This window comes from Hyla sarda, chromosome 9 (assembly GCF_029499605.1).
Source record: "Hyla sarda isolate aHylSar1 chromosome 9, aHylSar1.hap1, whole genome shotgun sequence".
Classification (NCBI taxonomy): Eukaryota; Metazoa; Chordata; class Amphibia; order Anura; family Hylidae; genus Hyla; species Hyla sarda.
Window position 1 is genome coordinate 124,213,872 of NC_079197.1, and position 144,179 is coordinate 124,358,050.

At 44.2% G+C, this 144,179-nt stretch overlaps 2 protein-coding genes and 1 non-coding gene across 5 annotated transcripts; 2 read left to right on the forward strand and 1 right to left on the reverse strand.

The window, feature by feature from the left end:
* Positions 1–21,587: 21,587 nt before the first annotated feature.
* Positions 21,588–98,920, reverse strand: LOC130291698 (transmembrane 9 superfamily member 2-like). 2 transcript variants are annotated; one of them, XM_056540817.1, is made up of 17 exons: positions 98,695–98,920; positions 82,222–82,289; positions 81,890–81,983; positions 66,495–66,616; positions 62,514–62,643; positions 54,772–54,899; positions 53,573–53,684; positions 51,534–51,613; positions 51,321–51,429; positions 43,759–43,891; positions 43,514–43,633; positions 42,929–42,986; positions 39,815–39,974; positions 37,878–38,029; positions 36,208–36,319; positions 33,308–33,479; positions 21,588–22,394 (listed from the first exon to the last, which is right to left on the reverse strand). In XM_056540817.1, exons 1-17 carry the CDS (start codon positions 98,818–98,820, stop codon positions 22,327–22,329), a joined length of 1,944 nt encoding a protein of 647 aa, XP_056396792.1. In that variant the 5' UTR covers positions 98,821–98,920; the 3' UTR covers positions 21,588–22,326. The 2 variants fall into 2 exon arrangements, with proteins under 2 accessions (XP_056396792.1, XP_056396793.1); XM_056540818.1 differs by lacking the exons at positions 21,588–22,394; positions 36,208–36,319 and having other exon boundaries at positions 33,314–33,479.
* A 37,783-nt stretch (positions 98,921–136,703) lies between these two features.
* RBMX (RNA binding motif protein X-linked) lies at positions 136,704–143,718 on the forward strand. 2 transcript variants are annotated; one of them, XM_056540819.1, is made up of 9 exons: positions 136,704–136,846; positions 138,802–138,918; positions 139,109–139,215; positions 139,817–139,940; positions 141,452–141,571; positions 142,003–142,126; positions 142,282–142,407; positions 142,558–142,643; positions 143,109–143,718. In XM_056540819.1, exons 2-9 carry the CDS (start codon positions 138,810–138,812, stop codon positions 143,414–143,416), a joined length of 1,104 nt encoding a protein of 367 aa, XP_056396794.1. In that variant the 5' UTR covers positions 136,704–136,846; positions 138,802–138,809; the 3' UTR covers positions 143,417–143,718. The 2 variants fall into 2 exon arrangements, with proteins under 2 accessions (XP_056396794.1, XP_056396795.1); XM_056540820.1 differs by having other exon boundaries at positions 141,452–141,538.
* Positions 138,966–139,040, forward strand: LOC130292202 (small nucleolar RNA SNORD61). Its single transcript, XR_008848110.1, has one exon. It is a non-coding gene; the product is annotated as a small nucleolar RNA SNORD61 (small nucleolar RNA).
* Positions 143,719–144,179: the final 461 nt, after the last annotated feature.

A 144,179-nucleotide genomic window follows, 5' to 3' on the forward strand; every position in this document is an offset into this window, starting at 1 on the left:
TGTAAAACAAAGCATGGATTATATAGGCAGGGATTTTACTGTATAAGTGAGCCCATTGATAAACACTTGAACCAGATTTTCCTGGAATGGCTGCTTAGAGGGAACTATACAGAAAATGCTGAGATACATCTTGTTTCGTTAAAGGGAATCTGTCATCAGTATCACCCGCATTTACCAGTTGTACGTACAGCCTTGTAGTATGGACGACACTGATGACAATGATGTCTCCATTCCACCACAATCCTAATTCTTCGGTACAAGCAAATGGCCTTCTCAAGCCCCCTGTGCACAGTGATGTCCAGCCAACATCTTCCTATTAATGCAACCCCACCCCCACCCCACCCACCAAGCATGTAATTTGCAAGTACCAAAGGACAGGAATTGTGGCACAATGGAGGCATGGAGCAGGGAGTGGTAAGTATAATTGTCATCAGTGTCATCCATACTGCAAGCCTGTGCTGGTGATACTGATGACATATTATCTTTATTCCAAAAAAAAAAAAAATGATATTGATAAGATGATACGTACAGCTTTTCATTGAATCCATTATTAAGTATGGTCATAAGCCAACTGGTGCACCCCTTGGGTTATGTTGTGTGGGTGATCATCCTTTGACCGCAAAGGTCCACATAGATCTTGGATCAACAGGTATTGGTTCACATGTAGGATTTTGGTCAGTATTTGGTCAATATTTTAAGCCAAAACCAGGAGTGGAACCAGCATTAAAAAAAAAATCTATAATAGAAGGATTTGCACCTTTTTCTGTGTTTTTGAACCACTCCTGGTTTTGGTTACTGACATTGGCCAAAATACTAGGTGTAAACCCAGCCTTGCTGTTGAGAGATTCAGGCTATGTTCACATACAATTTTTTTTTCAGCTGTTTTGGTAGCCATAAAAATCATTATTTTTGTAAAAAGTAATTTTAGTCAAATTGCTAAAAAAGAAAAAAAAAACAGCCATTTAATGTTTGCACCTGCTTTTTATTTTTTAACTTTGGCAATTTTTTACTCTAAAAATAGCGGAAAACAATGAACATGCTTATTACTTTAATGGCCGCTACTTTAACAGGCGATTTTTTCCCTCATGTGTGCACTAACAGACTTTTTTTCTAATTAATTTTAATAGAAAACATTAGTAAAAGAATTTTGTATTAGTAAAAGAACTTGCTTTTACCTAAAATATTGTTTTATAGCAAGAAAAAAGCCCAATTTTACTGTGTGTGAACATGGCCTGACTCAAGCATTAAAATGTATGTATTTACTGCTTAGTGTAACAAATATTTCATTCAGCAGTGAGTGAAGTGTTGGACTGGTGTGACTTAATGGCCTAAAAATGTCATTTGGCTTTATTTACCAGTGTTACATTATTAGAACTAAACAAAAAGTCATGAATCAAATAGGTATAAAAAAAAATCTATATATAGAGTTTATTTATTTATTAAATTATTTTTTTAATAATTTTTTTTCAGCTGCCTTATGATTGTAAAACCACATGTAAACCTATCATGTATTGCAGTACAGAGGGTTAATATATTGGCACTGCCATGATAACATATCAAACCACAAAAGTAAATCACTTTTGCCTTGTGAACTTTATTGTGTTATGTGTCTCCATGATAAATTCCCTTTATGTTATTATGTAAAGCGGAGTTGACTGAAATGATGACTCTTGGACTTGGGTAACCTTCTGCTGTTGGTATGCATTTATTTAATATATAGGAATTGGGGGTATTATACCTTTTCTGTCAGGTTTTTTTTTTGGTTGCTGATTTTTCCAAAATGTACTAAGAATGTGTAAAATATTGCTGTAATTCTACTCAAACTTGAAAATTTTGGCCTGACTGCAGTAAACTCCAATACCCCTCATCTCCTATGTCACTCTAAGAGTGCAAAGGACTAAGACATGGGGCTTCTCTTGTTTAGGCCATACTGTAGCTGTTGCAGCTCCTGGCCGGGCATGGGAGGTACACTGGGGTCATTGCTACTTGGCTTTACCAGCATAACAAATATACAGCATATAAAGAATATACAAGAAATAAAAATTTGGATATGGCCTTGTAGAGCTTATGCTTTGCAAGTCTGGGAAGTAAAATCAATGGTGAACACAGTGTTCTCCCCAAGCCATAGAGAAGGACCAATAAAGCAGCTCTACAATGTGAAGACCCCATCAAACAACTAATATCTCAGCTTCTTGGTCCAAATGGTATAAGGGAACTGAGGTTTTACTGCAGCTAAACCTGAATCCTTAGGTAGGGTAAAGTTAGACTACAAAGGAAATCTGTCAGAGGCCTTCACTTAACTTAAAGGGGCATTCTAATAATAAACTAATCTGTGGGGGTCCATCTACTTGGATCCTGAGAACAGAGTTCCAATTATCCTCTAAAAGGCAAATCACTGAACTCTTCAATGTTGGGCAGCACTGTAGAGAATGAATATAGTGTTGGTTCTACCTGCACAGTTTGTACCATTCATAATGGGGATACTTTTCTCCCTGTTCTCAGGATCCTTTGCTTAAAGGGGTACTTCGCCCGTAGACATCTTATCCCCTATCCAAAGGATAAGGGATAAGATGTCTGATCTCGGCTGCGGCACCCCAGACATCCGGTGCATGGAGCGAACTTTGCTCCGTACCAGATGACTGGCGATGCAGGGCGGAGGCTCATGACGTCACCGCCACACCCCACTCGTGACATCACAGCCACACACCCTCAATGCAAGACTATGGGAGGGGGCGTGACGGCAGTCACGCCCCCTCCCATAGACTTGCATTGAGGGGGCGTGGCTGTGACATCACGAGCGGGATGTGGCCGTGACGTCCTGAGCCTCTGGCGCTGCACCCAACGCCCTAAACTAACACTGGGTGCAGCAGGGAAATCACGGGTGTCCCCAGTAGCGGGATCCCCACGATCATACATCTGGTTGCCTATCCTCTGGATAGGGGACAAGATGTCTAGGGGCGGAGTACCTCTTTAACTAAAGCATCTAAAGATGCTTTTCCCTATCCACGGGATAGGGCATAAAATTCTGATTGGTGGGAGACCAACAGGGGAGACCATAAAAATCAGCTTGTTATCCCCTATACTATGGATAACTTCTTAAAATGGGAAAACCCTTTCAAATAAATACAGCAGCAGAAGGGGGTTGAACAACAGTATCATACCTTGTGATGTGAAACATCTGTAAGGAGATATTCCGTTTCATGTAATACTAAATGTAAATGAGATGCAAGTGTCCATTGGGTGGGTCTTATGCCAGCATGTGCCCACTATGTTTCCCACTATATTCCTCCTTTGAGTTGATTGACAGCATTTCTGCAGTTTCAGTGCTAGCAAAAGTGACATCGGACAGCAAAGGGGCTGTCAACTGAGTCATAGGAGAAGCAGGACTTGGACAGTAGAAGAGATAGCAGGCACTTTTGGCTCATTTACATATTATGTAAAAGTGGAACATCTCCTTAGAGACAAATCATTTCACATGGTTATTAAGGTTTTGCAACCTCCTACCTTCCACTGTAGTTAGTTAAAATAAAGTGTACCTGTCACTTGCAAAAGCTGTGAAGAGTGCATAGCTGAGTTCTCCTCTTTGTGCATGCTACCGAGACAAACCCATAGACTTTGCATTGCAAACTGGGGGGTCTGAATTCTACCCGACCGATCACAGACCCCACACAGACCCTGACTGATCAAAACTTTTGACATGTCTAGGATTTGTCGAAATGTTTTTCCAAGTGACAGTGTCTATTTAAATTAAAGGGATTCTCTGCTGGAAAACATTTTTTTTTTAATCAACTGGTGCCAGAAAGTTAAACAGATTTGTAAATGACTTCTATTTAAAAACCTTAATCCTTCCTGTACTTATCAGCTGCTGTATACTACAGAGGAAGTTATTTTCTTTTTGAATTTCCTTTCTGTCTGACCACAGTGCTCTCTGCTGACAAGAGAGTAGTAACAAATCCCCATAGCAAACCTATCCTGCTCTGGATAGTTCCTGACATGGACAGAGAGCACTGTGGTCAGACAGAAAAGAAATTCAAAAAGAAAAGAACTTCCTCTGTAATATACAGCATCTGATAAGTAATTTACAAATCTGTTTAACTTTCTGGCACCAGTTGATTTAAAAAAAATAAATAAGAGTTTTCCAGTGGAGTACCCCTTTAAACAATGGGCTTTGCTAGATAACCTTTAAAATATCTGAACACACAAATGTTCCACTACTTAGCCATCATGCAGATCTCGAAGATCACAGCACTCAGGAGGTACTTTTTGCTCTGTTAGTACAGATTGTATGTTCATCTTTGCACATGACATATATACATAGATGAACTTATGTAAAGAAAATGTGCCCTCTATGCAAAGTATTCAAAGCCGCCATCTCTGAGGTCTATACGAAAAAAATTTAACACCCAAAGAATCTCGAATCCAACCTAAGGGTACGTTCACACGTGCATATTTTCTGCTACAGATTTGCTTTAGAAGATTTTGCTTAACATTGACGTCAATGGGCATCAAAATCGCAGCAAAAATGTCCACGTGTGAATGCACCCTAAAAGGGTATTTGGGCCCATACATCCTAATGAATGTCACAGAATGGGGTGACTCACTCAGGACTCCAATTTGAGAGCTAAAACAAAGAGCTGATCCCATTTGTAACCAAATTTACTGACATTTAAAATAGTTAAATATTTATTTTCTCCTTCTACTTGTTTCTGTTTACATATCCTGGAGATATATATATATATAAAATCAGATTTTTCTTTAATTTAAATATTGTCAGCAAATTTTTAAAGGATTAGCATCCTTGAAAGGATGCCATCAAATGCGCATATCTCTGTTGTACAAAATTCAGGCTGCTTTTGTATGCACTTTATACAAGAACTTAAGGGTTAACCCAGAGGACAAAATAACAATTTGTACTGAATTATTCAATAAACAAAACATTTGATTTACCAAAGGTTTTGTCTCTTTTGTATAGAACAACTACCAATTACTTTCTAACATTCTTTTTTTCTTTGAACACTATATCATCATCATAGAGAATTGTACATTCCTAAAGATTATCATCACACTGTATGTTGTTCAATATTCTGTTCAGCCATTTTAAACATTTTTATTTTATTTTTATTTTTTAAAGTTGGATCATATCTAGTACGCCCTCTAATGGTTGTCATCTAGTCTCCCGGTCTTGTAAATGGCAGATCTGTCTAGTTATTCCACTGACAGCCATTAGCCCCAGTGGCCATACATGCATGTTCAGCTTTTTTCCGTACAATGGGGAGATACAACAGCTGTGACACCATTCTGTCACCACTCGGAGGGAAGCAATAGGATCGGAAAAGGCAAAACTACCAGCTAATGTTTTCCAGCCTGCAGCAGGCTTTATGGCAGCACACTGTGTAAAACAGGGCCTTGGGTATTGCGTTGGCTGCTGTATGCACTGTATTCAAGGGTTTCTCATCCCCAGTCCTGTGGAGCATCGCCCTCCTCTCCCTCTCATGCTAATATACAGGTCAGTAACAGTATATTAGCATCATACTATTACTGACCAAATCCTGTATACCAAGACCATTATTACCAATAATACTATTATACCATATATTACCAATATACTGCTACTGACCAAATGCTGTTTGACCACAATGGGGTACTATGACTAGGAAGCACTTATTACCAAATAGGGGCACAGGGTGCATTATTATCACTTAAGGGAAAAGGGGGCATTTTTTTTCTAAATGGAGGCACTGGAGGCATTATTACCCAGGGGCCATTATTACCACTTGAGTACACTATTTCTGAATGAGGGCACCCTAGACATTATTACCACTTGGGGCACATGGGGCATTGTTTCTGTATGTGGTTACAAAGGGTTATTATCACCATTTAGAAGCATGTGGGCATTTTATTGTATGGGGGCACATGGGGCATTATTACTGCATGGAGGCACAGAGGGGCATTATTATTATATACTCATTAATAGTGAGTGGGGGGCACTGTAGGAGCATTATTAGTGACTCGGGCCCAGTTGGAACATTTTTAGTGAATGGGGCCACAGTGGGGAGTATTATTTGTATATGGGGTCACAGTGGGGGAATTATAATTGAGTGAAGGGCATAGTTGGTGCCATTATTAGTGAGAACATTCTTACCACATGGTAAACTAATGGGGGCACTATACTCCGCAGACAAATTAAATCTGCTCATGTAAACACATCCTAGATCAGTGTTTCCCAACCACTGTGCCTCTAGCTATTGCAAAACTACAATTCTCAGCATGCTGGGAGTTGTAGTTTTGCAACAGCTACTGGTTGGGAAACATGGCTTAAATATAGTTAGAGATGAAATGTCAGCAATTTTTCCCCAAACCAGCACCACTTTCATCCATGGTACTGTTCTGCAATACCTGGTGTAATCCGGGGACAGGATTTGCACAAAAAAATAAAAAATAAAAAGATAAAAATTTTTCTAATCTCTACTTTTCTGTAAAATACTTTTTCTCTGTCTTCAAAGTTGTAGCCATATAAAGGTGAGAATTCGGTAAGCGCCTCACATCTTTCATGCAAATAACGTGATAAGTATGTCGCTCCCATTTATGCCACAGGTAGTGCACACTAAAGTACTGCGCTCAGACCATCTGGAGAAATCTCTGTAGTAATCCCTTTGAATTATCACCTGCGACTCTCACATCCAGCATTGATGAAGTCACCGTCACGCCACATTTTCATGAAGTGTTAGGTTGGAAGATTGCGGTAGGTTTCAGATCATAATGAAAAGCAAAACACTGTGGCCAGATGTAATGTAGAGGTTTTCACACTATATTTTCCCAACCAGCATGAAAGCACTGTGAAAAGAGCATGTTACTCTGACTGTCCTTATGCTGAGGAAAAGCGCTTGCGTGACACCAGCTGCACTGCTGCTTGCCAAGATCCATTGTAGCTAACAAGGAAAAAAAAACATGGTGAGGTGAGAGGCCAGACTGATGTCTTTTTGCATTTAGTTGATCAAAGCTGATACTCCAATCCAAGCCTTGGAAAAGTTCCAAAAATCAAGAGTCAAAGTTTAAAAGGGCACTCCGGTGGGAAAAAAAAAGGTTTTCAAATAAACTGGTGCCAGAAAGTTAAACAGATTTGTACTCATCAGCTGCTGTATGCTCCACAGGAATTTCCTTTCTGTCTGACCCCAGTGCTCTCTGCTGACACATCTGTCCATGTCAAGAACTGTCCAGAGCAGGAAAGGTTTGCTATGGGGATTTGCTCCTACTCTGGACAGTTCCTGAGACGGACAGAGGTGTCAGCAGAGAGCACTGTGGTCAGTCTGGAAAGAACTATACAACATCCTCTGGAGCATACAGCAGCTGATAAGTACTGAAAGGATTAAAGGGGTAAAGTCGTTCAAATTTGTAAATGACTCATATTTAAAAATCTAAATCCTTCCAGTTCTTATTGGTTGCTTTATACTACAGGGGGAGTTGTGTAGTTCTTTGCAGTTTGACCACAGTGCTCTCTGCTGCCACCTCTGTCTGTGTCAGGAACTGACCAGAGCAGGAGATATGATTCTACTCTAAACAGTTCCTGACACAGACAGAGGTGTCAGCAGAGAGAACTGTGGTCAGACTGGAAAGAACTATACAACTTTCTCTGTAGTATACAGCAGATTTGAAAACGTGTTTTCCCCCGGAGTACCCCTTTAAGATTTTTACATAGAAGTATTTTACAAATCTGCTTATTTTGCTGGCACCAGATGATTCGAAAACATTTGGTTTCCATGGTAGTACAATTAGGTTAGAACAAAACTATCTGATGCATCAGGTTGTGGCTATATGCTATCATTGGGATGCTCCTATAGATACACACAGAAAACATGATGCACAAATACATAGTTTGACAGCGATGAGACCAAGGGTAGTCCCGGTCTTATTTACAGCAATTATAACTAAAACTGTATGAATTGTGCTAAGTTTGGCTATACTCAATCATGCAGCCAGTTTTTATTTTTATCTAATCCAAATAAACATTGGAAAAAAAGAAGATACACAACAAGGAGCTTAAAGTGCAGTTATATTTGTGATCAAAGCAGTACATCAAGGTAAGACAGATGTGGCACTAACCTTTTTGCGTTGCACTGTAAGCACAACACCACCTTGCACTCCAATGATGTGCAAATATATGAAACATAGGTTCTTCACTGTAAGAGCAGTGAGACTACGGGACTCTCTAACAGAGGAGGTGGTCACGGTGAGCTCAATAAAAGAGCTCCAAAGATGCCAGGATACATTTCTGGAGGGTAATTATATTCCAGGTTACGGATAATAGATTTATAGGGACAGAACATTATTAATTCTGATTGCCATAGTTGGAGATGGAAGTAATTTTTTTTAGAGCATCAGCCTTATAAGAGTTTTTTGCTTTCCTTTGGATGAAAATGGTAGGAACCCAATAGGCATATAGGTTAAACATGATGTGCTCTTAACTTTATGAACTATGTAACTATGTCAGTAGAGCCTGGAGCAGCCTGCATTCAACCGCAACTGAAGAGAGTGAGGTGTTAAGCACAGACAGCAGAGAAGACCATCGGGAACCTGAGATGATCCAGAATACCGTATTTTTCGCCGTATCAGATGCACTTTTTCTTCCCCAAAACTGGGGGGGGGGAAAGTTGGTGCGTCTTATATGGCAAATACACATTAAAACCCTGTCATATCGCGTGGGCCCCTGCAGCCATCAACGGCCGGGACCCGCGGCTAATACAGGACATCACCGATTGTGGTGATGCCCTGTAGTAACCCTTCAAACGCGGCGATCAGAGCTGACCGCCGCATCTGAAGTGAAACTAACCCGGCTGCTCAGTCGGGCTGTTCGGGACCGCCGCAGTGAAATCGCGGCGTTCCGAACAGCTTACAGGACACTGGGATGGACCCTACCTGCCTCCTAGTTGTCTGATCGGCGAATGACTGCTCTGTCGGGATCCCCTGCATAGCCGGCGCTCTCCTTTGTCGTCATCACGTCGTTGCGCATGCCGTCCCGTCATCCAATAGGAGCGGCGTGCGTAGCGACGTGATGGCAGCGATGGAGAGCGAGGATACCGGGCAGCAGAGACGTTCGGGAGCGACGGGGACACCCTGGGGATGCGGCGACAGCGAAGGAGGGCAACATCCAGGGCAGCAGTGACGGGTCCGGAGCAGCGGGGACACGTAAGTATTACCTCCTATACTAGTGGTCTTCAACCTGAGGTCCTCCAGATGTTGCAAAACTACAACTCCTGGCATGCCCGGAGTTGTAGTTTTGCAACATCTGGAGGTCCGCAGGTTGAAGATCACTGTCCTATACTTTACATTGTATTTGGTTCAGAATAATTTTTTTCTAGATTTTCCTCCTTTAAAATTGGGTGTGTCTTATATGGCGAAAAATACGGTAGTTCTTGGAAGAAATGGACGTCATAGAGTGACACTCCTAGCTATAAGTTGCATCAACGACTGAAAGCAGGACAAAGCGCTTAGCAATGTGAAACATATGTTGCTCCTGCCTCTGCCACATTCTAGCCAGCTTTTATCCTTACGGATTGATTGATGTGTGTTCTTTAAGATTTCTGGTGAGTGCCATTATTTCATTCTACTGTAACCGTACATTGCTAATTACACTTTCTTCAAACAACACCCGTCAAAAAAATCTGCAAATTAAAACATACCTGTCATATCCCACAACAAAAAAAGTTATATGTTTCTCAGTACCCAATTCTGATCATATACTTATAATTTGTATATGCCTAGCACCTATATTTCTCTCACAAATACCATCTATTGCTCACTTACTTTTTCATTCTGTGCTTTGTAGGGGGTGCGTCCTCACTCTGCATGACTCATCTTCCTCTCTGAATTCTGGATCTCTCCATCCAATCACTGTAGGCTGCTCTATAATGCCCTCCTACCTTTTTTTTTTTTTTGCATGCTGCAGGCTAATAGGACAGGAGAGAGCACAGAGGAGTGCTAGCCCACCCTCAATTGCTGGACTTTGTCCAGCCTGTTGTTACGCCGGCATTCTTCTCTTTGCAGCGCCCCGGTCAGAACCGCTGACCGGGAGCGCTGCACTGGTGTCACCGGTGGGGATGCGATCCGCGTAGCGGGACGCGCCCGCCCCCGCGGGTCGCATCCCAATCTCCTCACCTACCCCGTCCTCTTGCTGTTCTGTCCCAGCGTGCGCGGCCCCGCGCGCGACGGCTCTCTGAAATTTAAAGGGCCAGTGCACCACAAATTGGTGCCTGGCCCAATCAGTACCTACACCTGCGCTATGTGTATAAAAACTCACTTCCCCTCCCTGTCCTTGCCGGATCTTGTTGCCTTGTGCCCTGTGAAAGCGTTTAGTGTGTTCCCAGACCTCCTGCTGTTGCCCCTGACTACGACTCTTGCTGCCTGCCCTGACCTTCTGCTATGTCCGACCTTGCTTTTGCCTAATCCCTGTGTACCGCGCTTATCTCAGCTGTCAGCTGGGGTTGAGTCGCTATCGGGTGGAACGACCTGGGGGTTACCTGCCGCTGCAAGTCCATCCCGCTTTGCAGAGGGCTCTGGTGAAAACCAGTAACCCCTTAGACTCCGTTCCCCTGGTACGGCCCTCGCCATCACCCCCACTGACACAGAGAATCCACCACCAGTGTCCTCGCTGCATACCAGTCCGGATCCTGACACCTGTGCTTCAACTTGGACAAAGTTGTTGCTGCAGCCAGAGAGGATTATGTTGTGGATGGTATGGAGACCTCTAGTTATGTTTTTATGTCATTAGTTCTGTAAAAAAGAAATAACATTTTCTTATGAAGTATATTAGGAAAGTTAATTGCCAAGATGTACAACATATAAAAGCTTTTCAAATTTGAAAGTGCCCATTTAAGTCTTAGGGCATGTTCACATGGCAATTTTTTTTCCATCAGAGAACAATCCACAGTAGCAATCTGAGGCCCGCCCTTGGATTTCCACTATGTATGGGCTTGATTTTTTGGACATGGATTTAGCTCCATTGTGGCTAATCCATGTCCTGGCTACCACAGTTTCCATCCAGAATGTGCACAGAAACAAATTCAAAAAGTGTCATTTCATGTATTTTTCTTAAATTACATTGACTCTGCAGGGAAAAAAAACTGTACCATATGAACTACAGAAGGAATAATCATTAAAAATTATATAATGTGGTTTGCAGGAATTACATGATCATCAAAAATTATCCAAACACAAGAGCTTTCAAAAGTTATAGTTAGTGATATTTTCTATTAGTCCACTCTTTAGGAAAACTCTGTAGAATGTATAAAGAATGGTTTGGATATTTGGCTTTTGTTTTTTTTTCACCCAGTAATTTTTGGTTTCAAATTCATCCACATGCTGCCGGAAAAAATATTTTCCGTATTTTTCGCCATGTAAGACGCACCCAATTTTAAAGGAGGAAAATCTGAAAAAAAACAAATACAATGTAAAGTATAGGACAGTGATCTTCAACCTGCAGACCTCCAGATGTTGCAAAACTACAGCTCCCAGCATGCCCGGACAGCCATGCTAGGAGTTGTAGTTTTGCAACATCTGGAGGTCTGCAGGTTGAAGACCACTGCTATAGGAGGTAGTACTCACGTGTCCCCGCCGCTCCGGACCCGTCACCGCTCCCCTCACCGCTCCCCTGGATGTCACCCTCCATCGCTGTAGCCTTGTCCCCGTCGCTCCGGAACGTCTCTGCTGCCAAGGATCCTCGCTCTCAGTCGCCGCCATCACGTCGCTACGCACGCCGCTCCTATTGGATGACGGGACAGCGTGCACGACGACGAAGGAGAGCGCCGGCCATGCAGGGGATCCCGGCACGGAGCAGACACCGAGGAGGCAGGTAAGGTCCGTCCGGTGTCCTGTAAACTGTTCGGGAAGCCGTGATTTCACCGCGGCGGTCCCGAATAGCCCGACTGAGCAGCCGGGTTAGTGTCACTTTCGCTTCAGACGTGGCGGTCTGAAGGGTTAATACAGGACATCACCGCGATGCCGCAGGTCCCAGCCGTTGATGGCCGCAGGAACCGCAGCGCTAGGACAGGGTTTTAATGTGTATTTACCGTTTAACACGCACCAACTTCCCCCCCCCCAGTTTTGGGGAAGAAAAAGTGAGTCTTATACGGCGAAAAATACGGTAAGTATTTTCAGTAAAGACGTTATATCTGAATTAAATCTGCAGTGTTGCAGATTGTGCTGTTGATGTGCTGCAGGTTTTAAAGTGTACCTGTCGTCAACAAAAACTTTTTATATAATGTAGATAATACCAATGTATATTACAAATATACATATAATGGTTAAAATGGTGTATATTTTGGGTGAAAAAATGCTGTCCCTGCAGCTATTGCCTGTGTGTCTCTAGGAGGAGTCCAAATACAGGAAGTGAGGGTGGGAGAAGCAGGGATCTGTGCAGACTCCTGTCTGGTCAGTCAGCCTGCTGTATGAGCCAGGAGCATGTTCTAGAGCCTCAGTGTACACGGTCCTGCTTTTTCTTACTGCAGAGCCCTGCTTGTCCTCAGTGTACAGAGCCCTGCTTGTCCTCAGTGTACAGAGCCCTGCTTGTCCTCAGTGTACAGAGCTCTGCTTGTCCTCAGTGTACAGAGCCCTGCTTGTCCTCAGTGTACAGAGCCCTGCTTGTCCTCAGTGTACAGAGCCCTGCTTGTCCACCCTCACTTCCTGTATTTGGACTCCTCATAGAGACACACACAGGCAATAGCTGCAGGGACAAAAATAAACGCATTTTTTAAACCAATGTATATTACAAATATACATATAATGGTATTATCTACATTATATAAAAAGTTTTTGTTGATGACAGGAACACTTTAAACATATTGGGAAAATGTAAGGTTTGTTCACACAGTGAAATGTCTGTTCGTTATTCCGCCTGAATACTCTTCACGGACATTCACCTGCAGCAGATTTCATTGATTTCATGGTAAAATTTTATGTTTCTGCCTAAGAAGTCCAATCGGGGAGTCTGCAAAAAGAATATACTCGTCTATTCTTTTTGCGTATTTGGCTCGGAAATGCATTGCAGTCTATGAGAAGGCACATTTTCAAGTGGCCCACAGATTATTCACATTCCGTATGTTTTTTTATCGCTTTTTATTCATTTTTTTTATGGTATGAAAAGTAACCAAGAATACGCTATTTTGGACTTTGGAATTTTTTTTTACATGTACGCCATTGACTGAGCGGTGTAATTAATTATATATTTTTATAGATCAGACATTTACGCACGCGGCAATACCACATGTTTATATTTATTTTTATGTACATAGTTTTTTTTTATGGGAAAAGGGGGGCGACTAAAACTTTTATTAAGGAAGGGGTTAAATCACATTGATTGCAGGCACTGATCAATGCTGTGCCATAGCATTGCATTGATAAGTGTTTTTGGCGGTCGATTGCTCAAGCCTGGATCTCAGGCTTGAAGCAATCAATCGCCGATCGGACGCACAGGAGGCAGGTAAGGGACACTCCTGCTGCATGCTAGCAGATCAAGACATCACAGTGGTCTTGATCAGCCCGACTGATTTTACTTTAGACTTGATTTTTTTACTTTGAAATTGATCGCTGCGTCTAAAGGGTTAATAGCGCACATCAGCACAATCGTTGATGCATGCTATTAGCCGCCGGGACCCACCCGATATGATGCGGGGCCTGATATTGCGGGAGCAGGCAAAGGACGTACAGGTACGCACTGCGTCCTTAAGGAGTTAAAAATCATCGGGTGCCCCAAAGTTAAACAGATTTGTAAGTTACTTTTATTTAAAAATCTTAATCCTTCCAGTACTTATCAGCTGCTGTATGCTCCACAGGAAGTTGTATTTCTTCAGTCTGACAACAGTGCTCTTTGCTGACACCTCTGTCCATATCAGGAACTGTCAAGAGCAGGGGATATCTGTTTGCTATGGGGATTTGCTTGTACTCTGGACAGTTCCTGACATGGACAGAGGTGTCAGCAGAGAGCACTGTGGTCAGACAGAAAATAAATAGGAAAATAACTTCCTGTGGAGCATACAACATCTGATAAGTACTGTAAGGGTTAAGATTTTTAAATAGAAGTCATTTACAAATTTACAAAGCTTTCAAATTCCCATGTATGCATTTTTATGTGGTTTTCATGTCCCACATCTGGAACTGCATCTATATTTAAAAGATGCACTGAAAATCTGCATCAATTTTAAACATGGATGGAATAGTTATGGCTAAATGCTACATTAAAGTCTATAGTGAAATATAAAATTCACTACATACAAAAAGCTTTGGCTCGTGATGTGTTTGTGACAATTTTTAGGGTCTGCGTTATTTATTCTAACATGCAGCAGGCTCTGAGTATAAACTTTTTGGAGGGTTTTCCTCTTTTCCACAGGGCACAAAACACCCCACAAAAATGCACGTATTTAATGACACCAAATAAAGAAACTTCACAAAAATGCATGTATAAAAATCATAAAAACAAGTTTGGTTTCTTTTAAATTGTATTTTTTTCAAGCAGTTACGAATGCCAGGAGCTATGTGATGGAGCCCTTGGACTATGACAAACACTGACATTTGCATTCACTGTGTATTCAGCTTCCAATGATATGATTCAGTCAATGGACATCTTGCCCAAAGTGTAATGTTAATCTGTGTTCCTGGCAAATCAAACACAAATCAATCACTATTTACTCTGACCAGTCAAGTGCACTTTCCACATTACATCTGGAAAATATTTTATTTGGCATTCTTCCATTTTAATATCGTACTCCGTGTTAACATCCATGTCTCCATAATCTGACACACATTTCCTCTACAGACAGGGGCAAGGCAAAGTCAAATCTCTTTTGTGGAGATTAAAATAAAAGAGGACGTCCAGCAAAAAAATTTTTTATATTAAGTGATCACGGGGGTCCGACTGCTGGGACCCGTTCATTCAACCCCTCCATTCATCTCTATGGGAGATGCGAAGACACACGAACACTTCTCCTGTCTTCTTCTCTCCCATAGAGTTGAATGGAGGCAGCGTTTTAGACCAGCTAACATGCTGGGTGCAAAATGTCATTTACAGGAGCAGAGCAGATCGCAGGGGGTTCCAGCCATCGAACCCCCGCGATCAGATACTTATTTTTCGCTGGACATCTTTAATCTGTGGGTAAAACATGCATGAATATGGCCGATATGATTCGAGCTGAAGATCTATAAAATGTCAGGGGCAGGGTGGACCAGAGGAAGGGGGATCCTGGATTCCCAGGTGAGCCTAGCTTTCAACTGTGTGTCCGTCTTTTACATGCACTGACAGTTGCGACACGGGACAGAGGCTGCAAGGGCATTCCAGTGCATGCAGCGTAACATGCTGCCTCCATGGAAGCTCAGAGACAAGTGACACTGACAGGCACATTGAGAGGACAGAGAAGAGCTTCTGATATTTCCGCCCTTTTCCTCCCCTTGTTGACAGTTCACTGTCTAGGTCAGTGGTCTTCAACCTGCGGACCTCCAGATGTTGCAAAACTACAACTCCCAGCATGCCCGGATAGCCGTTGGCTGTCCGGGCATGCCAGGAGTTGTAGTTTTGCAAATTCTGGAGGGCCTCAGGTTGAAGACCACTGGTATAGGAGGTAATACTTACATGTCCCCGCCGCTCCGGACCCGTCACTGCTGCCCTGGATGTAGCCCTCCATCGCTGTCGGTGTCCCCGTCGCTCCGGAACGTCTCTGCTGCCTGGTATCCTCGCTCTCCGTCGCTGCCATCACGTCCGCAGGTTGAAGACCACTGGTCTAGGTTATAGAACACAATTCAACTGTAGAAGAGGTCGTCAGATTGGTGTGTATGTGTATATATATATATTATATATTATATATATATACACATACATACATACATATATATACACATACATACATACATATATATACACATACATACATACATACATATACACATACATACATACATACATATACACATACATACATACATATATATATATATATATATATATACACACACACACACACACACACACACGGCAACCACCACTTTGAGAGTGGAATTGTACTCAGTAACCTAGGCAGTGATCTGTCAACAAGGGAAGAATAGGAGCCACATTGTCAAGAGGAGGCCAATTTGTTTAATCCTTGCATTAACAGAAATATTTAATTGTATGTGCCCTACATGTTTAACTATTAGTGGAGATTGGAATAGCCCTTTAATATGGGAGATTCTGAGTTCATGATGTATGGAAAACAACAGCATTCTTAAAGCCCATCCACGGCTATGAGAACAAGTTCAATGTATCCATGACAACCTGCTCAGGTAGTAAGAACCTATTCATGAATACATAGCATGCAGTTCACACTACTTGGAATAATCAGCCTGTGCATGCTGCTGTAGTGGCAATTGACATAATCAAGTTATAAATAGCATTCTACATAAGATTGGCTCCATATATCCATAACATTACAACTCATTGATGTCCAATTCCAGGGTTCCCACAATATTAAAGTGTACCACAGGAAAAAAAATTATGCTTATATATATTCCTCACTAGGTCCTGCAGATTCTTTACATGTTTTATATGTTCCTCACTAGGTCCTGCAGATTCTTTACATGTTTTGTGTGTCTAGCATCTCTATTTGGCTCACAAATCCCTCTGTTCTGCTGCTCTCTCATTCTGACATCCACCGATCAGGGGAGTGTCTGAGGGAAGAACAAAGCCTGCCCTCACTCACCATGCATTCACTTTCTTTTCATTTCGAGTCTGCTGAAAAGAATGTGATGTATGTGAAGAGTGAAATTTCCCAAAAATGTGTACCTTCACAAAATTTATCAAATGCCCTCCAGCTATTTGATAAAGGTGGAGGATGAAAGTCCTAAACACATGAAGAGCCCTGTAATGCTACGTTAACCCCTTAAGGACCGGGGCTTTTTCTGTTTTTTTCATTTTCAATTTTTCCTCCTTAACTTTAAAAAATCATAACTCTTAAAAAATTTTTACCTAAAATTCTATATGATGGCTTATTTTTTGTGTCAATAATTCTACTTTGTAATGACAGTCATTTTACCCAAAAATCTACGGTGAAACGGGAAAAAAAAAATCAATGTGTGACAAAATTGATGAAAAAACACTATTTTGTAAGTTTTGGGTGCTTCTGTTTTTACACAGTACATTTTTCGGCAAAAATGACACCTTATCTTTATTCTGTAGGTCCATACGGTTAAAATGATACCCTACTTATATAGGTTTGATTTTGTGTCACTTCAGAAAAAAAATCATGAATACATGCAGGAAAATGTATACGTTTAAAATTGTCATTTTCTGAGCCCTATAACTTTTTTATCTTTCTGTGTTCAGGGCGCTATGAGGGCTCATTTTTTGCGCCGTGATCTGAAGTTTTTAGCGGTACCATTTTTGTTCTGATCAGACTTTTTGATCACTTTTTAGTGATATAAAAAGTGCTCAAAAATGCAATATTTTGGACTTTGGAATTTTTTGCGTGTACGCCATTGAACGGGTGGTTTAAAAAGCGGTATATTTTTATAATTCGGACATTTCCGCACGCGATGATACCACATGTGTATTTTTATTTACACTGTTTTATTTTGTTACTAGGAAATGCCGGGTGATTCAAACTTAATTCAGAAGGGAATACCTGAAAGGGTTAACTTTTTTTTTTTTTTTTTTTTACACTTTTTTTTGCAAGCTGATAGGTGCCATAGAGACCTATCAGCTTGCAATGGCTGATTTCATTCACAGACTGCTGCCTTGCCGTTGCATGGCAACAATCCGTGAAATCGGCGATTGCTCAAGCCTCAGGCTTGAAGCATTCAATCAGCGATCGGACTGCAGGAAGGAAGGTAAGAGACCTTCCTCCTGTGCTACAGCTGTTCGGGATGCCGCGATTATACCGCGGCGATCTCAAACAGCTCCTTGAGCTAGCTGGGCACTTTCACTTTCGTTTTTATTAGTTATTAGCTAATAGCAGCGGGTCCTGGCATCACTATGACACCGGGCCCGCCGCGATATGATGCGGAGTTACCGTGTAACCCCGCGTTATATCGCAGGACCAGAACACATGACGTAGCGGTACGTCATGTGTCCTTAAGGAGTTAAAGAAGCTGTCCAGAAAAAAAATGGCTGGGGGTGGGGTAAAAAATAAGTCATACTCACCATGCAGAAAACAGGTGCGGACATTTGACCGACTGCTGCTTTAACCGCTCATAAACGGCAATGGATTTTCTTGCAGACTCCGAAGAAATACTGGACAAGTCTATTCTTTCTGTGGATGCTAGAATCCGAATTTCCGCCCCAGAAATATCTGGTGCGTAAATACTGCCATGTAAACAGCACAGCAGAATTCCACTGAAATCAACGGAACTCTCCTGTAGCAGAATGCCCCGTGCGGACATACCACATATCCGCGACTCGATGATGGCCCTGCCCCCTGCACCACCCGTCATCTGCCTCAGAGAAAACTTAGCTCCGGGCTGCTGTGGTATCGGGCTGCTGCAGGGAGAATCCTTTGTATAGGGGATAAGATGGCTAACAGCAGAGTACCCCTTTAAAGGGGTACTCCAGTGCTTAGACATCATCATAAGATGCCTGATCGCAGGAGTCCCGCCGCTGGGGACCCCTGTGATCTTGCACGCGGCACCCCGTTTATAATCAGTCCCCGGAGAGTGTTCGCTCCGCGTCTGATTACCGGCGACCACAGGGCCGACTGCGTGTGACGTCACGCCTCCGCCCCTCAATGCAAGCCTATGGGAGGGGGCGTGATAGCTGTCAAGCCCCCTCCCATAGGCTTGCATTGAGGGGCGGAGCGTTACATCACACGGGGGGGGGGGGGGCGGAGGCATGACGTCACACGCAGTCGGCCCTGTGGTCGCCGTTAATCAGACCCGGAGTGAACACACTCCGGGGACTGATTATAAACGGGGTGCCGCGTGCAAGATCACGGCGGTCCCCAGCGGCAGGACTCCCACGATCAGGCATCTTAGCCCCTATCCGTTGGCTGTCCGGGCATGCTGGGTGTTGTAGTTTTGCAACATCTAGGAGGTCCACAGGTTGGAGACCACTGTCCTATACTTAAAGGAGTACTCCGGTGCACACTTTTTTCGTTTTATCCCATCCGGGCTGCAAAATAAAAGAAAACACACTTTATCTTACCTGCCAACGAGCCCCCGGAGCTCCGGTACAGGTGTTTGGTCCCCGGGCTGTATTCTTCTTACTTCCTGTTAGCCCGGCACGTCACACGGAGCTTCAGCCTATCACCGGCCGCAGCGATGTCCCGCCTCGGCCAGTGATCGGCTGAAGCTCCATGTGACTAACAGGAAGTAAGAAGAATACAGCCCGGGGACCGAACACCTGTACCGGAGCTCCGGGGGCTCGTTGGCAGGTAAGATAAAGTGTGTTTTCTTTTATTTTGCAGCCCGGACGGGATAAAATGAAAAAAGTGTGCACCGGAGTACTCCTTTAACATTGCACGGATCCCTCAACATACGATGGTCCATTTGGAACGGATTACCATCGTATGTTGAGGGACCACTGTATATGGTTTGGGCAACTTTTGAGGGTGTATGCACACATACAGTATCCTGTGCATATTTGATGTGCAGGAGTTTTAGCTGCCCAGTTCAATGTAAACTAAATGACTAAACAGCTTCAAATCTGCAGCTTTAAACCCTTAAGGACTCAGGTTTTTTTGCACTTTCATTTTTTCCTCCTCACCTTTTAAAAAATCATAACCCTTCAATTTTGCACCTACAGACTCATATGATATGATTTTTTTTTTATTGGCACCACCAATTCTACTTTGTAATGACATCCATCATTTTACCCAAAAATCGACGGCAAAACCCCCCAAAAAAATGTATTGTGCGACAAAAAATTTGAAAAAATAAATAAACATTTTGTAAATTTTGGGGGCTTCAGTTTCTACACAGTGCATTTTTTGGTAAAAATTAGACCTTCTCTTTATTCTGTAGGTCCATACAATAAAAATTATACCCTACTTATATAGGTTTGATTTTGTCTTACTTCTGGAAAAAATCATAACTACATGCACGTAAATTACCGTAATACGTTTAAAAATGTCCTCTTCTGACCCCTATAACTTTATTTTTCTGCATACAGGGAAGAATGAGGGCTAATTTTTTGCACTGTGATCTGAAATTTTTATTGGTACCATTTTTGTTTTGATCTGACTTTTTGATGGCTTTTTATAAAAAAAATTTATGGTATAAAAAGTGATAAATACGCTATTTTTCACTTTGGAATTTTTTTACGAGTACGCCATTGACCGTGCAGTTTAATTAACAATATATTTTTATAGTTTTGACATTTACGCGCGCGGCGATACCACATATGTTTATATTTATTTACACATTTTTTTTTTGTTAAATGGGAAAAGGGGCGGGGGGGATTCAAACTTTTATTAGGGAAGAGGTTAAATCATCTTTATTAACTTTTTTTTCACTTATTTTTTTCTTGCAATGATATAGCCACATAGGGGACTAGAATATGCATTACACTGATTGCCAGCACTGATCAATGCTATGCCATAGCATAGCGTTCATCAGAGTTTTCGGCGCTCGACTGCTCCTGATCTCAGGCACGGACCAATCATTCGGCGATTGGACAACAAGGAGGCAGGTAGGGACCCTCCTCGTTACCGTACAGCTGATCGGGACATCGCGGTTTCACTGCGGTGGTCCCGATCAGCCCGACTGAGCTGCCGGGAACGCTTTTACTTTCACTTTAGACACGCGATCAACTTTGATCGCCGCGTCTGAAGGGTTAATACCTGGCATCACCACAGTGATGTCTGGTATTAGCTGGCCGTTGATAGCCACCAGGACAACCAGATATGACGCGGGGTCAATGAGTGACCCAGCGCAGATATGCAGATTATATATATATATTATACACACATACATACACACACACATTATATAAATATATTTTAAATATAAGTCATGCGGGGGGTTTAATTCTGCGCATCAAATATGCAAAGGATCCTGTACATGTGAATACACCCTTAAGCACCAACCAGATGCCCTGGTAGTTGCGTGTTTCAAAGTGCAGCTCTGACAGAACCAAGCAAGTCCATGCCCTGCTCAGAAAAGCAAATTGATTTCAGACGGCACTGTTATGTAGTGCTTCTGCCATCCTTTGGATAGTGATCAGTCATGAGACATCCTGTACATGGAGTGCTCTATTTAACTAAAAGATCCTTCATCTTCTAAATATGATGGCAATGTGTTATCCTTTCCATCTACTAAACTAATTTTGTGCAAGATTTGACTGCAAAAAAACTGTTGATACACAGGAAACTATAAACTCGAAATAACTGTGTTCCGACATGTAACTATTCATAGGGGCCGTGACACTGCCCCCTACTGCCAGCTGAGGACTGCCCTGATATGCTTCTCCCATAGCTCCATTTCACGTCTGATCTGTACCCCTCCTCCCTAGGCAGTGTCAAATACAGCCCAGTCAATAGACAACCAGCCTAGATGGCACATTTACCACCACTTATTAGTATGCCTAAAAACATGGCAATATGAAATCACCAAGAAAAAAGAAAAAAATGGGGAAAAAAAAAAAAAGTCATGTACTTTAAAGGTTAAGGTTTGTGGTCTTAGTAATTTTATTGCACAAGACAAGACATAGGTGAAAGGCTGGAAAACACATGCCACATGTTTGGTTTGCTATTCTTAGAAAACCTCTTAGAACTTCACTCTTTACCAGGTCTTTTTGAAAGAGTTTTCAGTATATACAGGTGAGACACTGTCTGACCGATACAATAAAAAGACAAACATTGAAACACTGGGCAGCTAGTGCAGACTTGCTATAAGGGATTAAAAAAAACTAATAAAATGAACAGATCGTATTAAAAAAAAAAAAAAAAACTTGCCCTAGAACTCACAATACGTATGGAGAGGATAACCTTTGTACAAATAAACCTCGGACGTACAATAACGTCTGGAAGGCACAAAGCAGAAATTATATATTGCCCTAAAAAGCATTGCAGGATCTCAAACAACATCATGGTCATCCATGACTTTTATTACCGGTCATGGAAGAGAAAAAAAATCCAAAAAAAAACACACCCAGTCATCGCTGAATGAATCCGCTAATAACATTCTGCGGCCCACACTTGTGTATTTACAACAAACTGTGGTTAAAAAAAGGAGGATGATAGGAAGGAATGTTGTAAACACAGTTTCCCAAAGTGCTCGTCTAAGCAAGTCTCTACATTGCGTCATCTCACGATATGCAGCTACTCCAAGTCTTTAATGGTAGCATCTTCATACATTGGGACTGTATCTGTGCAGAGTTCATTAATCCACTTTTACCACGCTGTATATTTTCCTGACAAACCAGTAGCATGCAAAGAATCCAATGGTGCCTAGGGAGGGGAGAAAGATGCATTTATTATTACAGGTCATTACTGTGTACAATAAACAAACAGAAAAATGCAGATGTAACATAAGAGAACATCAGTTTCATGCTGTCTGAACAATGGGCAGCATGGAATAGGGACAGACTACCTTATCCCAATGATGTATGTTTCGCTGTGAACACTGCAGATTTTGAGAGGAATCATAACAAGTAGTAATGGGGCTCTGGGTCACTGGGGGTGGTCCAGAGTAGTTTTTTCTTGCCTCTGCTGGCCTTGATCAATAGACCTCTCCCTATTAGCAAATAGGGATTATTCTATCAAGGGAAGCAGGAGATCTGCTCCTAGCCAGTGTTCTAACTAGGAGTTCTCTAAAATGCTGCAGATACTACAGTCCTGTTTTAATCCCTTTAATTTGACCTTCTTCACTCTTCTCCTTGCTAAGATACAAAATGCAAAAAGTGACACAAGATAAGAGGAACAAACTACATAGGTTTTTTTTTTTGCCTGAAATAGTGGAGACAAGAAAAGGTTTTGTTAAAGTAAAGACTAAATAAGTATAGACCACCTTTAACTAATTTATGCCCCAACCACCAAAATTATTATTAAATATATATAAAAAAAAAAAAAAATCAACCCTTTTCCTATTTTCAACCACACACACAAAGAAAAAGAAAAAAAAAAGTGATCAAAAAGTCCCATCTAAAGTGGTACCGGCAAAAATTAACCATATGCAGGGCAAATGATGGCTAAGTTAGAGGACAGAATAGGACATTTTTAAAGGTGTACTCCGGTGCTTAGACATCTTATCCCCTATCCAAAGGAGGATAAGATGCCTGATCGCGGGAGTCCCACCGCTGGGGACCCCCGTGATCTTGCACGCGGCACCGCTTTTATAATCAGTCCCCGGAGCGTGTTCGCTCCGGGTCTGATTACCGGCGACCACAGGGCCGATGGCGTGTGACGTCACGCCTCCGCGTGACGTCACGCTCTGCCCCTCAATGCAAGCCTACGGGAGGGTGCGTGATAGCTGTCACGCCCCCTCCCATAGACTTGCATTGAGGGGCGGAGCGTGAGGTCACACGGAGGCGGAGGCGTGACATCACAACCCGCCGACTCCGTGATTGACGGTAATCAAACCCGGAGCGAACACGCTCTGGGGACCGATTACAAACGGGGTGCCGCGTGCAAAACCACAGGGGTCCCCAGCGGCGGGACTCCCGCCATCAGGCATCTTATCCCCTATCCTTTGGATAGGGGATAAGATGTCTAAGCACCGGAGAAGCCCTTTAAGCATGGTCATTTTGTAAAGACAAAAATAAATAGAAAATTATATATATTATAAAACATACATACAAATACACAGTGGGGCAAAAAAGTATTTAGTCAGCCACCAATTGTGCAAGTTCTCCCACTTAAAAAGATGAGAGAGGCCTGTAATTTTCATCATAGGTATACCTCAACTATGAGAGACATGAGGAAAAAAAAATCCATAAAATCATATTGTCTGATTTTTAAAGAATTTATTTGCAAATTATGGTGGAAAATAAGTATTTGGTCAATAACAAAAGTTCATCTCAATACTTTGTTATATACCCTTTGTTGGCAATGACAAAGGTCAGAAGTCTTCACAAGGTTTTCACACACTGTTGCTGGCATTTTGGCCCATTCCTCCATGCAGATCTCTTCTAGAGCAGTGATGTTTTGGGGCTGTCGCTGGGCAACACGGACTTTTCAACTCCCTCCAAAGGTTTTCTATGGGGTTGAGATCTGGCGACTGGCTAGGCCACTCCAGGAACTTGAAATGCTTCTTACAAAGCCACTCCTTTGTTACCCAGGCGGTATATTAGGGATCATTGTCCTGCTGAAAGACCCAGCCACGTTTCATCTTCAATGCTTTTGCTGATGGAAGGAGGTTTTCACTCAAGCTCTCACAATACATGGCCCCATTCATTCTTTCCTTTACATGGACCAGTCATCCTGGTCCCTTAGCAGAAAAACAGCCCCAAAGCATGATGTTTCCACCCCCATGCTTCACAGTAGGTATGGTGTTCTTTGGATGCAACTCCGTATTCTTTCTCCTCCAAATACAACGAGTTGAGTTTTTACCAAAAAGTTCTACTTTGGTTTCATCTGACCATATGACATTCTCCCAATACTCTTCTGGATCATCAAAATGCTCTTTAGCTAACTTCAGACGGGCCCAGACATGTACTGGCTTAAGCAGGGGGACATGTTTGGCACTGCGTTATTTGAGTCCCTGGCAGCATAGTGTTTTACTGATGGTAGCCTTTGTTCCTTTGGTCCCAGTTCTCTGTAGGTCATTCACTAGGTCCCCCCGTGTGGTTCTGGGATTTTTGTTCACTGTTCTTGTGATCCTTTTGACACAAAAGGGTGAGATCTTGCTTGGAGCCCCAGATCGTGGGAGATTAATCAGTGGTCTTCTAGGTCTTCCATTTTCTAATAATTGCTCCCACAGTTGATTTCTTCACACCAAGCTGCTTTCCGAATGTAGATTCAGCCTTCCCAGCCTGGCGCAGGTCTACAATTTTGTTTCTGGTGTCCTTCGACAGCTCTTTGGTCTTGGCCATAGTGGAATTTGGAGTGTGACTGAGGTTGTGGAAAGGTGTCTTATACTGATAAGTTCAAACAGGTGCCATTAATACAGGTAACAAGTGGAGGACAGAAGAGAATCTTACAGAAGAAGTTACAGGTCTGTGAGAGCCTGAAATCTTGCTTGCTTGTAGGTGACCAAATATTTTCCACCATAATTTGCTAATTCTTTAAAAATCAGACAATATGATTTTATGGATTTTTTTTCCTCATTATGACTGAGTTTTGGTATACCTATGATGAAAATGACTAGAGATGAGCGAACTTCCAGTAAATTCGATTCGTCACGAACTTCTCGGCTCGGCAGTTTATGCCTTATCCTGCATAAATTAGTTCAGCTTTCAGGTGCTCCGGTGGGCTGGAAAAGGTGGATACAGTCCTAGGAGACTCTTTCCTAGGAATGTATCCACCTTTTCCAGCCCACCGGAGCACCTGAAGGCTGAACTAATTTACGCAGGATAAGTCATCAACTGCCAAGCCGAGAAGTTCGTGACGAATCAAATTTACTGTAAGTTCGCTCATCTCTAAATATGACAGGCCTCATCTTTTTTTGAATGGGAGAACTTGCACAATTGGTGGCTAAACTAAAAAACTTTTTTGCCCCACTGTATGTATAATGTATTTTATATAATGTATATAGGTTATAGGGGGGCATGTATCATTGTAGGTAAGTGAAGCATTTTTCTACACCTTTTTTGTGTGTGCTGGTAAAGTGTAGGAACACCTAATTTATTAAATGCTCACAGAGCATTTGATCAATTTTGTACAGGTCACATTTTCGGAAATTTCTCTCTTCACATAGACCAAAAAGCTAAGCTAAGTCTGGGCTGGTGTAGTTTTAGAGACTTTTCAGTGGCTTTGCGCCATTTCACCAAAAGACGTAGTTGATAAAACCCTTCCATATCATGTGTATTGCCAAAATCAGTGGATAGCAACTCAAAATCAGCAGAATTGTGTAAATCAAAAAGACGCAAAAAAGGCGCAAATAAACCCTGCTTTTTTGCGCCTTTTCTAGACACAAAAAACTGTCTAAAGACAATGAAAAATGTCAGCCATAGTCTATATAATATTTCATTTAATTATATTGATTTACCATTCCCCCCACAAAAAAATATAAATAAATAAAACAAGCCATCATATGGCTCTGTGGATAGAAAAATAAGAAAGAGTTATGTCTTCTAAGAGCGAGTAGGAAAAAACAAAACTACAAAATTAAGAAATGGCTGCGTCCCTAGAGGAATACTCCAGTGCAGGAACACTTATCCCACATCCAAATTATAGGGGATAAGTATCTGATCTCACGGGGTCCGACCAATGGAACGCTCCCAGCTGTCTACTGCAAGGGAGCAGCCAGGCATTCCCCAGGAAATGAGGCATGTGGATCCCCGCACAAACAGCGGCAAACACGTCCCCTCCATGTATCTCTATGGAAGAGACGACGATACAGTGTTCGTTATCTCCAGCTCTCTCCCATCGAGATACATGGAGGGGTCGTGTTTGCTACAACCTCGTGCAGGGGGGGGGGGGGGGGTCGACAGCTTCTGTTCTTGGGGACTGCCGAGGTGCCATGCCCAGTGGTCAAAGCCCACATGATCATACATAAGTGTTCCTGCCCTGGATTATTTCCCATTACTTATGTTCCACAGTGCTGTACAGAGCTCATCACCATTTATAACCTTGTCCCCGAGGGGACCACTATTTAAAGTTTCCAATACACAATAGGGATAATTTTGTAGACAAGAATGATCCTAAAAATTTAGTTTTTGGAAAGCAGGCGAAAACCAGAGTACCTAGAGGAAACCCACACAAACAGGAGAGCACAGAAACTCCATGTGATGCTTTCCTTGGTTGGAATTAAACTCTTGTCAATGGGGTTTGTCCAAACGCACTTAGGCGCTCTCCCGTCTGTGCTGACCGTGTCAGTGTGGAGGGATGCACCTTACTGAAAAGGTAACATCCAGTAAATAGTTCATACATATACATTTTCCAAAGAAATTACAGTGCTGAGTTCTAAAGAAGCTATTCTTTTTGTTTGTTTTGTTTTAAATAGCAGTTTGAAATAAATAAAAAAAAAGTAGATAACAGATTTAGTTGTTTGCAATTTTAGAAGTTGTAAAAAGACAGACTGTTAATATTCAAGCCAAAAAAAAACAAAAAAAAACACATCTTTCATTATAATATATACTCCATGAAGGATTCACTGAGTCCCAGAAAATTCCTTTAAATGCTGAATTTCAGTAACAACTTAAAATTGCAGTAATCTCTGAGCATTTGCCTTAATAAATAAGGAAATTTGGCAAATGTTTCCCACTCGATCGGAGACTGGCAGAATGAGCAGTAAATTAGCAGAGCTTAAGGTTGGATCTGTCTAAACATACATTAGGCAAGGGAAAACACTCGCAGACAACTGCCTCACTGCATTTTCCTAGCAGATTGGAATTAATTCATTTACATTTTCTTTCCATGAAGTGGGCTCTCTCGTATTTCAGGAGACAAGCGGCAATTTTTTACAGGCATCTACAAAGACGAAATTGGCTGCGTATGCAAATATTTACTGTGCTTCTAAATAAGAACCAGTAGTCACAGCAACTAAAGCAATTTAACCAGCATGCTTGCTTTTAGATAAACACCCTGCTGTATAAACAGAGCGGATGATGGTGGGTATGAGAAAGAGGAATTCTTCCTATTGTTGTCAATGACGGGTCAGCACAATGAAAAAATATAAGTAAAATACACTGCTCAAAAAAAATAAACAACACAATTCAAACAACACAATGTAACTCCAAGTCCATCACACTGCTGTGAAATCACACTTTCCACTCAGGAAGCAACACTGATTGACAATCAATTTCACATGCTATTGTGCAAATGGAACAGACAACAGGTGGAAATTATAGGCAATTAGCAAGACATCCCCAATAAAGGAGTGGTTCTGCAGGTGGTGACCACTTCTGAGTTCCTATGCTTCCTGACTGATGTTTTGGTCACTTTTGAATGCTGGCGGTGCTTTCACTCCAGTGGTAGCATGAGACAGAGTCTACAACCCACACAAGTGGCTCAGGTAGTGAAGCTCATCCAGGATGGCACATCAATGCAAGCTGCGGCAAGAAGGTTTGTTGTGTCTGTCAGCATAGTGTCCAGAGCATGGAGTGGCTACAGGCCAGTACATCAGGAGACATGGAGGAGGGCAACAACCCAGCAGCAGGACTGCTACCTTCACCTTTGTGCAAGGAGGAGCACTGTTCTAGCCCTGAAAAATGACCTCCAGCAGGCCACAAATGTGCATGTGTCCACTCAAACGGTCAGAAACAGACTCCAAAGGTGTGGGTTGTGCTTACAGCCGAACACTGTGCAGGACATTTGGCATTTGCCAGAGAACACCAAGATTGGCAAATTCACCACTGGCACCCTGTGCTCTTCACAGATAAAAAAAAGGTTCACACTGAGCACGTGACAGACGTGACAGAGTCTGGAGACACCGTGGATAACGTTCTGCTGCCTGCAACATCCTCCAGCATGACTGGTTTGGTGGTGGGTCAGTAATGGTGTGGGGTGGCATTTCTTTGGGGGGGGCGCACAGCCCTCCATGTGCTTGCCAGAGGTAGCCTAACTGCCATTAGGTACCGAGATGAGATCCTCAGACCCCTTGTGAGACCATATTCTGGTGCGGTTGGCCTTGGATTCCTCCTAATGCAAGACAATGCTAAACATCATGTGGCTGGAGTGTGTCAGCAGTTCCTGCAAGGGGAAGGCATTGATGCTATGGACTGGCCCGCTTCCCAAGACCTGAATCCGATTGGGCACATCTGGAACATCATATCTCGCTCCATCCACCAACACCACATTGCCCCACAGACTGTCCAGGAGTTGGTGGATGCTTTAGTCCAGGTCTGGGAGGACATCCTTCAGGAGACCATCCGCCACCTCATCAGGAGCATGCCCAGGCATTGTAGGGAGGTCATATGGGCACGGGGAGGCCACACACACACTACTGAAGTTCATTTTGACTTGTTTTAAAGGACATTATATCAAAGTTGGATCAGCCTGTAGTGTGGTTTTCCACTTTGATTTTGAGTGTGACTCCATATCCAGACCTCCATGGGTTGATAAATTTGATTTTAATTGATAATTTGTGTGTGATTTTGTTGTCAGCACATTCAACTACAAAAGCATTTCATACGATTAGTTCATTCAGATCTAGGATGCGTTATCTTAGTGTTCCCTTTATTTCTTTTTTTTGAGCATTGTATATAAAAACAAACCACCTGCACCAAGCTGCTTTTTTTTTAGATAAATGTGTGGCTAAAATGCTAATGAAGTGGTTGTTTTATTTTAATCACCTTAGCAGAGAGTAAATACATCACACTGAAATGGGTTTATTCAACAATCAGAACCACAAAATAATTTCCAGAGACACGAGCTGATGTCTGCCACCCAGGAGAGCTGCAGAAAGGCTGGCACTTTGAAAAAAAACTTTTTTTTAATGATTTATTCCTTATCATAAGTTAGGGTCACATGTGCAGTATTTTGCTGCATATTTACCTACCCAATGACTTTAGTGGCTAGGAAAACTTGCAGCAGCAAAATACAGCACACGTGACCCTACACTAATGATACCGCAAGTAATTACAGTGTGCGATTTTGCTACAAATGGCCGAAATCAGGGAAAGAAAAAAAGTGTGCATTTTAGGCATGCATTTGCCCTTTTTATGGCAATTTAGGTTGAATTTCAAATTATTTTAAAAAAACCTGCAGATTAATCAGAGTGGCGACAAAGGGATTTTAGAGCTCTTATTATCCCTATTAGTGAGCAAGCGCGCACCTGTGCCCGACAGGCCCACATGCTGTACGTTTTCTTTGGCATAATAAATTATGCTTACCTCATGTCCCACACAGCAATCTCCTCCATAGTACAGCCTGGCTTCCTCCATCTTTCTCCACAGTGCAGACACTGATGAGCGACGTCATCCGCGACTGTACTGCATGGGGGTGGAGGTCACAAGTCTCCTCTCCACAGGCTCACATTCAGAGGAAGCTTTCTACTGTATGCGAGTGTCCCTGGATCCCCGGGCGAGTGAGTACCATTTTCAGCTTATGCAGCTTAAAGTAGGGATCTGGGACAAATGTCCTGGATCCCTATTAGTGAGCAAGTGCGCACCTGTGCTGTGCCAGTTGGCTAAAGTGTAGGTACGTACAGCACTAGACCTGGGCTATTTGCAAACAGTACTCACACAGGGACTTTCTTTCACTTACTTGGATTGCCAGTTATAGGAAGAGTACTCTTAGCAATAACATGACGTAGTGCTCATTAACGTGCATTGGAAGTTTAAGGCTGGCATTGTGCTGGAGGATAACTTACAGTACTAAATATGCGGATGGACAATAGGTTACTGATGAATGGGATCTGCCAGGTACTATGTGAGGAGAAATTAAAGAAGTAGCAGCAGAACAGGAAGGATGGGGTTACACTAAGCTCTGAACTACTGCTGATCATAGTTATGATGGCAAGCCACACTATAGGAAGAGGGAGATGGGATATTACATTGAGGAGAAAACACTGTGTACACACAGTGGTAGCATTCACCACACTTGGGGAATTATTATATGCTTTATTTGTTCCCATCATGTGTATTCCTCCATATTTTTCAGAGAGCTTAACATTCTTCATAAATATCAACCCATACTACATACTGTTGTGCGTGCGCGCGCAAACCCCCCCCCCCCCCCTTAATTTTATGCCTTTATGCAATAACATGCCATGGTACAGATGCAATGTGACTCTCATAGAAGTCCCAAAATCAGAGACTTTGTTTCTATGGTACAGCAGAGCACTACCATGGACTGCTGCATGTAAATTAAAACTGCCGCACCTGTCACACTAACATACCGTATTTAACTGCATATAACACGCATTTTTTAGGCTACAATTTTTTGCCTAAAGTCTATCTGCGTGTTATATGCCGATAAGCCGCTGCAGTTCAATTATTTAAAGCGGGTGAACTGCAGCGGCTTTTGCAGGTGCAGAGACCTGCCGTCGCTGTCGGCTTCTCTGCCCCTGCTTCTACCCCCTGGCTATCAGCGCCGCTGCCCCTTCTCTCCCCCTGGCTATCGTTGCCGCTGCCCCATTGCAGGCACAGATAGCCAGGGGGAGAGAAGCGGCGCTGGCAATGGGGCAGCGGCGCCGATAGCCAGGGGGAGAGAAGGGGAAGTGGCACCCATTGCCGGCGCCGCTGCCCCGTTGCCTACCACATCCACGATTGTATAATTACCTGTTGCCGGGGTCGGGTCCGCGCTGCTTCTGGCCTCCGGTGTGGCGTCCCCTGCGTCATTGCTATGCGCTGCAAGACGCAATGACGAGTGACGTCACTCGTCATTGCGCCGCGCATAGCAATGACGCAGGGGACGCCACACCGGAGACCAGAAGCAGCGCGGCCCTGACCCCGGCAACAGGTAATTATACAACCGGGGATGGGGGAGGCAACGGGGCAGCGGCACCGGCAATGGGTGCCACTTCCCCTTCTCTCCCCCTGGCTATCGGTGCCGGCAATGGGGCAGCGGCACCGATAGCCAGGGGGAGGGAAGGGGCAGCGGCGCCGATAGCCAGGGGGAGGAGAAGCGGCGGCAGCAGGGCTCTAGGCCCCAGGAAAGGCAGGGGGAGAGAAGTGGGCAGCGACGGCCTCTCTCCCCCTGCCTCTCCTGGGGGCTTCTGCGGGGTCGGAAAGTGTATCGGGGTATACACATGCACACACCTACCCTCATTTTACCAAGGATATTTGGGTAAAAAACTTTTTTTACCCAAATATCCTTGGTAAAATGAGTGTGTGTGTTATAGGCCGGTGCGTGGTATACCCCGATAAATACGGTAAGTAATGTAGTGCCGACCTTCTGTTAAGCTGTGGGTAAAAGTACAAGTATTTACACAAGGGACAGATGGCCAAAACTTTATGGGGGTCAGAGATGTACCAGGGTGCAGAGCCTTTGCTTCTACAATGAGAGGGTTTATTTTACATAAAAGCTAGGTTTCCTCTTGGTTTTTTCCTCCCTTATACATGGGGAGGGAAAAATCTGGGCTTGGAATATGTATTACATGGGAGAACACTTGGGACGACTGACATGGAAAAGGATTTAGGAGTCTTAGTTAATAGTAAATTTAGCTGTAGTGACCAGTGTCGGGCAGCTGCTGCTAAGGTAAATAAAATCATGGGGTGCATCAATAGGGGCATAGATTCCCACGACAAGGAAATAATTCTACCACTGTACAAATCACTAGTCAGACCACACATGGAATACTGTGTACAGTACTGAGCACCAGTGTACAAGAAAGATGTAGTGGAGCTGGAGAGGGTTCAAAGACGGGCAACCAGGGTAATACGGGGAACGGGAGGACTACAGTACCCAGAAAGATTATCAGAATTAGGGTTATTTAGTTTAGAAAAAAGAAGGCTTAGGGGAGACCTAATAACTATATTTAAATATATCAGGGGACATTACAGAGATCTCTCCCATGATCTATTTATACCCAGGACTGTATCTATAACAAGGGGGCATCCTCTACGTCTAGAGGAAAGAAGGTTTCTACACCAGCACAGATGGGGGTTCTTTACTGTAAGAGCAGTGAGACTGTGGAATTCTCTGCCAGAGGAGGTGGTCATGGTGAACTATGAGAGTTCAAAAGGGGCTGGATGCATTTCTGGAGTTACAGACTGGTTGAACTTGATGGACATATGTCTTTTTTGACCGTACTATGTAACTATATGTAACTATGTAACAATACAGGTTATGGATAATAGATTTATAGGGACAGAATGTTAATCCAGGGATTTATTCTGATGTCATATTTGGCATATTTTTACCTCCAGTATGAGGGTTTTTTGCCTTCCTCTGGATCAACTGAGAAGGACTCGAAAGGGATATAGATTTAACTTTATGTACTCTGGACTTTTTTCAACCTTATAAACTATATTACTATGATACAACTCTGCTGCATGGACACAGCTTTACTCCTATACATTTGTATTTATTACAAATAAGTTGAGGACCTGTATATCAGCTTGTTCAAGTAGTCAGTATTATATCCCAAACATGTCTCAGGCAAGAATGATTCTCTTTTCCCACCATTTGCTAGATACGTAGTTACAGACATTTAGTGCACGGAGGCTCTCCTCCAACAGGGTAATGTAAAGGTTAAAGTTCTAGTAGCTAGCAGTAGAGGGATAACATTTAAAATTGTCCTTTGCTCAATTTCTTATTACCGGAACACTAAAATATGACAAACAGTTCTTGGAAATTTCTGTACAATTGCCACTTACCTGTAAACAGGAAAAAAATTAAAACCATAATCGTTGTGTACCCAAAGTACAAGATGGTGCTGGCAGTTCCTGTGATTTGAAGCTTAGAGTAGAAATAATGAATGGCGTAGATGAAGAGGTAAACAGCAGTAAATCCGCTCGTTAGAAAAGAGCGCCACCACCAATGGTAATCCTGCAAGGAAATGGAAAAATACACCAGTCATACAGACAAGTCTTGTGGTGTGCGCTTTCACGTGTTTGTTAAAAATAAGCCTAGAATAGTTAATGCACTGCTTAATATTACAAAACCCATCAAGGGGTCAGGAGCGGATCTCTCATATTTAAATAAAAGAAAACATTTCCACTCTAAAGAGAACAGTATATTCCCAAACAAGAGAGACAACATCAGATACTTATCATGCTAGCTATATTGGAAACATATGGAGAGACTCACTGACTGTCACATTAACCCCTTAACAACGCAGGCCTTAAATGTACGTCCAGGTGCGGTGGTCCTTAATGCACCAGGACGTACATTTACGCCCTATACATGACCGCGAGCATCTGATGCGCGGCAGGTCCCGGCTGCTAATAGCAGCTATGGACCCGCCGGTAATGGCCGACATCCGCGATTGCACGGATGTCCGCCATTAGCCCCTCAGATGCCGTGATCAATACAGATCACGGCATCTGCAGCGCTGAGGTCACTAAAACGGATGATCCGATTGCACGCAGCGCTGCCGCGGAGATCCGATCATCCAAAACCTGCCTCCGCTGCCTTCCACAGTTCTTCTGCTCTGGTCTGAGATCGAGCAGACCAGAGCAGAAGATCACCGATGACACTGATCAGTGCTATGTCCTATGCATAGCACTGAACAGTATTTGCAATCGAATGCTTGCAATAAATAGGCCCCTATGGGGACTATTCAAGTGTAAAAATAAAAGTAAAAAATAAAAAAAAAGTGAAAAATCCCCTCCCCCCCCCAAAAAAAAAATTTTAATTGTCCGTTTTTTCCCCATTTTACCCCCAAATTGTGTAAAAAAAGAATTTTAAGAAACATATTTGGTATTGACACGTGCATAAATATCAAAACTATTAAAATATGTTAATTATCCCGTACGGTGAACGGCGTGAAGGTGAAAAAGAAAAAAAAAAGTCTAAAAATTGCTGCTTTTTTATAACATTTATTCCAAATAAAATTGATTTAAAAAAATTATTAAAAGATTTATATATGCAAATGTGGTTAAAAAAAAGAATTACAGATCACGGCGCAAAAAAAATGAGCCCTCATACCGCCGCTTATATGGAAAAATAAATGTATAGGTCAGCAAAATAGAGGAATTTTAAATGCACTAATTTGGTTTAAAAGTTTGCGATTTTTTTTTAAAGTGGTATAATAATAGAAAAGTATGTAATTATGGGTATCATTTTAATCGTATTGACCCAAAAAATTAAGAAAACATGTCTATTATACTGTAAAGTGTACAGCATGAAAACCAAACCTTCCAAAATTTGCTAAATTGTTGTTTTCTTATCAATTTCCCCACATAGTATTTTTTTTGTTGTGCCATACATTTCATGGTAAAATGAGTGATTTCATTACAAAGGATAACTGGTCGCACAAAAAACAAGCCCTCACAGTGGATGAAAATTTTTTTAAAAAGTGTTATGATTTTTAGAAGGCAAAGAGGAAAAAACAAAAACGTTAAAATAAAAATTGTCCGAGTCCTTAAGGCCCAAGTGGGATGAGTCCTTAAGGATTAAAGGGGTATTCCAAGAAAGAAAAAAAAAATCTTTTTATGTTAACTGGCTCCAGAAAGTAAAACTGATTTGTAAATTACTTCTATTAAAAAAATCTTAATCCTTCCATTAATTATCAGACCTGTCACTATCGTCCGTCACAAAATAACGTCCATTATCAATAACGGACTATAACGGATTAAAACGGATATTAGAAAATCCCATAGACTATAATGGGATTTTCTAACGGACGTATAGGATTTTGTTACTGCAATTTTCAGCTGGTTTTCAGACGGAACTTTATACGGATGTTTAAAAACTGAGAATTTTGTAGTGTGAAAGGCCTAACAGGATTCAAGTGCCCAGGAAGCATTTCCCAGCATGACAATAGCCTACAGACCAGCATCCCATCTCCTCTTATGAACGCTTCTGCACCCGCTCACAGGAACCCACCCTCAATTGACTAACAGTTACTAGTCTTGCTCTTGCAGTTTATTATCTGGCCAGTGTATGGGGAGTAATCTGTTCTTTTCACAGTTTTCCCTTCCGCTGTTCTGCCCTTGCCCGGAGTGGAAGCGCAGAACTGCTTTAAGGTTTCTGGGAGATGCATAGATCACTATGCACTGCTCAATAAGTAGACAGCAGAGAGTAGAGAACAAGACAGCCTGGTGACTGCCAATTAAAGGGGATGGGCGTCAGTGAGCAAGGACAGAGCACTGCATAAGAGGAGATGGCCTGGCTATCTGTGGGGTTTTTCAAATTTTTTTAAATTTTATTTTTAACACTTAGGGGACTATTTATAGCAATCATTAGATTGCTAATACCTGCTGATGCTCGCGGTTATGTATAGGACGTAAGTGTACGTCCTGGTGCGTTAAGTAACACCTCACCAGGACGTACTGGTGCAAGGTAATTGACAATAACGGTAACGTCCAAAATCGTGAATACCGGCCAAACCGATAATCGGTCGAGCCCTAGTTGCAAAACTATGCTGAGAGTTGTAGTTTTGCAACAGCTGATTGTACCCTGGTTGAATAACAGTCTGTCTAGCACATGGAAACAAAGTGTAGAGATGGGTAAATACTTAATTTGGCTTTGGTGCAGAAAGAACCCTTTACCCATTTAAAAAATAAAATAAAACACCACAACAACAACTTTAATATGCTTAGGGAATCAGTACCTCTGCACATAGATGGAAGTAACAAAGCAAGATAGTAGCTTCTGAACAAGTTATCAGGAGTATTATGAATACCAGAAACAGGAAACCGAACATATAGTACATTTGATGAGACCTACAAAACAAAATACACACCGTGAAAAACACGCAAGAACGTCTGACACAGAACAATGAATGGCGCTCAAATTCCTAATGTGACATGAAGCAGACAGAGTGGAGCTATTGAAAAAGGCTGCATAGCCAAAACGCGTCTGTGTTTAATAAAACACTATTGCATGAAAAAGAAGTAGTGAGTGTGGGATTTATGGATATATATTGGATTATCCCAAACTGAACTTAGATAGTGGAGCTACACTGAATATTGTAGTATGAAATACAGTGAACACAAATGAAAATACAAATTTTAAAGTGAACCTGTCAGGTCAATTTAGGAGGGCTAGAAATAATACAGGGAGAGAAGTGGATTTCTGTGATATTTATGGTGAAATTTCTGATAAAAGAAGAGTAAATCCTAACAGGTAAGACAGCAAGAGTTCTGCTTATCCCACAATCACAGGCTGATTGACAGCTTTCCTTATAGTAGTGTAAGTGCACGGAGGATGCTGTCAATCAGCATGTATGGTGCCGGTAAGGAGGACTATCTCAGCGTCTCTCATACGAGTCCTACTGGGTTTTTTACTCAGAAATCCTGCACCACATCATATAAACATATATACAGCAGAGCCCAGCTTCCTCCACTCATGTTCTTCTCACAGACAGGACATCATAGAATCACCTGACAGATTCAATTTAAGTACAAAGTGCAGCCTAAAGGATACAACTTTATTTCACATGGATGAAACAGGAATGCGAGATTTAACCAGTCGGCACTAAATACCTACAGAAAAACAGTAATTCACTTGAATTTGAGTTGGCTGAAAGCTTAATCTCGTCGCTCTACTGATATGTGTGGGCTTCCTGCTGTGCCCAAATATGTGAAAAACGGAATGCATGGCAACGTTGAATGACCCTAGTATTTTCACAGCTATGCTGTATTGCAAACACTGTATTAATGATTAGATATGCATGAGAGACTAATGTATATCAGTGAATGTAGTTAGGCCATGGTGACTACATGGACATGCTCGGAGTCGGTACCCATGTCCTCATTCAGCACATAAGTCCTATAATTCTTCAGATGCTAATAGATATTTAGATATGCCTGCTGCTTACAGCTACAATCCCACAGAGAGGGAGCAGGGTTGGATAACATAGTCAGTCTGAAAAAAACATCCATCCATCTGCAGTCATGATCTAGAGCAGTGTTTCCCAACCAGTGTGCCTCCAGCTGTAGCAAAACTACAACCCCCAGTATGTACAGCTGGGGGAAGCTGGGAATTGTAGTTTAGCAACAGACGGAGGCACACTGGTTGAAAGACACAAATAAGTGTTGATACAGAGCATTACATCTAATTAAGGGACATTTATATGCAAGATTTCCTAGTGCTGTTACAATGTTGTACGAACCCTGCTGATCAATGCTTTCTGATACCATGCTGACATAAAGAAATGCCCACTGCACCAATCAATGGCTGAGGTGGGTCTCCTCTACAGCCAGTGACTGTGGGGCATTCTGTGCGTTGAACAAGCACCATCGGAATGGCAAAGTGAAAATAAAGATAGCAGACACTTACCAAATGCTGTTTAGAATGAAAAATAATTGAATAAAAATACATCCAAATGGCAAAATGCCTCCCATGATAATACCCGGGAATGGTTTGGTAAAAAAGGACTGTGTAGGAATCTGACGAGGGATTTGATTTGTGCGAACAGGATGTTCAATCGCCTAAGAAAGCAAGTATGAAAATCAGGCATTCAAACAAGAAGCTGTTACTTAACATATTTCCTTCCATATTCATAATTTATCATTTTATTTATTAAGTCCAAATATTTTCTAAGTAATAGGCAAACAGTGAACAGCAACTGTGTGATCATATGCTCTAACAAAATTGAAAATTCTATGTAGGTCACAAAACAGAAAACCTGCCTGTGATCACCAAAAGAACAATGACACCTAGTGTCCAAATGACAGATTCCAACAAAAGCAATCACCTTGTGTAACCTGACATGAGTTGGCGCATATTCTAAAAAGGTTTGCCAGGTATGGTTTGATTTGCTGGTCTCACAGTCATTTTTATATTTTTGTATTGTTTACCATGTGTGTATAGGCACTTTAATCATCTTACTGGTTCTCTATTTTTTCACTGTATACAGTACAGTTATCCAGGAGGGGGCCATATTAGCTTCCCCCTGTCTTGTAGGGTGGCTCTGGGTTGAGCCATTTAAGTGTTTTTAAAGGTCTGTCTTTTTTGCAAATGTTCTGCAATAAATTGATTTGATTTATCTCATTTGATTTTGGGTGTGCACATTTGTATGGTATCTTCTTTGCTCTTGGATTTTCTGTAGTATGTTTTTCTATACCATTGTAGCACCCCGCTTTACATATTAGGCTGCACCCCCTTTTTTCTTTGTTGTTAACCTTGCTTAAAAGGGGTATTCCAGGAAAAAACGATATATATATAACAACTGGCTCTGGAAAGTTAATCAGATTTGTAAATTACTTCTGTTAAAAAATATGAATCCTTTTAATAATTATCAGCTGCTGAAGTTGAGTTCTTATCTGTCTGACAACAGTGCTCTCTGCTGACATCTCTGCTTGTCTCAGAAGCTGCACAGACTAGAAGAGGTTTGCTATGGGGATTTGCTTCTATTCTGGACAGTTACCGAGACAGGTGTCATCAGAGAGCACTTATACAGAAAAGAACAACTCAACTTCAGCAGCTCATAAGTACTGAAAGGATTAAGATTTTTTTTAATAGAAGTAATTTACAAATCTGTTGAACTTTCTGGAGCCAGTTGATATATATAATAAAAAAAATTAAAAAGTTTTATCCTGGATAACCCTTTTAACCTGACATGAGTTGGCGCATTTTCTAAAAAGGTTATGCTATTTAGAGAAAACCTATTTTAGAAAATGTAGGGCTTATGGGTAAAACCCATCTATTTACGAGTGTATTCAGAGAGGCAAAGACATGTTGTACTTGCACAGGCATATGCAATGAGTACACACCCATATGCAGAGGGAAAAGAATATATATTATATGATAAAGTACAAAAGACACTGCATATATTTAACATCGCTGCATCCACCGCATATTAACCAAACTAGGAATTGCATACAGAGTCTCCGAAGATTTTGTAAGGAAAATGTAAGTTGTAGTTATATCTTGTACATGTTTTTTAAGAACTGGTGGCACTCTTGGGGTTAGGCATACAGAGACCTAAAAAGTACATACAGTTTTAATTATTGGATAAAAGAGAAATTGAAACTACTATGTATAGGCATACATAATGAGCTTTACCAACAAGCTAAAGTCCATAAAATACAGATTACCCACCCAATAAAAGAATAGCAGATCTTAGAGTGGCAGCCAAGCTTTTGTTCTGATTGGATTGGGAATCACCCACCAAGCACATGGAAGTTATCACTTTCTGGTTTGTTCTGATTCAAGTAGACCAAGTGTTTTATAGTAACCTACAGCATATAGAAACGGTGATCTGTAAAACTTACTCTCTCTTTAAATCCAAAATATGCTCCAAGGAAGGTTAGTGGGACAGAGATGCCAAACCACATAGCAAGGATAGCCACCAGTGTCCCGAATGGAATTGCTGCTGAAGAGTGTTTTGCCCACAAAATGACATTCATGATAAAGAAGTCTGCAAAAATAATCCTGTAACAAGAAATAGAAAACAGACCATTTACTCTTTTAGAGTGTCACCTTTTCAGAGAATATCACTATAGTAGATATACAACATTACAGGCAAGGGGATAAGGGTCAGATCATGTAAGGACTGACAGCTGGGACCCTCCAAGATTAAGAACAAGCCCCAAGTCTTTGTTTTGAAAGGAGGCGAAAGTAGCGCATTTGCCGCGCCACTGTTACATTCATTGTCTATGGAGCTAGCAGAGAGCCCAGTGCTGTACTCCGCTATATCCAGAAGCACTGTAGAGAATTAATGGACTGGTGGCAGGCATACACAACTCGCTGCTCCATCCAAAACAAAGACACCTGGCCCATTATTGAGATTGCGGGGTGGATATGGGGACAAACGTAACTCAGAATACCTTGTCATTTGAACAGTAGCTGACATGTCACAGTCATGACTTAAGTTTTGATCGGGATTGTTTATACTATTGTTATTATTTAGTTTTTTTGCACCACCAATTATACTTTGTAATGACAATCCTTTAATAAGAAAATTACTACAACAAATATTTTGTGGGGTGAAATTAAAAATAAAAATGACACCTTATACCTTATCTTAATTCTATAGGTCCATACGGTCACAAAGATACCTAATTTATGTAGGTTTTGTTTTATTTTACTACTAAAATTATAACTACAGGCACCAAAATTAGTATGCATAAAACTGTCATCTTCTGACCCCTTCTGCATAAGGGGCTATATGAGGGCTAATTTTTTTTGCGCTGTGGTCTGTAGTTTTTATCGCTACAGTTTTTTTGTTTTGATGGGACTTTTTGATCGCTTTTATTAGTTTTTTTTATGGTATATGACGTGACCAAAATGGTTTTTTTTAACGTGTACTCCATCGACCGTGCGGTTTAACTAACCCTATAATTTAACAGTTCGGACATTTACGCCCGCGGTGGTACCAGATATGATGATTTTTTTTTTATATTACATTATTTTATTTAAAAGATAGGAAAAGGGCGGTGTTTTAACCCCTTAAGGACCAAGCCCATTTGGCCTTAAAAGGGGTTATCCACCATGAGGTGATTTTAGTATGTACCTTGCAGACAGTAATGGACATGCTTAGGAAGGATCTGCGCTTTTCTTGGGGCTAAATGTCATGAGATTACCATAACACTGTGGCTAGCTTTTTGTGAACTTGTATTTCTTGTTTGACATTTCTTTTTTTTTTTTTACTACAAATCCCACAATGTCATTTCCTTCCTCTCACACATCAGCCACTCCTCCCATTGAAACAAAAGACCTGTGGTTTTCAATCAGGGTGCCTACAGCTGTTGCATTAGTTGCAGATTGATCCCTCCACCCATTGAAGCAGACAGGCTCCCTGTCATCAGCTGACTAGTGAGTCAGGTCTCGACCACATTGCAACCTGGGAAAAATCTGAGAGAACAGTCATTTTGTATGCTGGTAAAAATAAATAGTGGGGTGAAAATCACAGAAGAATTGTGAGAAAACCGTCACACACGGTATGAGGGCTAATTTTTGGCGCCATGATCTGTACTTTTTATTGATACCACATTTGCATACGTAAAACTTTTAATACATTTATCAAAGTTTTTTAATAAATGTTACAAAAAACAGCATTTTTTTTTTTTTTTTTTTTTTTTACGTTCACACCCTTCACCGTACGGGATAATGAACATATTTTTATAGTTCGGATATTTACACACACGGCGATACCAAATGTTTTTTTTATTCATTTATTTTTTTACTACACACTTTTTGGGGGTAAAATGGGAAAAAGGACAATTTACATTTTTATTGGGGGAGGGGATTTTTCATTTTTTTTACACTTTAATAGTCCCCATAGGGCATTGGAAAATTCATTGTGTGACAAAATTGAAGAAAAAATGCAATTTTGGAACTTTTGGGGGCTTCCGTTTCTACGCAGTGCATCTTTCGGTAAAAATGACACCTTATCTTTATTCTGTAGGTCCATACGGTTAAAATGATACCCTACTTATATAGGTTTGATTTTGTCGTACTTCTGAAAAAAAATCCTAACTACATGCAGGAAAATTTATAAGTTAAAAATTCTCATCTTCTAACCCCTATAACTTTATTTTTCCGCATATGGGGCGGTATGAGGGCTCATTTTTTGCGCCGTAAATCTGAAGTTTTTATCAGTACCGTTTTTGCATTGATCAGACTTTTGTACCAAAAATACGCTATTTTGGACTTTGGCATTTTTTTGCGCGTACGCCATTGACTGTGCAGTTTAATTATCTATTTTTATAATTCGGACATTTCCACATGCGGTGATACCACATATGTTTATTTTTATTTCTATTTATACTTTTTTTTTATGGGAAAAAGGGGGGCGATTCAAACTTTTATTAGGGAAGGGGTTAAATTAATTATTAACTTTTTTTTTGCAGCTCCCATACGGGGCTATAACACTGCACACACTGATCTTTTACACGGTTCACTGCAAAGCCATAGCTTTGCTTTGATCAGTGTTCTAGGTGGTCGATTGCTCAAGCCTGCATCTCAGGCTTGGAGCAATCAATCACCGATCGGACACTACGGAGCAAGGTAAGGGGACTTAGGCTCGAGTGCCAGCTGATCGGGACATCGCGATCTGCCGGGAAGCTTTCGCTTTCATTTTAGATGAGGCGATTAACTTTGATCGCCACGTCTAAAGGGTTAATAGCGCACGGCACAACGATCGGTGCCGCACGCTATTGGCCCAGGGTCCCGGCTATCATTAGCCTCCGGGACAGAGCCGGTATGATGCAGGGTCACCGCGTGACCCCGTTTTATTTACCGGGACCGGGCCTAGGGCGTACAGGTACGCCCTACGCCCTTAAGAGGTTAAGTATCAGGGTTTGAAGGCGTACCTGTATGCACTTGGTCCTGGACAGGTTAAATTATGAAAACCAGGAGGGGGTGGTGACTTAGAAACAACTTACCCAGGACACAAGAGTGCAGTCAGTAGCACGTTGGATTTCCATCTTTCTCCACCAAATGCTGAAAAATTTACAATAAGTAGTTTAATACCAATAACTTATTACACATACGTATTGTATAGCCTAAAAGAAAATTTTTTATCTCAGGTAAATTAGCTTTTCTATTAAATTAAAAATACAAAAACAAACACACACACACAACACATATACAAATAAGCAGATAAGTTCAGTCTGAGAATTTCGTATTTGTGGAGAAGTGACAATGTAGCCTTTGACTGTTCCAACCATTGCCTGCTTAAGTGTCAAATAGGAGACGTTTGTATAGAGGATGTTCCCATCCAAACTGGCCAATATGAAAACCCTGAACACTATTAACTTCAAATTCTTTAATAGATTACATAGCAACCGGTTTTCTTAACCCGTTTACTAGAGTTACACCATTAACTCATGTTTACAAGCATATGGTAACAACTGTAAAGTAACAGCCAGACTAAAGCATGGTGAAATTTAAGAACTTAGCACGGATCTTTACTGCATACAAAGGACTGTGAAATGTGCTAGTTTGTAGCTATACAGGAGGTTACTTACTCTTATACATCCGGGCAGACACATAACCTGCAGGGGTTCCCAACAAGACCCACAACACAACAGAACAGGTCATCAATGCTCCTCTGTTGGCAGGCGAAAGAAATCCAAGACATGCAAGGACTATAGAGAAAATGCATAAAGATTGTTATCACCAATTCATAACTGAAATTATCATAAATATTTAAATTTATCTGTACCAGTGTTTGTTACGAGTACATAATCTTAACCAGAAATATGATACTTACATAATGTAATAAACGTCATAATGAAAATTTGTGTTCCTTGGCCCAGAAAGACAGACAGCAACATTCCCTTCTTTGGTGGTCTAAATATATCTCCATGAACCAACTTCCAGCCAAATTCCTCCTGGGCATCTTCCTGTATAAACAAGATTATTGTAATCAATAAGGTGCTAAATTCTGAATCTTTATTTTATCATACTTAAATGAAAAAGATATATAGATAGAGCGAGAAAGAAAGATTTTTTATACTCACTGTAAAACCTGTTTCTTGTAGCCTTCATTGGGGGACACCTATACTGATGGGTATATGCTCTTGCCACTAGGAGGCGCTGACACTAGGAAAAAAAAAGTCTGCTCCTCCCTGGCAGGATATACCCGCCCACTGGAAGTGAGGTAATCAATTTTGTCACAAAGCAGTAGGAGAAGCCAAGAAATATGTCCGAAGGACCCTTGAAAAGAATCCTGGATAAAAATCCAATAACCGGAAAAGATTATCCGGACAAAAAGGAAGAAATGGGTGGGTGCAGTGTAACCCAATGAAAACTACGAGAAAGATTTTACGGTGAGTACAAAAAAATTTACTGATGTGACGAACCAAAGCAGTCCCCTAGGGAGGGGAAAAACAACCAACAGCAAAAAGGGGAGTCCGTCCAGAGACCGAACCCACTTGGCCTGTGGACGAGATCCCGGGCAGAGACAACCGAGGCCCACAAACTGAGCTACCAGGAGAACCCTAGTCGATGGAGAAGGACTGGGACACCAAGGAAGAGACTGTCCAATGTAGACACTAGAAATCTATGGTCCATAAAAGAGAGAAACAAGAAAAGGTCGACTAGGAAGCCAGATGGGCCAGAACCATCCCAGGAGGAGGTAGGAAACCACTCCAAGTAACACAGAACCAGACAGGCGGTTAGCCCGGCTGGAAAAAAAAATGGAAAAGGGCACAAACCAGAGAACCTCTGGCGGAAAAAACACCAGGGAGAGCAGCGTACGCCTGAGCAGAAGGTGGGTACGGAAGGTGGAGACAAGAAAAACACTGGAAAAGAGAAAGAAGGATGGAGACTGGTTGCGGAGAGGCCTGGTGAAGAAAATGGACGACCAGAAAAAAAAAAAAAAAAAAAAAAAAAGGACACGCCACAACATACTAGGATAGTGTCCAAGAAAAGGAGATTAACCAGACATGAACCCCAGCAGTCTGAACGGACAAAAGCAACATCCCGTCAGCACAGGAACGGAGGGGGGGGAAACAAAAGGGAAGGTTACTCCAGAAAATTGTAGTGTCAGTATAGCGCAACTGACACAGACAAGGAAGGAGGAACAAAACCCTCCAGGGAGATTGCACCGAGGGAGGAGGAGAGCAATGGCAGGACCCAAACAACAGACTGTGCTAAACGGGCTGTCGCCAAGCCATACATGAGTGCATAAACTCCTACAACAGAGGAGTGCGCCAAGTTTGTATGAGCAGCAGTAGATAACCAAGAAACAGGAAGAGAGCCAGGCTCAGCTTATCTGATTGCTCTCAGCAAAAATCGAGGGCCGAGCCAGGTACCCCACCTATATAGAGGAGGTAAGGGGTCAAAGTACTGTATGTACTCCTGAGGAACCCTGCAACAACATATCAAGGAATGGAGGAGCTAATTTGAGTCCTGACTAGAATGGAAAGAAGCAGCACACACACCCCAATGTTGTGTAACTCTGGGCCAGAAGGGCGTCAATGGAGCCATTCTGGTCATTTCCTAAGGCAACAGAGCCGGTGTCTGAACCACCCTGCACACGCATGGGGGGGGGCTGAACCGACTGTCGCCCCATCATGCCCCATGCCAGAGCAGAGGAGTTCGACTGCCTAAACCTGTAGAAACAAGATCACAGGAAGACCCGAGGCACACCCCACAGAAAAAAAGGGAAGGTGGACTCTACACGTGCAAAGTGGCCTAGCATATATAGGTGGTTACCGCACAATAGTAGAGTGGTACCAAGACTGCAGACGTGAAAGAAACCACAGACATTCAAAATCCTGGCAGCATGGTGTCACAACCATGCCCCTAGCAGACCAACGTTGTACCCTTAGAAAGGGGAACAGAGTTCTGTTCTTTCTGTGAAAGTCCATGGAACCTGCAGAAAACCTCACACCCTAGCTCCAAATGGTGCCACACATCAGGACTGCTTTCGCAGACGCGAGGGATGAAGGATGTACGTGGAGCAGGAAACATGCAAACACAGTCTGAACAGCAAGTATAAAAGATCCAATGAAACCCCCTAGACTATTTGGAACTTCACCTGGAAAACGAGTCACCGGACTGTAACCGCGGGAGCGGCAACAATGGGGAAGGTGACATGGCGGAGTAGAAATCCATCTGGCATAAAGACCACGGCTACACCGGGTGCTGTAGACAGAATCACACACAGAAAATGGGTTACCGGCCTTAAGCCTGGAGAGCAGCAGGCATGTAGGGAGGAACCTAGTAAAGGAGGGAATCCCGTGAACCAGTATGTGGTGTATTGCATAGGGCCCATGGAGCAACATGGGGAGATTCACTCGTAACTACACCTTGGCAGTGGATAACCTGAACTACTGTCCACAGTGTGGGGAGTGTATATGGTAGTGGACTCAACGTAGTAGTAGTAGACCATGCATACAACCGTCGTGCTGACTGGTATAGGATTCCTGAATGCTCAGGGATACTCCATCGAACCCCCCTACAGATAGTGGGGTATTGGAGTACAACCGAACTAACGAGCGACCTGGCAGTGTAAGAGACCCGGCAGGCAAAAGTCTGGCTGACTCATTAGTCCTGAGTACCTTCAGGGACCCTCATCCGGAGTCCTTATACCAGCAGAGGTGTATGGGAGACCTGACCCAGTACTTGTGGCCGGGGCGCCGGCCGCACGATCTGCGGCCATTACAGGAAGTGGGCTGGGGAACTGGCTAAATGATGCAGCCGGTTCCTCCCCCACCGGGGAAGTGCCCAGCCGCATGGGGAGCAGTAAACATGCTGGTGTGCCTGCACTGAGGGCAGTCGGCCACGTAAGACCGGAGACCCGCTGCCTGCAGCTGTAGGTCTCAAGTCAGCCAATAAAGAATGCGGCCAGGACACTGTGCCTGGCCGCAAAGATGGAGTAAGCCGGGACCGGAGACCCGCTGCCTGCAGCTGTAAGTCTCCGGTCAGTTTATATGAACACTGCCAGAACATTGCGCCTCACCGCAGCAGATAGGAATAAGAGGGCTGGTGTGCACGCACTAAAAACATGGACAGCTGCTGCCTGCAGCTGTAGGTCTCCGGTCAGCCTAAGAAATAAAGCGGCCAGCACACTGCACCTGGCCGCACAAGGTGGTAAGAGCGCAGCCGTGTGGGACCGGAGACCCACTGCCTCAGAGACCAACTGGGGCAGCAGAATAGAGTCTCCGGCCGATAGTGAAGATAACGTGGCCAGGGCACTGTGCCTGGCCGCAATGCATGTGGGCTAGAAATGGGGAGCCTGAAGAGGGGGGAGTGAAGGTTCACCGGATTGTCCCCTCCAGAATGGCACCAGAGGCCATGAGGGGTCCGGCCCAGCACAGCCACGTGTAATGGCAGTTGAGGAGCTGGGCACATGAGAGGAAGGGGACCCCTGGATGAGCAAGAGGGAGGGAGGAGAAAAAAAAAAAATGAGGACATGGTCTGGGGAGAGCGTGAGAGCAAAATATTTTCCCAGCTAGTCAATATATCTACCAACCCTACTTACTACTGTATATCACTGCACTCCTGGTCCCTTAGAGATAGCAGTATCAGCATTCTATAAATGAAGGGACATACAAAAAGCACGTGTGTGTGTGTGTGTGTAGGAAGGAGCAGGGAATACGATAAGATAAGGATGGCTAATGTAATCATGTAGTTCATAGGACGCCAGCCCACAGGACAGAATACATCCTGCCACACATAAAGCTATGTAATTTTCTGGTGGTCACAATGAAACAGATGGATGCAGCTTATCTGGGATTTATCAAATGACCCTGCATAGGCCATACATTTTGCCAAATTATAAAGGGTATTCTTTCCTACAAGCAATGCTTCCCATGAAAAGAAATCACTGAAATATGGTTTTAAAAAGGACATGGCAGGATTTTTCTTTTGAAAAGGAGGCCCCAAAGAAGGCTATGGTACAAACTTGAATGAAGAATACATCTGCGATTGCTTAAGGTGTTATACCAGTGACATTGTCATGGATGACTCGAGGTAAGGCATTAAAATGGGAGTGACCCCTGCTGCATATTGCTGAGGGCCAGCACAAGGGATTCACACCAGACAGAATGTTGGTATTAAAACTCTTTCCTCAGCAGGAAACTCCAAAAATGTTCAGAGAGTTCTCAAAAAGTTTCTGTTTAATTACACGGAAGTACATTGTGTTACATCTGACAAAAAAAAGGAGGTTTAGTTATGACGTCAAAATCATGTTTCATGTTGATTGGTTAGTGGAGCTTTGTCTCTGTATATATTAGCATATTTAGCATTTATTTTTTTCTTGGCCAAAAGTTCATTTATGCGGCCCTCTCGCTCTCACACTGGAAAATTCCAGATCCTTGTCCTTTTATACAATCTGTATCTTCCTCAAATGTTTTGTCTTCTAAAGTCTCATCTTGGCATCACTCCAATGTTTCCATCCTAGTCAAGAGCAGATAGCAAGAACATGCCGGAACATGGTGTATAGTACACACACAGAGATAGATTATAATTATTTATATATATATATATATATATATATATATATATATATATATATATATATATAAAATCATATGTATAGAGAGAGAGAGACAGAGAGAGAGAGAGAGAGATATCTCTATCTCTATCTGCAGTCAGAATCATTTTAATCAACTTGTCAACATCTTATCAATATACCGTATATACTCGAGTATAAGCCGAGTTTTTCAGCACGATTTTTCGTGCTGAAAACACCCCCCTCGGCTTATACTCGAGTGAACTCCCCCACCCGCAGTGGTCTTCAACCTGCGGACCTCCAGAGGTTTCAAAACTACAACTCCCAGCAAGCCCGGGCAGCCATCGGCTGTCCGGGCTTGCTGGGAGTTGTAGTTTTGAAACCTCCGGAGGTCCGCAGGTTGAATACCACTGCGGCCTTCAACATCATCCAGCCCCCTCTCACCCCCTTTAGTTCTGAGTACTCACCTCCGCTCGGCGCTGGTCCGGTCCTGCAGGACTGTCCGGTGAGGAGGTGGTCCGGTGGGATAGTGGTTCCGGGCTGCTACCTTCACCGGGGAGGCCTCTTCTAAGCGCTTCGGGCCCGGCCTCAGAATAGTCACGTTGCCGTGACAACGACGCAGATGCGTCATTTGCGTCATTGTCAAGGCAACGCATCTATTCCGGGCCGGAAGCGCGGAGAAGAGGCGCCCCCGGTGAAGATAGCAGCCCGGAACCACTATCCCACCGGACCACCTCCTCTCCGGACCACCTCCTCACCGGACAGCCCTGCAGGACCGGACCAGCGCCGAGCGGAGGTGAGTACTCAGAACTAAAGGGGGTGAGAGGGGGGCTGGATGATGTTGAAGGCCGCAGTGGTCTTCAACCTGCGGACCTCCGGAGGTTTCAAAACTACAACTCCCAGCAAGCCCGGACAGCCGATGGCTGCCCGGGCTTGCTGGGAGTTGTAGTTTTGAAACCTCTGGAGGTCCGCAGGTTGAAGACCACTGAGGGCGAATGATGAGAAGAGGATGATGAAGGGGGGGTGTGGGGATGATGAAGGGGGGTGGGGATGATGAAGGGGGGGGGGGATGATTACAAGGGGATGATGAAGGGGGGATGTGTGGGATGATAAGGGGATGATGAAGGGGGGATGTGCGGGATGATAAGGGGATGATGAAGGGGGGATGTGTGGGATGATAAGGGGATGATGAAGGGGGGATGTGCGGGATGATAAGGGGATGATGAAGGGGGGATGTGTGGAATGATGACAAGGGGATGATGAAGGGGGATGTGTGGGATGATAAGGGGATGATGAAGGGGGGATGTGTGGGATGATGACAAGGGGATGATGATGAGGATGTTAATGACGGGTCTGGATGATGACAGGGGGGGATGAGGTATTTCCCACCCTAGGCTTATACTCGAGTCAATAACTTTTCCTGGGATTTTGGGTTGAAATTAGGGGTCTCGGCTTATACTCGGGTCGGCTTATACTCGAGTATATACGGTACTGAAATATATTTATATTAGTGGAATGCTGAAGACAAATCATAACCGTAGCAGGTGAATTGTTGTACTTCAGAAACAATGCCGTAACAGGTTAAATGGTTCTATTAAGCCTTGTCCACACTACTGTATCTCCACCTGGAGACATTCCAGTAGAGATCCTGTCTGGTGCACACACCGGCAAAGTCATCAGTGGTAGGACTGCGAGGACATTGCCATCTCCATAGATGGCCGGCTGGACATGTAAGTTTTTTGGGCAGACTCTTTCCTTCAGCGGAATTCCGATGCGGAGATTGCGCAGTATGCACAGATGAGCAGACTCCTGGTGAAAACAGAATCCGCCAGCTAAATTTTGCAGCAGCCACCACCTGGTACATCCCTAGCAAAAAAGGATATTAGGACTGTGAGCATCTACTACTATTTCCATCTAGCTGCCACATAACCCAGTATACAGGCATACAGGTGGAATACCCTTTATATAAGATAAAGACAACTTTATGGATTAAAATGATTCTGATGACTGATCAATATATTAATACTTATTTTTAATTATTTGTTACCTACCCTTAACCTATATATCAGCTTGCTATTTGCTTGTGACTAAAGATGAGGACCTTGGGATGAGGCCAGAAGAAGTGAGATAAGAAGAGGATGGAAATTGGAAGACAAAATATTTGAAGAAATACAGGCTGTGCAGAAGTACAGATATATCCAGAATTTTCTGGTAGAATAGGAGGATGGCAACAAGTGAACTACGGCCAAGAAATAAATGAATGTTTAATATGCTAATATATACAGAAGCAATATTCAAATAACCAAATCAAAATATAACATGATTCTGACGTGATAACCAACCTCCCTTTTTGTCAAATGTAAAAACTAATGTACTTCCGTGTAACAAACAGAACTCTCAGAACTCCTGGGGACAGCTCCTGAGCTTCCTGCTGAGAAAGAGTTTTATATTAACTTTTTGTCTGGTGTATTATTTCTTGTGTCGACACTCAGCAGTATACAGCGGCAGTCACGCACATTTTAAAGGCCTAAACCGCAGGCAGCCTTGACAATAGTATTCAGAATATTGAGTAGACTAGATGAGCCGAATGGGTCTTAATTGCCAATAGATTCTGTGTTTCTATGATACATCACCCTTACACTCCCATGGCTAAAACAGAAAGGTAGACACCACTTTTCCTATACAGCAATTCTAAAAATAAATACTAGATCAGCACTTTCAGCATATGCTGGGTGCATTAGGCACACGAACAGAGAAGTATACATTGGGAAATACTCCTGACGTCCACCTTAGACACATAGGAAGATGTGAACAAAGGCAAAAAACGTAACATGCAAAGCACAGGACATCTAGGGACACAAGATACTCACTGAAGAATCTATTTGGTTGTATCTGGCAATATCTTTATGAAGTGTTCGTAACATAATCATGGCCACCATACCAGAGAGGAAGAGGACAATGACCAGAGAGTTCATGATACTAATGACAGGAAGGAAAGAGAAACACAGAATATAAATTATTTTCATTGCACAATGATTAACAGATATGGGACATTTGTAAACCTAGGTTGTTCACTTTCTTACCTGAACCACTGAATATTTGTGTGCGGCATGGATTCCAAAATATAATCCCAACGTGATGCCCATTTAATTGTATTGTTTTCCTAAAAAAAAAAATTATATATAAAATATATACACACACACACACACACACACCACTGCTCAAAAAAAATAAAGGAAACACTTAAACAACACAATGCAACTCCAAGTCAATGACACTTCTGTGAAATCACACTGTCCACTCAGAAAGCAACACTGATTGACAATCAATTTCACATGCTGTTGTGCAAATAGAACAGACAGCAGGTGGAAATGATAGGCAATTAGCATGACACCCACAATAAAGGAGTTGTTCTGCAGGTGGTGACCACAGACCACTTCTCAGTTCCTATGCTTTCTGCCTGATGTTTTGGTCACTTTTGAATGCTGGCAGTGCTTTCACTCTAGTGCTAGCATGACACAGTCTGCAACCCACACAAGTGGCTCAGGTAGTGCAGCTCATCCAGGATAGCACATCAATGCGAGCTGTGGCAAGGAGGTTTGCTGTGTCTGTCAGCGTAGTGTCCAGAGCATGGAGGCACTACCAGGAGACAGGCCAGTACATCAGGAAATGTGGAGGAGGCCATAGGAGGGCAACAACCCATCAGCAGCACCGTTACCTTCACCTTTGTGCACGGAGGAGCACTGCCAGAGCCCTGCAAAATGACCTCCAGCAGGCCACAAATGTGCATGTGTCCACTCAAACGGTGAGAAACAGACTCCATGAGGGTGATATGAGGGCCCGACATCCACAGGTGGGGGTTGGGCTTACAGCCCAACCCTGTGCAGGATGTTTGGCATTTGCCAGAGAACACCAAGATTGGCAAATTCACCACTGGCACCCTGTGCTCTTCACAGATGAAAGCAGGTTCACACTGATCACATGTGACAAACGTGACAGTCTGGATATGCCGTGGAGAATGTTCTTCTGCCTGCAACATCCTCCAGCATGACCAGTTCAGCGGTGGGTCAGTAATGTGTAGGGTGGCATTTCTTTGGGGTGGCCGCACAGCTCTCCATGTGCTTGCCAGAAGTAGCCTGACTGCCATTAGGTACAGAGATGAGATCCTCAGACCACTTGTGAGACCATATGCTGGTGCGGTTGGCCCTGGGTTCCTTCTAATGCAAGACAATGCTAGAACTCATGTGGCTGGAGTGTGGAAGGCATTGATGCTATGGACTGGCCCGACCGTTCCCCAGACCTGAATCCGATTGAGCACATCTGTGACATCATGTCACCAACGTCACGTTGCACCACAGACTGTCCAGGACTTGCTTTTAGTCCAGGTCTGGGAGGATATCCCTCAGGAGACATCCGCTACCTCATTAGGAGCATGCCCATGCTTTGTAAGGAGGTCATACGGGCACATGGAGGCCACACACACTGCTGAGCCTTATTTTGTTTTAAGGACATTACATCATAGTTAGATCAGCCTGTAGTGTGGTTTTCCACTTTGAATTTGAGTGTGACTCCATATCCAGACCTCCATGTGTTGACAAAATTTGATTTCCATTGATAATTTTTGTTTGATTTTGTTGTCAACACATTCAGCTATGTAAAGACAAAAGTATGATTAGGTCATTCATTCAGATCTAGGATGTGTTATCTTATTGTTCCCTTTATTTTTTTGAGCAATGTATATATATCCATGGCACACAAGTAATTTGAAGTAAAATTTCCATGTGGAAATTCTGCCTGGAATCCTGGTAGAATCAAAGTCCCATTGAGGTTAATAAGAGGTCCTGACTGGGATAATTTTCTGCTTCAATCCTTAACTATTAGAGGAAGAAGTCACCTGTTTAGTAATCTCAGCCATGGGTAGCTATAAAAGAGCTTCCCTCGCTGGAAGACCTGGCACTTCCAGTACTTAAAGAAAGCCTTGTTATAGTGCCTTTTTATATAATCATTATCTACCTTGTTATAGTGCTGCATGGAAATAGAGAACTTTGTTACAAGTTGTTCCAGAGTTTTTGTTTTAGCCAATGTATACAAAGTCATACCTATAAGGCTCTGAATAACTTACCTGAAACAACACTGAGTATGTGTAAACAACCTCCAGCTTGCCTGTGAGTTCTTTGGGGATTTCCATGGGATGACCTTCACATTTTAATTCCTTGTCGCCAGTGTGTTTATAGCTATAAATGATAGAGAGTTTACAATGCTGTATTCCTATGTTTTGCATAATTCAGGCTCAAGAGGAGACAAGATTTGCAAAGAACACAAAATAAAAAGTTACACCAATTGCATAAAAATGTCAATTCAGGCATTTCATATTGCTAAGAAAACACAGGTAGATTTTGACAGTGTTTGTGGGAAGGAGGTGGAAGTGTATACTAAAAATGAAGTTGTGTTTGCAGCATGACAACACAAACATATCATGCGAGGAACTGTTCACACAGTGCAAGCCGTACATACACTCATCCAAAATAAGGATTAGATCTGTGATAAAGGTGCTGTTAAACACAGTGCAACCAGTGCTTATGATCCTGAATTTCAGTCAGGACCTGGACCTTGCTGCTTTAATAGGTTACAAGTCTCGATGCAGCCTGCAATTATAGGAGAATATCAAGCACTAGTGGCCACGGGTAAACGGTTACTGTCATTAAAAACAACTTTTGACATGCCAAAAGTTGTTGATCGCACCGATTTTCACTCCCGAGACCTTCTGCAATTCTGAGTTATTGCATTCCACTCTCTGGTCAGCCAAGAGAGAGATCCTTCCATTTCCCTGCATTGACTTCAGTTTGACAGTTCAGGGAATAAGTCTGATGGGCCTAAACTTAATTTTAATAATGGGAAAAAAAACTGTCAGGTGATGGACAGGAATACACAGTCAGGGAGGTGTGTGTTAGGCATGTACTGTACAACATTCACACTACGACCGTATAATCCCACTCATCCCCTAATACACTTCCATTATTAAAATTACAACTCTTTGTAGGGGAACACTTGGTTATCAACTTAATTTTAAGGCTACCCTGTAACAGCAGGGACTGACTTAAGTAGAGAACCACGTGATTTGTGTGTCCGTTTTTTTTACTCCATCTCAAGCCCTGAATTCTACAGAGCTCTATATATAAGCAATGTCCTTAACCTGGCTTAGAAAACTTAAAAAAAAAAAAAAAAAAACAACACAATGAGGGGAAATGACCAAATAGCATATAGAAGCCATAGTAACAATAGGAGAAGCTTGAGAAGAAAGCTTAGTTAAAAAACAAATACCTTTTTGGCTCAAGTCTTGCTGTAACCAATCGAGCCCCATCCCAATTTTCTTCTTTCCCACTGTGGTATGTGATTATAATATCAACATGATTGAAAAGGTAAAACGTATCTTTTTTGTTAAATTCATTCTGAAACAATAAACATAAGAGAAATGCAAATGTTTTCCTGCTTTGTATTGGTGGATCAGTTAAAGAGGTTGTCCAACTAAATGTGTTTAAAGAGTAAAGACTGTCTTACAAAAAGTGTTACTTACCCAACTCATCCTGCACATCTGGTGCCTTCTAAACATGGCTACCTAGTTCCTGTCTCAACACACAGGAAATGCATATTGAGCGCCAATCATTGTATTAGGAGGGTCACCATTGCAGGCAGTGACTGGCTGAGCTGCAATTCCTGCACATTGTTATGGCCTCTGCCTACTTCCCCTTATCTCTTGTCAACATACTGAATACACTGCAGAATGCAGACTACCCCTAAGGCCAGCGATTGGCATCAGTGTGTCTGGAACATCAGCAGAGAGAGCTGACACATCAAGGCAAGTTAACAGAGGGAGAATCTGACCACGTTACTGGACTCCACAAACAGAAGGCAGGAGAGTACTGCATATTTCGTTATTTTACAGAAAATGTGTCTTCAGAGGATTACTATTTAAAGGGAACCAGTTGAGCGCGATTGACAACCCAGGATGCTCTGCTCCCTCTGCACATCCCGCACAAGCTCCAGGGGACTACTTGAGGGTCATTACTAAATGGGGCACAGGACATTTTTAACCTCTTCAGGACGCAGGGTGTATGCATATGCCCTGCATCCTGAGTCCTTAAAGGGGTAGTCCAGTGGTGAAAAACGTATCCCCTATCCTAAGGATAGGGGATAAGTTTGAGATTGCAGGGGGTTCGACCGCTGGGGCCCCCTGCGATCTCTCTGTACGGGGGCCAGGCTCTCCGGCCAGATAGCGGGTGTCGACCCCCGCACGAAGCGGCGGCCGACACGCCCCCTCAATACATCTCAATGGCAGAGCCGGAGATTGCCGAAGGCAGCGCTTCGGCTCTGCCATAGAGTTGTATTGAGGGGGGCGTGTCGGCCACCGCTTTGTGCGGTGGTCGACACGCCCCCTTCCCGCGGGCTGTCGGGGCTCCGTACAGGAGATCGCAGGGGGCCCCAGCGGTCGGACCCCCCCCCCCGTGATCTCAAACTTATCCCCTATCCTTAGGATACGGGATAAGTTGTTCACCACTGGACTACTCCTTTAAGGACGTAGGGCGTACAGGTACGCCTGTGGGAATTTCGAAATCATTCAGCAGGCATGCCAGCATATCGCTCAGAGGGGTCCTGAGACCCCCCATATGTCGGCGATCGTCGCACATCGCCAATCAATGCAGACTGGCAATTACGGGTCTCCGGTGACCAGGAAAATAAGGGGGATCGGGGTGTCTTGGACACCCCCAGTCCCCTTGAAGGGATAGGAGTGAGGTGGCAGGGATGCCACCCCTCCTATCCCTGCTATTGTTCCGTCAGAAACGAACGACCAATAGCAGATCGGGGGCGGAGGGGTTAACCCGGGGTTTTTCCGTTTTTGCATTTTCGTTTTTTTCTCCTTACCTTTAAAAAATCATAACTCTCAATCTTTCACCTAAAAATCCATATGATGGCTAATTTTTAGCGCCACCAATTCTACTTTGTAATGACGTCAGTCATTTTACCCAAAAATCTACGGCAAAACGAAAAAAAAAAAAAAAATCAATGTGAGACAAAATTGAAAAAAAAACAACGCCATTTTGTAACTTTTGGGGGCTTCCGTTTCTGAACAGTACATTTTTCGGTAAAAATGACACCTTTTTATTCTGTAGGTCCATACAGTTAAAATGATACCCTACCTATGTAGGTTTGATTTTGTCGTACTTCTGGAAAAAATGAAAACTACATTTAAAACAAAAATGTATACGTTTAAAATGGTCATCTTCTGACCCCTATAACTTATTTTTCCGCGTATGGGCCGATATGATGGCTAATTTTTTGCACCGTGATCTGAAGTTTTTAGCGGTACCATTTTTGCATTGATAGGACTTATTGGTCGCTTTTTATTCATTTTTTTCATGATATAAAAAGTGACCAAAAATGCACGCCATTGAACCTGCGGTTTAATTAATGATATATTTTATAATTTGGACATTTCCGCACGCGGTGATACCACACATGTTTATTTTTATTTACACTTTTATTTTTTATGGGAAAGGGGGGGATTCAAACTTTTAATAGGGGAGGGGTTAAATGATCTTCATTCACTTTTTTTTCACTTTTTTTTTTGCAGTGTTTTAGCTCCCATAGGGACCTATAACACTGCACACACTGATCTTTCTCATTGATCACTGGTTTCCAGAGTACATTCACACGGGCGGGTTTACAGCGAGTTTCCTGCTTCAAGTTTGAGCTGCGGCAAATTTTATGCTGCAGCACAAACTCCTAATGGGAAACTCATTGTAAACCCGGTGCGAATGTACCCTAAAAACACTACACTAACACAAAATAAAAGGGTAAAACACTACATATATGCCCCCTTAAACTCAACCCCCCCCCCCCCCCCCCCGCATTAAAATTAAAAACGTATCGTACGGCAATGCTTCCAAAACGGAGCCTCCAGCTGTAGCAAAACAACAACTTCCAGCATTTCCGGACAGCTACCGACTGCCCAGGCATGCTGGGAGTTTAGCAACAGCTGGAGGCACCCCGTTTAGGAATCACTGGGGTAGAATTCCTATATGTTCACCCCTATGCAATCCCTAATATAGTCCTCAAATGCGCATGGCGCTCTCTCAAATCGTAGCCCTGTTGTATTTCAAGGAAACAATTTAAGGCCACATATGGGGTATTTCCATACTCTGGAGCAATTGTGTTACGAATTTTGGGGGGGCTTTTTCACCTTTTACCCCTTATGAAAAGGAAACGTTGGGGTCTACACCAGCCTGTTAGTGTAAAAAAACATTTTACACCATCATGCTTGTGTTGCCCCATACTTCTTATTTTCAAAAGAGGTAAATGGGAAAAAAAAAACAACACCCCCAAAACTTTTTGTAACTGTATGTCATTTGTTTCTGTATTTTTATATAGTCAGCACTGTGATACCTTTTATCAGATTAAATGTTTAATTAATCAGCTCTGGTCTTTGATCTCTAAATATATGAGCTCACCTTTCTGAAGGCAGCTCGGGTGAAACACGTTTATCTAAGGGTTAATTTGGTGACTTGCTGGGACTAGTAGTGGATACCCAGAGGTCTGGTGGCTTTAAACCTTGAACCATCACACTCTCTCTAGCGTCTTGGCTGGACCGATAGGGTGTGATCGTGACAACGTACAACAAGGCTCAGGAGTGAGAGTGCACTATGTACATTTGAGGCCAAAATTGGTAATTTGCACAGGGGTGGCAGATTCTTTTGACAAATGCAAAAAAATAAATACCCATGTGTGACCCCATTTTGGAAACTATACCCCTCACGTAATGTAATAACGGGAACAGTGAGCATTTACGCCCCACAGGTATCTGACAGATTGTTAAAGAACAGTGGTCCTTGAAAATGAAAAATTAAATTTTTCATTTGCGCAGCCCACTGTTCCAAAGATCTGTCAAACACCAGTGGGGAGTCCACTGTTCTGGTAGCATGGAGGCTGTGTAAATGCACATGGTCCCCGACTTCCATTCCAAACAAATTCTCTCTCCAAAAGCCCAATGGCGCTCCTTCTCTTCTGAGCATTGTAGTTCCCCCACAGAGCACTTTACATCCACATATGGGGAGAGATTTATCAAAACCTGTGCAGAAGAAAAGTTGCCAAGTTGCCCATAGCAACCAATCAGCTCGCTTCTTTCATTTTTAACAAGGCCTCTGCAAAATTAAAGAAGCGATCTGATTGGTTGCTAAGGGCAACTTTTCCTTTGCACAGGTTTTGATAAATCTCCCTCATGGGGTATTTCCATACTCAGAAGAAATGGGGTTAAAAATTTTGGGAGGCTTTTCTCCTATTACCCCTTGGGAAAATGATAAACCTGGGGTAACACCAGCATTTTGGTGAAAATTTTTTTTTTTCCATTTTCATGTCCAACTGTAGCGGAAATTTGTCAAACACCTATGGGGTGTTAAGACTCACTGTACTCCTTGTTACGTTCCTTGAGGGATGTGGTTTCCAAAATAGTGTGCCATATGAGGCTTTTTTTTTCTCTTCTGTTCTGGCACCATGGGGCTTCCTAAATGCGACATGCCCCCAAAAGCCATTTCAGCAAAATTTGCTTTCAAAAAGCCAAATGTGACTCCTTCTCTTCTGAGCATTGTAGTGCGCCAGCAGAGCACTTGAGGTCCACACATGGGGTATTTCCATACTCAGAAGAGATGGGGTTACAAATTTTAGGGGGCATTTTCTCCTATTACCTTTTGTAAAAAAATGGGGAAAAAAACTGCATTTTAGTGAAAAAATATTTAATTTCATTTACACATCCGACTTTACCGAAAAGTCAAACACCTGTGGGGTGTTAAGGCTCACTGTACCCCTTGTTACGTTCCTTGAGGGGTGTGGTTTCCAAAATAGTATGCTTGTAGTTTTTTTTTTGCTGTTATGGCACCATAGGGGCTTCCTAAATGCGACATGCCCCCAAAAACACTTTCAGCAAAATTGACTCTCCAAAATCCCATTGTACCTCCTTCGCTTCTGAGCCCTCTATGCTCCCACAAAGCACTTTATGTTCACATATGAGGTATTTCCTTACTCGAGAGAAATTGGGTTACACATACTCCTTTTACCCCTTGTAAAAATTTACAAACTGGGTCTACAAGAACATGTTAGTGTAAAAAACAAACTTTCTGAATATCATTTTGAATACTTTGAATACTTAAAACTGAACTGGTCCCTGAAAAATTCTGATTTTGAAAATTTTGTGGAAAATTGCTGCTGAACTTTGAAGCCCTCTAATGTCTTCCAAAAGTAAAAACATCTTAACTTTATGATGCAAACATAAAGTAGACATATTGTATATGTGAATCAATATATTATTTATTTGGTATGTTTATTCTTCTTGCAAGCAGAGCGCTTCAAAGTTAGAAAAATGCTAAATTTTCAAATTTTTCATGAAATTTGGGAATTTCTCATCAAGAATTTATATAAGTATCGACGAAAATTTACCACTATGTTAAAGTAGAATGTCACGAAAAAACACAGTCTCTGAATCAAATTCATAAGTAAATGCATCCCAGAGTTATTAATGCTTAAAGTGACAGTGGTCGGATGTGCAAAAAATGCTCTGGTCCTTAAGGGGTTAATTTTATTTATTTATTTTTTTTTTTTTTTAAGGCTTTTAACGATTATTTGTACCAATTATCGGCCAACCAATTGATTTTAAAAATAATCGTTAGCTACCCTACAGACTACACTACATCGATCCATACACTATAGTATACTTTGAAATCCGTTTTTCTGCATTTTGATGTATAGAACTGAAACATGATGTGAACGGATCCTTACGATTTACATTATAGACAGCCTCCTATAGAATTGCCGCCATCCATGATCTTCTGTTACATTGCAACATCATAGTTTTGTGCAAGTTTAACTAAAAAAAATTTCTTATTTTTTTTTCATTTTTGGACATAATATTTGGACATCATTTGATATACTTTACCACAGGCCCCTTGACAACAATAAGCATGAGCTGTCCCATTTGACATAAATGGGGAAACTAGAGATGAGCGAACTTACAGTAAATTTGATTCGTCACGAACTTCTCCGCTCGGCAGTTGATGGCTTTTCCTGCATAAATTAGTTCAGCTTTCCGGTGCTCTGGTGGGCTGGAAAAGGTGGATACAGTCCTAGGAGACTCTTTCCTAGAACTGTATCCACCTTTTCCAGCCCACCGGAGCACCTGAAGGCTGAACTAATTTACGCAGGAAAAGTCATCAACTGCCGAGCCGAGAAGTTTGTGACTAATCAAATTTACTGTAAGTTCGCTCATCTCTAGGGGAAACTTTACTGGACATACTCTGTGGCCTTTGCAAAGGTCATTCCTCAGGGAGGGGGAGGCTGAGCTGTGAGCTTCATCTATTGTCTTTTCTATCTACTGGTGTTACCTTTTAATTGTCCAGCATCCTCCTCCTTATTATCTCAAACAGAACAGGAAGTCTCAGCTTAGTTTTAAGCTTAGTGGCCAGAATAAACATTGCACAACTTCGGGATTATTTTGTAACGTATATAGTAAAATTAGCAAAACATCCCCAAAAATTCTTAAAAATGTTTAATATAAAAACATGATTTGAAGGAAATATGTAAGCAGATTTTACCCATCTAGTAACTGTTGGCAACATGCTGTTATGTTGGGTGAAATCGGTTTTCTTACTGTTTCCTAATGTCCTCCATAATGGTAAAAATCAGCTCATTTTCACCAAAGGCTGTCTGGGCATGCTGGGAGTTGTAGTTTTGAAACTCCTAGAAGCAGCAGTGAAGATCACTTTACAGCGATCTTGACTGCTGCCTTTGATGCCGCCGCTGCCTCAACTTGCCTGCTGGTCGTCCAAGCTGCCTGCTCTATATCTTCCAAGTATCTGCCACCGGTCCCCCCCCCTCTATGGCCACCGCAGCCATCATCTCCCGTGTATATTTATTGTACTTTTTACCACAAGTGTACTATTACACAGTCATTGATCGTTAGGTGAATGATGTATTTCTGGTCTCTGCACTTTTGTTCTGACTGCTGCTGAATCCTTTTTAATTATGTTTTATATTTATTTATATGTGCTCTAAATAAAGATTGTTTACTTTTTCATTATTCTATGAGTTTGGTGCTTTTTGTGATAGTTTATTATTCATGTTTGCACCAAACATTCGTTGCTTTTTTGCAACATTGGCCTTACTATTGGTTTATATTGGGGACATTGTCTCACACTTGTTGCATTCGAGACCAGATACAGAGTAGTAGTAGACCATGTATGCAGCGGAAGAGCCTCACCAGTACTCACCGGGTCACAGTCACATGAGGTGCTAAAGGCTGCTGGAGGAGCCCAGCTCAAAAGCAAAGCCAACACTGACCACAGACTCCACATCCCACACACTCGGCCTGAACACGACTTCAGCGTGCGCCATCCTCCGTTCAACTCCTGCGTGTCGCTGGGCCATGAGATGCCAGGCCAAGCCACAGCTGGGCCGAGCCACTGCCTGAGCCGGGGGATGTTGGAGCAGGTAATCGCCAGTTTGCAGCCTGTTTCCGGCGCCACCTCCTTCCCTTTGTGCTCTGCTTTTGAGGATCGTGAGCCGGCGTTATGACATTTCTGCCCAACAACTAATCAGTGCACGATTATTTGATAACTGAAATCGTCAACAGCGATTTAAGTAATCGATTTTAATCGATAACGTTGATTAATTGTTGCAGCCCTAGTAGTCTGCTTGTCTGTTTCATGTAGACATACATTTTATTTGTGGGACACACACAAAATATATACCAGCATAAAACAGAATAAATACAGTCACAATACTACAACCGGTCTATTGAAACCTATGGCTTTGCCACAGTATATGTCAGAATACCTTTCTTGATTACCATATATCCCGATAAGCCAGCAGAATACAGCCAAAACATAATGTTAACAGCTCCTGAGAATGTTTAATGTTCATCAGTTGCTGGCACAGTGTAATATATATTTCCTGCTATAACACCACAGACACCTGTACATAAATAAAAGGTTACTAGAACTTAGGTCATGATGACAACTTACATTGATAACACAGGCATCTTTCACTCTCCCATCTGAAGTGACTGTACATCCTATTGGAAATCCTGGGCTGCAGTATTTCTGGCTATCCTCCACATCATAACACCAAGTCACTGGCATGTTATCAATAATCCTATTAAAGAACATAAAGGAAAATCCACTCAGCAATTACTAGTAACAGATAGAATGTGATTCCTGGAATACAGGTAAAAGCTAACATTTCTACTTTTTGGCAAGTAAACCAGGAGTCCCAAAATCAATATGTTTTCTGGAACAAAGCACCAATGAGACAAGGAAATTCTAAATTTACATGGACAGACAGATCTTTTAACAAAAAACGAAAATCACCCAGCAGTTTTTCAATATTTTGAGTTTCGAATACACTAGGGTAGCACCACACATCATGGACATACAATTTTCATATTACAATTAACATGAAATTCTTTGTTTAACCCCTTAAGGACGCAGGACGTAAATGTACATCCTGGTGAGGTGGTACTTAACGCACCAGGCCGTACATTTACGTCCTGTGCATAACCGCGGGCATCGGAGCGATGCCATGTCATGCACGGCTGATCCCGGCTGCTGATCGCAGCCAGGGACCCGCCGGCAATGGCCGACGCCCGCGATCTCGCGGGCGCCCGCCATTAACCCCTCAGGTGCCGGGATCAATACAGATCCCGGCATCTGCGGCAGTGCGCAATTTGAATGAATGATCGGATCGCCCGCAGCGCTGCTGCGGGGATCCGATCATTCATAATGTTGCACGGAGGTCCCCTCTCCTTCCTCCGTGCGGCTCCCGGCGTCTCCTGCTCTGGTCTGAGATCGAGCAGACCAGAGCAGAAGATGACTGAAAACACTGATCTGTTCTATGTCCTATACATAGAACAGATCAGTATTAGCAATCATGGTATTGCTATGAATAGTACCCTATGGGGACTATTCAAGTGTAAAAAAAAAAAATGTAAAAAAATGTAAATGTAAAAAAAAAGTGAAAAATCCCCTCCCCCAATAAAAAAGTAAAACGTCCGTTTTTTCCTATTTTACCCCCAAAAAGCGTAAAAAAAAAATTTTTATAGACATATTTGGTATCGCCGTGTGCGTAAATGTCCGAACTATTAAAATAAAATGTTAATGATCCCGTACGGTGAACGGCGTGAACGAAAAAAAAAATCCCAAATTCCTACTTTTTTAATACATTTTATTAAAAAAAAAAATTATAAAAAAATTCATTAAAAGTTTTTTTATATGCAAATGTGGTATAAAAAAAAAAAGTACAGATCATGGCGCAAAAAATGAGCCCCCATACCGCCACTTATACGGAAAAATAAAAAAGTTAGAGGTCATCAAAATAAAGGGACTATAAACGTACTAATTTGGTTAAAAAGTTTGTGATTTTTTTTAAGCGCAACAATAATATAAAAGTATGTAATAATGGGTATCATTTTAATCGTATTGACCCTCAGAATAAAGAACACACGTCATTTTTACCATAAATTGTACGGCGTGAAAACGAAACCTTCCAAAATAAGCAAAATTGCGTTTTTCGTTTTAATTTCCCCACAAAAATAGTATTTTTTGGTTGTGCCATACATTTTATGATATAATGAGTGATGTCATTACAAAGGACAATTGGTCGCGCAAAAAACAAGCCCTCATACTAGTCTGTGGATGAAAATATAAGAGTTATGATTTTTAGAAGGCGAGGAGGAAAAAATGAAAACGTAAAAATTTAATTGTCTGAGTCCTTAAGGCCAAAATGGGCTGAGTCCTTAAGGGGTTAAAGTGCATCAGTCACCTAGAATAGGCTTGCGAAGCTGCATTTACAGTGCAATCAGTTGGGGATGGACTCAAAGCGAGCCATTTTTAGGGCTGTACAGTAAAAATGAGGTTTTTTTTGGGGGGGGGGGGGACATCCCCTCTCTAGAACTGCAAATGGTTTTATTTATTTATTCTTTTTAATTAGGCCCCATATGCTGCAAGTAACATGTATCCAAAAATAAGGGTACTAAGTAATTGAAAGTTTCTCATGAGTGTGATTTTGACAGTAAACAAGTTCCTCTATTCAACACAGCTGCAAAACATTTTAAGACCACTGACAATCATGAAGGGGGACGTGGGGGAGGGTTCAGGGTGCCTCCAGTGTACTACCAGTATAAGCTGCCTAAATTTACATAAAGTAAATGTATAAACATGTCGGACTAGGATTTAAATCCGAAGTAGGCCCACCAAGAAGGACCACTTCAGGTGTAAAAGGGAATCTTTTTTTGTGGTAACAAAAATGTGTGATGTGAACAAGGGCAAACAAGCTTTAACCAACGGGGCAGATTTATAGTAAATGCGTAGGTCTGGTAGTGCAAAACAACCATCTATTTTTCAACAAGTAAGCTAGTTTTACATTTATTAAGTCATTATTTCACACAACCTTTAACAAAAAAAAAAAAATAAGTTAAAAAAAGAAAAAAAGCCCCAAAAACTGCATCATGGAGGACAAAAAAAAAAAAAAAAAAAAAAAAGAGTGCATTTTTGTGGCCAATAAGACAGTACAAAAAATAGGAAATGTACTTTCCTACCTTAGGGTAGGTGGAAAAGGCTGGGACCAATTGTCTGTCTCACCTAGTCCATTTTAACACTTGATGAACTCCCTAATTTTCCAAAATAATTTTTTATAACTTTTTTTCTTTGCAACATTCGTAAGGCTGCATTCACATTTAGTTTTTACAATACGGGTGCCAAATCCAGCTGGGGGAGGGGCAAACCGGGCTCTCCCGTACCCCACCCGGACCAGCGCTGAAATCCATTTACTTTAATGAGCCGACCGGCGTCAAACGGTGACTCCGATCGGCTCATTTTTTACCCATATGCAGTTTATTGACTGGACCTAAAAACCATAGTATACTACGGTTTTAGATCCGGTAACAAAACCATATACGGGTCAAAAACGAGATGACCGGTGTCCCCGTTTGACTCCGGACGGCTCATTAAAGAAAATGGATTTCAGCGCTGGTCCGGCTGGGGTACGGGAGAGCCCGGTTTGCCCCTCCCCCAGCTGGATCCGGCAACCGTAATATAAAAAGGAAGTGTGAATGCAGTCTTAGAATTATAAGCAAGAGCTAGCCTTGGTTTTCACCACCTGTCTATTTTACGTTGTTCTGTTCTGTAATAAAAGCAGAACAACAAGAATAACAGCAGTGTCATATCTGCTGCCAAATACAGACACGGCCCAACAGTAACAATGACTTTAATGGACTACAGAATAGCACAGCATGCTATGTTTTTTTGTGTGTGGGACTTTTGATGGAACCTGCAATAGAAAATTCTTATGGATGTAGATATTACTACTGTACATACTGTGAGACAGGAACACTTTAGGGGACAGATGAAAGGGAGTATGACTGCAAAATCACACTACACAGGGTTTGTTTGTAGCAAGTTACCACTGAGATAATACTTTAGTTTAAGGGCTACAGACTCAATGCGGGGAATTTAATATTGTATGTAGACTATATTTTTGCTCTAAATTTGTCTGTAAATGTGCCAGTTACTTTTTTTTAAAGCCATTTTCTCATGATTGTGTAGGTACGTCAAAATAAAGTTTTTCTGCAGTGGTCGTAAATCTATCATGTGTAACTTTTGGTAAAAAGTCACACATTCTGTCAAAAAATCTAAAAACAGTCCAGACCTGGCTTACAAAGCTGGGTGTGGATAGCATTTGTAAAAAGTAGTACATCTTGGCGCGATGGGTTAAAAAGTCGAAAAACTAGTTGCAACAGAGCGGCCAACAACAAGTGGTGTGCTGAATGTCATTTAAAAATAACAATGTAAAAAAATAACATACTAGCACCATATTTATCACATGCTATGTGACCATTTAATAAATCAGGTGCACGTACACATTGCCACCACACACAAAAAATAAAATGAAATAAAGTTGTTCACCTACACCAACATGGCCCTTAACGTGTTTAAAAATTCTGAACTTACCAGTGATGTTGATAATTGAGCTGTATTGCTTTTTTAATGAAATCAAGATAATTGTTTTTTGGATTATCTTCATATTGCTTTCGGCAAACTTCCTTACAGGTTTCATTCTTGTTGAACTTAAACTGAAATGAAAAGGTTTCCAAAGAACAGTTAAACAGGAGCAATTGTACTCAGATTTTACTCAAGGAATTAAGGGGTACTTCAGAAGAGGCAACATTGTTTCAAATCAATTGAAGACAAATTTACCGTATATACTCGAGTATAAGCCTACCCGAATATAAGCCGAGGCCCCTATTTTCACCCCAAAAACCCAGGAAAAGTTATAGACTCGAGTATAAGCCTAGGGTGGGAAATACATCATCCCCCTTCATTATCACCGCCTGTCATCATCCCCTTGTCATCATACCACACAGTCCTGCAGCACCGGACCAGCGCACCCTAACGTCCCGCCGAGCGGAGGCGAGTACAGAACTAAAGGGGGTGAGAGGGGGCTGGATGATGTCGAAGGCAGCAGTGGTCTTCAACCTGCGGACCTCCAGAGGTTTCAAAACTACAACTCCCAGCAAGCCCGGACAGCCGATGGCTGTCCGGGCTTGCTGGGAGTTGTAGTTTTGAAACATCTGGAAGTCCGCAAGTTGAAGACCACTGAGGGCGGAGAGTTCACACGAGTATAAGCCGAGAGGGGAGTTTTCAGCACGAAAAATAGTGTTGAAAAACTCTTCTTATACTCGAGTATATACGGTATACAGATTTGTAAATTACGTCTATTTAAAATATTCTAGCCTCCCAGTTCTTATCAGCTGCTGTATGCTCTAGAGGAGTGTGAGAGCTGTGTAGTTATTTCCAGTCATAAACAACAAAATCAACCTAAGATGTAATTAAATTAATCCCATGCTCCCACACAATTATAATACTCCAAGCCATTTATTAACAATGCAAGAGTGTGGAAAAACATGGTTAAAAACCACAGCCAGGTCAAGCTGAGCGCGATTCATACCTGGTGGATCCGCGGCTAAAACCAGACATCACCGATCGGGCTGATGTCCGGTATTAACCCTTTAGACGCCGCCATCAAAGTTGATTGCGGCATCTAAAACGGGAGAACACCCTTGCCGGTTAGCTCAGCAGGCTGTTTGGGACCACCGCTGTGAAATTGCGGCATCCCGAACAGTTGAGAGGGCAGCGGGAGGGTGCTTACCTTCCTCCTCGCTGTTCGATCAGTGTTCTATTGCTCCAGGCCTGCCATGCAGACTGGAGCAATTGAGCACAGATAACACTGATCAATGCTATGCTATCAGTATATGCAATCAAAGAATTGCATGTAACTATGGGGACAAAAAAAAAAAGTTTTAGAATAAGTTAATAAATGTGATTTAATCCCCTTCAGTAATAAAAGTTTGAATCACCCCCCTTTTCCCATATATAAAAAAAAATTATATATTAATATATATATATATATATATATATATATATATATATATATATATATATATATATATATATATATATATATATATATATAAATAAAAACAAACATGTGGTATCGCCGTGAGCGTAAATGTCCAAACTATAAAAATATAGTGTTAATTAAACCGTACTGTCAGTGGCGTACACTTAAAAAAATTCCAAAGTCCAAAATTGCATATATTTTTGGTCACTTTGTATACCTTAAAAAAATAAATAAATAAAAAAATAAAAAAAAATTTAGAAAGCGCAATCAAAAAGTTACATCAAAACAACAATAGTACCAATAAAAACTTCAGATCACGGTGCAAAAAAGGAGCCCTCATACCGCCCCGTATACGGAAAAATAAGAAAAGTTATAGGGGTCAGAAAATGACAATTTTACACATACTAATTTTGGTGCATGTAGTTTTTTTTTTTTTTTTTTTTTTAAGTAGTAAGATAAAATAAAGCCTATATAAATTAGGTATCCTTGTAACCATATGGACCTACTGAATAAATATATGGTGTCATCTTTACCGAATAGGGAACTGTGTAGAATTGGAAGTCCCAAAAGTTACAAAATGGCATTTCTCTCCCCCCAATTTTACCCTACATACATTTTTTTTTCTGGTTTCACCCTAAATTTTATGGCGAAATGATTGTGAAAGTACAATTGGTGGTGCAAAAACAAGCCCTTATATGGGTCTGTAGGTAAAAAATTTAAAGGGGTACTCCGGTGAAAAACTTTTTTTTTTTTTTTAAATCCACTGGTGCCAGAAAGTTAAACAGATTTATAAATTACTTCTATTAGAAAATCTTAATACTTCCTGTACTTATTAGCTGCTGAATATTAGTGGAAATTCTTTTCCATTTGAAACACAGAGTTCCTAAAATGGACAAGATGTCAGCAGAGAGCACTGTGCTCATGATGTCAGCAGACAGCTCTGAGTTTCAAAAAGAAAAGAATTTCTGCTGTAGTATTCAGCAGCTAATAAGTACAGGAAGGATTAAGATTTTTTAATAGAAGAAATTTACAAATATGTTTAACTTTCTGGCACCAGTTGATTTAAAAAAAGATAAAAGTTTTTCACCGGAGTACCCCTTTAACCCCTTAACCTCTTAAGGACCCATGACGTATGCATACGTCATGAGTCCCGGTCCTGCGATATAACGCGGGGTCACACGGTGACCCCGCATTATATCGCGGCGGGCCCGGCGTCATAGTGAAGCCGGGACCCGCCTCTAATAGCTGTTAACCCTTTAGCCGCGCGCTCAAAAACGAAAGTAAAAGTGCCGGCTAGCTCAGGGAGCTGTTCGGGATCGCCGCGGTATAATCGCGGCATCCCGAACAGCTGTAGCACAGGAGGAGGTCTTCTTACCTTCTCCTGTGCTGTCCGATCGCCGAATGAATGCTTCAAGCCTGAGATCCAGGCTTGAGCATTCAATCGCCGAAAACACTGATTGATCCATTCCTATGGAGATGGATCAATCAGAGTAAAAGATCAGTACATGCAATGTTATAGCCCCTTATAGGAGCTATAATATTGCATAAGAAAAGTGTAAAAAAAATCATTAACCCTTTCAATTATCCCTTCCCCTAATAAAAGTTTGAATCACCCGGCATTTCCAAAAATAAAAAAAACATTATGTAAATAATAATAAAAATAAACATATGTGGTATCGCCGCGTGCGGAAATGTCCGAATTATAAAAATATACCGCTTTTTAAACCGCTCGTTCAATGGCGTACGTGCAAAAAAATTCCAAAGTCCAAAATAGCGCATTTTTGATCACTTTTTATACCACAAAAAAGTGAATAAAAAGTGATCAAAAAGTCTGATCAGAACAAAAATGGTACCGCTAAAAACTTCAGATCACGGCGCAAAAAATGAGTCCTCAAAGTGCCCTGAAAACAGAAAAATAAAATAGTTCTAGGGGTCAAAAGATTACCATTTTAAACGTATAAATTTTCCTGCATGTATTCATGATTTTTTTCGGAAGTGATACAAATTCAAACCTATACAAGTAGGGTATCATTTTAACCGTATGGACCTACAGAATGAAGATAAGGTATCATTTTTGACAAAAAATGTACTGCGTAAAAACAGAAGCCCCCAAAACTTACAAAATAGTGTTTTTTCATCAATTTTGTCGCACATTGATTTTTTTTCCCGTTTCACCGTAGATTTTTGGGTAAAATGACTAATGTCATTACAAAGTAGAATTAGTGACGCAAAAATTAAGCCATTATATATTATTTTAGGTGAAAATTTTTAAGAGTTATGATTTTTTAAAGTTAAGGAGGAAAAATTGAAAATGAAAAAACGGAAAAAGCCCGGGTCCTTAAGGGGTTAAGGACCAAGGGTTTTTCCTTTTTTTGCATTTTCCTCCTTGCCTTTAAAAAATCCTAACTCTTTCAATTTTGCACCTAAAAATCCATATGATGGCTTATTTTTTGCGCCACCAATTCTACTTTGTAATAACGTCAGTCATTTTGCCCAAAAATCTACGTCGAAACGGAAAAAAAAAATCATTGTGAGACAAAATTGAAAAAAAAACAAAAAACGCTGTTTTGTAAATTTTGGGGGCTTCCGTTTCTACGTAGTACATTTTTCGGTAAAAATGACACCTTATCTTTATTCTGTAGGTCCATACGGTGAAAATGATACCCTACTTATATAGGTTTGATTTTGTCGTACTTCTGGAAAAAAATCATAACTACAAGCATGAAAATTAATATGTTTAAAATTGTCATCTTCTGACCCCTATAATTTTTTTTTGCGCCGTGATCTGAAGTTTTTAGCGTTACCACTTTTGCATTAATAGGACTTATTGATATTGAAAATGCACTATTTTGGATTTGGAATTTTATTGCGCGTACGCCATTGACCGTGCAGTTTAATTAACGATATATTTTTATAATTCGGACATTTCCGCACGCGACGATACCATATATGTTTATTTTTATTTACACAGTTTTTTGGGTTTTTTTATGGGAAAAGGGGGGTGATTCAAACTTTTAATAGGGAAGGGGTTAAATGATCTTTACTCACTTTTTTTTGCAGTGTTCTAGCCCCCATAGGGACCTATAACACTGCACACACTGATCTATTACATTGATCACTGGTTTCTCATAGGAAACCAGTGATCGATGATTCTGCCGCTTGATTGCTCATGCCTGGATCTCAGGCACTGAGCAGTCATTCGGCGATCGGACAGCGAGGAGGCAGGTAGGGACCCTCCTGCTGTCCTGTAAGCTGTTCGGGATTCCGCGATTTTGCCGCGGCTATCCCAAACAGCCGACTGAGCTAACTGGCATACTTCCACTTTAGATGCAGTGTTCAACTTTGGCCATCGCCCCGCGTTATAGATCGGGAGCGGACACATGACGTTCCAGTACATCATGTGTCCTTAAGGAGTTAAAGAAGATATCCCATGCAGCAAAGAAAAAAAAAAAATACCAAGCCATTCCATAGTATATTCACCTACCACCTTTCTGACATGTTTGTGATTTTTTTTCCGGCCCCCATTCACCGGCTATTCAGCTCATAAATTCCAGTTACTTCCTGGTTATGGTGGCTATGCCTGTGATCTCAAAGACTAGATTTCCCTACATGCACTGCTCTCATTTCCTGCTCTCAGCTGCCTGAGCAGAGAGCTTGTTACCACCCCTAACTTATGTTAGTCACTCCCACAGCTCTGCTAGCTCACTCCCACATAACACTGAGCTCCAATCATAGCCCTATACAGCAGGGTGGACACATAACACTGAGCTCCAATCATAGCCCTATACAGCAGGGTGGCCACGAGGAAACAAACTAATCTCAGTGCTCAGAGAGAGGGACCCTGGAGTAGAAGCTGCAGTTTTACACTGTAAAATCACTCCCTCCCCCTCCTCCTCCTCCTCTCAGTGAAACAGCTTTACAGTGGCACAATCACCTCCCCCTTCTCTGCCCTGCACTCCTCTCTCCCCAGTGCTCAGTGTGACAGCTCTACTCTCCCTCCCCTCCATTCTCAGTGTGACAACTCTACGCTGGTAGCTCCCTCCCCTCCCCCCTCTCTTCCGTTCTCAGTGTAAAAACATTAGCAAGGAGAGGGGAGAGAATCAGCCTGTTTGCTGGGGCTGCTATAATCTGAATCAGCCTGCATATAGGCTGTGCTGCTCAGCCAATCACTGCAGAACAGAGGGAGGACAGTATGAATATTCATCAGATGGGAGGGGCTAAGGCCGAGCTCAGGCAGCTCTCTGCAGCACAGGGGTTTTCTGGGTAATTGTCACGTCACGGCCCCTGGATGCTGCTGATAACAGCCTGAATAGGGGGTCGAAAGTCATGAAAACCTGGAACAGCTGAATTTCCTGTCAGACAGAAGAATGCAGATAAAGCTTGTTTCTAAGCAGCATTGGTAATGGAAGTGATTTACAAACCTATATAACTTTACCTTCTGCACTAAAAGCTGAACAATTTTTTACTGTGAGACTTGTCCTTTAAGGACTAAGCGTTTTTCCGTTTTTGCATTTTCACTTTTTCCTCATCACCTTCTAAAAATCATAACGCTTTCAATTTTGCACCTAAAAATCCATATGATGGCTTATTTTTTGCACCACCAATTCTACTTTGCAGTGATATTAGTCATTTTACCAAAAAATCCACAGCGAAACGGAGAAAAAAAAAAAATCATTGTGCAACAAAATTGAAGGAAAAAAAAATTCATTTTGTAACTTTTGGGGGCTTCCGTTTCTATGCGGTACATTTTTCGGTAAAAATTACCCCTCTTTATTCTGTCGGTCCATACGGTTAAAATGATACCCTTCTTATATACCATATATACTCGAGTATAAGCCTAGTTTTCCAGCACAATTTTTTGTGCTGAAAACGCCCCCCTTGGCTTATACTCGAATGAACTCTCCGTCTGTCAATCCCTTCTCAGTGGTCTTCAACCTGCGGACCTCCAGATGTTGCAAAACTACAGCTCCCAGCATGCCCGGACAGCCATCGGCATGCTGGGAGTTGTAGTTTTGAAACATCTGGAGGTTCGCAGGTTGTAGACCACTGAGGCCTTCGTCATCATCCAGACCCCCCTTTAGTTTTCTACTCACCTCCCCTCGGTGGGAAGGAAGGGTGAGCTGGTCTGTGACATCCCTGCGCATGAACATCCCTGTGCGTCATCGTCAAGGCAACATCACTAGTCCGGGGCTGGCCCGGAGCGGAGAAGAGGGCATTCCGGTGAAGATGGACAGCCTGGAATGACTAACACTCTCCACCGGATGGTCCCTGCAGCATAGATGGCCCAGACCAGCTCACCCTTCCTTCCCACCGAGGGGAGGTGAGTAGAAAACTAAAGGGGGGTTTGGATGATGATGAAGGCCTCAGTGGTCTTCAACATCTGCGGACCTCCAGAGGTTTCAAAACTACAACTCCCAGCATGCCCGGACAGCCATCGGCTGTCCGGGCATGCTGGGAGTTGTAGTTTTGCAACATCTGGAGGTCCGCAGATGTTGAAGACCACTAATGAAGGGATTAACAGGCGGTGATGATGTATTTCCCACCCTAGGCTTATAGTCGAGTCAATAACTTTTCCTGGGTTTTTGGGTTGAAATTAGGGGTCTCGGCTTATATTCGGGTCGGCTTATACTCTAGTATATACGGTAGGTTTGATTTTGTCGCACTTCTGAAAAAAAATCATAACTACGTGCAGGAAAATTTGTACGTTTAAAATTGTCATCTTCTAACCCCTGTAACTTTTTTATTTTTCCGTGTATGTGCCAGTATGAGGGCTCATTTTTTGCGCCGTTTTCTGAAGTTTTTATCGGTACCATTTTTGTGTTGATCGGACTTTTTTACATTTTTTTTATTATATAAAAAGTGACCAAAAATACGCTATTTTGGACTTTAGAAATTTTTTGCGCGTACGCCATTGAGCGTGCGGTTTAATTTATGATATAATTTTATAGTTTGGACATTTACGCACGCGGTGATACCACATATGTTAATTTTTATTTTTATTTACAGTTTTGTTTGTTTTTGTGGGAAAAGGGGGGTGATTCAAACTTTTAATAGGGAAGGGGTAAAATGACCTTTGTTAACTTTTTTTTTGCAGTGGTATAGCTCCCATAGGGACCTATAACACTGCACACACTGATCTATGCTGATCCCTGCAAAGCCATAGCTTTACACGGATCAGTCAGATAGGGGCTTGATTGCTCAAGCCTGTAGCTCAGGCTTGGAGCAATCAATCGACGATCGGACAGGTAAGGAGACCTCCGCCTGCGTCCCAGCTGATCGGAACATCGCGATTTTATCGTGATGTCCCGATCAGCCCGACTGAGCTGCCGGGAAGCGTTTACTTTCGTTTTCAGAACGCTGGTCAACTTTGATCGCCGCGTCTGAAGGGTTAACAGCGTGCGGCACAACGATCGGTGCCGCACACTGTTAGCCCAGGGTCCTGGCTATCGTTAGCAGCCGGGACCGACCCGGTGTGATGCGGCGAGTACTTAACAGGTTAAAGTGTTCTAATTTTTAGAAGGTGAGGTGGAAAACACGAAACAAAAATTAAAAAAAAAACTGTCGTCCTTAAGAGGTTAAAGTAATTTATTTTTTTGCTTTGGTTTTGCTTTATGCGACACATTTATATAATCATGGGGTGTTGATTTATTTTTTTTTTTTTGTACTCCCCATAAAATCTCGCTCTGGTAGCCTTCATTGGGGGACACCTATACTGATGGGTATATGCTCTTGCCACTAGGAGGCACTGACAGTAGGAAAAAAAAAGTCTGCTCCTCCCTGGCAGGATATACCTGCACGCTGGAAGTGAGGTTATCCATTTTGTCACAAAGCAGTAGGAGAAGCCAACAAAGAAATATGTCCGAAGGACCCTGGAAAGGAATTCCAGATAAAAACACCAGAGCCGGGGAAAAAAAAAATCATCCGGACACGACATGAAGAAATGGGTGGGTGCTGTGTCCCCCAATGAAAGCTACGAGAAAGATTTTACAGTTTGTACAAAAAAATCTCCTTTTCTCTGTCGCTCTTCATAGGGACACACACATACTGATGGGACGTACCAAAGTAGTAGAGGTAGTAGCCTGCCGTAAGGCTCACAGGCAAGACCCTGGGCCAAAAGGCAACAGAGGCCTGGAACTGAGGGTCCGGCAGTGCCCACCATCCATAGAGATGGACTACGACATCAGGAAGGGACCACCCTAGGAGAGACTCTAAACCAATAGGCCACAGAGACAAGAAAGGGGTGCTTTGGAGACCCGAAGGGCCATAACCAATGTAGAAGGAGGTAGCAAACCAACTCCAAGAAGCGCAGAACCAAACAGAGGGAGAGCCTGGCTGGCAAACAAAAGGAAAAGGGAACGACAAGAGAACCCCATACGGAGCACCAACCAAAACCAGAGATCAAGGCGAGAAAACACCTGGGAGAGTGGCAGACACCTGAGGCCCGAAGGCGAGCACAGTCAAGGTGAAGACCAGAAACTGTTGGAAAAAGAGGAAGAGAGATGAAAACAGTTTCCAGAGAGGCACGGTGCGGAAGATCAAAGACCTGAGCCAAAAAACTGTAGGCTCCAAAAACCACTGTCCCAGCGAGAACACCCGGGGGGGGGGGTCGACGGAAGAGGACTCCGATAACACAGCACCTGAACAACGGGAAGGAAAACACATCCACACAAGCAGAAATTGGCCCGACTGGCGAAAACCGGCAGACCATATTGCCCTCCATCCCCCAGAGTACACAGACCCCGAAGGAGGAGACTGAAAGTAGTCTGGAGGTTGTACACCTGTAGGGGGAGCATTCCCAACATCTGCGAAACGCTCTGGGAGACATAATGCTATGTTGAGACAAGAAGGGCAGCACAGAAAGACCGCCAGCAAATGGGATTACGGAGAAGTCTGGAAAGGACCACTACACATGCCCGAGACTGCAATCATCACTAAGGCCTGAAGAAGCAGGAGGGCAAACCTAGAAAAGAAGGCACGCCACGGCAGCCGAGGAAAGTGCCCAGTACGAGACTAACCAGTCTCAGACCCTAGAGTGCTCCGAAGCAACATTATGTCAGGGCAGGAACGATGGGGGGGGGGGGGGGGGGGAAGCAAATAGGGAACCAGCTGGGGCTCCCAGGATTTGGGCACAGGAAGGTTACTCCAAAAGACTGTTGGGCCAGTGTAGCACAACTGACACTCTCTGGAAGGGTGTGTTTCTCCTTCCTTTTGACAATGTGCTAGACCGGCTGTCACTGAGCCAAACATAAAATGCATAAACCCCTCCCAGCATGAGCAGTAGAGACAACCAAGAAGACAGGAGGAGAGCCAGGCTGCAATGGTGGGCAGTAAGCCCACAAGCATAGCTGGCAAAAAGCTCTTCTGATTGTTTGAAGCAAAAAAAAAAAATTTAACATAAAACACGTGCCCAGCCAGGTACCCCACCCATGTAGGGGGGAGCGAGAGATGGTGCCATCTGGGCAGAAGAAGTGCTCAGCGAAACCGTTCCCCTGGTGGAGGGAAAAACAAGGTGTGGTGGAGATGAAACTCAGGCACTGACCGTGTCAAACTCCCTGATCTCCGAATACCCTATGGAAGTGGGAATGTCAAAGTGCTGCAGGTACTGTAGAAGCAGGGAAATGCCGCCCTACGGCAACGGTCAAAGTAATGGGTAGTCCTAGCCCCCAGGGCATGGAGGAGCCATAAGCCTCCCCAAAGGGATCTGAAACCTGGACACTGGAGCTGGGTAAGGGTACAAGACGTGACTACGAATACAAAGAAGAAGCATATGCAGCAAGTAGCGTTGGGAGGAACACCCCCGTCAACTGAGCCATCCTGGCCATTGTCTAAGGCAACAGAGCAGGCACCTGAGCCACCCTGCACAGGAACCCAGGAAGACATCTGGGAGCATGGGGGGGCTACAGACTGTCTCTCCCCATCAAGCCCCATGCCAGAATAGAGGTGCTAAACCGCCACAGACCCATGTTAACAAGATCACAGAATGGCCCAATGTACATACCACCGAAAAGGAGGGGAAGAGGGCTCTACCCATGCAGAGCATCCAAAGCATATGTAGGGACACTGACATGGGTACCTTACTATAGTAGTAAGGCACCAAGAATGTAGCCACTAAAGGAACCGTAGAATCCAAATGTCCGGCAGTATTGAAAACAGGCTCAGCACCCAACGGCATGTCACAACGATGCCCTTAGCAGACTCCAGAAAGGGAAACAGACCTCAGCCATGGGAGCATCAGGAATGGAGGAGGTGACCTGGTGGATTAGAAACCCAAGCAGACACAGTCTGGCTAATAGGCATAGGGACCATGACACACTGAAAGTCGGTTTCCAGCCCTCAGCCGTGAAAGCGGCAGGCATGTGAAGAGGGACCTGGTAAAGCAGGGAACCCTGTGAACCACTATGTAGTGCATTGTATAAGGCCCATGGAGCAACATGGGGTCACTCACTCGGAACCACAGCATGGCAGTCGGTTATCATAACTTCCGCCATGGTGCGGACAATGTACAGTGGGACTTAATAGTAAACCATGCCGACAAACGCCACGTTGGCTGGAATAGGATTCCTCCCACCAGCAGAGAGATACGGGACACCCCAGCCATGCACGCGGCAGTCCAGAGATGGGAGGCCGACTGTGGCAGAAGACAACAGTCTGGCTTAGTGAGTACACATCCGAGCACTCCGGGGCAACAGACAGATAGGCGAGAACTGTGTCCCCTTGATGCACATGGGAGGGCGGGGAGGCCCAGGAGCCATGGACAGAATCCCCACCCCATTGGGAGATCAGGGGAGACTGTGGAGCCATGGATTGTATACGTCATAGGATCCACGGGACACGCCAGGCCATGTCTTCGGGTACTGGAACTCCAGCTGCAGATACCTCAGCCAAGAGCTAGATGACAGGCGGCAGAGGAAACCACACACACCACTGTCTGGCTTACTGGTATGGGTCCATAGTATATAACTGGTTACTCCTTCAGACACCTCGCACAAGCAGTGGGGAGCCGGAATGCCAGCCACAAATACATTAGCCATGAGTGAAATGACAGGCGGAGGAGGCAACCACACAGACCACTGTCTGGCTTACTGGTATGGGTCCATAGTATATAACGGGTCATTCCTCTGGACACCTCGCACTAGCAGTGAGGTACCGGAAAGCCAGTCACCAAATGCAGGCGCTATGAGATTGGTGACCTGTGGAGGAGGGAATCAGTGTATGCACACGCCACGCTGACTCCCCCACCTCTATAAAGGCCACCAGCCGGGGAGGAGAAGGAAAACCCCACAATCCCGCTCTGCAAGAGAGGGGGCAGGGGACAGAGATATGGGCCGAGTCCCCATCCCGTGGGGGGGGGGGGGGGGGAACAAAACCCCTGGGTCCCGCTCTAATGGAGAGGGGGGAGGAACTAAGCTCCGAGAACTCGGCCAGCCAACGGTGGAAGGGACAGCAGCCAACCCCAGCTGCTCATGGGGAAATAGAAGGCATGTAGGCATCTGCTATGGAAGCAGCCGACACCAGAAGAGTCGAGTGCGGGTGCTCAGTTACCTTACAGGAGCGGCGAGCAGCATACTGTAGGATCGCCTGCCGCTCAGAGGGGGGGGGGGGGGGGGGGGGGTAACTGTAGAACCCGGGTGCGAGGGCTCCCGCCGGGCTGGAGCAAACCACAGCCCTGAACCAGGGAGTCAGAGGAGGAATACAGCCTCTGACATCCTTGGTAGCCTGGAGGGCTCACTGCAGGGAGGAGAGGGGTGGAGGAGAGCAGAAAGGCGTCAAGCTTCCCTGTCAGGCGCTCTGAAGGCAAACGCCGACAGGGAGAGTCCCCCCTCAGTTGATCCCTCCCAGATTCCCGCGCTAAGCTCTGGAAGAGGGGCGGAGCTACCTGCCGCCATTATGGCTCCTGGCAGCCAGCACAGTGCCGCAGGAGCCAAGAGTTGTGACCAAGGGGGGGGGAAATTCTGTGGCCGCAGAAAGTATAGGGAGCCGCTGCAAAAGCCGGCGGCTGCCATGAGACAGAACGGCCGGCGTCACTCCCAACCTATAGACAAGTGAGACTACTGGTGGAAATGCAGACCCCCTGTAAGACCAGGACCATGGCCCCTTAAGTACCCCGTTGAGGACAGGCATATTGTCAAACCACAAGTGCAAGTCCACAAAGTGACAGTGCTAGATACCCAGGGAGAATATTAATCCCTCAAGTCCAGCCACAGGCCCTGCCAGAAAAGGGGGGGGGGGTACATACTCACCCAGACTCCATCTTCATATACTACCTTAGACTGCTTCAGCCAGCTTATGGCCACGCTGCATCATACCAGGCTAAGATAGCGGGGCAGTGGGGGACTCTGACCTAGGGTACAACCGCCAGGCGCTTGCCGTTGGCGAGAAGGGGTTAACAGTACATACCATGTCTGTGCCCCTGTGTCGCATATAGGGGAACAGGTAGTGTCATGCTCCTGAACCCCCACCTGGAAATGAGAAATAAAGGGAAAAAAAATAACTAAACAGCCCTTACCAGAAAAAAAAAAAAAAATACAAATAAAAAAAGACCGGGTCTGGAGAGCACCAGACCTGTGTCTTTCCTCCTACTGACACTAGCTAAAACTGATTACCTCACTTCCAGTAGGAGGGTATATCCTGCCAGGGAGGAGCCAACCTTTTTTCCTAGTGTCAGCGCCTCCTAGTGGCAAGAGCATATACCATCAGTATGTGTGCCCCCAATGAAGAGTGACCGAGAGAAAAAAGAACAAACAATAAATCACTTTTCAGAACACCAATTTGTAGGTTTCCTCCTCTCCTCTGATTTTTCTACATTAACAGACGTTTAAAAAGTGCTCCCCAAGCCATTCTTGAATGCCAGGTTTGACCTGGCTTGGACTTGTGACATTCTTGGGGGGGGTTGCAACTTTAAAAAAATAATTTTTTTTTATCTCCAAGTGTGACATTCGCATGTCACAAATTCATGCCCTTTGCAAAGTGAAAACTGAAAGTTACTTAAGAAAGGCTGTTTATTTTATGCATACCCACAAAAGTCACACAAAAAAAATTAAAATAAAAATGAAGAAAGCTTATGCACACATGCAACATTTTGTGCGCCCGGAGTAAGCAAAAGAAACCCAAAAACCTCTAAATGCAATAATAAATCTCCTCCACTATCATTACTAAATTTGCAAATCTGTATAACATTCTGTCTCCAGTTGATGTAAAAGTCTCCAGAACATACTTTTCATAAAAAAAAAAAAAGCTTAATACACTGCTCAAAAAATTAAGGGAACACTTAAACAGCACAATGTAACTCCAAGTCAATCACACTTCTGTGGAAGCAACACTGATTGACAATCAATTTCACATGCTGTTGTGCAAATGGAACAGACAACAGGTGGAAATTATAGGCAATTAGAAAGACACCCCCAATAAAGGAGTGGTTCTGCAGGTGTTGACCACAGACCACTTCCCAGTTCCCATGCTTCCTGGCTGATGTCTTGGTAACTTTTGAACGCTGGTGGTGCTTTCACTCTAGTGGTAGCATGAAACGGAGTCTACAACCCACACAAGTGGCTCAGGTAGTGCAGCTCATCCAGGATGGCACATCAATGCGAGCTGTGGTAAGGTTTGCTGTGTCTGTCAGCGTAGTGTCCAGAGCATGGAGGCGCTAATAGGAGACAGGCCAGTACATCAGGAGACGTGGAGGAGGCCGTAGGAGGGCAACAACACCATCAGCAGGACCACTACCTCCGCCTATGTGCAAGGAAGAGTAGAAGGAGCATTGCCAGAGCCCTGCAAAATGACCTCCAGCAGGCCACAGATGTGCCTGGGTCCACTCAAACGGTCAGAAACAGACTCCATGAGGATGATATGAGGGCCAGACGTCCACAGGTGGAGGTTGTGCTTACAGCCTAACACCGTGCAGGACGTTTGGCATTTGTCACAGAACACCAAGATTGGAAAATTCGTCACTAGCACCCTGTGGTCTTCACAGATGAAAGCAGGTTCACACTGAGCACATGTGACAGTCTGGAGATGCCGTGGAGAATGTACTGCTGCCTGCAACATCCTCCAGCATGACTGGTTTGATGGTGGGTCAGTAATGGTGTGGGGTGGCATTTCTTTGCGGGGCCGCACAGCCCTCCATGTGCTTGCCAGAGGTAGCCTGACTGCCATTAGGTAACGAGGTTAAATCCTTAGACCCCTTGTGAGACCATATGCTGGTGCGGTTGGCCCTGGGTTCCTCCTAATGCAAGACAATGCTAGACCTCATGTGGCTGGAGTGTGTCAGCAGTTCCTGCAAGAGGAAGGCATTGTTGCTATGGACTGGCCCACCTGTTCACCAGACCTGAATTCGATTGAGCACATGACGTCTTGTTCCACCCATAACGCCACGTTGCAGCACAGACTGTCCAGGAGTTGGCGGATATTTCAAAGTTGGATCAGCCTGTAGTGTGGTTATCCACTTTGATTTTGAGTGTGACCATATCCAGACCTCCATGGGATGATAAATTTGATTTTCATTGATAATTTCTGTGTGATTTTGTTGTCAGCACATTCAACTATGTAAAGACGAAAGTATTTCATACAATTAGGTCATTCACTCAGATCTAGGATGTGTTATCTTAGTGTCCCCGTTATTTTTTGAGCAGTGTATCTTTAAAGCTTTAATGTAATATAAATTAACTTTTGAAATGTCGCACAAGCATGTCAAAAGTTTAGAAGCCAAGGTCTCAGTACAGAGACGCACTTCGATTGTTAGCTGTAGATGGGTGAAGCATGCCTCACTTTTAGCTCAGTACTTAAAAGGAGCAGGTGGGCTCCTTATACAATAATGGAGCCTCCCTCTGGCAATAAGTTGGATTGCCCACTGGGCTGGGGTGTAAAGACCGTTGCTGTGTGTTTCACTCTGCTATAGCTAATTAATATTTTTCTATGTAAATGTTATTAATTCCCCCATAGTACAAACCTTGTATGGTGATGAAGCAATTCTTTCTCCAAAAAGCACTTGGCCAAGATTCTCTGAAGGATGCTTCTCATCTTTATCCTTACAAAAGTCAAAGCTGGAGAACAAAGAAGCAATGAGTTTCTATCGATGATATGAATCCTTATAAGCATCAATACAGTCGGAGCTTAAAGCCTTAAATCCAATCACCAAGAAAATGTATTACTGTAAATGAAGCATATTCTGACAATGGTATCGTTGTAAAGACTTAATTATTTTATGGTAAGGTCTCTGCAGGTGCTGTAAAGTAATCTGACAAAGTGCACTAGAGATCTGGAATAATGTGATTTACTTACGCATCATACTCATATGGCAAGACAGATTCCACGGAGTCCAGGCGGTTTACGAACAGCTCTATTAGAGACTAAAAATAAAGAAACGGGACAATGTAAAATACATGAACCAAATGCCTATTATTTATAAAACGCTAAGGGGAAGATTTATCAAAACCTGTGCAGAGGAAAAGTTGCTGAGTTGCCCATAGCAACCAATCAGAGCGCTTCTTTCATTTTGCAGAGGCCTTGTTAAAAATGAAAGAAGCGATGGGATTGGTTGCTCTGGGCAACTTTTCCTTTGGACAGGTATTGATTAATCTCCCCCTAAGAAGCTGAAGATAACACATATCTGGCCAGACATTTCCCTTGTAATAAAAACAGAGCCCTACATACTTGCCCTTAAAATTATTGCATACTGGCCCCTGAAATTATTGGCTAACCACATAATAAAAGAAGGGGATGGGCTGTTACACGTATTCTTAGGCTGGGTTCACACCACATTTTTGCAGTATAGTTCCCGTATACATTTTCAATTTGAAAACCGTACGGAACCGTATTGAAAACCGTATGCATTGACTCTCCATTGAAAACCATATGCCAAACGATGCATCAGGTTGTGTCCGTTTTGCATCCTGTACGGTTTTGGTCAGTCTTTTTCCCGTACCCAAAACCGTAGCCTACCACGGTTTTTGGTCCGGGGGAAAAACCTTATTGAAACAAATACTTTTTTTTTGACTTTGCACGTTTTATTTTTTTCTTGAAATTTCAATTAAACAAGTAAAACTTTATTCATAATGGAGTGAAAAGTTAAAAACTTTCCCCCCCCCCCCCCCTTTAAAAAATGGATGCAACCGGACATCATTTTTCAAACTGTATAAGGTTATCAACCGTATACGGATTTCAATTTGTATTGTATTTGTACCGTTTTGAGGAATCCGTTTTTTTTATCAAAAACCTGATACGGGAACTGTATTGCAAAAACGTGGTGTGCATGCACCCTTGTTAGGCTGCATTCATATCTCGATTTTACACTACGGGTGCCGGATCCGGCTGGGGGAGGGGCAAACCGTGCGCTCCCGTACCCCAGGCGGACCAGCACTGAACTCCATATACTACGGTTTTAGGTCCAGTCACAAAACTGGATATGGGTCAAAAAGGTGAGGAGGAAAAAACGAAAGTGCAAAAAACGGAAAAACCCGTGGTCCTTAAGGGGTTAATGAGCCGACCGGAGTCAAGCGGTGACTCCGGTCGGCTCATTAACCCCTTAAGGACCACGGGTTTTTCCATTTTTTGCACTTTCATTTTTTCCTCCTTACCTTTTAAAAATCATAACCCTTTCAATTTTGCACCTAAAAATCCATATTATGGCTTATTTTTTGCACCATCAATTCTACTTTGCAGTGACATCAGTCATTTTACCCAAAAATCTGCGGCGAAACGGGGAAAAAAAAAAAATTATAACTACATGCAGAAAAATTTATACGTTGAAAATTGTCATTTCCTGACCCCTATAACTTTTTTATTTTTCCACATATGGGGCGGTATGAGGGCGCATTTTTTGCGCCGTGGTCTGAAGTTTTTAGCGGTATCATTTTTGTATTGATCAGACTTTTTGATCGCTTTTTATTCATTTTTTCATGATATAAAAAGCAACCAAAAAGACGTTATTTTGGACTTTGAAATTTTTTTCGTGTACGCCATTGACCGTGCGGTTTAATTAATGATATATTTTTATAGTTCGGACATTTACACACGCGGCCATACAACATATGTTTATATTTATTTTTATTTACATGTTTTTTTTTTTTATGGGAAAAGGGGGGTGATTTGAACTTTTATTAAAGGTGTACTCCGGCGTGCACTTTTTTCCTTTTATCCCGTAAAACACACTTTCTCTTACCTGCCAACGAGCCCCCGGAGCTCCGCTACACTCCGGTAAAGGTGTTTGGTCCCCGGGCTGTATTCTTCTTACTTCCTGTTAGCCCGGCACGTCACACTGAGCTTCAGCCTATCACTGGCCGAGGCGGGACATCGCTGCGGCCGGTGATAGGCTGAAGCTCCGTGTGACGTGCCGGGCTAACAGGAAGTAAGAAGAATACAGCCCGAGGACCGAACACCTGTACCGGAGCTCCGGGGGCTCGTTGGCAGGTAAGAGAAAGTGTGTTTTCTTTTATTTTGCAGCCCGGACGGGATAAAATGAGAAAAGTGTGCGCCAGACTATTCCTTTAATACCCAGCCGCGGCGATCACCGCATGCTGGCTATTAGCGGCGGCCCCCGGCTACTGAGAACAGCCGGGAGCTGCAGAGTATGGAGCGGGCACGAGTCGGAGCCCGCTCCGTACACCCAGAGCGCCGCCGCGTCAGATCCGGCCTGCCCGGCTCCACAAATGTGGAACTTGTATCTCCTGATGCCCGGGACATGCTGTTCCGGGCATCAGGAGATACAAATTCCTCATCCCTAAAAGAATCGATTCAAAAATATTTTGAATCGATTCAGTATCGCCAAGTGAAAAAAAAATCGCCATAATCGCGCGAATCGATTTTTTCTTACATCCCTAGTATACCAACATATCCTGTGTGGTGTAAATCTTTTTGTGTCGACACTTGGCAAAGTGTATAGCAGCCCGGTCAATCACATTTGAAAGCCCCCACTCGAACCATCCTTAACAATATTACATGGCCTAACATGCACAAGTATATCAGTGCTCTTTTATAGTCCTTTACTGCCATTATTCATTCCCCTACACATAAGTTGCTAGGTTGTAAGTGGATCACTAGTTCTATTAAACAGAGCAGTGTTTCCCAACCAGGGTTCCCCCAGTTGCTGCCAAACTACAACTCCCAGCATGCCCGGACAACCAAAGGCTGTTCGGGCAGGCTGGGAGTTAGTTTTGTAGCAGCTGGAGGCATCCTGGTTGGGAAACACTGACACAGGGCTTTGCTGAGGGCCCCGTTAGGGTGCATGCACACCACGTTATTGCTATACAGTTCCCGTATAAGGTTTCAAGTTAAAAACCGTACGGAACTGTATAGAAAACTGTATGCATTGACTTAACATTGTAAGCCGTATGTTAAACGCATCATCCGGTTTAGTCCGTTTTGCATCTTGTACGGTTTTGTCGTTTTTTTATTTTTTATTTTTTTTTCACTAGTACCCAAAACCGTAGACTACAACTCTTTTTGGTCCGGGTGAAAAACTGTATTAACCCCTTAAGGACTCAGGGTTTTTCCGTTTTTGCACTTTCGTTTTTTCCTCCTTACCTTTTAAAAATCATAACCCTTTCAATTTTCCACCTAAAAATCCATATTATGGCTTATTTTTTGCGTCGACAATTCTACTTTGCAGTGACATTAGTCATTTTACCCAAAAATGCACGGCGAAACAGAAAAAAAAATCATTGTGTGACAAAATCGAAAAAAAAACGCCATTTTGTAACTTTTGGGGGCTTTCGTTTCTACGCAGTGCATATTTCGGTAAAAATTACACCTTATCATTATTCTGTAGGTCCATACGGTTAAAATGATATCCTACTTATATAGGTTTGATTTTGTCGCACTTCTGGAAAAAATTATAACTACATGCAGGAAAATTTATACGTTTAAAAATGTCATCTTCTGACCCCTATAACTTTTTATTCATTTTTTAATGGTATAAAAAGTGACCAAAATACGCTTTTTTGGACTTTGGAATTTTTTTGCACGTACGCCATTGACCGTACGGCTTAATTAATGATATATTTTTATAGTTCGGACATTTACGCACGCGGCGATACCACATATGTTTATTTTTTATTTTTTTTACACTGTTTTATTTTTTTTATGGGAAAAGGGGGGTGATTCAAACTTTTATTAGGGAAGGGGTTAAATAACCTTTATTAACACTTTTTTTTTTACATTTTTTTTGCAGTGTTATAGCTACCATAGGGACCTATAACACTGCACACACTGATCTCCTATGCTGATCACTGGCGTGTATTAACACGCCTGTGATCAGCATTATCGCCGCTTGACTGCTCCTGCCTGGATCTCAGGCACGGAGCAGTCATTCGTCGATCGGACACCGGGGGGGCAGGTAAGAGCCCTCCCGGTGTCCGATCAGCTGTTCGGGACGCCGCGATTTCACCGCGGCGGTCCCGAACAGCCCGACTGAGCAGCCGGGTCACTTTCACTTTCACTTTAGAAGCGGCGGTCAGCTTTGACCGCCGCTTCTAAAGGGTTAATACCGCACATCGCCGCGATCGGCGATGTGTGGTATTAGCCGCGGGTCCCGGCCGTTGATTAGCGCCGGGACCGACGCGATATGATGCGGGATCGCGGCGCGATCCCGCTTCATATCGCGGGAGCCGGCGCAGGACGTAAATATACGTCCTGCGTCGTTAAGGGGTTAAACTGTATATATATTTTTTTTTTTGGTTTGTTATTTTTTACATGGGAGTCAATGGGAGTTGTACAGAACCGTATGTGCGTACGGTTTCATCCTTAATTTCAATCAAACAAGTGACACTTTATTCAAAATGGAGTGAAAAGTTTAAAACGTATAAAAACGGATGTAACCGGCCATCCTTTTTCAAACAGTATACGGTTTTTAACCGTACATGGGTTGAAATTTGTACACACGTTCTTGATACAGTTTAGTCCGGTTTTGAGGAATCTGTTTTTCATCAAAAACCTGATACGAGAACTGTATTGCAAACAAGTGGTGTGAATGCAGCCTAACACAAAGCACTACCATCTAAGAAGGCCATATGCTTCTTTATTACTGTACTTCTATATCCAGCTTTGCTATTATCTTGTACAGTTAAGCCATCTTGTTTGTAATGGTAGCTCAGGGGCAGTATTACTACCTCTGAACACACACTGGTGTGACCAGCCCAGAAAATACATCTGCACAGGGTTTGTATATTTCTGAATATATGGATATTGCTGAAAGAAAACTGAACTGCATTTATATTCTTAAGCGTGAATGCTAGAGATGAGCGAACTTACAGTAAATTTGATTCGTCACGAACTTCTCGGCAGTTGATGACTTTTCCTGCATAAATTAGTTCAGCTTTCAGGTGCTCCCGTGGGCTGGAAAAGGTGGATACAGTCCTAGGAGACTCTTTCCTAGGAATGTATCCACCTTTTCCAGCCCACCGGAACTCCTGAAAGCTGAACTCGTTTATGCACGATAAGCCATCAACTGCCGAGCCGAGAAGTTCGTGACAAATCAAATTTACTGTAAGTTTGCTCATCTCTAGTGAATCCGGTTGTGTACTGGCCTGGGGGATGATGTCTGTGAATACAGTTTGAGTACAATCTGGGGTTTCTAACACAGCTAAGAATGAAAAATGGAGAAATATCTTGGAACTGCATACACAGAAACAGTGAGCGATGACACATAACTAGGCTAACCTACCTCCAAGAGCAGCAGATTTATGGCCATGCTATGCAGTTATTTCAGCAATAAACTAATAGACCTTCATCCCCTATAGAGATGAACACCAGCTCACCTACTAAGCACACACATACCTGCCCTTTGTATCATGTCATCACCTTGCTGGCTAACTTCACATCTGCATCCGAGCTCCGTCACACTCACTACAGAAAAAACTGAGCTGAACAGTCCGGGGCAGAACGGACACCAAGTACTACTGACTTTGAATGCACTCCATCTTAGTGTCTGATGTTTTGCAGGATTGCGATCTGCTGTATTTTTTCCTCTGCTCAGGTCCTGCAAACGGAGCCTCAATGCAAATGTGAATGAGCCCTGACTCATGATAAACTGTTCCTAGGTATAAGGACGTTTCCTCACAACTAATCTTTGAGACACGTCATAGGGTACGTTCACACGGGCGGATTTTTTTGCTGGTTTCCCGCTGCGTATTTGAAAGTGGGCGGGCTCTTCTCGGCTGTCCGCAGCAGATTTTCCGCGGCAGAATCTACGCTGCGGCATAGGGACTGTGGCGGATTTTCGCCGCGGAAAATCTGCTGCGGACGGCCGAGAAGAGCCCGTCAAATACGCGGCAGGAAACCCACAAAAAAATCCGCCTGTGTGGACGTACCCATAAGATGGCATTTGTGTATTTCCCAACCAGAGTGCCTCCACCTGTTGCAAAACTACAGCTCCCAGCATGCCCGGACAGCCAAAGGCTGTCCGGACATGCTGGTAGTTGTAGTTTTGCAACAGCTGGAGGCACTATGGTTTGGAAACACACACATCTATACAAATATAAATATATATATATATATATATATATATATATATATATATATATATATTTTTTTTTTTTTTTTTTTTTTTTTATTCCTTTTTGTGACTTTTTAGATTAACGTTTCCTATGGAGTATAAAATGTATGTGTGATGCTATGTGGGGCCATGCCGTTCTAGTTAGGCTTGTAATAGATTTGTTGTCCTATTAGTACTACTAATGCAAGTGTTATGGTCATTATTAATATTTAGATGCCTGTTAAAAGGTTTCAGTTACTAAAATGTCCCACTATAAGGGCATCATCTATGGAAGTTGCTAGAGATGAGCGAACTTACAGTAAATTCGATTCGTCACAAACTTCTCGGCTCGGCAGTTGACAACTTTTCCTGCATAAATTAGTTCAGCTTTCCGGTGCTCCGGTGGGCTGGAAAAGGTGGATACAGTCCTAGGAGACTCTTTCCTAGGACTGTACCCACCTTTTCCAGCCCACCGGAGCATTGGAAAGCTGAACTAATTTATGCAGGAAAAGTCAGCAACCGCCGAGCCGAGAAGTTTGTGACGAATCAAATTTACTGTAAGTTCGCTCATCTCTAGAAGTTGCATGAGCAATGCATGAATGATGAGTTTGTCTACAATGTATAATATGAAAAATATATAAGCCGCATGGATCTAATTGAACCCTCTTTGGAAAATATATAATATAAAAAAAATTCAGCATAGATATGCATGGTGTGCAGATACAGAAGACAAAGATACAGGTGCTCAGTGCCCCATGAGTGGCGGTCCCAGCACACCCTGATGCCATCATCTGAAGATCGCCGAGCCCATAGGTATTCATCACACTTATTAGTATCAATTCCCTGCCCTTACCTATTAAAAATGAATATGGAATTGCAAACTTTAACATGGTCAGATAACAGTACAGAGGAGGTCATTGTGCGAGCATTTCATGTTTTACTATGTTTTAAAACTTCCTTAAAATATACTATTACATGCTAACTGGAAGCTAAGTGTATGTAAATATGTGCAGTGACTAAGGTACTATGTAACCAAAAGGAAACCAATCATCCCAATGTCACTTCCTGACACACTAGGCAGACTGTCCAGAGGTCAAATATTGCAACTCCGCCAATTTCCTTTCAGGCCCTTTTCATGCTGCATTTTTGCAGAGTCAGGAGGGGGGTATATATGGGGGGTTAAACGTAATCCTGCTCTACGGAATAGCACAGGTCTGCACTATTGCTTCCAGCAAATAAACTAAAGTTGGACCTACATATGGGATTAGTATCAGCCAGAATGCTATCGTCCAAATGATCATCATGGCAGACTAAATTGGCAAGTCAAGGAGACCTAGTTTAGGAATTTTTCACCAGGTTGAATCTGTCAGCTGTATTTGCTTCCAGGAGCCGCAGGCACTGTTGTATAGATGTTAGGGTATAAAAGAACACCATCTTTCCTGGAACTGATTGTGTTGGCTAAACCTATAAAACGTACATTTCATTTCTTAGCCAAGTGTCACAGAGGTGGGCCCAGCTACTCAAGTGCCACAGCCTAGAACACAACCTCGCCTGGCCACACCTCCCAGCTAATCCTAGATTGACTTACAAGGCTTTGTAAGTTATTTAAGAAGATGCGGGAAGGGAGGTGAGGGAAAGAAAGGAGGTGTGCTAGGCTGTGGCACTTGAGAAGCTGAGCCTGCCTCCTTGACACCTGGCTGAGAAATACATAGGCAATTTTATAAGTTTGGCAACCACCATCATCTCCAGGAAAATTACAGTTTGCTTTTACATCCTAAGGCTCCGTTCACACCATGGAATTTCAGCACAAATTCCACTTGCAGCAGACTGTTTATCTCAAAGCAATTCTGCTGTGCAGTTCACACTATGGAAGTTCCCTGGGTGGCTCTGGATTACTGTGGAAGATTTAACCCCTTAAGGACTGAGCCTTTTTTCACCTTAACCCCTTAACGACGCAGGACGTATATTTACGTTCCTGCGCCGGCTCCCGCGATATGAAGCGGGATCGCGCCGCGATCCCGCATCATATCGCGTCGGTCCCGGCGCTAATCAACGGCCGGGACCCGCGGCTAATACCACACATCGCCGATCGCGGCGATGTGCGGTATTAACCCTTTAGAAGCGGCGGTCAAAGCTGACCGCCGCTTCTAAAGTGAAAGTGACCCGGCTGCTCAGTCGGGCTGTTCGGGACCGCCGCGGTGAAATCGCGGCGTCCCGAACAGCTGATCGGACACCGGGAGGGCTCTTACCTGCCTCCCCGGTGTCCGATCGACGAATGACTGCTCCGTGCCTGAGATCCAGGCAGGAGCAGTCAAGCGCCGATAATGCTGATCACAGGCGTGTTAATGCACGCCAGTGATCAGCATTAGAGATCAGTGTGTGCAGTGTTATAGGTCCCTATGGGACCTATAACACTGCAAAAAAAATGTAAAAAAAAAGTGTTAATAAAGGTCATTTAACCCCTTCCCTAATAAAAGTTTGAATCACCCCCCTTTTCCCATAAAAAAAAATAAAACAGTGTAAAAAAAATAAAAAATAAACATATGTGGTATCGCCGCGTGCGTAAATGTCCGAACTATAAAAATATATAATTAATTAAGCCGTACGGTCAATGGCGTACGCGCAAAAAAATTCCAAAGTCCAAAAAAGCGTATTTTGGTCACTTTTTATATCATTAAAAAATGAATAAAAAGTGATCAAAAAGTCTGATCAAAACAAAAATCATACCGATAAAAACTTCAGATCACGGCGCAAAAAATGAGTCCTCATACCGCCCCGTACGTGGAAAAATAAAAAAGTTATAGGGGTCGGAAGATGACATTTTTAAACGTATAAATTTTCCTGCATGTAGTTATGATTTTTTCCAGAAGTACGACAAAATCAAACCTATAAAAGTAGGGTATCATTTTAACCGTATGGACCTACAGAATAAAGATAAGGTGTAATTTTTACCGAAATATGCACTGCGTAGAAACGAAAGCCCCCAAAAGTTACAAAATGGCGTTTTTTTTTTTATTTTGTCGCACAATGATTTTTTTTTCCGTTTCGCCGTGCATTTTTGGGTAAAATGACTAATGTCACTGCAAAGTAGAATTGGCGACGCAAAAAATAAGCCATAATATGGATTTTTAGGTGGAAAATTGAAAGGGTTATGATTTTTAAAAGGTAAGGAGGAAAAAACGAAAGTGCAAAAATGGAAAAACCCTGAGTCCTTAAGGGGTTAAAGAGTAGCTCCCACCATCTCATATTTATTTTACTCTTTCCCTACATATAGATAATCTATCCCTAACCCCCTCCCTGCCTTTAAAAACATTTTTTGGGACTTACATAGCGGTCATCTTCTGGTCTTCTTGCTTGCTGCCCTTTCCTGTCCCGGAAGCCGGCTTTCCCAGCAGGCGTCACGTTACTGACGCCTGCTAGGCAAAGACTTCCGCCCTCACTTCATCTATGCTGCGCTCGCGTCGGGAGCGCGCATAGATGATCAGCCAATCGCATGGCAGGCTGCTCCAGGGTCTCCTCCTCCCTGTTTATCTGTACATGTGATACCCGGGGAGGAGGAGTATAGGAGTAGCCTGCATAGCGACAGACACCTGCCGAGACCCGGGACCGAGAGTGTGTTTATAATGGTTAGTTTTTATTCAAAACTATTCAAAACCCTTCCCTCCTTACATAAAACCCTTTTACTTTTAATAACTTCTAGCAAAATAAATAAGACCTCAGATCAGACTTTCCCCGGCTTGTAAACTAGTAGTGGAGCATCAGCGCGGCACTGATAACTAGTGTGCGTGCGCCGTCTCCACTGCAGTGTACATGTCGGGGGGGGGGGGGTGAATGGGCTGCGCACGACTATAACCAGCCAATGCGCGCAGCCCCGGCGTTTAATGCGCTCGCTCCCGCCTGTCTGATTGACAGGCAGGGAGCGAGTGCAGTCGAAAAGAAAAAGGACCGATTTTGCCCAGCCAAAAACAGTCCTTTTTCTGGCGTGACGTCACGCCAGGCTGCAGCCGGCCACTAGGAGGGTGACCCCTAGTGGCCGGTTTATAAACGTAAATTTCACCATGAAAAAAAATAAAAAAATAAAATAATGGAAGTATATTAGAGATATGTTGTAGTACATAAGTACTACAACATATCAAAAAATAAAGTTGATGACAGTGCCCATTTAAGGACTCAGACCTTTTTTGCAATTCTGACCACTGTCACTTTATGCATTAATAACTATGATTATTCTGATTCCGAGAGTTTTTTTCATGAATACTCGACTTTACCACAGTGGTAAATTTTCCTCATTACTTGCATCCTTTCTTGGTGAAAAATCCCTAAATTTCATGAAAATGTAGAATTTTTCTAACTTTGAAACTCTCTGCTTGTAAGGAAAATGGATATTCACAATAAATTATATATTGATTCACATATACAATATGTCTACTTTATATTTGCATCATAAAGTTCACATGTTTTTACTTTTGGAAGACATCAGAGGGCTTCAAAGTTCAGCAGCAATTTTCCAGTTTTTCACAAAATTTTTTAAAATCTGAATTTTTCAGGGACCAGTTTTGAAGTGGATTTGAGGGATTTTCTTATTAGAAATACCCCATAAATGACCCCGTTATAAAAACTGCACCCCAAAAGTATTCAAAATGACATTCAGTGTGTTAACCCTTTAGGTGTTTCACAGATATAGCAGCAAAGTGAAGGAGAAAATTCAAAATCTTCATTTTTTACACTCGCATGTTCTTGTAGACCCAGTTTTTGAAATTTTACAAGCGGTAAAAGGAGCAAAAGCCCCCCAAAATTTGTAACCTAATTTCTCTCGAGTAGCGTGCGCCCAGCTGTTATGTGCGTCCAGCTGTTGCAAAACTAGAACTCCCAGAATGTAGTCTAAGTACATGCTGGGAGTTGTATTTTTGCAACAGCTGGAGGCACACTGGTTGCAAAACACTGAGTTAGGTAACAAACTGTTTCACAACCAATGTGTCTCCAGCTGTTGCAAAACTGCAACAATCAGCATGCATTGACAGCCGAAGGGCATGCTGAGATTTTTAGTTTTGCAACAGCTGGAGGCACACTGCTACAACTCCCAGCATACCCTTTGGCAGTCTGTGCATGTTGGGAGTTGTAGTTATGCAACAGCTGGATGCACACTTTTTTAAAGAAAAAATGTGCCTCCAGCTGTTGCATAACTACAACCCCTAGCATGCACAGACAACCAAAGGGCATGCTGGGAGTTTAGTTGGAACACCAGCTGTTGCAAAACTACAACTCCCAGCATGCCCTTTGGCTTTGCATGCCGAGAGTTGTTGCTAAGCAACAGCAGGAGGTGAACAGGCCTCACCTCCTGCTGTATCCTGCCACCGGGACCGCCCCCACCGATCCTGCTGCTCCTGTCGCTGCCACCAATCCTGAGGGGACCCCCGCCGGACCAGGGCAAGGTAGGAAACCCCTGCCGGCACCGATCTCCGATCACCATCCTGATCACCGCCCAGCAGGTCAATGATTGGTCAGTCGTTCCGACCGATCAATCACGTGATCGTGAGGAGGCACCCGTGCCACCTCACTCCTGCTGGGAAAGGGTGAATGGGGCTCTCTAGGACAGCCCCTTTCACCCTTTTTTTCCGGGTCACCAGAGACCTGATTGACCCAGAATAGTCGCAAATCGCCGGTCTGAATTGACGATATGGGAGGACCTCAGTACCCCACTGGGCGATATGCCGGGATGCCTGCTGAACTATATCAGCAGGCATCCCGTCCGGTCCCTGCCCGGTGAGCGGCAGGGGCCAGAAGAATGCAAGGCGTACCCATACGCCCTGAGTCCTTAAGGAATCGGAAACGGGGCCTATGGATACGCCCTGTGTCCTTAAGGGGTTAATATATTCAATCTTCCAGCAGAATCTGCCACAGAAGTTCTGACACTATGCTGCAGTGATGAGGCATAGGATGAGGCGCAGTGATTTCCTAAGAAAGAAGAATGCCCTGGGGACTACTTGCTCCTAATTTACACACAGCACAAGACAACTTATTTTCTCCATGTTCACTGCCTGTGTGAGGTGCAGAACTGCGTCCTATGCAATTCTGTGTTTACTCCTTACCCCTCAGGTGTTCGGAGACTGCCGAAAATACAGCGAGGGGAGGGGGAAGGCAGAGCTGGGCAGGACGCAACTCTGCACTTCCCTCAACTCCCTCAGCCCCGCTCCCATACACAGCTCCCTCCTCGCCCTTCCCTCAGCCCCGCTCCCATACACAGCTCCCTCCTCGCCCTTCCCTCAGCCCCGCTCCCGTACACAGCTCCCTCCTCGCCCTTCCCTCAGCCCCGCTCCCGTACACAGCTCCCTCCTCGCCCTTCCCTCAGCCCCGCTCCCATACACAGCTCCCTCCTCGCCCTTCCCTCAGCCCCGCTCCCATACACAGCTCCCTCCTCGCACTTCCCTCAGCCCCGCTCCCGTACACAGCTCCCTCCTCGCACTTCCCTCAGCCCCGCTCCCGTACACAGCTCCCTCCTCGCACTTCCCTCAGCCCCGCTCCCGTACACAGCTCCCTCCTCGCACTTCCCTCAGCCCCGCTCCCGTACACAGCTCCCTCCTCGCACTTCCCTCAGCCCCGCTCCCATACACAGCTCTCTCCTCGCACTTCCCTCAGCCCCGCTCCCGTACACAGCTCCCTCCTCGCACTTCCCTCAGCCCAGCTCCCATACACAGCTCCCTCCTCGCCCTTCCCTCAGCCCCGCTCCCATACACAGCTCCCTCCTCGCACTTCCCTCAGCCCCGCTCCCATACACAGCTCCCTCCTCGCACTTCCCTCAGCCCCGCTCCCGTACACAGCTCCCTCCTCGCACTTCCCTCAGCCCCGCTCCCATACACAGCTCCCTCCTCGCACTTCCCTCAGCCCCGCTCCCGTACACAGCTCCCTCCTCGCACTTCCCTCAGCCCCGCTCCCGTACACAGCTCCCTCCTCGCACTTCCCTCAGCCCCGCTCCCATACACAGCTCTCTCCTCGCACTTCCCTCAGCCCCGCTCCCGTACACAGCTCCCTCCTCGCACTTCCCTCAGCCCAGCTCCCATACACAGCTCCCTCCTCGCCCTTCCCTGAGCCCCGCTCCCATACACAGCTCCCTCCTCGCCCTTCCCTGAGCCCCGCTCCCGTACACAGCTCCCTCCTCGCCCTTCCCTCAGCCCCGCTCCCATACACAGCTCCCTCCTCGCCCTTCCCTCAGCCCCGCTCCCATACACAGCTCCCTCCTCGCCCTTCCCTCAGCCCCACTCCCATACACAGCTCCCTCCTCGCCCTTCCCTCAGCCCCGCTCCCATACACAGCTCCCTCCTCGCCCTTCCCTGAGCCCCGCTCCCGTACACAGCTCCCTCCTCGCACTTCCCTCAGCCCCGCTCCCGTACACAGTTCTCTACTCGCACTTCCCTCAGCCCCGCTCCCGTACACAGTTCTCTACTCGCACTTCCCTCAGCCCCGCTCCCATACACAGTTCCCTCCTCGCACTTCCCTGAGCCCCGCTCCCGTACACAGCTCCCTCCTCTCCCTTCCCTCAGCCCCGCTCCCGTACACAGCTCCCTCCTCGCCCTTCCCTGAGCCCCGCTCCCGTACACAGCTCCCTCCTCGCACTTCCCTCAGCCCCGCTCCCGTACACAGTTCTCTACTCGCACTTCCCTCAGCCCCGCTCCCGTACACAGTTCTCTACTCGCACTTCCCTCAGCCCCGCTCCCATACACAGTTCCCTCCTCGCACTTCCCTGAGCCCCGCTCCCGTACACAGCTCCCTCCTCTCCCTTCCCTCAGCCCCGCTCCCGTACACAGCTCCCTCCTCGCCCTTCCCTGAGCCCCGCTCCCGTACACAGCTCCCTCCTCGCACTTCCCTCAGCCCCGCTCCCATACACAGCTCCCTCCTCGCACTTCCCTCAGCCCCGCTCCCGTACACAGCTCCCTCCTCGCACTTCCCTCAGCCCCGCTCCCATACACAGCTCTCTCCTCGCACTTCCCTCAGCCCCGCTCCCGTACACAGCTCCCTCCTCGCACTTCCCTCAGCCCAGCTCCCATACACAGCTCCCTCCTCGCCCTTCCCTGAGCCCCGCTCCCATACACAGCTCCCTCCTCGCCCTTCCCTGAGCCCCGCTCCCGTACACAGCTCCCTCCTCGCCCTTCCCTCAGCCCCGCTCCCATACACAGCTCCCTCCTCGCCCTTCCCTCAGCCCCGCTCCCATACACAGCTCCCTCCTCGCCCTTCCCTCAGCCCCACTCCCATACACAGCTCCCTCCTCGCCCTTCCCTCAGCCCCGCTCCCATACACAGCTCCCTCCTCGCCCTTCCCTGAGCCCCGCTCCCGTACACAGCTCCCTCCTCGCACTTCCCTCAGCCCCGCTCCCGTACACAGTTCTCTACTCGCACTTCCCTCAGCCCCGCTCCCGTACACAGTTCTCTACTCGCACTTCCCTCAGCCCCGCTCCCATACACAGTTCCCTCCTCGCACTTCCCTGAGCCCCGCTCCCGTACACAGCTCCCTCCTCTCCCTTCCCTCAGCCCCGCTCCCGTACACAGCTCCCTCCTCGCCCTTCCCTGAGCCCCGCTCCCGTACACAGCTCCCTCCTCGCACTTCCCTCAGCCCCGCTCCCGTACACAGTTCTCTACTCGCACTTCCCTCAGCCCCGCTCCCGTACACAGTTCTCTACTCGCACTTCCCTCAGCCCCGCTCCCATACACAGTTCCCTCCTCGCACTTCCCTGAGCCCCGCTCCCGTACACAGCTCCCTCCTCTCCCTTCCCTCAGCCCCGCTCCCGTACACAGCTCCCTCCTCGCCCTTCCCTGAGCCCCGCTCCCGTACACAGCTCCCTCCTCGCACTTCCCTCAGCCCCGCTCCCATACACAGCTCCCTCCTCGCACTTCCCTCAGCCCCGCTCCCATACACAGCTCCCTCCTCGCACTTCCCTCAGCCCCGCTCCCAGCTTCCTCCTTGCACCTCCTTCAGCAGAAAGGATGTAGATCTGCACACAGCCCCGCTCCAGTCATGGGGACATAGATCTACGTTCCCATTACCGGAGCTGGGCTGTGCACATCTACGTCCCTCCTGTCATAACCGGAGCGGGGCTGTGCACATCTACGTCCCTCCTGTCATAACCGGAGCTGGGCTGTGCACATCTACGTCCCTCCTGTCATAACCGGAGCTGGGCTGTGCACATCTACGTCCCTCCTGTCATAACCGGAGGGGGGCTGTGCACATCTACGTCCCCATGATAGGAAGGGGGGGCTGTGTGAAGAGTTGTATCCTGTCCAGCTCTGCCTTCCCCTTGCTGTATCTTCTGCAATCTCCGGACAGCTGAGGGGAGGAGCGAACGCAGAACTGCATAGGACTCAAGTCTGCACATAACAATGGCCCTAAAGCCATATAGGAATAGTAGGCAATCTGATTTTAAACTATAATCTGTTGTCAATGGTTATATATGGTAAAATCTGATGACAAGTCCCCTTTAAACTTTCAACAGCAAAACAAGAAGACCAATATAACATGTACAGACATCTATGGAAATAAGAAGCCACATAACTATAGTCAAATAAACCCTACATGTCACAATCCACCAGGTGACGCCCCATACTTGCTGGTTACATAACTTGATTTTTCTTTAATCACACTGTCGAGATCACTATAAGTAGTGTGCGGGTGCAAGGAAAAAGCGATGTCTACTTGAGTGCAACATGGAGAAAAAAATATTATGGTCTGCGAATGATCTGTTGCAAAACTACCACTCCCAGCATGCCCGAACAGCCAACGGCTGTTCGGGCATGCTGGGAGTGGTAGTTTTGCAACAACTAGAGGTTTAGAGACTGCTGCTCCAGGAACACAACACAACATATTCCAGTGGTATGTCACCTGTATATTAAAAGGTATGCCAATTCTTTATATATATATATATATATATATATATATACACACACATTTAATTTTTTTTTCTTTCATTTTGCACCCCCTAAAAGTGCCAAGAACATATACATTCGGGAAACAGAAGGAGGATTGTCTTTAGTATTTTAACGTTCAGTCGATTAAAGTGAGGTACGCTGTGGTATACGTTGGCATACCATTTTTGGCAATTTTTCACCAACACACCAGCAAACCCACAGTAAGGCTGTGCTGTACTGTACTCCTGGCTGCTATAAGTCCCTCCAAGTCCAAAATAGTCTTGGGTAAAGCAGGGTACAGCCCCTGGTTCACCTGTAGGTCACATGACGCAGCCCCGTACACAACACCACATATGTACCTGAGCCCCGCCCCCTCCCCCCCCCCGCACTCACCTTGCAGTTATCCTTCTCTTTTCCCTCCTCACAGAAACTTACAGGAGCCAGACCCGGAAGATAAAAAGCCGAGCACCAGCCTGTACACAGGAGCAGCCCGAATGCTGCCAGTAACCAAGACCCCATCCTGCTCCACCGGTCCGGCCGTACTCACACAGATTGATGACGGAAGTTAGCTCGTGACGCTGCGCCGCTGCTAGGTGTTCGGCGCTACGCGGGGTGTGACGTCATTACGCAGCGTGCGCGTTCACGCACTCTGTGAACGCTGCCTTGTGGGGGGGGGGCGTCGCCGTCAGAACGAGGTTTTCTGCTGCTGCTGAACTAGTGGAAAGCTCAAAGGGGAAGTCCATCATTCATTTTGGAAACTATTTTGTTTCCAAGTTTGTTGCTTGTGTTCAGCGCAGGCACTTTGGGGGAAATTTATCAAAACCTGTGTAGAGGAGGAAGGGGTGCAGTTGCCCCTAGCAACTTACAAGATGGCTTCTTTCATTTTTCAGAGGCCGTGATTAAAAATGAAAGAAGCGATCTGATTGGTTGCTATGGACAACTGCACCACTCTTCCTCTACGCAGGTTTTGATACATCTCCCCCTTTTTGCGCAAACACTTTACAACTTTTTTGCCTTTTAAATTTACAACCTGCAACTTTTTAGCTTGATGCAGGTAGGTCTGCCATGGTGCAAGGCAGACCACACTTGAAAACCTGACAAATTACAGGCATAAAAGCCTTCACTCAAGGAAGTTGCAGGCGTAGTTCAGCTTTCATGTGCTCAGGTGGGCCGGAGACTCTCTCCTAGAACTGTATCCACCTTTACCAGAGCACCTTAAAGGGGTACTCCGATGGAAAACTTTTTTTTTTTAAATCAACTGGTGCCAGAAAGTTAAACAGATTTGTAAATCACTTCTATAAAAAAAAATCTTAATCCTTTCTGTATTTATTAGCTGCTGAATACTACAGCGGAAATTCTTTTCTTTTTGGAACACAGAGCTCTCGGCTGACATCTCTGTCCATTTTAGGAACTGTCCAGAGCAACATATGTTTGCTATGGGGATTTTCTCCTACTCTGTATAGTTCCTAAAATGGACAGAGATGTCAGCAGAGAGCACTGTGGTCATGATGTCAGCAAAGAGCTCTGTGTTCCAAAAATAAAAGAATTTCCTCTGTAGTATTCAGCAGCTAATAGGTACTGGAAGGATTAAGATTTTTTTAATAGAAGTAATTTGCAAATCTGTTTAACTTTTTGGCACCAGTTGATAAAAATAAAATTAAAGTTTTCCTACCCTTAAGGACCCTTGACGTACGCCTACATCATGACACCCTGGTACTTAAGGACCCATGACGTACGCGTACATCATGGAGAATTCCGGCCCCCTGCCGCATGCCGGGCGGGGATCAGACCGGGATGCCTGCTGAAATCATTGTAGTTTTGAAAGAGCTGGAGGTTTGCCCAAATTTTTCGCCGCAGTGCAAACTGCTAGCGGGAAACTCACCGTATAACGCCAGTGTGAATGTACCCTAAAAACACTACACTTAATAAAGAGTAAAACACTACATATATACCCCCTTACACTGTCCCCCCCCCCCCCCCCCAAATAAAAATGAAAAACGTATTGTACGGCAGTGTTTCCAAAACTGAGCCTCCAGCTGTTGCAAAACGACAACTCCCAGCATTTCCAGACAGCCACTGACTGTCCAGGCATGCTGGGAATTTCGCAACAGCTGGAGGCACCCTGTTTGGGAATCACTAGTGTAGAATACCCCTATGTCCACCCCTATGCAATCCCTAATTTAGTCCTCAAATGCGCATTGCTCTCTCACTTCAGAGCCCTAATGGGGTATTTCCATACTCGGGAGAAATTGCACTACAAATTTTGGGGGGCTTTCTCTCCTTTTACCTCTTATGAAAAGGAAAAGTTGGGGGCTGCACCAGCTTGTTAGTGTAAAAAAATAAAAAATTTTACACTAAAATGCTGGTGTTGCCCCATATTTTAAAAGGAAAAAAAGACCCCCAAAAATTGTAACGCAATTTCTCCTGAATATGGAGATACCCCATATATTGGCGTAAAATGCTCTGCGGGCGCACAACAAGGCTCAGGAGTGAGAGTGCACTATGTACATTTGAGGACTAAATTGGTGATTTGCACAGGGGTGGCTGATTTTACAGCTGTTCTGACATAAACGCAAAAAAGAAATACCCACATTTGACCCCATTTTGGAAACTACACCCCTCACGTAATGTAATAAGGGGTACAGTGAGCATTTACGCCCCACAGGTGTCTGACAGATTTTTGGAACAGTGGTCCGTGAAAATAAAAAATGTAATTTTTCATTTGCACAGCCCACTGTTCCAAAGATCTGTCAAACACCAGTGGGGTGTGAATACTCACTGCACCCCTTATTAAATTCTGTGAGGGGTGTACTTTCCAAAATGGGGTCACATGTGGGGGGGTCCACTGTTCTGGAACCACGGGGGGCTTTGTAAACGCACATGGCCCCTGACTTCCATTCCAAACAATTTTTTTCCCAAAACAAAAAATTAGCGCTCATACCGCCCCATACGCGGAAAAATAAAAAAATAATAGGGGTCAGAAGATGACAATTTTAAACTTATACATTTCCGTGCATGTAGTTATGATTTTTTCCAGAAGTACGACAATATCCAACCTATATAATTTGGGTATCATTTTAATCGTATGGATCTACAGAATAAAGAGAAGGTGTCATTTTTACCGAAAAATGTACTGTGTAGAAACGGAAGCCCCCAAAAGTTACAAAATGGCATTTTTTTTCTCAATTTTGTCTCACAATGATTTTTTTTCTATTTCACCGTAGATTTTTGGGTAAAATGACTGATGTCATTACAAAGAAGAATTGGTGGCACAAAAAATAAGCCATGATATGGATTTTTAGGTGCAAAATTGAAAGAGTTATGATTTAAGGAGGAAAAAACGAAAATGCAAAAACGGAAAAACCCCGAGTCCTTAACCCCTTCATGACCCAGCCCATTTTCACCTTCATGACCTGGGCATTTTTTGAAAATCTGACCACTGTCACTTTAAACATTAATAACTCTGGAATGCTTTTACTTATCATTATGATTCCGATATTGTTTTTTCGTGACATATTCTACTTTATTTTATCGGTAAAATTTCACTGATATTTGTATCCTTTCTTGGTAAAAAATCTAAAAATTTCATGAAAATTTTGTAAATTTAGCATTTTTCTAACTTTGAAAGTCTCTGCTTGAAAGGAAAATGGATATTCCAAACAAATTACATATTGATTCACATATACAATATGTCTACTTTGTGTTTGCATAAAAAAATTGACAAGTTTTTACTTTTGGAAGACACCAGAGGGCTTCAAAGTTCCGCAGCAATTTTCCAATTTTTCTCAAGATTTTCAAAATCGTAATTTTTCAGGGCCCAGTTCAGGTTGGAAGTGGATTTTAAGGATCTTCATATTAGAAATACCCCATAAATGACCCCATTATAAAAACTGCACCCCCCAAAGTATTCAAAATGACATTCAGTAAGTGTTTTAACCCTTTAGGTGTTTCACAGGAATAGCAGCAAAGTGAAGGAGAAAATTCGAAATCTTCATTTTTTACACTCGCATTTTCTTGTAGACCCAATTTTTGAATTTTTACAAGGGGTAAAAGGAGAGAAATCACCCTAAAATTGGTAACCCAATTTCTCTCGAGTAAGGAATTACCTCATATGTGTATGTCAAGTGTTCGGCGGGCGCAGTAGAGGGCTCAGAAGGGAAGGAGCGACAATGGGATTTTGGAGAGTGAGTTTTTCTGAAAGGGTTTTTGGGGGGCATGTCCCATTTAGGAAGCCCCTATGGTGCCAGAACAGTGGACCCCCCCCCACATGTGACCCCATTTTGGAAACTATACCCCTCATGGAATTTAATAAGGGGTGCAGTGAGCATTTACACCCCACTGGCGTTTGACAGATATTTGAAACAGTGGACTGTGCAAATCAAAAATTTTATTTTTCATTTTCACAGACCACTGTTCCAAAAATCTGTCATACACCAGTGGGGTGTAAATGCTCACTGCACCCCTTATTACATTCAGTGAGGGGTGTAGCTTCCAAAATGGGGTCACATGTGGATATTTATTGTTTTGCGTTTGTCAGAACTGCTGTAACAATCAGCCACCCCTGTGCAAATCGCCTCAAATGTACATGGCGCACTCTCCCTTCTGGGCCTTGTTGTGCGCCCCCAGAGCACTTTGCGCCAACATATGGGGTATCTCCTTACTCAGGAGAAATTGCGTTACAAATTTAGATGGTCTTTTTTCCCTTTTACCTCTTGTGAAAATGAAAAGTATAGGGCAACACCAGCATGTCAGTGTAAAAAATTTATTTTTTTACACTAACATGCTGGTGTAGACCCCAACTTCACCTTTTCATAAGGGGTTAAAGAAGAAAAAGCCCCCCAAAATTTGTAAGGCAATTTCTCCCGAGTACGGCGATACCCCATATGTGTCCCAAAACTGTTGCCCTGAAATACGACAGGGCTCCAAAGTGAGAGAGCGCCATGCGCATTTGAGGCCTGAATTAGGGATTTGCATAGGGGTGGACATAGGGGTATTCTACGCCAGTGATTCCCAAACAGGGTGCCTCCAGCTGTTGCAAAACTCCCAGCATGCCTGGACAGTCAATGGCTGTCCGGCAATACTGGGAGTTATTATTTTGCAACAGCTGGAGGCTCCGTTTTGGAAACAGTAGCGTACCAGACGTTTTTCATTTTTTGGGGGGAGGGGGGCTGTGTAGGGGTATGTGTATATGTAGTGTTTTTTACTTTTTATTTTAGGTTAGTGTCAGTGTAGTGTAGTGTTTTTAGGGTACAGTCACATGGGCAGAGGTTCACAGCAAGTTTGCCGCTGGAAGTTTGAGCTGCAGCGCAAAATTTGCGCCATCTCAAACTTGCAGCACTCACTGTAAACCTCCGCCCATGTGAGTGTACCCTGTACATTCACATTGGGGGGAGGGGGCAAACATCCAGCTGTTGCAAACTCCGAGCATGCCCTTTGGCTGTCCATGCATGCTGGGAATTGTAGTTTTGCAACAGCTGGAGGAACACTGGTTTGGAAACACTAAGTTAAGTAATAAACTTTCAAGTGTTTTGCAACCAAACTTAGTGTTTCCAAACCAGTGTGCCTCCAGCTGTTGCAAAACTACAACTCCCAGCATGCATGGTCTGTCAGTGCATGCTGGGAGTTATAGTTTTGCAACAATTGCAACAGCTGGAGGCACTGAGGTAGGAAACGGACAATGTTTCCCAACTAGTGTGCCTCCAGTTGTTGCAAAACTACAACTCCCAGCATGCCCAGACTGCCAAGGCATGCTGGAAGTTGTAGTTCGGCAATATCTGAAGGATCAGATGTTGCCGAACTACAACTTACAGCATGCTTGGGCAGTCTGGGCATGCTGGGAGTTGTAGTTTTGCAACATCTGGAGGTCCACAGTTTGGAGACCACTGTATAATGGTCTCCAATCTGTGCTCTTCCAGATGTTAGAGAACTACAACTCCCAGCATGCCTGGACAGACTGAGCATGCTGAGATTTGTAGTTTTGCAACATCTGGAAGAGCACAGATTGGAGACCATTATACAGTGGTCTCCAAACTGTGGACCTCCAGATGTTGCAAAACTACAACTCCCAGCATGCCCAGAAAGCCAAAGGCTGTCTGGGCATGCTGGGAGTTGCAGTTTTGAAACTCTCAGAGGCAGCAGTGAGATCGCTTTACGGCGATCTCACTGCTGCCAATGAAGATGCTGCACTGCTGCCGGAAACTCACCTCCGGGACTCAGCGCAGCCGGGACCGCACGGAGGACGCCGGGACCGCACGGAGGACGCCGGGACCGCTCGGGACACCGCTCCGACGGGTAAGTGACGCCGGGGGACGGGTCAGGGACACTTAGCAGAGCGGTGTGTGTCCCGATCCCCGTGATCTGGACTCACACACCGCGCTGCTAAGTATTCTCATAGCGAAACGCTGCTATCAGCTAGTCAGATTTGACCAGCTGATAGCAGCGATCGCTGGGGGGGGTGGGGGACGAAACCCCCCGTGGTCGCACGGTAAGAAGCCACCATCTTTCCGGGCGCTGCGGGATGCCGCGAGTAGTGGCAGTAATGTCCATGATGTACCTGTATGTCATGGGTCGGGAACACCTTGCCACCCATGACGTACAGGTATGTCATAGGTCGGGAAGGGGTTAAGGGGTTAAAGCTGAACTAATTTATGCAGGCTTAAGTCAGCAACCGCCAAGCTGCAAGGTTCGTGACTAATCGAATTACTGTAACTTCACTCATCTCTAGTTGTTTTGCACCATAGTTATCAAATGCTGTGAGATGTTTTGATGGCAAAACGTCAAAAAACTACCACCGAAAAAAAGGCATAAAAAATCAAGTTAGAGCACTACTTTTTGTAAATTAATAGTTGTGTGTAGTAGAAGGCTTTTCTTGTCTGTTTTTTTTTCCTTTGTGGTGATCCATCATAGTTACGTAAATTCACATGTGCTTTAACCCCTTAACCTCTTAAGGACCCAGGACGTATGAGTACGTTCAAGGACCCAGGACGTATGGGTACGTCCTAGGTCCCGGCCCTGCGATATAACGCAGGGTCACACGGTGACCCCGCATCATATCACGGCGGGCCCGGCGTCATAGTGAAGCCGGGACCCGCCTCTAATAGTGAGCGGCATTGATCGCGGTTAAAAACGGCTATAATCGCGGCATCCCGAACAGCTGTAGCACAGGAGGAAGGTCTCTTACCTTCTCCTGTGCTGTCCGATCGCCGAATGAATGCTTTAAGCCTGAGATCCAGGCTTGAGCATTCAATCGCCGAAAACACTGATTGATCCATTCCTATGGAGATGAATCAATCAGTGTAAAAGATCAGTTAATGCAATGTTATAGCCCCTTATAGGAGCTATAATATTGCATAAGAAAAGTGTAAAAAAAAAAATCATTAACCCTTTCAATTATCCCTTCCCCTAATAAAAGTTAGAATCACCCGGCATTTCCAAGAATAAAAAAAAACACAGTGTAAATAAAAATAAAAATACACATATGTGGTATCGCCGCGTGTGGAAATGTCCGAATTATAAAAATATACCGCTGTTTAAACCGCACGTTCAATGGCGTACGCGCAAAAAAATTCCAAAGTCCAAAATAGCGCATTTTTGATCACTTTTTATACCACAAAAAAGTGAATAAAAAGTGATCAAAAAGTCTGATCAGAACAAAAATGGTACCGCTAAAAACTTCAGATCACGGCGCATATCGCCCTGAACACAGAAAAATTAAAAAGTTATAGGGATCGGAAGATGACCATTTTAAACGTATACATTTTCCTGCATGTATTCATGATTTTTTTCTGAAGTGATACAAAATCAAACCTATACAAGTAGGATATCATTTTAACCGTATGGACCTACAAAATAAAGATAAGGTATCATTTTTGCCGAAATATGCACCGAGTAGAAACGGAAGCCCCCAAAACTTACAAAATAGTGTTTTTTCATCAATTTTGTGGCACATTGATTTTTTTCCCCGTTTTACAGTAGATTTTTGGATAAAATGACTAATGTCTTTACAAAGTAAAAATAAGCAATCATATAGATTTTTAGGTGAAAATTTTAAAGAGTTATGATTTTTTAAAGTTAAGGAGGAAAAATTGAAAATGAAAAAACGGAAAAAGCCCGGGTCCTTAAGAGGTTAAGGACACAGCCCATTTTGACCTTAAAGGACAACTGCAATGGAAAGCACTTATCCCCTATACACAGGATAGGGGATAAGTGTTTGATCGAGGGGAGTCCGACCACTGGGACAGAGATTGTTGTGGTCAGGCAGAAAGGAAATTCAAAAAGATAAGAACTTCCTGTGGATTATACAGCAGCTGATAAGTACTGGAAGGATTAAGGTTTTTTTCATCGAATTTACAAATCTGTTTAACTTTCTAGCACCATTTTATTAAAAAAAAAAAAAAAGTTTTCCAGTTGAGTACCCCTTTAACCTGTTGGGGACCGAGGGCGTACTGGTACTTCTGTACGCCCTCCATGTTTCCGATCACCACCGCTCGCCAGGCGGTGATGGGACCGGGTTGCCTTTTGATATCTATCAGCAGGCATCCCGTGGCAATGCCTAGGAGGGTCATGAAAAAAATTGCGGGGAACGGCGAAAATCGCCGGTCAATTCAGACCGGCGATTTGCAGCAATTCCGGGCCAATCGGGTCACTGGTGACCCGATCGCCCAGAAAATAAGGGTGATCGGCGCTGTCAGAGATCGTGCCGATCACCCTGAGGGATAGGAGCGAGGTGGCCACCTCCTCCTATCCCCTGCCATTGGGCGATCAGTACAGATTGACCAATGGCAGTTGGGGGAGGGGGGTTAAAGGGGGGGGGGGAAGGGTAGGCACACTGGTTGGGGCTCAGTGATTCCAACCCGTGTGCCTCCAGCTGTTGCAAAACTACAACTCCCAGGATGCACTGACAGAGCGTACATGCTGGGAGTTGTATTTTTACAACAGCTGGAGGCACACGGGTTAGAATCACTGAGCTAGAGACTGTTTCCTAACTCAGTGGTTCCCCACCAGTGTGCCTACAGCTGTTGCAAAACTACAACTCCCAGCATGTACGGCTTGTCAGTACATTCTGGGAGTTGTAGTTTTGCAACAGCTGAAGGTTTGACCGGGTACATTCACACGGGCGGGTTTACAGTGGGTTTCCTTCTACAAGTTTGAGCTGCGGCAAATTTTCCACCGCAGCTCAAACTCCCAGCGGAAAACTCACTGTGAACCCCCGCCTATGTGATTGTACCCTAAAAACACTACACTAACACATAATAAATAGTAAAACACTACATACACACCCTTACACGCCCCCCACCCCCAATAAAAATGAAAAATGTCTCATCCGGCAGTGTTTCCTAAACAGAGCCTCCAGCTGTTGCAAAACAACAGCTCCCAGTATTGCCGGACAGCCATTGACATTGCAACAGCTGGAGGCACCCTGTTTGGGAAACACTGCCGTAGGGTTTTGGTGGAGACAAGCCCCATTCTTGTATCCAGGTCTGCCCCTATTGCAAATTCCTAATTTTGGCCTCAAATGCACGTGTTAGGATTCCGCTAGCTGGATGTGGATCCTCTGTGTCAGCGAGGGATTGGCGTGGACCGTGTCGGTGGACCGGTTCTAAGTTGCTACTGGTTTTCACCAGAGCCCGCCGCAAAGCGGGATGGTCTTGCTGCGGCGGTAGCAACCAGGTCGTATCCACCGGCAACGGCTCAACCTCGCTGACTGCTGAGAAGGCGTGGGACAAAAGGACTAGACAGAGGCAAGGTCAGACGTAGCAGAAGGTCGGGGCAGGCGGCAAGGTTCGTAGTCAATGTGGATAGCAGAAGATCTGGAACACAGGCTTTGGACAACACTAAACGCTTTCACTGGCACAAGGCAACAAGATCCGGCAAGGAAGTGCAGGGGAAGTGAGGTAATATACACAGGGAGCAGGTGGAAGCTAATTAGACTGATTGGGCCAGGCACCAATCACTGGTGCACTGGCCCTTTAAATCTTAGAGCGCTGGCGCACGCGCGCCCTAGAGAGCGGAGCCGCGCGCGCCAGAACATGACAACCGGGATGGGTAAGTGACTTGGGATGCGATTCGCGAGCGGGTGCGTCCCGCTATGCGAATCGCATCCCCGCCGGCAATGTCAGTGCAGCGCTCCCGGTCAGCGGGTCTGACCGGGGCGCTGCAGAGAGAGAGACGCCGCGAGCGCTCCGGGGAGGAGCAGGGACCCGGAGCGCTCGGCGTAACCACATGGCGCTCTCTCACTTCAGAGCCCTGTCGTATTTCAAGGTCACAGTTTAGGGCCACATATGGGGTATCTCCGTACTCAGGAGAAATTGCGTTACAAATTTTGGGGGCTTTTTCTCCTTTTACCCCTTATGAAAAGGAAAAGTTAGAGGCCACACCAGCATGTTAGTGTAAAAAAATTAAAATGTTTACACTAACATCCTGGTGTTGACCCATACTTTTCATTTTTACAAGAGGTAAAAGGCGAAAAAGACCCCCAAAATTTGTAAAGCAATTTCTCCTGAGTACGAAAATGCTTGGCAAAGCGTTATATAGGGTAAAATCTTTATTTTCACCATTCCCGGGGGACGCTCCTGCCCCCAGGGATGGTGAAGATATGAAGTTATAAACTAGTCACCGCCGCCGCCGTAAGTAGTCACCTGGGCGGGGAGCTCTTCTCCCCTACTCCCCTTCTTCGGCTGGGAGCGACGCCCCCTCCGCTTGATTGATGGGCCGTGTCATCACTCTGCTCCGTCTGTTCAGTGAGCGGAACAATGATGCGGCCCATCAATCAAGCGGAGGGGGCGTCGCTCCCGACCGAAGAACGGGAGTAGATGAGAAGAGCTCCCCGCCCAGGTGACTACTTACGGCGGCGGCGGTGACTAGTTTATAACTTCATATCTTCACCATCCCTGGGGGCAGGAGCGTCCCCCGGGAATGGTGAAAATAAAGATTTAACCCTATATAACGCTTTGCCAAGCGTTATATAGGGTAAAATCTGATGATTGGTTCCCTTTAATCTTTAAATCTTGGCAACAAAAGTGAGTACACCCCCTAAGTGGAAATGTTCCCTCCCTGGATCAGATTTTTTTTTTACTCTACATAAAAATGACTATAGGAGATTTCTAAGACCCTGAAACTGAGCTGCACTCAAAACAGGCCTTGCTATAAAGAAAATGTGTCATATCCAGAGGTGTTATTTGGGAAATAGATGTATGAATGCTGCCAGCAATGCTGCAGAGGTGGTAGGGGTCAGGCTGTCAGTACTCAGACCATACGCCACACACTGCATTAAATTGGTTTGCATGGCTTTTGAAGGAAGCCTCTTCTAAAGATGATGCATAAGAAAGCAGGCAAATAGTTTGCTGAAGACAAGCAGACTAAAGACATGGATTACTGGAACCATGTCCTGTGTGTCCCATGAGACCAAGATAAATCTATTTGGTTCAGGTGGTTTCAAGCATGTGTGGCAGCAACCAGGCGAGGAGTACAGTGATCCCTCAACTTACAATGGCCTCAACATACAATAGTTTCAACATACAATGGTCTTTTCTGGACAATCGTAAGTTGAAACCAGACTCAACATACAATGCTACAGACAGTCCAGATCTGTGTCAATGGCTGGAAGAACAGACCAATCAGAAGGGGCATTCACTGGTGAAACCCCTGTATTACTGAAGTGCATGAACTGACTGGTGTCTCATAGCGCCCCCTACAGTACAGGGAGGTATTACATGTTCTGTACACTTTACCTGTACCAGGGTTACCTGCTCCTTTGGACACCAGGTGAGGGCGACTCCATTACTTTTTTAGGACATTATGTGTACCCAGAAGAAGCTCCTGTCCTCTACATAGACAGGGTTTCCCAAGCAGGGAGGCCCCAGCTGTTGCAAAACTACAATTCCCAGCATGCCCGGACAGCCTTTGGCTGTCCGGGCATGCTGGGAGTTGTAGTTTTGCAACAGCTGGAGGCTCCCTGCTTGGGAAACACTGACATAGACAGTGATTACAGCTCCCAGCAGATCTTTCTTACTTTTATATGAAAGGATTTGCTTTATCTACATTAGTTATCTACTTATTTTTCTTTAATTCTCACTTTTTCCTATTTTTGGATGACATTTTGTTGCCTTTAGAACCAATTACCAGGTTTCCATAGAGTTCTGGTCTCAACATACAATGGTTTCAACATACAATGGTCGTCCCAGAACCAATTAATATTGTAACTTGAGGGACCACTGTACAAAGACAAGTGTGTCTTACCTACAGTCAAGAATGGTGGTGGGAGTGTCATCGCACTGAGGAGCTACAGTTCATTGAGGGAAACATGAATGCCAACATTTACTGTGACATATTGAAGCAGAGCATGATCTGCTGTTTCTGGAGACTGGGCCACAGGCTGGATTCCAACATGATAACAACCCCAAGCACACCTCCAAGATGACTGCTTTCTTGCTAAAGAAGCAGAGGGTTAAAGGGGTACTCTAGTGGAAAACATAGTTTTTTAAATCAACTGGTGCCACAAAGCTAAACAGATTTGTAAAATACTTCTATTCAAATATTGTAGTTATTCCAGTACGTATCAGCTGCTGTATGCTCCAGAGGAAGTTATTTTCTTTTTGAATTTTTTTTCCTGTCTGATCGCAGTGCTCTCTGCTGACACCTCTGTCCATGTCAGGAAATGTCAGAGCAGAATAGGTTTGCTATGGGGATTTGCTCCTGCTCTGGATAGTTCCTGACATGGATAGAGGTGTCAGCAGAGAGCACTGTGGTCAGACAGAAAAGAAATTCAAAAAGAAAAGAACTTCCTCTTTAGTATACAGCAGCATAAGTACTGGAAGGATTAAGATTTTTTAAATAGAAGTAATTAAAAAATCTGTTGCTCTGGTCGTCTCCTTACATGACAGTGCGCTCAGCCTATCACCGGCCGAGGCGGGACATCACTGCGGCCGGTTATATGCTGACTGCTCGGTGACATTCCCGTCCCCAGGAAGCAGCAAGAGGATCACAGCGGAGGACCGTGAGGCTGATACCAGAGCAACAGGAGGAACGTAGGAAGGTTAGTTAAAATTTATTTGGTTTATTTTTACAGCCTGGCACCGGAATATGTAAAATTCATGCAGTACAGATGTCCTTTAATTTAAAAAAAAATGGGTTTTCCACCGGAGTACCCCTTTAAGATAATGGACTAGCCAAGCATGTCTCCAGACCCAAACCCTATTGAGCAGAAGGTGGGGGAGCACAAGGTCTCTAACATCCAAAATGTAAAATAATTGTGGCCACACAAAATACAGTAATCCCTTAAAGGGGTACTCCACTGGAAAATATTTTCTTTAGTTTTCTAGTGGAAAACATTGTTTTTTAAATCAACTGGTGCCAGAAAGTTAAACAGATTTGTAAATTACTTCAATTAAAAAATCTTAATCCTTCCAGTACTTTTTAGATGATGTATACTACAGAGGCAGTTATTTTCTTTTTTAATTTCCTTTCTGTCTGACCACAGTGCGAAAAGTCATCAAACACCTGTGGGGTGTTAAGGCTCACTGGACCCCTTGTTACGTGCCTTGAGGGGTGTAGTTTCCAAAATGGTATGCCATGTGTTTTTTTTCTGTTGTTCTGGCACCATAGGGGCTTCCTAAATGTGACATGCCCCCAAAAACCATTTCAGAAAAACTCACTCTCCAAAATCCCATTGTCGCTCCTTCCCTTCTGAGCCCTCTACTGCGCCCGCCGAACAATTTACATCCACATATGAGGTATGTGCTTACTCGAGAGAAATTGGGTTACAAATTTTGAGAGGATTTTTCTCCTTTTACCCCTTGTAGAAATTCAAAAACTGGGTCTAAAAGAACGTGCGAGTGCAAAAAATGAAGATTTTGAATTTTCTCCTTCACATTGCTGCTCACCAGCAGAATAGTGAGTACAGCTCTGGAGTAGAATACAGAATATAACTCAGGATCAGTACAAAATAAGTAATTTAAAGGAGTACTCCGGTGGAATTTTTTTTTTAAATCAACTGGTGACAGAAAGTTAAACAGATTTGTAAATTAGGAGTAGTTATGTGTAGCTCAACCACAAAAAAATGAGCGAGGTTAACTAAAGCTCTCCCCCACAGAGAGATAGAAAAGGTAGAATAAAAAAGTTTATTAGTCCTCAGCTCAATATCAAAAAAAGATTAAATGGTAGATGTCTGGTGTCAGAAAGAACAGAAGGCAACCATATAACTAGTAAATTGTTTAATATATAAAAATAATATTAATATAATATATGCGTTTCCCGCAGGGCCCTACGGTAGCGCAAAATAAATTAAAAACACAATATAAATAAGAACAGTTCAGCAATACACTACAGAACAGAAGTAGATAGATGTTATCAATACTCTGAGGATAAAAGTTACTGTAACTAATACAGTGATCCCTCAACTTACAATGGCCTCAACATACAAAATCGTAATCCTTCCAGTACTTATCAGCTGCTGTATACTGCAGAGGAATTTGAGTTGTACTTTTTTGTCTGACCACAGTGCTCTCTGCTGACATTCTGTCCATGTCAGGAACTGTCCAGAGCAGGAGAGGTTTGCAATGGGGATTTGCTCCTACTGTGGACAGAGGTGTCAGCAGAGAGCACTGTGGTCAGACAAAAAAAAGAACTATACAACTTCCTCTGCAGTATACAGCAGCTGAGAAGTACTGGAAAGTTTAAATGGGCACTGTCACCAACTTTATTTTTTGATATTCTGTAGTACTTCTGTACTACAACATATCTCTAATATACTTTTATTATTATTTTTTTTTCATTAAAAAGGTTTAATTTACATTTAAAAACCGGCTACTGAAAAAGGACTGATTTTGGAGCGGCAATCAGCCCTTTTTCAGTTAGGCTGCACTCGCTCCCTGCCTGTCAATCAGACAGGCGGGAGCGAGTGCATTGGCTCCCCGGCCACTGGCTGGGAGGCCACTCCTCCCGCACATCGCCGCCGCCTCGTTGCCGCCGCTGTCCCTGCACGCCCGCTGCCGGGCTCTGCAGTAACTGCAAGTGTAATGAGGGAACGGGGTATGTGGGGCGGGGGTGGTGGGGGGTGGGAGCTACCCTTTAAGATGTTTAAATATAAGTAATTTACAAATCTGTTTACCTTTTGGGAACCAGTTCATTTGAAAAAATGTGTTTTCCACTGGAGTACTCCTTTAAGACAGCTGTTGGCTAACATTTATCGCTCCCAAATCACAACCCCCCCCCCCACATATGCATATAAACTGAGATGCTGCAAAACAAGAGGAAGCAGTAATCCAACATGCCCGAACCTTCTTTCTCTCCCCCCAACATCTACCATTTGAGGAAAGCCACTGCACACATTAGATCAGTCAGATGATCCCATATGTGGAAAATGAATAACAACTTCTGTTTTTTTGGCCTGAACAAAATGCCATAAAAAAGTTGCCCCTTCATTTTTATCCTACACTATTATTATTATTGTTGTTGTTTTTTTAAATAATGCCCCTGATTTACTATTTGAACTCAACCAGCCGCATGGAAGGATGGGGCGTGTTTACCTATTTACTATGGAATTCACACAAAATAGAGTCTGAAACAACATTTCACAAGAATAAAAACCCAACAATCTTAGTAAATCAGGGCCAATGTGTATTGGGGAAAAAAAAAACAGAAAAATTGCAATATACATGCACACAGAGGGGGGAGATTTATCAAAACCTGTGCAGAGGAAAACTTGCCCAGTTGCCCATAGCAACCAATCAGCGTGCTGCTTTCATTTTTATGAAGGCCTGTGAAAAATGAAAGGAGCGATCTGATTGGTTGCTATGGGCAACTGGGCAAGTTTTCCTCTGCACAGGTTTTGATAAATCTCCCCCATTGACCCAGATTTGTCAAACTGTGTGAGAGAAAAAGTGGAGTGATTTTCCCACAGCAACCAATCACAGCTCAGGTTTCACTTTACCACATCTCGTTAGCTGAGCTGTGATTGGTTGTTGTGGGAAAATCCCTCCACTTTTTCTCTCACACAGTTTGATAAATCTGGGCCATTGTTTTTTTTATTTGTTTGTTTTTTTTCACCTATAGAAGACTATGGGAGAAAAAAACACCACAATTTCTTGTAAACAATTTTCAACATGTCATTTATTTATCATCAGGTGACTCAATTATTTCTAGTGGAGAATTGGGGAGGGGTGGGAATTTCAGAAAAATAAATAGTTTCTGCCTTTTTTTCGGAAACGAGTGGAGTAAGCGATAAGGCATTTTTTTCAGCACCCAGATTTTGTGATAAAACACCATAAAACACCACCCTGTGACGTCACGCTCCGCCCCTCAATGCAAGCCTATGGGAGGGGGCGTGACAGCTGTCATGCCCCCTCCCATAGGCTTGCATTGAGGGGCGGAGTGTGATGTCACACGGGGGTGGAGGTCATAGGCGTGCGCAGCCTATTGCATTAGGGTGTGCACCCTAAAGCACAAACTCACTCCGCGCATGCGTGTGTGTGTTTATGTATGTATGTATGTAGATATATATATATATATATATATATACACACACATACATATACACACACACACACTCTTGCTTGCATAGTGTAGGAGGATTGTATCCAGGGCCGGTTTTAGGCTTAACATGGCCATGGGCAAAATCAGAAGTGGGGTCCCAAAAGTCGTAATAGTGCACTAATCAGATTAGCACTATTAGTCACTTCAAATACCATAAAAAAATATCTAAAAAGCAAAAAAAAAAAAAAAATAGTACTACAAATCACAGCGCTAAAAATTACCCTCACATCCCCATATACAGAAAAATAAAAGTGCTATAGGGATCAAAATAGTACAATTTTATATTTTTGTATAGTTCCCCCACTTTAGGTTGGCAGTATAGTTCCCCCACATTAGGTTGGCAGTATAAATCTCCCACATTAGGATGGAAATATATTTCCCCCACATTAGGTTGGCAGTATAGTTCCCCCACATTAGGTGCAGTATAGTTCCCCCACATTAGGTTAGTAGTACAGTTCCCCCACATTAGGTTGGCAGTATAGTTCCCCCACATTAGGTTAGTAGTACAGTTCCCCCACATTAGGTTGGCAGTATAGTTCCCCCACATTAGGTCAGTAGTACAGTTCCTCCACATTAGGTGCAGTACAGTTCCCCCACAGGTGCAATATAGTTCCCCCACATTAGGTGCAGTATAGTTCCCCCACATTAGGTGCAGTATAGTTCCCCACATTAGGTGCAGTACAGTTCCCCCACATTAGGTGCAGTATAGTCCCCCACATTAGGTGCAGTACAGTTCCCCCACATTAGGTGCAATATAGTTCCCCCACATTAGGTGCAATATAGTTCCCCCCACATTAGGTGCAGTATAGTTCCCCCACATTAGGTGCAATATAGTTCCCCCACATTAGGTGCAGTACAGTTCCCCCACATTAGGTGCAATATAGTTCCCCCACATTAGGTGCAGTACAGTTCCCTCACATTAGGTGCAATATAGTTCCCCCACATTAGGTGCAGTACAGTTCCCCCACATTAGGTGCAGTACAGTTCCCCCACATTAGGTGCAGTACAGTTCCCCCACATTAGTTACAGTACAGTTCCCCCACATTAGGTGCAGTATAGTTCTCCACATTAGGTGCAGTATAGTTATAATTGTAGGGAGGAGGACAAGTCTAGAATTTACCATGAGGCTTACGGGACTAATTCTACCCCTGATCTTATATTTGCCAAGGGGTTCAATGGGCGGAGCCAAAGGGTTGTCAAAATTAGGTTTTGCCTAGAGTGTCAAAAATCCATGCACCAGCCCTGACTAGACCTCCCACTTGTGTATGTTTGATGGTGTTTATAGGGAGGCATTTGATGTGGATTTGAAAAAAAAATTGTAAGTTGAATGGTAAAACTCATGTTTTTCTTTACTTTTCAAACAGAAGAACGCTTTTACTATAAGATGGGGGCACAGAGGGGGGAATATTCCAAATAGAATTTTTTTTTGCATCAGATTGGTTGAAAAAGTGATGCGGCACCCAGCAAGCTTGGAGCAGCATGCACGTTGTAGTTTTGGGTCTGCAGCTGACCCAAAACTAGGACTCCCAGCATGTTGCACCATAATCTAAATTGTACTCCTATATAGATGTGTGGAGTTGTAGTTTTGGTCATCATAGATTGTATCAGGGCATGCTGGGAATTGTAGTTGGTAACTGCACCTCCCAGCATTGCATTCCTTCAAGGAATGCAATGCTGGGATTTACAGTTACCAACTACAATTCCCAGCATGCCCTGATACAATATATGGTGACCAAAACTACAACTCCCATTATGTTGCACTGGGGGTGCTGTGTGTGTGTGTGTGTGTGTGTGAAGTGCTGTGTGTGAGTGTGTGTGGGGGGGGGTGCTGTGTGTGAGTGTGTGGGGGGGGGGGTGCTGTGTGTGTGTGTGGAGGGGGTGCTGTGTGTGGAGGGGGTGCTGTGTGTGAGTGTGGGGGGGTGCTGTGTGTGTGTGTGGAGGGGGTGCTGTGTGTGAGTGTGGGGGGGGGGGGTGCTGTGTGTGTGTGTTTGAGGGGTGCTGTGTGTTTGAGGGGTGCTATGGGTGGGATTGCGTACATAATACATACATAATATAAAATACATACATAATACATAAAAAAAAATACCGGGTCGGTGCTGTAGTAGTTTTTAGTATATTTGCTGGTAGAAGAGCACGGACTGCAGAGAACAGGCCGTGTCCCGTGTATCAGAACAAAGGAAAAAAGAAAGTGGCCTCTTTCAAGGTGCTTGTAGTATTAAAACATCAAACCTTTAATCTGTATGCATTAAAAATAGAAAAAGGTGACATCAATCATTAAAGAGAAGTGAAACGCCAACACGTTTTGAGCAAAATGTAGCTCTTAATCATGGCTATATGTAGCTCGAAACGCACTGGAGTTTCACTTCTCTTTTATGATGTCACCTTTTTCTATGTTTAATGTATACAGATTAAAGGTTTGATGTTTTAATACTACAAGCACCGTTATCCTAGGAAGAGCTGGAGGAAACTTTCTTTTTTCTTTTGTTCTGATTCATAATACATATATACATACGCCATACATACATACACACATCATACATGCATAATGCATAAATACATACTATATGCATACAAACATCATACATATATAATACATACATACATCATACATGCATAACCTACACACACATATATATATATATATTATATATATATATATATATATATATATACACACACATACATACATAATGCATAAATACATACTATATGCATACAAACATCATACATATATAATACATGCATACATCATACATACATATGCACACCATACATAAAACATACACAAATCCATTATACATACATACAAACATAATGCATAAATACAAACATCATACATATATAATACATACATAATACATACATATGCACACCATACATAATACATACACAAATTCATTATATATACATACATACATACATAATGCATAAATACAAACATCATACATATATAATACATACATAATACATACATATGCACACCATACATAATACATACACAAATCCATTATATATACACACACACACATCATACATAATACACACCATACATACATATTACACACACCATACATACATATTACACACACACCATACATACATAATACACACCCCCCACCCCCCTCCCGTCCTCGGTCTGTGCACTTTTCTTACCTGCGGCAGCCATGTTGGGGTCAGAGGCCGGGCACGTCCACTCCCATCTGCTGCACACTTTGCACCATCGTCCACTTCTTCCTCATGCCGAGGAATGGACACTCGGTGCCAGGAGTTGCGGCCAGGATCATCCCAGGAGGTGTAAGCAGACGTGCGCAGCTGCGGGGCAGCCCCTGCGTCTGCAGTTAGCGCAGCAGTGTGCGTGGCCGGGGAAGGGGGAGGAGCGGCCCGGAGGAAGGGGAAAAGAGTGGCCCAGAGGAAGGGGGGATAGAGCGGCCCAGAGGAAGAGGGGGATAGAGCGGCCCAGAGGAAGAGGGGGATAGAGCGGCCTGAGCCGCAAATAAAAAAAAAAAATGCATTTTTAAACATCCGGTGTGCCCTGTGGTCGCCGGTAATCAGACTCGGAGCGAACATGCTCCGGGGACTGATTATAAATGGGGTGCCGCGTGCAAGATCACGGGGGTCCCCAGCGGCCGGACTCCAGCGATCAGGCATCTTGTCCCCTATCCTTTGGATAGAAGATAAGATGTCTAAGCACCGAAGAACCCCTTTAAGGACCAGGGCTGGTTGTCCAAAATCTCAACATGCTGAGGGTATGGTGTTTTATCACAAAATCTGGGTGCTGAAAAAAATGCCTTATCGCTACTCCACTCGTTTCCGAAAAAAAGGCAGAAACTATTTATTTTTCTGAAATTCCCACCCCTCCCCAATTCTCCAGTAGAAATAATTGAAAAGGTGAAAAAAAAAAAAACACAATGGTCAAGATTTATCAAACTGTGTGAGAGAAAAAGTGGAGGGATTTTCCCACAACAACCAATCACAGCTCAGCTAACGAGATGTGGTAAAGTGAAAGCTGAGCTGTGATTGGTTGCTGTGGGAAAATCACTCCACTTTTTCTCTCACACAGTTTGATAAATCTGGGTCAATGTGTGCATGTACCGTATATTTCAATTTTTCTGGTGTTTTTTCCCCAATACACATTGGCCCTGATTTACTAAGATAGTTGGATTTTTATTCTTGTGAAATGTTGTTTCAGACTCCATTTTGTGTGAATTCAATAGTAAATGGGTAAACACGCCCCTTTTCCAACCTTCCATGCGGCTGGTTGAGTTCACAGATCCGCCGCAGAAGGACCCCTGCATGGTGGCTTTACACGTGCCTGCTCGGAGTGACAATACGCCGCTACAAGCAGACACACTGCATTGTGCGAGTCGCAGTGCACAAGAGCAGTATAATGCACATCGCTGCAGCTCTCGGCCTAGCTCATGGGAAGTGGCAACGATGTGTTCAAATACACTGCACATGTGCGGCAGCTCGCATATCGCAGTGTGTACAGGCATATGTAAAGCCACCATGCAGCGGTCCTTCAGCAGCGGATCTGCAGCCTAAAATACGCTGTGCGTTCGCTCGTGTGAACATACCATTAGGGTACGCTGAGACGAGTGGATCCACAGCGTATTTTACGCTGCAGATCCGCCACTGAAGGACCCCTACAGGTTGCCATTAGATGTGCCTGCTTGGAGCGGCAATACACCGCTACGAGCAGACACATTGCTGCGATGTGCGAGTTGCCGCGAATGCGCACTGTACTCGCACACATCACGGCTGCTCCCCCTGCTCCCTGAGCTAGGCCGAGAACAGCCGTGATGTGCGAGTAGAATGCGCATGCGTGCGGCGACTCTCACATCGCAGCAGTGTGTCTGCTCGTAGCGGCAGATTGCTGCTCCGAGCAGGCATCTGTAAAGGCAGCATACAGCGGAAATACGCACTGGGAATCCACTCGTGTGAATGTTGCATTAGGCTGTAAAATGTGCCGAATGTCCGCCCGGAAAACACGGCAGGTGATAGGACTGATCGAAAATTCTGTGTCTCATAGACAATGCATTTCTTGCTATGCATAGACAGCAATCCACAGAAAGAATAGGCAAGTCTATTCTTTTTGCGGACGCCAGAATAGGGATATTCCACCGTGTGCACAGTGTAGCAGAATCCCATTGAAATCTGCAGCAGAATGTCTGTGTGGAATATTCTGGCGGAATTCCATATGGACATTCTGCTGTGTGAACATACCCTAATTTGTCTGTCTTGTATAGAATTGATTCTCTTTCTTCAGAGACAATAGCCTGTGGTAAGTGTCCGGACTGCTGTCCAACTTCCTGTTTTTGGCCTATTATCATAATTGTATCAAAACATTATTCTTTCCACCCACATTTGTATTCAAGGTGTGAAAACTGGCTACACCCCGAGCAAAACAAAGGAGAGATTCATAATCCTAATAAAGCCCTGCAGCTCAGTGAGAATGGGGCTCCTCCAGCGTGACCCTCAGCTAGGTGCTCTAATACTATCTATGATGAAACCTGAAACTACACCCAGGAACACCCGGCCCCGATCTGCAGAGATAAGCCGAGCCACTGGGTTATGTCAGGTCGGTACTGCTAGATATTTCGTGATAACACTTTCATTACACTTATTAGGGCACGTTCACATTAGGCAAATTTGTTGCAGAAATTACTGACAAATTTGTTCTAGGTCAATGTTTCCCAACCAGGGTGCCTCCAGATGTTGCAAAACTACAACTCCCAGCATGCCTGGACAGCCAAAGGCTGTCCAGGCATGCTGGGAGTTGTAGTTTTGCAACATCTGGAGGCACCCTGGTTTGGAAACACTGATCTAGGTTATACATATGTTCCATACATGGGGCATGTACATGTATTGTCAGTATGCCATTTAGATGTACAGAGAAGTTTTTTGCATGTGAACATCTTAAAGGGGTACTCCGGCGCTAAATATCTTGTCCCCTATCAAAAGGATAAGGGATAAGATGTCAGATCGCAGGGATCCCTCCGCTGGGGACCCCCGCAATCTCTCCTGCAGCACCCCCGTTTTTCAGCTGCACAGAGCAAGGATTGCTCTGTGACTGATGACGGGCGGTGCAGAGAACGGAGTATCGTCATGGCTCCACCCCTCATGCCGTCACACCCCGCCCCCCCAATGCAAGTCTATGGGAGGGGGAGTGACAGCCACCACACCCCCTCCCATATACTTGTATTGAGGGGGCGGAGTCTTGACGTCACTATACTCCGGCTCATAGTTGTGCCCCTTCAGACACGGAGTGAACATTGCACTGTGCAGCGGCCACAGGTGGGTGTCTGCATAAGAGATTGTAGGGGTCCCCAGCAGCGGGACCCCCCCCCCCCCCCCTCGATCAGACATCTTATCCCCTATGGTTTGGATAGGGGAAAAGATGTCTTAGGGCTGGAGTACCCCTTTAAGGGTGCGTTCACACTGAGTAATTCAAGAGGAATGCACGAGGAATAATTTCGGTCAGGAAATTGTTGCCTTCTCCATCAAACGGAACTCAAGCGGAATTTGAGCGGAATTCAAGTGGAATTTCCATGCGGAAATGAAGAGGAATGAAGAAGGAGGCTATTTAATCTACTTTTCTGAATTACGCTTGAAAACGATGTCGGGCAGAATTTTTTTTTATCATTGACTTCTTTTGGATTCTGCTCGCGGATTCCGCTTGAAGAATGAACATGTTCTTTCTTCAAGCGGAAAGGAATTCAGCGCCGGAATTCCGCTAGCAGAATTTCCGCAGTGTGAACAGGACAGCAGAAATAACATTAAAGTCAATGGGCAGAGGAGATGTGAATTAATTTGGAGAGGAGAATTCAAGAGGAATTACTCAAATAAATTCCTCTTGAATTACTCCGTGTGAACGCAGCCTAAGAAGGAAAATATAGAAAAAATGTTACAATGGATGAGAAGTGTGGCAAAATGAGTACGGATTCTGTGAGAATAACAGACAGAGGGTAGAAAAAGAGTAAAATAATAAAAGGTGACTTGGTGGGAGAATAGATATTAATAATAGATTAAAGTTTATTGAAATATGAAAGGATCAGTATTCAATGTTTGCTGTTAGCATACTGTTACGCCGAGCGCTCCGGGTTCCCGCTCCTCCCCGGAGCGCTCGCTTCACCTCCTCCGCTGCAGCGCCCCGGTCACGTCCTCTGACCCGGGGCGCTGCGATCCTGCTGCTAGCCGGGATGCGATTCGCGATGCGGGTAGCGCCCGCTCGCGATGCGCACCCCGGCTCTCCTACCTGACTCGCTCCCCGTCTGTTCTGTCCCGGCGCGCGCGGCCCCGCTCCCTAGGGCGCGCGCGCGCCGGGTCTCTGCGATTTAAAGGGCCACTGCGCCGCTGATTGGCGCAGTGGTTCCAATTAGAGTTATCACCTGTGCACTCCCTATATTACCTCACTTCCCTTGCACTCCCTTGCCGGATCTTGTTGCCTTAGTGCCAGTGAAAGCGTTCCTTGTGTGTCCCTTGCCAGTGTTTCCAGACCTTCTGCCGTTGCCCCTGACTACGATCCTTGCTGCCTGCCCCGACCTTCTGCTACGTCCGACCTTGCTTCTGCCTACTCCCTTGTACCGCGCCTATCTTCAGCAGCCAGAGAGGTGAGCCGTTGCTAGTGGATACGACCTGGTCACTACCGCCGCAGCAAGACCATCCCGCTTTGCGGCGGGCTCTGGTGAAAACCAGTAGTGGCTTAGAACCGGTCCACTAGCACGGTCCACGCCAATCCCTCTCTGGCACAGAGGGTCCACTACCTGCCAGCCGGCATCGTGACAGTAGATCCGGCCATGGATCCCGCTGAAGTTCCTCTGCCAGTTGTCGCTGACCTCACCACGGTGGTCGCCCAGCAGTCACAACAGATTGCGCAACAAGGCCAACAGCTGTCTCAACTGACCGTTATGCTACAACAGTTGCTACCACAGCTTCAGCAGTCATCTCCTCCGCCAGCTCCTGCACCTCCTCCGCAGCGAGTGGCCGCTCCTGGGATACGCTTATCCTTGCCGGATAAGTTTGATGGGGACTCTAAGTTTTGCCGTGGCTTCCTTTCCCAATGTTCCCTGCATCTGGAGATGATGTCGGACCTGTTTCCCACTGAAAGGTCTAAGGTGGCTTTCGTAGTCAGTCTTCTGTCCGGAAAAGCCCTGTCATGGGCCACACCGCTCTGGGACCGCAATGACCCCGTCACTGCCTCAGTACACTCCTTCTTCTCGGAAATCCGAAGTGTCTTTGAGGAACCTGCCCGAGCCTCTTCTGCTGAGACTGCCCTGTTGAACCTGGTCCAGGGTAATTCTTCCGTTGGCGAGTATGCCGTACAATTCCGTACACTTGCTTCAGAATTGTCCTGGAATAATGAGGCCCTCTGCGCGACCTTCAAAAAAGGCCTATCCAGCAACATTAAAGATGTTCTGGCCGCACGAGAAATTCCTGCTAATCTACATGAACTTATTCACCTAGCCACTCGCATTGACATGCGTTTTTCTGAAAGGCGTCAGGAACTCCGCCAAGATATGGACTCTGTTCGCACGAGGCGTTTCGTCTCCTCGGCTCCTCTCTCCTCTGGTCCCCTGCAATCTGTTCCTGTGCCTCCCGCCGTGGAGGCTATGCAGGTCGACCGGTCTCGCCTGACACCTCAAGAGAGGACACGACGCCGTATGGAGAACCTCTGCCTGTACTGTGCTAGTACCGAACACTTCCTGAGGGATTGTCCTATCCGTCCTCCCCGCCTGGAAAGACGTACGCTGACTCCGCACAAAGGTGAGACAGTCCTTGATGTCTACTCTGCTTCTCCACGTCTTACTGTGCCTGTGCGGATGTCTGCTTCTGCCTTCTCCTTCTCTACAGTGGCCTTCTTGGACTCTGGTTCTGCAGGAAATTTTATTTTGGCCTCTCTCGTCAACAGGTTCAACATCCCTGTGACCAGTCTCGCCAGACCCCTCTACATCAATTGTGTAAATAATGAAAGATTGGACTGTACCATACGTTTCCGCACGGAGCCCCTTCTTATGAGCATCGGATCTCATCATGAGAGGATTGAACTTTTGGTCCTCCCCAATTGCACCTCGGAGATTCTCCTTGGACTTCCCTGGCTTCAACTTCATTCCCCAACCCTGGATTGGTCCACTGGGGAGATCAAGAGTTGGGGGTCCTCTTGTTCCAAGAACTGTCTAAAACCGGTTCCCAGTAACCCTTGCCGTAACTCTGTGGTTCCTCCAGTAACCGGTCTCCCCAAGGCCTATATGGACTTCGCGGATGTTTTCTGCAAAAAACAAGCTGAGACTCTACCTCCTCACAGGCCTTATGATTGCCCTATCGACCTCCTCCCGGGTACTACTCCACCCCGGGGCAGAATTTATCCTCTCTCTGCCCCAGAGACTCTTGCCATGTCCGAATACGTCCAGGAGAATCTAAAAAGGGGCTTTATCCGTAAATCCTCCTCTCCTGCCGGAGCCGGATTTTTCTTTGTCTCCAAAAAAGATGGCTCCCTACGTCCTTGCATTGACTACCGCGGTCTTAATAAAATCACGGTTAAGAACCGCTACCCCTTACCCCTCATCTCTGAACTCTTTGATCGCCTCCAAGGTGCCCACGTCTTCACTAAATTGGACTTAAGAGGCGCCTATAACCTCATCCGCATCAGAGAGGGGGACGAGTGGAAAACGGCATTTAACACCAGAGATGGACACTTTGAGTATCTGGTCATGCCCTTTGGACTGTGCAATGCCCCTGCCGTCTTCCAAGACTTTGTCAATGAAATTTTTCGTGATCTATTATACTCCTGTGTTGTGGTATATCTGGACGATATCCTAATTTTTTCTGCCAATCTAGAGGAACACCGCCGGCATGTCCGTATGGTTCTTCAGAGACTTCGTGACAACCAACTCTATGCCAAAATTGAGAAATGTCTGTTTGAATGCCAATCTCTTCCTTTTCTAGGATATTTGGTCTCTGGCCAGGGACTACAGATGGATCCAGACAAACTCTCTGCCGTCTTAAATTGGCCACGCCCCTCCGGACTCCGTGCTATCCAACGCTTTTTGGGGTTCGCCAATTATTACAGGCAATTTATTCCACATTTTTCTACCATTGTGGCTCCTATCGTGGCTTTAACCAAGAAAAATGCTGATCCCAAGTCCTGGCCTCCTCAAGCAGAAGACTCCTTTAAACAACTCAAGTCTGCCTTTTCTTCGGCTCCCGTGCTCTCCAGACCTGACCCTTCCAAACCCTTCCTATTGGAGGTTGATGCCTCCTCAGTAGGAGCTGGAGCTGTTCTTCTACAAAAAAATCCTTCCGGGCATGCTGTCACTTGTGGTTTTTTCTCTAGGACCTTCTCTCCAGCGGAGAGGAACTACTCCATCGGGGATCGAGAACTTCTAGCCATTAAATTAGCACTTGAGGAATGGAGGCATCTGCTGGAGGGATCAAGATTTCCTGTTATTATCTACACCGACCACAAGAACCTCTCCTACCTCCAGTCGGCCCAACGGCTGAATCCTCGCCAGGCCCGGTGGTCTCTGTTCTTTGCCCGATTTAATTTTGAGATTCACTTTCGTCCTGCCGATAAGAACATTAGAGCCGATGCTCTCTCTCGTTCCTCGGATGCCTCAGAAGTTGATCTCCCTCCGCAACACATCATTCCACCTGACTGCCTGATCTCCACTTCTCCTGCCTCCATCAGACAGACTCCTCCAGGAAAGACCTTTGTTTCTCCACGCCAACGCCTCGGAATCCTCAAATGGGGTCACTCCTCCCATCTCGCAGGTCATGCGGGCATCAAGAAATCTGTGCAACTCATCTCCCGCTTCTATTGGTGGCCAACTCTGGAGACGGATGTTGGGGACTTTGTGCGAGCCTGCACTATCTGTGCCCGGGATAAGACTCCTCGCCAGAAGCCCGCTGGTTTTCTTCATCCTCTGCCTGTCCCCGAACAGCCTTGGTCTCTGATTGGTATGGATTTTATTACTGATTTACCCCCTTCCCGTGGCAACACCGTTATTTGGGTGGTCGTTGATCGATTCTCCAAAATGGCACATTTCATTCCTCTTCCTGGTCTTCCTTCTGCGCCTCAGTTGGCTAAACAATTTTTTGTACACATTTTTCGTCTTCACGGGTTGCCTACGCAGATTGTCTCGGATAGAGGGGTCCAATTCGTGTCTAAATTCTGGAGAGCTCTCTGTAAACAACTCAAGATTAAATTAAATTTTTCCTCTGCATATCATCCCCAGTCCAATGGACAAGTAGAAAGAATTAACCAGATCCTGGGTGATTATTTGCGACATTTTGTTTCCTCCCGCCAGGATGACTGGGCAGATCTCCTTCCATGGGCCGAATTCTCGTATAACTTCAGGGTCTCTGAATCTTCCTCCAAATCCCCATTTTTCGTGGTGTACGGCCGTCACCCTCTTCCCCCCCTCCCTACCCCCTTGCCCTCTGGTCTGCCCGCTGTGGATGAAATTTCTCGTGACCTTTCCATTATATGGAGAGAGACCCAAAATTCTCTCTTACAGGCTTCTTCACGCATGAAGAGGTTCGCGGATAAGAAAAGAAGAGCTCCCCCCGTTTTTTCCCCTGGAGACAAGGTATGGCTCTCCGCTAAATATGTCCGCTTCCGTGTCCCTAGCTACAAGTTGGGACCACGCTATCTTGGTCCTTTCAAAATTCTGTGTCAAATTAATCCTGTCTCTTATAAACTTCTTCTTCCTCCTTCTCTTCGTATCCCTAATGCCTTTCACGTCTCTCTTCTCAAACCACTCATCCTCAACCGTTTTTCTCCCAAATCTGTTCCTCCCACTCCTGTTTCCGGCTCCTCGGACGTCTTCTCGGTCAAGGAGATTTTGGCTGCCAAAAAGGTCAGAGGAAAAAATTTTTTTTTAGTAGACTGGGAGGGTTGTGGTCCTGAAGAGAGATCCTGGGAACCTGAGGACAACATCCTTGACAAAAGTCTGCTCCTCAGGTTCTCAGGCTCCAAGAAGAGGGGGAGACCCAAGGGGGGGGGTACTGTTACGCCGAGCGCTCCGGGTTCCCGCTCCTCCCCGGAGCGCTCGCTTCACCTCCTCCGCTGCAGCGCCCCGGTCACGTCCTCTGACCCGGGGCGCTGCGATCCTGCTGCTAGCCGGGATGCGATTCGCGATGCGGGTAGCGCCCGCTCGCGATGCGCACCCCGGCTCTCCTACCTGACTCGCTCCCCGTCTGTTCTGTCCCGGCGCGCGCGGCCCCGCTCCCTAGGGCGCGCGCGCGCCGGGTCTCTGCGATTTAAAGGGCCACTGCGCCGCTGATTGGCGCAGTGGTTCCAATTAGAGTTATCACCTGTGCACTCCCTATATTACCTCACTTCCCTTGCACTCCCTTGCCGGATCTTGTTGCCTTAGTGCCAGTGAAAGCGTTCCTTGTGTGTCCCTTGCCAGTGTTTCCAGACCTTCTGCCGTTGCCCCTGACTACGATCCTTGCTGCCTGCCCCGACCTTCTGCTACGTCCGACCTTGCTTCTGCCTACTCCCTTGTACCGCGCCTATCTTCAGCAGCCAGAGAGGTGAGCCGTTGCTAGTGGATACGACCTGGTCACTACCGCCGCAGCAAGACCATCCCGCTTTGCGGCGGGCTCTGGTGAAAACCAGTAGTGGCTTAGAACCGGTCCACTAGCACGGTCCACGCCAATCCCTCTCTGGCACAGAGGGTCCACTACCTGCCAGCCGGCATCGTGACACATACTACAGGACTCTTATATAAGCAACGGTAATGCAATACCACAGAAACATGCAATTCATTAATAAAAGCGTAAACTCATGGATGGTTGAGTAAAATGTTGTCTAGTAAATAAGAAACTAAAAAAGATAATTCTATTATTTACTGTACAACATTTTACTCATTTTTTTGTTCTTCCACAAAGTCGCCTTTTATTATTTTACTTTTTTCCTATCCTATGTCTGTTATTCTCACAGCATCCGTACTCATTTTGCCACACTTCTCATCTGTTGTACCATTTTTTTCTATTTTTTCCTTCTTTATTATCTAACATATTTTCTTGCCTATATCTGAAATTCCCACAGAATAACTCCACATCCCTATACATTCTAACATACATCTCATTAGTATATCTAGTAGGAGTGTATCTTTTTTTTTTATATGAATATTGTAGCACATTGGGTAGTGTGCTCTACCATAACCTTCATATACACGTCTGCCAGTGTGAGCTGCACTAAAAATAAGTGTTTGATCAAGACGATCATTAACCCCTTCAGGACGGAGCCCATTTTGGCCTTAAAGGAGTAGTCCAGTGGTGATTCAGTGGTGAGCAACTTATCCCCTATCCTAAGGATAGGGGATAAGTTGCAGATCGCGGGGGGTCCGACCCCTGGGGCCCCCCGCGATCTCCTGTACGGAGCCCCGACAGCCCGCTGGAAGGGGGCGTGTCGACCTCCGCACGAGGCGGCGGCCGACACGCCCCCTCAATACAACTCTATGGCAGAGCCGAAGCGCTGCCTTCGGCAATCTCCGGCTCTGCCATAGAGATGTATTGAGGGGGCGTGTCGGCCGCCGCCTCGTGCAAGGGTCGACACCCGCTATCTCGGCGGAGAGCCGGGGCCCCGTACAGAGAGATCGTAGGGGGCCCCAGCGGTCGGACCCCCCGCGATCTCAAACTTATCCCCTATCCTTAGGATAGGGGATAAGTTTTTCACCACTGGACTACCCCTTTAAGGACCGGAGCGTTTTTTGCACATCTGACCACTGTCACTTTAAACATTAATAACTCTGGAATGCTTTTAGTTATCATTCTGATTCCGAGATTGTTTTTTCGTGACATATTCTACTTTAACATAGTGGTAAATTTTTGTCGATACTTGCATCCTTTCTTGGTGAAAAATCCGTAAATTTGATGAAAAATTTGAAAATTTTGCATTTTTCTAACTTTGAAGCTCTCTGCTTGTAAGGAAAATGGATATTACGAATACATTTTTTTTTGGTTCACATATACAATATGTCTACTTTATGTTTGCATCATAAAATTGTTGTGTTTTTACTTTTGGAAGACATCAGAGGGCTTCAACGGTCAGCAGCAATTTTCCGATTTTTCAAAAAATTTTCAAACTCAGTATTTTTCAGGGACCAGTTCAGGTTTGAAGTGGATTTGAAGGGTCTTCATATTAGAAATATCCCATAAATGACCCCATTATAAAAACTGCACCCCCCAAAGTATTCAAAATGACATTCAGTCAGCGTTTTAACCCTTTAGGTGTTTCACACGAATAGCAGCAAAGTGAAGGAGAAAATTCACAATCTTCATTTTTTACACTTACATGTTCTTGTAGACCCAATTTTAGAATTTTTACAAGGGGTAAAAGGACAAAATTTTTACTTGTATTTGTAGCCCAATTTCTCTCGAGTAAGCACATACCTCATATGTCTATGTAAAGTGTTCGGCGGGCGCAGTAGAGGGCTCAGAAGGGAAGGAGCGACAAGGGGATTTTGGAGAGTACGTTTTTCTGAAATGGTTTTTGGAGGGGCATGTCACCTTTAGGAAGCCCTTATGGTGCCAGAACAGCAAAAAAAAAAAACACATGGCATACCATTTTGGAAACTAGACCCCTCGGGGAATGTAACATGGGATAAAGTGAACCTTAATACCCCACAGGTGTTTCACGACTTTTGCAAATGTAAAAAAAACAAATTTTTTTTACCTAAAATGCTTGTTTTCCCAAAAAAATTTAATTTTTAAAAAGGGTAATAGCAGAAAATACCCCTAAAAATTTGAAGCCCAATTTCTCCTGATTCAGAAAACACCCCATATGGGGGTGAAAAGTGCTCTGCTGGCGCACTACAGGTCTCGGAAGAGAAGGAGTCACATTTGGCTTTTTGAAAGCAAATTTTGCTCTGGGGGCATGCCGCATTTAGGAAGCCCCTATGGTGCCAGGACAGCAAAAAAAAAACCACATGGCATATCATTATGGAAACTAGACCCCTCGGGGAACGTAACAAGGGGTTAAGTGAACCTTTATACCCCACAGGTGTTTCACGACTTTTGCATATGTAAAAAAAATTTTTTTTTTTTACCTAAAATGCTTGTTTTCCCCAAAATTTTAAATTTTTAAAAAGGGTAAAAGCAGAAAATACCCCTCCAAAATTTGTAACACAATTTCTCCCGAGTACGGCGATACCCCATATGTGGCCCTAAACTGTTGCCTTGAAATACGACAGGGCTCAAAAGTGAGAGCGCCATGCGCATTTGAGGCCTAAATTAGGGACTTGCATAGGGGTGGACATAGGGGTATTCTACGCCAGTGATTCCCAAACAGGGTGCCTCCAGCTGTTGCAAAACTCCCAGCATGCCTGGACAGTCAACGGCTGTCCGACAATACTGGGAGTTGTTTTGCAACAGCTGGAGGCTCCGTTTTGGAAACAGTGGCGTACCAGACGTTTGTCATTTTTATTGGGGAGGGGAGGGGGGCTGTGTAGGGGTATGTGTATACGTAGTGTTTTTTACTTTTTATTTTATTTTTGTGTTAGTGTAGTGTAGTGTTTTTAGGGTACAGTCACACGGTCGGGGGTTCACAGTAGTTTCTCTCTGGCAGTTTGAGCTGCAGCAGAAAGTTTGCGGCAGCTCAAACTTGCAGCCAGATACTTACTGTAATCCTCCGCCCATGTGAGTGTACCCTGTACGTTCACATTGGGGGGGACATCCAGCTGTTGCATAACTACAACTCCCAGCATGCCCGTTGGCTGTCGGTGACTGCTGAGAGTTGTAGTTTTGCAACAACTGTAGGCACACTGGTTATGTATCACTGAGTTTGTGACCTAACTCAGTGTTTCACAACCAGTGTGCCTCCAGCTGTTGCAAAACTACAACTCCCAGCATGTACGGTGCATGGTGTAAGGTGACTGCTGAGAGTTGTAGTTTGCAACAGCTGGAGGCACACCGGTCGTGAAACACTGAGTTAGGTAAAAAAAAAACTCTGAGTTTCACAACCAGTGTGCCTTCAGCTGTTGCAAAACTACAACTCTCAGCAGTCACCGACAGCCAACGGGCATGCTGGGAGTTGTAGTTATGCAACCAGCAGATGCACCACTACAACTCCCAGCATGCACTTTAGCTGTTTGTGCAAGCTGGGAGTTGTAGTTATACAACAGCTGAAGGTACACTTTTCCATAGAAAGAATGTGCCTCCAGCTGTTGCAAAACCATAAGTCCCAGCATGCCCATAAGGGAATGCTGGGAGTTGTGGTGGTCTGCCTCCTGCTGTTGCATAACTACAGCTCCCAGCATGCCCTTTTTGCATGCTGGGAGCTGTTGCTAAGCAACAGCAGGAGGCTGTCACTCACCTCCAACGATCCAGACGCTGCAGGTCAGTCCCACAGCCGCAGCTGCTCCTGGGGCCCCGATCCCAACATTAACGCCGGGGATCGGGGTCCCCAGCACCCGGGGTGCACGTCCCGCACCCGCTCACGTCCTCCAGAAGAGGGGCGGAGCGGGTGCGGGAGTGACACCCGCAGCAGGCGCCCTGATTGGTCGGCCGGTAATCCGGCCGACGAATCAGGGCGATCGTGAGGTGGCACCAGTGCCACCTCACCCCTGCAGGCTTTGGCTGTTCGGGGCCGTCAGAGACGGCCCCAAACAGCCAGTAATTCCGGGTCATCGGGTCACTGGAGACCCGATTGACCCGGAATCGCCGCAGATCGCTGGACTGAATTGTCCAGCGATCTGCGGCGATCGCCGACATGGGGGGGCATAATGACCCCCCTGGGCGATATGCCGGGATGCCTGCTGAACGATTTCAGCAGGCATCCGGCTCCGGTCCCCAACCGGCTAGCGGTGGGGGCCGGAATTCCCACGGGCGTATGGATACGCCCTCGGTCCTTAAGGACTCGGGATGCAGGGCGTATCCATACGCCCTATGTCCTGAAGAGGTTAAGTCCTTGATGACCTCCCTGCTGCACCTGGCATTTGTTTAGAGCGGCAGTTGCAGCGCCGGAGGCTCGTGACGTCACGGCTTCACCCCGCTCGTGCCGTCACAGCCACGCCCCCTTAATGCAAGTCTGGGAGGGGGCATAACAGCCAGAATGCCGACAAATACTGTTAACAGGAGCACCGTACCCCATTCCCCTCTATGGCGGAACCGAGTCACCTAGTGACTCAGTTCGGGATGTATCCACTATTTTAAGCAAACTCAAAGACTGGGGCTGTTCTGCTTTTTAAATTAGTGCATACGTCCTGAAAGAAGTCACTAAGTCACTTCATTCAGCTATAGAAGTGAACAATGTCTGTCGCTACCATTAATAGTATACATCGGCATCGAGTTTTCAGCGGGATAATGACGGATACGATTAACGGGTGCAGGAACACACTGTAGACCTACCCTAAGAAGCAGATTAACAAGAGTGGTGCCTTTTAGGTTCCCAACTGGCATCCCTGTGATATATTAGCAGGGTGCCAAATGGTTACCATGGCCGCCAGAAGCCTTCTGAAGGCTTCCGTGCCTGTCATGGTAAGATCTGCTGAGGCAGGCAGACTGTACCAGCAGAGTACTTGCTAAGTGATCAACGCTACTCAAAAGCATAGTATTAATTAGTATAAACAATCTAATGGTTGCTTCTAGAAGACTTAAAAGGGTACTCTGCCACTAGACATATTATCCCCTATCCAAAAGACATGAATGGAGGGGGTGTGGTGTGACAGCACGAACGCCGAAGCCCCACTGCCTTGTGCGGTGGTTGACACGCCCCATTCAGGAGATCTTGGGGATGGGAATGGTGTTGTCCCAGCGGTCGGACCCCCCCCCCCCCCCACACACACACACAATCTGACACTTTTCCCCATACAGTTCTATGGGGGATGCGGGGAAGCACGAATGCTGCCTCCCCGCCTCTCCCATAGAGATGTATGGAGAAGGCGTGCCGGCCGCAACGTCATGCTGCGGCTGGCACGCCCCCTGCACGGGAGAGCCGCGGCCCCGTACAGGAGATCGCCGGGGGCCCCAGCGTTCGGACCCCCCGCGATCAAACACTTATCCCCTATCTTGAGGATAGGGGATAAGTATTTGTACCGCTGCAGATGTCCTTTAACCCCTTAAGGACCAGGCCATTTTACACCTTAGGACCACAGTGTTTTTTGAACATCTGACCACTGTCACTTTAAACATTAATAACTCTGGGATGCTTTTAGTTATGATTCTGATTCAGAGATTGTCTTTTCGTAAAATATTCTACTTTAACATAGTGGTAATTTTTTGTGGTAACTTGCATCCTTTCTTGGTGAAAAATTCAAAAATTTTATGAAAAAATTGAAAATTTTGCATTTTTTTTACTTTGAAGCTCTCTGCTTGTAAGAAAAATGGATATTCCAAATAAATGTTATTTTTATTCACAAATACAATATGTCTACTTTATGTTTGCATCATACAATTTATGAGTTTTTACTTTTGGAAGACGCCAGAGGGCTTCAAAGTTCAGCAGCAATTTTCAAAATTTTCAAAAAAATTTGTAAATCACTATTTTTCAGGGACCAGTTCAGGTTTGAAGTGGATTTGAAGGGTCTTCATATTAGAAATACCCCACAAAAGACCCCATTATAAAAACTGCACCCCCCAAAGTATTCAAAATGACATTCAGTAAGTGTTTTAACCCTTTAGGTGTTTCACAGGAATAGCAGCAAAGTGAAGGAGAAAATTCAAAATCTTCATTTTTTACACTCACATGTTCTTGTAGACCCAATTTTAGAATTTTTGCAAGGGGTAAAAAGGAGAAAATTCTTACTTGTATTTGAAACCCAATTTCTCTCGAGTAAGCACATACCTCATATGTCTATGTAAAATGTTCAGCGGGCGCAGTAGAGGGCTCAGAAGGGAAGGAACGACAAATGGTTTTTGGGGGGCATGTCCCCTTTAAGAAGCCCCTATGGTGCCAGAACAGCAAACAAAAACCCACATGGCATACCATTTTGGAAACTAGACCCCTCGGGGAACATAACATGGGATAAAGTGAACCTTAATACCACACAGGTGATTCACGACTTTTGCATATGTAAAAAAAAATTTAAAAAATGTTTTACCTAAAATGCTTGGTTTCCCAAAAATTTTACATTTTAAAAAGGGTAATAGCAGAAAATAACTCCCAAAATTTGTAGCCAAATTTCTCCCGATTCAGAAAACACCCCATATGGGGGTGAAAAGTGCTCTGCTGGCGCACTACAGGTCTCAGAAGAGAAGGAGTCACATTTGGCCTTTTGAAAGCAAATTTTGCTCTGGGGGCATGCCGCATTTAGGAAGCCCCTATGGTGCCAGAACAGCAAAAAAAAAAAAAAAAACACTTGGCATACCATTTTGGAAACTAGACCCCTCGGGGAACGTAACAAGGGGTAACGTGAACCTTAATACCCCACAGGTGTTTCACGACTTTTGCATATGTAAAAAAAAAAAAAATTGTAGGGGCTGTGTAGGGGTATGTGTATATGTAGTGTTTTTTTACTTTTTTTTTTATTTTGTGTTAGTGTAGTGTTTTTAGGGTACAGTCACACGGGCGGGGGTTCACAGTAGTTTCTCGCTGGCAGCTTGAGCTGCGGCAGAAAATTTGCCGCAGCTCAAACTTGCAGCCGGATACTTACTGTAAACCTCCGCCCATGTGAGTGTACCCTGTACATTCACATTGGGGGGGGGGAACATCCAGCTGTTGCAAAACTACAACTCCCAGCATGTACGGTCCACTGATGGGAGTTGTAGTTTTGCAACAGCTGGAGGCATACTACTTTGGCTGGGAATGCTGGAGATTGTAGTTATGCAACAGCTGGAGACACACTGGTTTGTTACTTAACTCAGTGTTTCACAACCAGTGTGCCTCCAGCTGTTGCAAAACTACATTTCCCAGCATGTCCGGTGCATGCTGGGAGTTGTAGTTTGCAACAGCTGGAGGCACACTGGTCATGAAACACTAAGTAAAAAAAAAAAAAAACTCTGTGTTTCACAACCAGTGTGCCTTCAGCTGTTGCAAAACTACAACTCTCAGCAGTCGCCGACAGCCAACGGGCATGCTGGGAGTTGTAGTTATGCAACCAGCAGATGCACCACTACAACTCCCAGCATGCATTTTAGCTGATTGTGCAAGCTGGGAGTTGTAGTTATACAACAGCTGAAGGTACACTTTTCCATAGAAAAAAATGTGCCTCCAGCTGTTGCAAAACTATAAGTCCCAGCATGCCCATAAGGGAATAATGGGAGTTGTGGTCTGCCTCCTGCTGTTGCATAACTACAGCTCCCAGCATGCCCTTTTTGCATGCTGGGAGCTGTTGCTAAGCAACAGCAGGAGGCTGTCACTCACCCAACTGCTGTTCCACGCTGCAGGTCAGTCCCTCGCCGCCGTTGCTGCTCCTGGGGCCCCGATCCCAACATTGACGCCGGGGATCGGGATCCCCAGCTCCCGTGGTCTTCTTCCCGCATCCGCTCACGTCCTCCGGAAGAGGGGCGGAGCGGGTTGCGGGAGTGACACCCGCAGCAGGTGTCCTGATTGGTCGGCCAGTAAACCGGCCGATGAATCAGGGCGATCGTGAGGTGGCACCAGTGCCACCTCACCCCTGCTGGCCATGGCTGTTCGGGGCCGTCTCTGGAGACCCGATTGACCCAGAATCCGCCGCAGATCGCTGGGCTGAATTTTCCAGCGATCTGCGGCCATCGACGACATGGGGGGTCATCATGACCCCCCTGGGCGATATGCCGCGATGCCTGCTGAACGATTTCAGCAGGCATCGGGCACCGGCTCCGCTCCAGATGGCTGCGGGGGGCTGGGAAAGCACATGACGTTCTCATACGTCATGTGTCCTTAAGTACTCGGAAATGGAGACGTATGAGAACGTCATGTGTCCTTAAGGGGTTAATTGAACTCAATCAAAACAGGTCCTCTAGGTACAGTTTAGTGTAGGGATATGTTATGTGGACTAGAATAAGTGAAATAATATAACAATAAAATAAATGAATAGAATAAAATAAATGTATAAAATAAGAGGTATAAGGGGAGATTTATGAAAACCTGTCCAGAGGAAAAGTTGCTGAGTTGCCCATAGCAACCAATCAGATCGCTTCTTTCATTTTTAACAAGACTTCTGAAAAAATTGAAAGAAGCGATCTGATTGGTTGCTATGGGCAACTCAGCAACTTTTCCTCTGGACAGGTTTTGATAAATTGTGTACATACCTTACCATACTTATTCTGTACTGATCCTGAATTAGATTCTGTATTATACGTCAGAGCTGCACTCACTATTCTGCTGCTGCAGATTGTACCAACATTACATTACCCCGTAGTTTAAAAAATAATAATAATAATTGGTATAACCGGCAATTCTATATAATCACAATTTAATGATAGCTAAAAAAAAATACATAAGTCACCCAAACAATAAAATTTTATACAATGCATGTAAGTATTGCACTGTATATATATATATATATATATATATATACAGTATATATCTAGAAGTAAAGGTATACAGTGGATACGTATACTTTTATCATTGTAATTAACTTATCTTTTATTTTATACATTCTCTTTGTTCTATTAATTATATTTAATCTTATCTTGTTTCCCTTATTCTAGTCCACAGAACATATCCCTATTCCCTACACTACACTGTACCTAGAGGATCTGTTTTGATTACGTTCAATTAATTTGTGTATACGTCTGAACATACCCTACATGGCAGACATTGCAGTCATACTGGTGCCAGAAATGTACCAATTCAGCAATTGTCTAAAATATAAAGTAAGGGGTGAGACCATCCAGCGCCCTCCACCAATAAGACGCAGCCCCCGGCTCCCGCCCCTCACATCCCCCAGACCCAACTGTACGATAAAAGCGCGGAGCGCCAGACAGTCACGTGACTCCACTACGTGACCTTCTTCCATTCGCCTCACTGGAACATCCGGGCACTGGAGCCTCGCTTTCAGTCGGTGACGTCACGGCTATTTAAAGCTCGCTCGGTCTTTGTCCGCGGTCATTTTCTTTGACGAGCAACGTGTGGAAGCGGCGTGCAGCGGTAAGTGGCGGGCTGCGGCCTTGTGTGGCTACAATGGGTTTTATATGATTAATGTATGGTGTGAACTGTGTATTTTGTTTACGGGAGCGGCCTTGTGCTGATCCTCATTGTCTCCTCAGAGCCGGTGGTGGGGGGAGGGTGCGCGGCGTGAGGGTGCGGGATTGAGCCGCCATTTTGTGACTGAGCCTGGTGACCATTTTATCTCCGCCACTTCGCTCTACGAGGTTTGGCGATAGCTCTAATTCCCTCTTGTCAGTACAGGGTTATTTTTGTACGTCTGTAGTGTGCAGTGTAAGTGTGGTACCTCGACGCCATTGTGCAGCCCCCCACACTCCCTCTGTGCCGCCATCTTGCGGAAGGGTGTAGACCTCTAGGCGTTGTGGTTTCTTTCTTCTCCCTGGCAGAGAGGTCTCAGGGTGTCGCTCTAATCACCGGGTTGGGTTTTACATATTTAATCTTGATGAGTCTTAATGGAGACTTAATAGGTGGTGACACCTCTGCTCCACATGATGCCCTGCAGCCCTATATATATAGTGCTATATATATTTAGAGAAGATTCCTATGGGGCCTTATATCTGTGATAAAACCTTCACAGGTAGTCTCCAAACTGCACCTCCAGATAATGCAAAACTACAAATTTGGGCAGGGGTGACTTGATAGGTTGGATGTGATCCTATTGTTTAGGTCTCTGGCTGCTGCACTTTTGCTGCGGACATCTTACTGCTATAGGGAGAGATGTATGGCTACCAGCACATGGCAGGGCTTTATCATGAGGTGGCAAACTGCATTACGCAGCCCTGCTACCCTATAGTAATGTAGGTAACTTTGCTCCGGTGATGGTTCTTCTGGCAGCATCATATTTGTTTAAAATTACCGGCAACTTTGAGTAGGAGACATATTTGCCGGAAGTCCCATGCAAGTCTACACAGATCGCTGTAGTTTTGGGGCAAGGCTCAGGCTGTGATCTGTAGCTTTATAGATGCAACTACCCCTGCCACCCCCTCTCTCCTAAAGTTATGGCAAATGTACTGTAGCTGAAGCCTTACTTTTTTTTTACTTCTGTTTGGTTTACTTGCTATATGTGCCTTTGAAGTTGCATTAGGGCATGAGTGTCTATTTGTTCAGTAAAGTGTAATGTAGAAGACTATGCTACACCCTACAGCAGTATTCATTGAGGGGCTACATTTGCATCACAATTGAGTTCTGACACATTAAAGTCTATTCAATGCCAAACAGTCAAGCAGGACTTCGGAAATGCACAGGATCACCCAGGGCTGAATGGAACAGGGCAACGGAGCCTTTAGGTGAGTAATGGGCCAGCATGCAATGTGTGTTGCTGAGCATGTACAGCGAAATGCGTTGCATGCTGGACCATTAAAGTTAATCACCTGGAGGATGCATTGTCCTGATCTTTATGCCATTCAGCGCCGCGTGATCCTGTGTATTTCCAAAGTTGTCCTTGCTCCATATACTTTCACAGGACTGCTGCAGATGGGACTCATCTAAGCTTTACATTGCTACACAACCAATGTGTAAGTGTCTTCCTTCCCGCGGGGTGACTTTGAGTACTGCACATGATAGTGCCTTCTCTGACTGCCTTTCTCTTCTCAGTCAAGCCGGACAGATCCTTGAGCAGAGAAATACCACCCATGCAGTATTTTCCCTGCTCAACGCCTGTCTTTTTTTTTTTCGTCAAGGAGCTCACTCACCCGTGATGTGACCGTTGCCTAAAACCGCTGCAAAAACTTTATACCTGCAAGGACCACTGGCAATCTTCAGAATGGAGTGGCAGTGCACTTGTGTAACTGCTCAGTCTATTGCTATAGATTAATGAATAATGGGAAGCCTGCATTTACATGAAAATACGTATATGATTACATAGTGCGTTTTTGTTAGCGACTCTTTAGTAAAGGTTTGTAGTGATTGAGTTTTATTGACTTGTGTCATTTTTTTAGGTTATAAAATGTTTGAAGCCGATCGCCCCGGTAAACTCTTCATTGGTGGTCTGAACACCGAGACCACAGAAAAGGCTCTGGAAGGAGTTTTTGGGAAATATGGCCGCATCGTTGAAGGTAAATTGTTTTTACTTTTTCTCCTGAACGTGGTTAAGAAATTGATTGCTATGATGAATATTTGGCGTTGATCAAGGTTTGAGCTGATAAAGCCTCTTTGTCCTCTAAGAAGTTCTGAGCTTCTCTTAAGGCTATAGAAGTTACACTGGTTTCCTTAACAGTGTATTGAAAGAATCTTTCTCTCCCACAGTTCTTCTAATGAAAGATCGTGAAACCAACAAGTCCAGAGGTTTTGCCTTTGTTACATTTGAGAGTCCGGCAGATGCCAAGGATGCAGCTAGGGAGCTGAATGGAAAGGTATGTGGATTAAGAACTAGTTTACCGTAAAGGCAAAACTCTGGTGCTGTTTTAAGAGGGTTTTGATTTGTCAGGCTGCATGCATTAGTTCTAGTTACTGAATTAGTTCTTGACATTCATTCATAGGAATTTTGTGTGCTTGGCAATACTGTACACCCCTTGGAACAACTTCAGCAGTTCACTCTGGGGAGTCTGATCTCAGGACCCCTAAATTCATTGGAGTGGGATCCCTTGCCCTCTTTCATACTAGTTTAGAGGGGCCACTCAGGATGCCTAACCTGTTGTATAAAGAGAACATGGTTTACGCAAAACTTTTCTGTGTGAACAAGCCAGAAGGGCCAGCTGACACTACAGAATTTTAAGAGCTATTCTGCTCAAATTCCAGTTCAGCTGCCGGACGTCTTCAGTGTGATTCTGTTGCACATAGAAGATTCTTTTTGTGGATTTGTAGTGTGAATGGGCCCTAATAGTTAATAATTTTGTGGTTTTGTTTTAATGTCCAATGCAGGTATTAAGGCTTTTTAAATACAATTTTAAGATACCAGTGAAAATTGGCCCATGCTAATTGTGTTTTTTTTTTGTTTGTTTTTTAAACTTTTAGGCTTTAGATGGAAAGCCAATAAAAGTTGAGCAAGCAATCAAGCCCACCTTTGGAGCAGACAGCAGAAGAGGACCACCTCCACCTAAAAGCAGAGGCCCACCCAGAGGTCTTAGAGGATCAAGAGGTAAAATTAGAACACACGTCATTACAATACTACTGTGTATTGAGTTACTTGTTCCTCAGACCTAAATTTATGCATTGTTTAAAAGAGGTTTCTCCTTCATGTGGTTTGTGGATTGACTTAAAGGGGTACTCCAGTGAAAACATTTTTTCTTTTAAAAGTTTTGGAAAGTTAAACATATCTGTAAATTACTTCTATTAAAAAATCTTAATCCTTCCTGTACTTATTAGCTTCTGAATACTACAGAGAATTCTTTTCTTTTTGGAATGCTCTCTGATGACATCACGAGCACAGTTCTTTGCTGATGTTATTATAATAGTCTTTATTTATTGTTGTCCTTAGTGGGATTTGAACCCAAGGCCCCAGCACTGCAAGGCAGCAGTGCTAACCACTAAGCCAAACATGCTTCTCTTAGCATAAATCTGCTATGCATGGTTGCAAAAATGGACAGATGTCAGTAGAGAGCACTGTGCTTGTGATGTCATCAGTGTTCCAAAAAAGGAATTTCCTCTGTAGCATTCAGCAGCTAATAAGTACTGGAAGGATTAAGATTTTTTAATAGAAGTAATTTACAAATATATAAAGTAGAGATAGTGGCAATGGCACCTAACGGTATACTGAGGAGATACAATAAATTCAACAATAGAGGTCCCACAAATATCAAACTATAGTGGTAGTCCATATACATTAAAAATGTCTTGCGTAACAGTGGTGCCTGGACAGAAACCATGCAAATAAAATACTGCTCGTAACAAAGAAATGGGGTCCGGCAACACAGTTAGACGCTAGCTGCTAATCGACTTAAGGTCCGTCCATGAGGCAGGGATGAGTGTGGGAAGCTCAGGAGGCCTCCTGAGCTTCCTACACTCACCCCTGCCTCATGGACGGACCTTAAGTCGATTAGCAGCTAGCGTCTAACTGTGTTGCCGGACCCCATTTCTGTTACTAGCAGTAATTTACAAATGTTTTAACTTTCTGGCACCAGCTGATTTACAAGAAAAGATTTTCACCGGAGTACCCCTTTAAGATGTATGCACTCAAGCTTGAAATACTAAGGCAATGTTTAGAGCCTGTGATAGACTAAAAGCAGTTTTTAGTGCCATTTCTTGCAACACTTAATGAAATACTAATAGTAAATCTTAATGTGTTACCTCCAAGGCCTCCTATCAGAACTGGCCTACCTCCTCATGCTGACAAACGCATTAGATCTCCTTTGGCGCTTTAAACTAACTTTAGTAGATCTGGAAAGTCAGATCAGAATTTGGTCTGTTATATTTTGCATGATAAAAACAGTGGATGCTTCATTAGGCTTTGTGCTGCAGCATGACTTCATTCCCTGTTAGGTGAACTAAAATACCAGGCATTACTCAGTTGTGATACTATTTATGAAAGAAAGTGGCCATATTTGGTCTTTTGCAGAACTGTTTAAACACTGGTACAATATAGGAACTATGACTTAAGTTGAGCAGTGGTAAGGTTAGATGCATACATTTATTTTTATTTTTTAAATATAGGTGGCTCATCAAGGGGGCAGATGCCTCTAAAACGAGGCCCACCACCCAGAAGTGGAGGACCACCACCAAAAAGATCAGCACCATCAGGTCCGGTTCGCAGTAGTAGCATGGGTGGAAGAGGTGACTTAATGGGGTGTATTTTTTTTATTTTATTTTCTCTCATTAGGCTGGGTTCACATCACGTTTTCTCCCATACGGGAGCGCATACGGTAGGGGGGAGCTGAAACATTGTGCTCCCGTATAATTCATTTCAATGAGCTGGCCAGAGGGAAACGTCCGGTCGGATCATTTTTGCGTGTCGTATGTGCTTTTACAACCGGACCTAAAACTGTGGTTTTAGGTCCGGTTACAGCGCAAAAATGAGCTGACCGAACGGTTCACTCCGGCCGGCTCATTGAAATGAATTGCATACGGGAGCGCAAGGTTTCAGCTCCCCATTGCTGTATGTGCTCCTGTATGGGAGTAAACGTGATGTGAACCCAGCTTCTTTCATGAGAGGTTTCACCTATTGCCTAATCCTAGATGGCATTGACAATCTGTGCTCTTTGCAGCTCCACTATCACGTGAAAGGGATGGGTATGGAGGACCTCCTCGCAGAGACTCAATGCCATCTCGTAGAGATGTATACTTGTCACCAAGAGATGATGGCTACAGTGGAAAAGACCGATATGACAGGTACAGCTGTGTTCTCATGGCCGTTTCAAGTGAAATCTGCACAGAATTCCTATGGATTTACCTCTGAATTTTTTAGGCAGATTTTTAATTTAAACAATGTATATGGCTTTTGGTGTCTGTCATTTCGTGTTAGCTAAGGAATTTGTGGTGTTCAGTTACTCTGGCAGAGATTATGGAAGTTCAAGGGACTCCAGAGACTATGCACCACCTCCAAGAGACTATGCATATCGGGATTATGGCCACTCAAGTTCCCGTGATGACTATGGCTCCAGGGGATATGGGTAGGTTCTCATATATATCTTCATATGTTATTTGTAATTGAATTTACCATTTGACTGCACACAGACTTGACATCCTGGCTGTTCAGCATTGTCTGGGGGCCTTGTCAAAAAGGTTAAGCATTTAAAAATGAAAATATTCTATTCTTGTAGTGACCGTGATGGATATGGTGGTCGTGATAGAGACTATTCTGATCATCCTAGTGGCAGCTCATACAGGGACTCGTATGAGCCTTACGGTAAGGTGTCATTATACAAATTACTCTGTCTTTCAGGATACATATTTGCCCTATGCTGAAGATAAAACAAAGATACTAGTCTATTTTGGGTCAGACAAATTATACTCTTCCTTACATGGAATGCTAATATGTTCTACAGCAAGATTAAAAAAATAAAAATAAAAAAATAAAACAGTCAAGCAAACAACTCCATGGATATCATGTGGCAGAACCTACAATCTTAAGCTGCTGCTCTGGAGATCAGTACCCAAATGAGATGAGTTTAAGTGTGCCTATACTGTTATATTCCACCCTGTAGGCTATATTTTCATTCATCCTATAAAATAGAAATTCCTGAAAAAAGACAGACAATATCAAAGCAAAAACTACTAAATACAAGCAAACATAAATAAGCTGCAAATATCAAATTGCAATGTAATATGTAACTTATAGTATTGCCCTATTGCCTGACCATTGACCCTGCAGGTAACTCACGTAGTGCCCCACCTGCAAGAGGGCCCCCTCCATCATATGGTGGAAGCAGTCGCTATGATGATTACAGCAGCAACCGAGATGGCTATGGAGGCAGAGACAGTTACTCAAGCAGCAGAAATGATATCTACTCAAGTGGACGTGACAGAGTTGGCAGACAGGAACGAGGCTTGCCACCATCAATGGATAGAGGCTATCCACCTCCACGTGATTCATACAGCAGCTCAAGTCGGGGTGTCCCCCGTGGTGGTGGCCGTGGAGGAAGCCGATCTGACAGAGGAGGTGGCAGAAGCAGATACTAAAGTTAAAAACCATAATACATGGACCAAAGACTTATATTACACGACAATGTGGCATATGCTCTGCCTCTACCACCAGCGGACTACTGTAAAGAAGTTTGTTCTGTTTTTTCCATTTTTTTAATTTCTTTACTTTTTTTAACCTGTAAGTTTTTTCCCTCCTCCCGTGAATCTTGTGTTCATTTGAGGAAGTTGAAATGCTTAACCTTATTTTGTTAGCTTTTCTCTGAAATGTACAATGTGTAGTGTAAGTTGTGTATTAGTGTTGTAAATTTTTCAAAAAGTAAAGTTTCAGTGAAACGCCACATCTCAGCTTATTTCATAATTTTCCTATAAATGAGCACACACAAGTTGCAGTGGAAACTACAAATTGAGAAATAATACAACTTGTCTATGTAATTGTAAATGTGTGCTGCTAACAAAGCAAGCCCAAATCTCCAAACATGTCAAATGGGTATATAAAGGATCATAAGATTAAACACTCTAAACCTGGATAATGCATACCCAGCTTGTCAACAATTGTCAAACAAAATGGATTCCTTGCACACCCACTCTAATGACTTTGACACACGGTTAACAAATAGTCCGTTCATTCAAGGAAGCTTCCAAACCATATGTACTTTTACTGTTTCAATGTGTTTGCAAATCTGTAGTTCACTTTTAAAGGATTGACTCTAAAGGCTAAAGAAGAACCAAATGATGTCTCTTCTCAAAGAACAAGAGCCTAAAACAAGTGAATCTTTCTACTGTAAGCCATCATTTTCCT

Coding starts and splice junctions, on each gene's coding strand:
- LOC130291698 (XM_056540817.1), bottom strand. CDS start 98,820: ATGGGGTCTTGGTTACTGGCAGCATTCGGGCTGCTCCTGTGTACAGGC. Junction 54,900..62,513: donor AAGATGCCTGTGTTATCAAT/GTAAGTTGTCAT, acceptor TTATTGTTTCAG/AATGAATTTAACAAAAAAGA. Junction 36,320..37,877: donor TTCATTCTAAACAGCATTTG/GTAAGTGTCTGC, acceptor TTTGTTTTGTAG/GTCTCATCAAATGTACTATA.
- RBMX (XM_056540819.1), top strand. CDS start 138,810: ATGTTTGAAGCCGATCGCCCCGGTAAACTCTTCATTGGTGGTCTGAAC. Junction 138,919..139,108: donor ATATGGCCGCATCGTTGAAG/GTAAATTGTTTT, acceptor TCTCTCCCACAG/TTCTTCTAATGAAAGATCGT. Junction 142,408..142,557: donor TATGGCTCCAGGGGATATGG/GTAGGTTCTCAT, acceptor CTATTCTTGTAG/TGACCGTGATGGATATGGTG.